Source organism: Trichosurus vulpecula, chromosome 1 (genome assembly GCF_011100635.1).
Source record: "Trichosurus vulpecula isolate mTriVul1 chromosome 1, mTriVul1.pri, whole genome shotgun sequence".
NCBI classification, from domain to species: domain Eukaryota; kingdom Metazoa; phylum Chordata; class Mammalia; order Diprotodontia; family Phalangeridae; genus Trichosurus; species Trichosurus vulpecula.
This window is the reverse complement of record NC_050573.1, coordinates 408,758,105-408,902,283: the sequence shown is the minus strand read 5'-3', so window position 1 is coordinate 408,902,283 and position 144,179 is coordinate 408,758,105. Positions and strand designations below refer to the sequence as shown.

General features: G+C 38.2%; 2 protein-coding genes and 1 pseudogene across 2 annotated transcripts; 1 reads left to right on the top strand and 2 right to left on the bottom strand.

Annotated features, from left to right (window-relative positions):
- Positions 1 to 27,677: 27,677 nt before the first annotated feature.
- On the top strand, positions 27,678 to 42,397 carry LOC118850276 (selenoprotein P). Its single transcript, XM_036759547.1, has 5 exons — positions 27,678 to 27,855; positions 32,080 to 32,295; positions 36,136 to 36,348; positions 38,505 to 38,622; positions 40,744 to 42,397. The coding sequence occupies exons 2-5, from the start codon at positions 32,093 to 32,095 to the stop codon at positions 41,143 to 41,145; spliced, it is 936 nt and encodes a 311-aa protein (XP_036615442.1). The 5' UTR covers positions 27,678 to 27,855; positions 32,080 to 32,092; the 3' UTR covers positions 41,146 to 42,397.
- Positions 42,398 to 42,429: 32 nt separating this feature from the next.
- Positions 42,430 to 89,426, bottom strand: CCDC152 (coiled-coil domain containing 152). Its single transcript, XM_036759562.1, has 8 exons — positions 89,340 to 89,426; positions 88,355 to 88,460; positions 75,217 to 75,285; positions 58,549 to 58,613; positions 49,214 to 49,316; positions 46,451 to 46,578; positions 44,365 to 44,451; positions 42,430 to 42,617 (listed from the first exon to the last, which is right to left on the bottom strand). Exons 1-8 carry the CDS (start codon positions 89,424 to 89,426, stop codon positions 42,495 to 42,497), a joined length of 768 nt encoding a protein of 255 aa, XP_036615457.1. The 3' UTR covers positions 42,430 to 42,494.
- A 27,542-nt stretch (positions 89,427 to 116,968) lies between these two features.
- LOC118839148 lies at positions 116,969 to 118,796 on the bottom strand (annotated as a pseudogene).
- Between the last annotated feature and the right edge of the window lie 25,383 nt (positions 118,797 to 144,179).

Here is a 144,179-nt window from a genome sequence, read left to right as displayed (position 1 = left end):
ATGTTGCCCACTTTGAGAGAAATAAACGTGTGCATACAACCTAATTTTATTTGTTTTTCTTAGAACAAACTCTGAAAGATTGACAATACATACACACACACTCAATTGGGTATAAGAATCTCTTACCCAATAGAGAAGTAGGAAGGGAAGGGGATAAGAGAAAGGGGAAGTGATCAAAAAGGGGGGATAGATTAAAGGAGGCAGCAGCCAGAAGCAAAATAGACTGTGAGGAGGGACAAGATAAAGAGAGAGAGAGAGAGAGAGAGAGAGAGAGAGAGAGAGAGAGAGAGAGAGAGAGAGAGAAACAGAGATAGAGAGAGACAGAGACAGAGACGGGGGAGGAGAGAGAGAGAGACAGATAGAGAGACAGACAGAGACAGAGGGGGGAGGAGAGAGAGACAAAGACAGAGATGGGGGAGGAGAGAGACATAGAGACACAGAGAGAGAGACAGAGACAGAGAGACAGAGAGAGACAGAGACAGAGAGAGAGACAGAGACAGAGAGAGACAGAGACAGAGAGGGGGAAGGAGAGAGAGACAAAGACAGAGATGGGGAGGAGAGAGACATAGAGACACACACAGAGAGAGAGACAGAGACAGAGAGACAGAGAGAGAGAGAGAAAGAGAGAGAGAGAGAGAGAGAGAGAGAGAGAGAGAGAGCAAAGGAAACAGAAGAAAATAAGATAGAGGGAAATATACAGTAATTGTAAGTGTAATCATTTAAAGAACATTAATTCCAATACTAGACAAACTATTTGAAAAAATAGGTAAAAAGGAGTCCTATTAAATTCCTTATATGACACAAACATGGTTTTGTACTTAAACTAAGGAGAGCAAAAACAGAGAAGGAAAACTATAGGCCAATTTTCCTAATGAATATTGATGCAAAAATTTTAAATAAAATACTAGCAAGGAGATTGTAGGAATGTTTCACAAGGATCATACACTATGACAGGGTGTGATTTATACCAGGAATGCAGGGTCGGTTCAGTATTAGGAAAACTATCAGGATAATTTGACCATCTCATAACAAAAACAACAAAAATCTTATGATTCCACCAATACATGCAGAAAAAACTTTTGGAAAATACAACACTCATTCATATTAAAAACACTAGAAAGCATAGAAATAATCAGAACCTTTCTTGAAATGATCAGCAGTATCTATCTAAAACCAAGGGCAAGCATTATCTGTAATGGGAATAAACTGGAAACCTTCCCAGTAAGATCAAACATGAAGCAAAGCTATCCAACATCATGACCACTATTCAATATTGTACTAGAAATGCTACCTATAGCAAAAAAACAAGAAAAAAACCGAAGGACTAAGAATAGCAATGAGGAAAGAAAACTATTAGTCTTTGTAGATGATATGATGGTACACTTAGAGAACCCTAGGCAATCAAGCAAAAATCTAGATGAAACAATAAACTTTGCATAAACGTAGAAAATAATCCACATAAATCAGTAGCATTTCTACATATTACCAACAAAACCTGGCTGGAAGAGATAGAGAAATTCCATCTTAAATGACTGCAAACAATATAAAATATTTGGAAATCTACTTGCCAAGATAAACCCAGGAACTATAGGAACACAATTATAAAACACTTTTCATACTAATAAACTCAGATCTAAACAATTGGAGAAATATTAATTACTCATGGGTAGGCATAGCCAATATAATAGAAATGACAATTCTATCTAAATTAACTTACTTATTTAGTGCCATAGTAATCAAACTACCAAATAATTATTTTACAGATCTAGAAAAAAACAAAATTCACCTGTAAGAACAAAAGATCAAGAATAACAAGAGAATAGAGGAGAAAAAAATGAAGGAAGGGAGTCTAGTGGTACCAGATTTCAAACTATATTACAAAGTGGTAAATATAAAAATAATCTGGTACTGGCTAGAAAAAAGAGTGGCTAATCAGTGTAATATACTAGGTACCCAATAAACACACTCTAGCAATCTAGTATTTAATAAACTCAAAGATCCAAGCTTTGGAGGCAAAAGCTCACTATTTGTCAAAAATTGCTGGAAAAACTGGAAAACAGTTTGATAGAAACTGGCATAGATAAACATCCAAGATAAGGTTAAAAATGGGTACTAAAATATTTTAGGCATAAATGATAATGTAATAAGTAAATTAGGGCAGAATGGAAAAATTTACCTGTTAGACCTATGGATAAGGGAAGAGTTTCTGATCAATCAAGAGATAGAAAGGATCATGGGAAGTAAAATGGGTGATTTTGATTTCATGAAATGAAAGGGTTTTGCATAAACAAAACCAGGGCAGCCAAAATTAGAAGGAAACCAGGAAACTGAGAAAGAATTTTTACAGCAAGTTTCTCTGATAAAGGCTGCATTTCTTAAATACATAGAGAACTGAGTTGAATTTATAAGATAAGAACCATTTCCTAATTTATAAATGGTCAAAAGATGTAAACAGAGAGTTTTCAGAAGAAGAAATCAATGCTGTCCATAGTTACATGGAAAAATGCACTAAATCAGTCTTGATTAGAAAAATGTAAATTAAACAACTCTGAGGTACCACCTCACAGCTATCAGATTGGCTCATGTGACAGAAAAGGAAAATGACAAATTCTGTAGTGGATTTTGAAAAGCAGGGACACTAGTGCATTGCTAGTGGAGTTGTGAATTGGTCCAACTATTCTGGAGAACAATTTGGAACGATACTCAAAGGGCTATAAAATGGCATACCTTTTGACCTAGCATACCACTACTAGTTCTGTATCTCAAAAAGATCAAGGAAAAAGGAAAAGAACCTATATGTACAAAAATATTTATAGCAGCTCTTTTTGTGGCAGCAAAGAATTGGAAAATGAGAGGAGGCCCATCAATTGAGGAGTGGCTGAACAAGTTGTGGTATAAGATTGTGATAGAATATTATTGTGCTATAGGAAATGATGAGCAGGATGGTTTCAGAAAAAGCCTGGGAAGGCCTATATGAATTGATGCAGAGTAAAGTGAGCAGGATTAGAAGATTATTATACACAGTAACTGCAATATTTAATGATGATCAACTGTGAAAGACTTACTCTGACCAATACAATGATCCAGGACAATTCTAAAAGACCTGTGATGAAAAATGCTATCTACCTCCAGAGAGAGAGAGAGAGAAACTGATGAATGTTGAGTACAAATTGAAGTATAATTTTTTTCACTTTCTTTATTATCCTTCCTTTGTTTTTGCAACATAGCTAATATGGAAATGTTTTACATGATTTTAAATGTATAATTATGTATAATTGGTATCATATTGCTTGCCTTCTCAGCGGACAAGGAAGGGGAGGGAGGGCATTTGCAACTCAAAATATCTTAAAAAGAATGTTTAAATAATAATTAAAAAAGGACTCTCTCTCTCTCTCACTTACACACTCACACACTCACATACTCACACACTCACATACTCTCTCTCTCTCTCTCTCACACACACACACACACACACACACCAAACAAACAAAAAACCAAAGCACAAAAGAGGGGAGCTAGCTGTTATAGTGGATAGAGCGCTGGCCCTGGAGTCAGGAAGACCTGAGTTTAAATGTGATCTCAGACACTTACTAGCTGCATGACCCTGGGCAAGTCACTTAACCCCAATTGCCTTAAAAATGGGCAAACAAACAAAGAAATACTTTATCTAGCATAGTATCTGGCTCATAGTAAGCACTTAATAAATGTTTATTGATTGACTATCAATTATTTAATATTCAGATTGTACGCAATATAACTTCATGTCAGGTTAGAGTCTATAATAAAGATCTTTTCACAGGTATAACTAGAGATTTTCTCCTTTTCCAAAGAGAACTCCAGGGAGGGAATTTCCAGGCCTTCAAAGTATGGTATTGCCTTTTTAGAAATGATGTCTCATTGAGCTAATGGGCTCCCTAGGACTCAAAGTCATCTAATTCAACCTGCCCTCCACCTCAGTTGTTGCACCTTGATGAAGTGCCAGAAGTTCCTGTTACATGGCATGGTGCTATAAAAAGGCACTGGATTTAAAATTCATCAGATAATATAATTATATAACACTTAAAGGTCTGCAAAGCGCTTTACACATACTATCTCATAGAATCATCAATGTCGAGCTGGAAGACTTTAGAAGCCATTTAGTCCAACTCTTTCATTTTATATAGAAAGAAACTGAGGTCTAGGTAAGTCAAGTGACCTGTCCAAGGTCATATGTTAAGCAGGTGTTCCCCCATTTGATCATATCCTCCTCCTAATCCATGACTCCCCATATCTCACCCATCCTATACCTGCTCTTCACCCTCAGTGTGGGCACTTCATTGTCGCTATCCCTCTACCCTTTCCAGGTCACGAGCTCTGTTCTGAATTCACTCTCCTGCCTCTCTAAGCTTAGTCATTTCAGCTCCACATTGTCTCTGATTTTGAATCTCTTGTCCTAGGCTCCTTTTGCTGCTCTTCTGTCAAACCACAGCCCTGTATTATCACCTCCCCCTCTGCCCCCTCTACTGCTCACTCAGCAGCCGCTGAATGAAGCTGAAGAAGGTCTCACAACTGCCCTGACCGGGGTAGCTTACATATCCATGTTATCTAGACTCAGCTGGGACCCCCCTGTAGCAAGGCGGTCCTCCTCCTCTTTCCTGATGGTTTCCCTACTTCCTCCCCTCCACCATGGAAGCTTTTCCAAACCTTCTCTTTTCTTCTGAAGTTCCTCCCCCCATCCCCTCGTCCTGGTGTTCTCTCAGCTGAGGACCTTGACTATTGACTGAAAAAATTGAGGCCGTTCAGTGTAAATTCCCTTTCCTACCATCCTCTTCATCTCAAGACTCTGTCTCTCTGTCTTTGCACCAGCCGCTCTCCACCCCTAGCGTGGAGTCTCTCCTTACCTCTGACTCAGAGAGTCCTTCTCTTTCTTTAAGAAAATCATCTTTTAAAAATTCTACTATGTTGTGGAAATGCTTGCTGTTTTTTCACAAATTAAAAAGAAAATAAATAAATTAAAAAGAGCTCATGCATCATTTTTTTCATGATGCCTTTCCTGATCTCTCAACTTCTTCCCAAACCACTTTGTGTAGAATTACTTTTATGTGTGTATATATACATATATGTGCATATATATATATAATATATATATATATATATATATATATATATATATATATATATATATATATATATATATATATATATAAACTCAACACTGAGGCCATACGTATTTTTATATGTGCTTGTATCCTCCATTAGAAGCAGCTGGGTATTGCAGTGGATAAAGCCCTGGACCTGGAGTTATGAAGACTAACTAACCAAGTTAGTTCAAATCCTGCTGCGTTACCCTGGGCAAGTCACTTCACTTCTCTCAGATCCAGTTTCCTCAACTGTTAAATAGGATTAATACTTCAGAGGACTATTGTGAGGATCGAATGAGAAGACATTTGTAAAATGCTTTGAAGGCCTTACAGCACTGAACAAATATTATGGCTATGATCATCACATAAGCTCATTTTGAGTAGGGCTCTTTTTATACTTTGTACTTGTATCCCCAGTACTTACTCCACTGCTTAACCTTGCACTTTGCTTGTTGTGGGCTTTGAAGGTAGGACCTTTGGGTCCAGAATCAGTGTTTTTTCCACTGCTGCTTATTAAGGAGAGAGTAGCTTGTTACAGGACAAAGGACTTTAGATTTAGAGTCAGGGAGATGTGAGTTTGAATCCTGCTTCTCATGCTAACAGTTTATGTCACCATGCTATGTATGAGTCGCTATTCCTCTCCCAGGCTCGGTTTTCTCATCTGTAAAATGGAGCTAATCATACCAGGAGTAACCACCTTAGTGTTGCCTGAGGATTAAAACATTGAGACAATGCATGTAAAGTTATTTGCAAATCTTAAAGTGTGATTTAAATGTCAGCTGTTATTGTAGTGGAGAAGTTGATCTCTGGAAGACACTTCTGGACATATCCAGCTCCATTTTAAGAGATCAGGCTTACGTCACTTTGGTGGCCTCTTTGTGGGAGAACTCTTTGAACCTTTGTGAGGTAATGAGAAGCCAGGGAACAAGAGGAAGCAAAGGTTGTACAGGATCGGGTTGCTAGAGGGTAGAACTTCCAACCTTCCTAGGAATCTTTAGGGCTAGAAGCCAACCTGGGCTCAGGGAGGGAGTCAGGGAGTCATCCAGAGTTACTCCAATGCTGACCTGCTTATGAGAGGTGACTTTAGGTGACAATGTAGACCAGCATCAGCCAGCACTGAGCTGTGGGGAGCTCCTAACTCACAAGCAATCTTTTCCAGAGAATGATGACACGGTCTGGTGCATGTCACCCCTTAGGACATACCTCTCAAGGCTCATGAGCCACAGGACCCATGAATTACACAGGAACGTGGATTCCATCCTGATTCTAATGCATGTGCCTTTTAAAGATAGATTCTGCCTGCTTTGTATCATTCTGTTCGTAAGGAGAGGAAGCAGGGCATAGCAGATACAGAACTGGTTCGGAAGCCGGGAAGACTGAGTTCAAGTGCTGACTCTGATACAAACTGGCTGTTTGACACTGAGCAGATCATCTAGCCTCTCAGGGCTTTTGTCACCTCTCTCAAAGCCGCAAAGAAAGGGTTAACCTGCATTTATGGGGGAAGTTTTCTTACCTGGGGAGTTTCTCATAGCAGTGAAAGCCCAGGTCCAGTTCTTATCTCCTGTGTGTGTGTGTGGTGTGTGTGTGGTGTGTGTGTGTGTGTGTGTGTGTGTGTGTGTGTGTGTGTGTGTGTAGAGAGAGAGAGAGAGAGAGGAGAGAGGGAAGAAGAGAGAGAGACAGAGAGACAAAAAGAAAGAGAGAGAAAGAGAGAGGGAGAGAGAGGGAGAGAGAGAGAGAGAGGGAGAGAGAGAGAGAGAGAGAGAGAGAGAGAGAGAGAGAGAGAGAGAGAGAGAGGGAGAGAGAGAGGGAGAGAGAGAGGGAGAGAGAGAGAGAATGCAGAAAGCTCCTGGCAAAAAACATCTCCAAGCTCTCTTCTGGGAATCTTCCTTCTCTAGCAAAAAGGAACATGTTGTTTTCTCCTTCTGTAAGGTCCCCAACTGTTAAACCTACTTTTGCTCATACTGTTCAGAAAATCTCAAGGTTGGATTAATATCAAGAAAGGAAAACTCAAGCTAATGAAAAGTAGGGCAAATTGGTTGATGCCTATAGGCCTGAGGAACCTGTCGAGTGCTTTCATCTGCACACCCCATGGATCATCTGGCTACAGGCCTGACTGGGGGCACTTTGGGAGCAGTTGTTTGAAAAAACAAGTGAGGAAGTGAGCCTGGAGAGAACTCCTTGTGCTTTGGTGGGAGGATCCCTATGTTCTGGCCATCAGCCAGCAGAGCAGCTGTTTCTTCCCAAGCCTCCACAAAGAGTAAAGAAGGCCTTTGCTTCTTCCCCTCCCCCATAACTTTCCTCAGTCATCATCTTTCTCCTTATGTATAGTCCAACAATTAACGCTGGTGCTGGGCCCAAGGCTCTGGGGTGCTTTCCCCTCCTCCTCTTTACTAAAGGGGTACCACTGCTCTGGACCTAGACATACAGTGACCAGATTCATTCTTGAGAGAGCCAAAGAAAGGAAGGGTTCAATTATTTTTGTCTCATTGTTTCTTTTTTAAAAATCAGATTTATATTGAAATCTTTTGTTTTTATGCTGCCTGCATCTCCTCCATAACTCTCTCCTTCTCCCTCCCAGAGAGTCGCATTATTTTTTTTAAATTAGATTTTTTATTTTTAGCTTTTACAACACTTAGTTTTACATGTTCTTGAGTTTCAAATTTTCTTCCTTTCCTTCCCCTCTCCCCTACCCCCTAAGACGGCATGCAATCCGATATAGATAGACCTTCGCATTAAATTTATTTACACAATAGTCAAGTTGCAAAGAAGAATTATGACCGATGAAATGAATCATGAGAGAGAAGAAATAAAACCAAAAAAAAAGAGGAAAAAAAAAGAGAGCAAATAGTTTGCCTCAGTCTGCATTCAGACTCCACAGTTCCTTCTCTGGATGTAGATAGCTCTCTCCATCATGAGTCCTTTGGGGTTGTCTTTGAGCCTTGTATTGCTGAGGAGAGCCAAGTCTATCAGGGTTAGTCATCACAGAAACAATATGTCTGTGGAATGTTCTTCTAGTTCTGCTCTGCTCACTCAGCATCAGATCATGTAGGTCTTTCCAAGGTTATTACGAAGTCTGTATCTTCCCCATTTCTTATAGCACAATAGTATTCCATTACCTTCATATACTACAACCTGTTTAGCCATTCCCCAATTGATGGGCATCCCCCTGATTTCTGCTATAAATATTTTTGTACATACAGTTCCCTTTCCCACTTGTGTGATCTCTTTGGGATACAGCCCTAGAAGTGGTATTGCTGGGTCAAAAGGTATGTGCATTTTTATAGGTCGTCATAGTTCCAAATTGCTCTCCAAAATGGCTGGATCTGTTCACAACTCCACCAACAATGTATTAATGTTCCAATTTTCCCACATCCTCTCCATCATTTATCATTTTCCTGTTTTGTCATGTTAGCCAATCTGACAGGAGATATGTGGTACCTAAGAGTTGTTTTGATTTGCATTTCCCAGAGAGTCACTTTAAAAAAGGAAAAAAAGAAGAAAGAAGGGAGGGAGAGAGGAAAGAAGGAAGGAAGGAAGAAAGGAAAGAGGGAAGGAAAGAGAAAAAATTCAGCTACATTGATGAACATTTTGAAAAAAGTATTACATTATGTTCAATGTTCATGGACCCCCAGCCCTCTGCAAAGGAGCAGGGCAACAGGTGTGTTCTGATATCACTTCCCTGGTATCAATTTTATTTTTTTGATAATTTAGAAACCTTCATTTTCTATTGTTTTGTGGGTTTTTCCATTTATGTTGTTGAAATCATTGTGTATATTGTTTTCCTGGCTGTGCTTACTTCACTTTGCATCAATTCATTTAAGTCTTTCATGTTTCAGTGTATTTATCATGCTTGTTGTTTCTAATATCACAATAATACTCCACTATAATTATGTACCATAATTTGTTGAGCCATTCCTTAATTGCTGGACATCTAGGTTGTTTCCATTTCTTTTTTTATTAGTTAATTTATTTATTTTTAGTTTATAACATTCATTTCCACAAGTTTTAAATTTTCTCCCTCTCCTTCCCCTCTCCCTCCCCAAGATGGCATGCGGTTCGATATAGTTTCTACATATACATTCCTATTAAACATATTTTCATATTAGTCATGTTGTATAGAAGAATTCTAACAAATGGGAGAAACCATGAGAAAGAAAAGAAACAAAACAAAAAAAATAGTCTGCTTCACTCTGCATTAGGTCTCCACAGTTCTTTCTCTGGATGTGGATGGCATTTTCCATCATGAGTCCTTTGGAATTGTTTTAGATCCTTGCATTGCTGAGGTGGGCTAAGTCTATCAAAATCAGTCCTCGCACACTGTGGCCGTTACTATTTACAATGGTCTTCTGGTTCTGCTCACTTTACTCAGCATCAGTTCGTATAAGTCTTTCCAGTTTTTTCTGAAATCTGCCTGTTCATCATTTCTTATAGCACAATAGTATTCCATTACATTCATATACTACAACTTGTTCAGGCATTCCCCAATTGATGAGCATCCCCTCAATTTCCAGTTCTTGGCCACCACAAAAAGAGCTGCTATAAATATTTTTGTACATATGGGTCCTTTTCTCATTTTTATGATCTCTTTGGGATGCAGACGTAGAAGTGGTATTGATAGGTTAAAGAGTATGCACATTTTTATAGCCCTTTGGGCATAGTTCCAAATTGTTCTCCAGAATGGTTTGTATCAGCTCATAGCTCCACCAACAATGAATTAGTGGTTTCCATTTCTTTATCATAAGAAGTGCTACTACAAATATTTTAGTATACATAGGGACTATTTTTTGGTAAGGGATATATACCCCTTGAGGTATATACCCAGCAGTGAAATCTCTGAATCAAGGTATATGGACATTTAAGTTACTTATATTTGTATAATTCCAAATTACTATCCAGAATGTTTGGGCCAACTCACAGCTCCACCAACAATGCACTAGTTTTCCCATCTTTGGACAGCCCTTCCAATATCAATTATCCCCTTTTTTGCCATCTTTGCCAATTTGTTGGCTGTGAGGTGAAACTTTGGGGTTGTTTTGATTTGTATGTATAATTATTGGTGATTTGGAGCATTCTTTCGTATGGATGCTAAGAGTTTGCTATTCTCCTCTTGAGAATTGTTTGTTCATATCTTTACTTATCCATCAGGGAATGACTTTTGGTCTTATATATTTCTGCTAGTTGTCTGTATATCTTAGATACTAATTCCTCATCTGAAAAACTTGATACAAAGATCTTTTCCCATTTGATTTTCCTTCTAGATCGGAGATATTTAAGTTTGCAGCCATAAAATGTATCACTTCAGTGCTGGACAGAACTCCTACATCACAAAATGCAAGGGTAACTAACTAGTACCCAGAACAGTGAGCTATTATTCTTTTGCTTCAGAAGAGCTCCAAGTCTCTTTATACACAGTCATTCATCATTTCCGGACAGTGGGAAGGGACAGATCTGATCGTGATATTACAAAAAGGAAGCTAATTCCAAGTGAGGGCAGTGAGGACAAAAAGCACACACTGAGAGAGTATCAGGTAGATTTCTGATGGCCTGTGACTTTGTTACTGAATTGTATTACTTCTTGCTGACCAACTGAGGATTATATTTCTATTCCTAATTATTAGCAATCTCTCCTGGAACAAAATTTATCTTTTTTTTCCTTATAGATTTAAGTATATCTAGCTTTAATCACTCGATCTGCTGGGGGTGAGTGGGAAACATGTTTATGTTCCAAGGTGGGGGAGGAGGGAAGGAGACTGGACTAATGAATTTTACATATATAATCACCTATAAATGAATTTGTGAATGTAGATTTAGAGGAACACATCACCTAAGTGCCACCTTTAGCCAGCTGGCTGTTTATTTTGAACGTACAAGTCTTATGCAGAGGCTTTCTCTTTTTTTCCTCTCTAATGAGGATATGGGGTTACCCCCTAATCCCTCATTTGAAAAGGAATTTACTGCCAAATGTAGGAAGTGAAGTGGCTAAGAGAAATGGATCAAAGCTCCTCATTGTAAAACTCTTTGAACTCATGGTGACAGCCCTCATTTTGATTGTTGCAGTGAGTAATTCTAATTTAGCAGTATAGATGATAAAGACTCAGATCAAGGGCACAGGAAATGATAACTCAGAAGAGGAGAAGGTAACTTGGGACTAACTTTTGATCTAGGAGTAACTTAAAGAGCATAAAACAAGCAGGATTTGACTAGAGAGGAATCTCAAAGTTGAGAAAGGGGGTGGAAGGTGGGGGAGGAGGGGAGGAAAGATTCAGACTCAAAAAGTTCTTGGTACTTTATTGAAAGGGCAGAACCTAAATTAATTCTAAAGAGGTGGAGGCGGCAACCAGAAATCAAACAGGAATCATAAAGACTTTCTAACCCCAACCTTGAGACAAATGTCTATATTGCCATATCATGAGGAATAAGGTAAAAAGACAGATTAATTGCTTGCTAGTACTACTTATGCGGCTAGTCGTTCAGCATTCCCAAAGGACAACCATTAGGACTGAAGAGTCTTCTTTTGGAAAGAAAAAGCTGAATACAACCAAATCTCTGCACACTGACAGATTTCATTTGTATATATGGGAGAGAAGTAAAGGTTTTCTTCTAATCTTATATTGTTTTAGTGAAGGGTCTGCTTCCCTAAAAGACTTGAAAATTAAGACTGGACTCTAAACCGATGCAAAGAATCGGGGAGCAGAAAGGGCCATATTCAGAAATGAAGATGATATGAAAACATAAGGTATCGACACTTTTTTCTAGAAAATACAAAGGTTGAGTTCATTTTTTCCTCTTATGAGGAAGAGATAACATCTCAGCTGATTATTACAGCTGAAGGTTGAAGCTGGAAGCAGAGACAAGTTTCATAGTCATTTGCCCAGTAGAACCACACCCAGCACCAAGCAGCCAGCAAGCAGAATAGCACCTGGCAGAGACTACAAACACCAGAACAGCAGGGAGGGAGCTCAATGAGAGTAGCATGATGACATCACCAGAAGACACTAGTGTGCTCACACATTCCTTATGTTTGCACCCCTCCGTGTGTGCCCAGGCTACAAGTGTTCCTTCCATATGTACTCTCCATATGTGTCCATGTGCCCTTCCTCATTTTTGCTCTAGGTTTGTAGGGGAAAGGTTCTATGGCTACTTTCCTTACTACATCATTACATTCAATGCCTTCAATTTGAACTCTGGCTGAATGTGGCATGTCTGGCTGATGGTGATCAGCCAACCATGGCTTAGATGATTCTAGTTAAGAGAAGGTTAATTTCTCTTTTTGTTTGTTTGTTTTTTGGAGGGGAGAAGGCAGGGCAATTGGGGTTAAGTGACTTGCCTAAGGTCACACAGCTAGTAAGTGTGTCAAATGTTTGAGGCTGGATTTGAACTCAGGTCCTCCTGACTCCAGGGCCAGTGCTCTACTCACTGTGCCACCTAGTTGCCCCAGAGAACATTAATTTCTTGCAAGGTGGCTCATTCCATGGTCAGACATCTCTAATTGTTAGAAAATTCTTTGACTCTAAAAAAATGGAGTGAAGATAGCCAGCTCCCTATAACTTTCACTGGTGCTGATCTCTGCCTCTAGAGCGATATGGAGTAAATGCGATCAGGTATCTAAAGTGTGTTGTAAACTTTGAAGTCTCATACAACATTTATTAAATCTAAGACAAATATAATTGATTCTAGAATAAAACTATTTGCCGACACATCCTTCATTCCTGGGATGAACTTCTCTCCTGATCCCCTCGAAAACACCCTATTCCTCAATCTCTGTTTGTAAAAGTACTTCCTTCCTTTAAAGGCCAACTCATATAACAGCCATCTCTTCTTTGAAAACTTTTTTTTTAATAAGGCTGTCTCAATTTTTCATAATACTTTGTCCAGATCTCTTCCTTGGATTTATTATATTCTGTCTTGTATTAACTTATTCCTATACATGTGATATTCTCTATACCAGGGTGGGGAACCTGTGGCCTCGAGGCAGCATGCAACCTTCTAGGTCCTCAAGTGTGACCTTTTGACTGCTTCCAAATTTTATAGAACAAATCCAAGGCCACCTGAGGCTTTAAGAAGCAAAATTTGGATTCAGTCAAAAGGCTGCACTCAAGGACCTAGACCCCCCCCACCCAAACACATACACACATAATCATAAAATATTTAAAGACAAGACTTCTGTCTTTTTTCTTCTTTGTATTCCCCAGCAACTAGCAGAGTGTCTAGCATGTAGAAGGTGCTTTTAAATTGTTTGTTGAAATTAGTTGACTGGAATGGATTGAATTTTGTGGTAATTCTATTTGTAGCACCCAGGGCACTCCCTACCTCACATGTGAGATCATCAGAAAGGCTACCCAAGTTCAAAGAACGTTGTGACTTTCAATTCGCTTCAAACTACATCTTGCGAGCCCCCACCTACATGTTTATTTTAACTAGAAAGCCAGAGTACAAAGATAACATTCAATATAATTGTCAGCCTAAGAAAATAATTATAGACGTGCTTATGTTTGAGATCAAAAGGGGGGAAAGAGTAAAAATAAAAGCCTCTATACTTCTAGGCTTCCAAGGAAATCCAATGAAGTTTCCAATGGATCCAGGAAATCCAGTGAAGAAATCCAGTTCAAAGGTTATTTGTTCAAGAGGAATAAAGGTGTGAGAAAAATGCTATTAGGGAGGTAGGAAGGTTTCAGGTTAGATAAATTTGATTAATAAGTTGAACCATTTTTATCAAATGTTTTAAGTACAAACATCCAGGGCTGACATTACTCAATAATTTTTTAACCTTCAAGAAAGTTCTTAAGATCTTTGCGGAAAATTGGAATTGATGGTCATTACAAGTGCTAGAAGACGTTTAGGACTTGTGTGCATATGCCCAGTGAAATGGAGAACTAAGGTGATTTAAAAAAAAATCTACAAATGGTATTTAGATATATCATATAAACTCCTAGTATATTTCCCAACAAATCCCTCATAAGGTAAAAAAAAGTTAAAAGAATGATTTTGACTAGTAGTAATGCGCCTTTATACATGGTAAGTAATTTTGTGTTTGGTGAAAGGATGGATGTGTTATTAATAAGCTAGTACTTCATATTCATCATTTTGTAACACCATAATATTTCACTACATCCATACACTTTGTCAATTTCCTAAATAATTGGTATCCTCTTGGTTTTTAGAGGTTTTTTTTTGTATCTCAAAAATGCTCCTATTAATATATTGGTATACATCAGATCGTTCTGTATTTGACCACTTTGAGAAGATATCCTCAGCAATGGGTTCTCTGGATCAAATATGAGTTTTCCTTTTAAGGTGCATTTTTCTTATTAGCAATTTGAAGTAGATATATAACGGATTTGCAGTTCAGTTTGATTATTTATAATTCTTATGAAAACTCTACATATCCTTTAACTATGTATTTAAATCACTCACAGTCTTATAGATTTGTATCAATTCCTGTAGATTTTGGATGTTAGAATTTTATCAGAGATATTTATTGCAAAGGTTTTATTCACTAGTTCATACACTTTTTTCTTATTCTAGCTGTATCTTACTTTATTTGGGTAAAAGCCTTTTGTTTTCACAATAATAAAACAGCTGATTTATATAGCACTAACATCCGTAGAGTTCTTTAGATATATTGGCTCTTACAACAATCCTGAAAGGAGGGTTTCATTATTATCACGATTCACTTATGAGGAAATAGAAGCTGACAGAGGTTGTGACTCATCAAGGATCATATAGTGTTAAACTATTTTGTCTTTAATAATACTATGTCACAAATAGTTTCAAATTTATCCCACATTTTTAAGAGCTATAACCTTCCATCCTTTAGCTTTTTCATATTGTGACTTTTTAGATTTAGTTTATTTGTTTGGAATTTTTTTAAATATCATCTATACCTCCTGTTACTTCCCTACCCCTTCCAGAGAGCCATCCCTTACAACAAAAATAAAAGGGGGGAAAACCCCAATTCATCAACACTACCATAGCAGAGAATTTTGACCACATATGTATTATTCTATACTTATCATTCCCCACCTCTGTGAAGGGGCCAGGCTTGGTCATTTTGTAGTGCCTGGGTTTGATTGTTTTGTTGTTCCTTCCATTTGTATCGTTGTAGTCACTGTGTGTATTTTCCTGGTTTTGCTGACTTCAAGGTGCAAGAGTTCATATATAGTCTTTCCATGCTTTTTCCATACTCATCATAGTCATCATTTCTTATAGGAAAGTAATATTTATTTGGACTTTATTATGTCATATAGTATAAATACTGGAAAAACCTATTTTGATTGCTATCTAGTTTTGTCAGGAAACTAAAGAATTTTTCTGAAAAATATTAATATGGATCTCCAAACACATTTTATGAAATAACCAAATAACTGAAGTTATTATTTGAGGACTTGGTGTTTTGGATGATTTAACAAATATAATTGGAGGTAGCTTTGGGAGACGAGTCTAAATTATCCTTGATTTTAATTTACCTACTTACATAGTCTTAAGCTAAGTAGTTATGGGTGCAATGAGATCTTTGTTTAGCTAAAAACAGAAAAAGTTCCTGTAACCACATTTTCACCCAAGCCTAGGACATTTTTCATGATTCTGTGTATATGGAAGAAGGCTTCTAACTGGTGAAGAGAATACTGAATATGGCACAAGCTGCATAAGGGTTGGAATTGGTGTCAAAGCTTCATGGGGGAGAGAGAAAAACACTTTGGAGACTACAGACATAGAGGAAGCTGGCTCCTCCATACGTCCCTGATTTCCAACTTGCTTCCCTGTTATTTTCTTTTTGTTTAGATGTATAATTTTGTTTTTGTTGAACTAAGATTTTTATATGGCTGCCATCTAAGGAGCCCATTCCCTCTTGTCTGTTTTCTGGTATATTCTAACTTGCAAAATTTCTCCAGTTCTGCTTAAATAAATGAATTTATTGCGGTGTGTGTGTGTGTGTGTGTGTGTGTATGTGTGTGTGTGTGGTTTTTTTTTGAGTGTGTGTATAAGTATTTGCTAGCAATGAGTTAAGTTACAAACGAGGGGATTGGCTTTTGTTTTTAACCAGACCTGTACCTGTAGACTGGCAATAATTAACAGAATTCAAAGCTGATATTCTTTTCGGAAATAAGGGAAGAGAAAGAGTAAGCTTCTAGCCATGGCTCTTCTCCTATTTTCCTCAAGGTAGAAATCAATCTCTGTCTCCTTAGACATGATCTAGACCTCAGATCATATCTATACCTGCCACCTGTGAGCTGCAATTAGACAACTCATGTGGACATTCACAGGTACACACATTATTTTTCACTCCTAAAGTTGCCCTGATACCCACAGGATGTTAAAGAGGAAGAGGAAGGCCTTCATCATGTTGGGCAGATTCTTTTTGGGAAGTTTATCTGAAAATATGGGGAAGAATTAAACAGGACAAAAAAGTGTGATTGGATTGAGAACTGTGACATTAATCTTGCCCCATGACTCCAGCCAAAGCACTGTCAGCACCAAAACCATATGCTTAGAAGAAATTTCCATTTACTTACTCAGACAGAGCCTGGACAGGGTTGTATATTGGGGTCATATCATGAACGCAGGGGTGAACGTTCAAAAATTATGAAATCACCATAGACAGCTAGGTATGAGACACTATCGGCATTGAGAAAGTAAGCAGCAGTGATCCTGGGCAAGTCGGTCAACACTGGTTGCTTCCAGAAAAGATAAAGAAAGTAAACACCAGACCAATTATTGACTGAGAGTGTAGGGAGGAGATAGAAAGCAGCAATTCGTGGAGCAAATGTCCATACTTTTAGGCCAGAGGCTGGTAGTTTATTTACTCTAAGATATTTGAAGACTTACAGAGTGAAATAAATATTCAAAGGAATTTCATAACCCCAGAAATCTTGGAAAGCCCCACTTGCACACTCCAAGAAGAAAAAAAAATCATGTGGTGTCTTAACTGCAGGCATGGATTCTCAAGTAATCCAGCAGTCAGATCTCTAGCAGCCAGTTCTTAGAATTCTCACAGTTATGAGTGAACCATGAAGGGACCATGAATCTCCTCTGATACTATCTCCAGCTCTAAGGACAGCAAAATCAGAGATAGTTGGTATAATGGATGGAGTGTTCTACTCAGCATCAGGAAGACCCGAGTTCACATCTTTCCTCTGTGTGGGCAAGTCACTTAGTCTCTTTGAGCTTAGTTTCCTCATCTGTAAAATGGGATGATAACAGTACCTATCTTACCAAGTTGTTTGAAGGATGGATAGAAGGAAAGGAGGAAAGGAAGAAAAGAAAAAAAGAAAGAATACAAAAGAAAGAAGAGAATACAAATATAAGAATGAGATTTGCCTAAATGTGAACAAAATCCTCATTCGAACTTAGAAATAGCAGTGAAAAACATTTTTATTGAGTTTTTAAGGCAATGAATTTTAAAAAGTTAATAAAAACTATTAAAAGAAATTTACAATTATTTCATTGTTTTTAATAAAGGAAAAAGCTTTTTTTTAAACCTAATGTATTTTGAATGTATTGATTTTTCTAATAATATTAAAAATATCAATTAAGTTGTTGATAGTACCCAAATAAACTTTTCCTTTTCTTTGGACAGGTTCTGTCTAAAATTTTGCAGATGGCCTGACTTGTTTGCAATTAGGCCTGCATGAGGATTATTATACAGCAACTGTATCATGTCTAATTTGATGGTGGTGGTGGTGGTGCTGCTGCTGCTGCGGCTGCTGCAGAGGCCACTTACTGTCTATCAGAGGTGGGGAACCTGTGGCCTTGAAGCCACATGTGGCCCTCTAGGTCCCCAAGTGCCACCCTTTGACTGAATCTCCCTGACAATGAAGAAAAAGGAGTGGTTGTCCCATGCTGCTGCTTACTCTGCATCACCAGAGATAGTTGGGTTTGGCCAGAATCTTCCAAAACTTCCTGTTCTGACCTGACTCCTTTCCCTTATTTGTTATTTTCTTCGTGGTCTCTACACCACAGGAAATCCAGTGGCCTCAGCACATTCCCACCCGGGGTGAAGGGTAACTATTTTAGTTTACTAAATCAAACAGTTCTCAGTTCTGTAAAGATCCTTAAGAAAAAATCCTTTCAAACTTTGTTCTTATCTAATCCAAGTTGCTGTTCCCATCTCTTCCTTTGCTTGCTGTTCTCACTTATCTCATGAACTTTGAAAATGTCTTGATGATGATCCAAAACAAATACAAAGGACTCACGAAGGAAAACGCTATCCACGTTCAGATTAAAAAACTGGTGGACTCTGAATGCAGATTGAAGCAAATTTTTTTACTTACTTTATTATTTCTCATGGTTTTTTATCTGTTTCTTCTTTCACAACTCTGACTAATATGGAAATATTTTTTACATGATAGCACATGCACAAACTATATCAAAGTGACTATCATTTTCAGAAGAGAGGAGAGGAGGGAAGGAGAAAAATTTGAAACTCAAAATCTTGTAGAAATGAATGCTAAAAGTTTTCTTGACATATAACAGGGAAAAAACAAAATACTATGAAAAAAAGAATTAGGCAAGTTAGGTGCCAAGAAAAAAAGAAAATGTGTTGAGTTTTTTTTCCCCCTTTGCATTCCTTATTCCTGGGCAAAGCCAACATCCTTCCAACCTTTTGGAAAAGCAATCTGGTTGACTCAAACATAATAAGCATTCAACTGCATGGACTTCAACATCCATAGGAAATAATGCATTCCAGGTATATGCACACAAAGGGAGGTAGAACATTGTCCATGATCAAGATTATTGATACAAAGCAATTATACCTAAAAGATTCAGAACCAGGAGGTGCAAATATTTATCTTTTTCTAGACAATAGCCTTAATCTCAAATCTTTATAGGATCAGGTATCCAGAGGTGGAGAAAACCTCGAGTTATCCAGTCCAACCTCTTCACTTTGTAGATGAGGAAACAGGCCGCAAGCGGATGAGAAAATGAAATCACAGGTCTAGACCAAAGAAGTTTTTATCTATCACCTCTCTATCTCTCTCTCAAATGTTACCAAGGGGATTCCTTTGGTGTGTGGGTTGGATTATACTCCCAACTCTCTTTTCCAACTCTTAGTCCTGTGATATATGGGTATGTTTATATATATATATACATATATAAAATACATGTACATATACATATACGTGGTGCTATTGTTCAGTCATTTCAGTCATGTCTCGCTTTTTATGACCCCATTTGGGGTTTTCTTGGTAAAGATACTGGAGTGGTTTGCCATTTTCTTCTCCAGCTTATTTTACATTTAAGGAAACTGAGGCAAACAGGATTAAGTGACTTGCCCAGGGTCACACAGCTAGGAAGTGTCTGAGACTCTAAGACAGTATAAAGTATAAAGCACATACACGTTTGTATTTGTAGAGGTAGTTTCCTGACCTGGGAGTTTCCTTTATTGACATGTATGTGCTTTTTGGATGGCACTTGTGACTTTACCATCTTCACAACAACCCTGAGAGGTCGGTACTCTTATTATTCCAGTTTTACAGATGCAGATATTGAGACAGAGATTAAGTGACTTGCCCAGAGTGACACAGCTAGTAAATATCTAAGGCCTAATTTGAATTCAGATCTTTCTGACTACAGATCCAACACTCTATCTGCCTCATACATAGGAAGGCTGCCCCAGGATGAGGAACATACGTCTCGTTCAAAGGCTAAACCCAGTAAGTTGAAAAGATGGAGACTATATATAATGGTAAAATATCACCCATGTCTTTAGGGTAACGGATAGGATCTAGGACTTAGAGCTAGGAAGATGTACTAGCTGGACTAGCTGGACTGCTTATCACCTGGGCAAATCACTTAACTTCTCTGGCCCCCTTTCCCTCATCTGTAAAATGCGGGGGTTGGATTAGATGACCTTCCAGATCCTTTCCAGGTCTAACTCCATGAACTATGATCATGTGGTGAAATCCCAGGAGCGCCTGCCAGTACATTTTGCTGTTGATCCCATCCATTGCTAAGTCCATTGCCACCCTCTCTCTTTCTCCATTCATGTGAACTCTAAGAAACTCTAGCTTCTTTCTGTCTATATTCTCGGGACTTACACTTGATCTGACGTCAAACTGCACTCCAGAAATCTCTTTAGATGCCAAGAACTCACTCTCTCTTGATCTGTTACACACAGAAATTTCTTTGAGGTAGCTTCTATTCTCTCTTCACCTCCCAACTGCTTGCTTTTGAGCTTAACTGACTCAAGCCCGGTTTCTCTTACTGATTGCTGATACATCTGTCTCTTATTTCTCATCTTTTTCCCTACCCCTAAATGTCTGGCTTCAACCATTCACTCAATGTATTGCTCTCTCCCGGTAAATTCCAGGGCTCTCATGATGGACACTTACAAACTTTCATTCACTGTAAGTACAGTGACTTCTCCCTATGACCCCCTATGCAAGGGGAAGGTGCTGGTCAATACACCATTAAAATCAAGATTTTATGGGTGTCAAAAAGAAATAGGACTGTGAAAAAGAAAGGTGCACCTCAATATATTTCAACCCTCAAGAGATTTTTATCTCTTCACTGACATCTCTTTAGAAGGGGTGGGGTAAGGGGTTCCTTAGCCTAGAATCCACAGGCTCCAAAGGTTTGTGAACTTGGATGGGAAAAAATGATATCATTGTTTCAATGTAACTGATTTCCTTTGTAATTCTATGTACTTTATTTTATTCATTTAAAAACATGATACTGAGAGTGTATAGGCTTCTCCAGACTACCAAAGAGGTCCATGACCCCAAAATATTATGAATCCATGCTCTAGAATAAGAGTCTTCAGAAGTAAGAAGTTTGTATAATGAATTAGGATGGAATGAAGTGAACCAAGGGAATGACTCTTCAATGATTGGATTTAAAACTCTCATCATCTCTGAACTAGAGTATTACAATTGTCTTCTAAAAGAACCTTATTTTACCCTATTTAATTCATTTTCCATGCATATACCTAAAGCACAAGTCTAATCATGTATGGCATTCCTCTCCCCATGAGTTTCCTGACCCCCTATCGCCTCTAAGACAGAATTGCACAATACAAACGCCTCTGTTTGGAACTTAAAGTTCTTCCCAATCTGAGCCCAACCCAGCTTTCCTAACTGGGGATTTTACATCTCTCTCCCTCACATTATCCCATTTCTAGTCACACTGGCTTCCTTACTTTCCAGATTTCCAGTTCCTATCTCTATGCATATACACAGGGTGCTCTCCCTCTTAATGTTCACCTCTTGGCATCCTTGGCTCCCTTCAAGGCTCATATCACATGCTACCACCCTGAACAGGCTTTTCTTGATTTTTTTCATACTATTCTCACTCTGGAATTACTTTGTACTTATTATGCATATAGTTTGGATGTGTCCTTGCCCTCAGGGAGTTTATAGCCTATTGGAGGATAACAACATGACTATACATATTTTTGATTTTTTTTCTTTCCTGCTCAATGAATAAGGGAGAGTGAGGAGGAAGGGAGAGAATTTGGAACGGAAAATAAAATAAAAATGAATTTTAAACACCAAAAATTCCTGGTTCCTTAATAAATGTTCTTTGAATTGAATTGAGGAACATGAAAATTGCTAGAGTGGATCAGAACATGGGCCACATTCTATCTCTGAAAGTGACCCTAAGAGACACATCTTATGAGAGGTAATATTGCCCTTCATCCCAGCTGTAAAGCAGGTAAGGATTGCAGCCTCAAGACCTCCTACATCCTTCAATAGCCCTCTATGAATCGGTATTTCACAATTTACCTCAACCTTTGGGGAAGCTTCCTATATTTCTGACTGTTGCTTCCTCTTGTGGGGATAGTAGCCTTGTGGTTATTACCTATCTGGTAAAACAGAGTAGCTTTTATTTGTACGCAATTAACCTCTTTTTCAGTGCAAGGGCCCCATCACTTTGTAAACGCAGCTTGATTTGGCAAGTGTATGTTTTCTCTGTGTAAACTTCATGATTTTCTAAACTTTGATCCCAGCCACTTGTGAAACGATATCCGTTCTATAATGAAGTGTCCTAATCCTTCTGGTTTGATCTTATTTTATAACACCCTCCAAGTTCTCCATTCCTTTGATGAGTTTAATGATTGGCCAACGCCCAGTCAGACATTTAATTTTGTCTCATAAGGTATTGCATGTTATTTCTTTTGACTCCTACAACAATCCTGTTGAGGTAAGCACTACAGATAGACATGATCATCTTTTTAAAATTTTTAACAATTAAGATTTTTTTCATTTTGATATCAATCAATCCCAACAAAACAAGCATTTACAAATATAAGAAGACTGATAAAAAGGATAGAACTGCAACTTTCCATTACGGACAGCTTGCTTTTCTTTTTAAGCATAAATTCAATATGTAACTTTTAAAGCTGTCTTGCTTGTCAATGATTTCTTCTGGTAGAGGTATTAATATCTGTTTCATGGATGTGGTCTCATTGTAAGTTGGGAGCGTCTGACTAATTTCCTTCAGGGAGCACTGAGCCACACTTTTTCGTGAGGTTGTTGATTGACCTCAGAACTTTGGCTGTGGAGAAGTTGTCAAGAATGTGATATTGCAAAAAGCCAGATTTCTTTGATCAATCAGTTCTAGTTCCTAAGAGCTTCTAATTTCTCCCTGATAGCTTAATAAGGAAATGGATTATTAGTAACCAGATAACAAGTGGGAGTTCTATTTATTTTATGATATGGGGTATTATCAACAGTTACATTGGCTAACATGCTCTGTGTAATGTCACAGATGGGTTTTAGCTTCCATTCTCACTCAGAGTAAGTCCTGCACCTGAGGAAGATTACCTTGGGGCAAGTGGCAGCTGCTATGCCATCTGTGAGGGGAAAGAGGCACTTTAAGGAAACCAGATACAGGAAAACTCAGATTTATGAATCGAAGGATTAATTGAGAGATTGCAAAAGTTTTCTCTTCACAGTAGCATTAAATGCAGGGTTACTACAAGGCATGAATTTTAACTCAGTTAAAGCAATGATGTCAAGTCACAGTGTCAAAGCTAGCAATGGACCTTAAGGATGGTCCAGTACTCTTCCTCCTTCCTTTTACAAATGAGGAAAATTAGGCTGAGAGAAGTGATGGGATATGTCCAAGATGGACACAGCTAGTCAGCTGCAGAGGTAGGAACTAGTCAGTTGCACCTTACTCCCAGCCCAAAGCTCTATTGGATTTTAAAAAAATCTACATTCCTTATTAAATTGTCAACCCTTTCTGGACAGGGGCCATGCCTTAAGCCTGTGTGTTTCTCCAGAACTGCTGAAGTACTTTGAACATATGGGACGCTCAGTAAATATTTGTTAATGAGGAGGAGCATATGTATGGATTACATAAACCAAGGTGCACTGGGAAGCCATTCCTGGCAGGTCATCTCTTCCTTTAACTGTGCAGGTATCCAGGGGGCAGTGGAGAGAAAGCCTTCCTCTCTTAGAGACAGAGACTTCTACCTTATTTGCCCCTTTAATGTCCTTCTTTGTTTATGTTTTCCTTCTAATAATGAAACTGCCTTGAATTTGTAAAGCAGATTTAAACTTTTCAGATTCAGTTCAACCCAGTTCAATGTACCATTTGCAAGGTGTTATGTTATTGGTCAATCCATCAATCCATTAGTCAGTCAGCAAGCATTTCTTAAGCACCTACCATGTGCTAGACATCATACTGGATACTAGGGATAAAAAATGCTATTGAAACTTAAAACTTTTTCTTCTCTTGTTGGAATAGCTAACAGTGCTAGTACTATATTGAGTAATAGTGTTGATGATGGGCATCTTTGTTTCACCCCTGATCTTATTGGGAAAGTTTCTAGTTTATTCCCCTTACAGACAATGCTTGCTTAAAGATTAAAACTAGGGCAGCTAGGTGGCACAGTGGATAGAGCACTTGCCCTGGAATCAGGAGGACCTGAGTTCAAACTTGGCCTCTGGCACTTAGTAGCTGTGTCACCCTAGGCAAGTCACTTAACCTCATTGCCTCTCTCTACCCCCCACAAAAAACCCTCAAACTAAGACTTTTGAGACAGTGTGTGTGTATGTGTGTATGTATGTGTGTGTGTGTGTGTATGTATACACACACACACACACACACACACAGAGTAATTAATCTAGGGAGAAAGCGAAGGTATTAACAGCTAGGGGCAGGAATGGGGAATAGAGAATGCCTCATGTAGAAAGTAGCCCTTGAGTTGAATCTCAAAAGCAATTAGGGATGCCAAGATGCAGGTGGGAGCTCATTTCAGGCAGACACCAAGACAGCCAAGGGAAGGACCCTATTTGACTGAAGCATGGAATACAGTGGCAATAAGTATAAGACTGGAAAGGTAGGCTGGAGCCACATTGCAGAGGATCTGAATTTTCAGAAGGAGAAGGAGAAAGAGGAGAAATTCTGCCACTTATAGGTTGCTTGACCTGAGGCATTATCATTTCCCCTAAGTTTTCTCAATGTCCTTAATGGCCTATCTCAGAGGGTTGTTGTGAGAGAATCCTTTGTAAACCTAACACATTATATAAACATGATATTATCATTCTTTAAAGTTTTTTTTTGAGGGGGGAAGGCAGGGCAATCAGGGTTAAGTGACTTGGCCAAGGTCACACAGCTAGTAAGTGTCTCAAGTATCTGAGGCCACATTTGAACTCGGGTCCTCCTGACTCCAGGGTCGGTGCTCTACTCCCAGCGCCACCTAGCTGCCCCAGATATTATCATTCTTAGTCTTAGACCAAGAAGACTTCAGAGTAGAATCCATCTAGTTCAACCATGCCTGAAACAAGAATTGTCTCTACAGCATCCTCTATGGTCGCCTAACTTTGCTGTAAGATCTGCAGTGACAGCAGAATTAATACTTCACTTAGGAGGCAACGGCTTTGTAACATGTGAGTGGTCTGGTCCTTAGGATCTTGAACCTTAGGAAGATTACTCTGGCAGTTGGGTGTAGGATGAGGTGGATAGTAGGGATAGTGAAGGCAGAGAGACCAACAAGAAGGCTACTACAAGAGGCCAGGAGGGAGATAGTGAGGCTCAACTCATCATAACTGGTGTTGCCAGTGTGAAAAGAAAGAACAGGACAGATACAGGAAATATTGGAGAGAGAACAGACAGATAGGACCGGGCATGTATATGGAGGGGATGATGGCTGAGGTAGACTAAAAGAGGACTCAAAGGTTTTTTTAAATATTTATTTATTTTTGAGTTTTCAACAGTCACTTTTATAAGATTTTGAATTCCAAATTTTTTCTCCCTCCCTCCCCTCCCCCTCTCCAAAATGGCAAGCAATCTGATATAGGCTATACGTGTACAATCATATTAAACATATTTCCACATTAGTCATGTTATAAAAGAAGAATCAGAACAAAAGGGAAAAACCACGAGAAAGAAAAAACAACAAAAAAAGTGAAAATAGCATGCTTTGATCTGCATTTGTCCTTCATTGTTCTTTCTCCGGATACGGACGGATAGCATTTTCCATCATGAGTCTTTTGGAAATGGAAGCCTTGAAAGTTTTAAGCCTGGGTGCTTTGGGAAACAGTGGTACCGTTAACAGAAATAGGTGAGGAGTGGGGATGGTGAAGGAGAGAGAACAGGTGCACATCTTCGGAACACCAGGAGGAGAGGTCCACCAGGGGATTGGGGATGTGGGTCTGGAGCTAACACACAGGGCATCATTTGCGTCAAAGTGAAGGTTTAACACTTTGGATGAGATCAGGAGGCAAAGTGATTTCTTATCTACAATCTCATTTAATCTCTACAACTACAAGGCGGGTCAGGTTAGAATTATCATGTCCATTTTTCAGATGAGGTACAGCATAGGCTGTATAAGGCAGAGTGTTAGAAAAGTATTGGGGGAGCACAGAAAATCGAGGAAAGGATGGAGGCATTAAGACTGATTCTTTTCCATTCGTGTCAAAAGCTTAAACAAGTTATTGTACCATGTTTCGCCAATGAAGAAAATCTCCAATCTCTACCTTGTTTAATAGGGAAGAGCACAGAAATGTCTTCTTCACCCCTCACATCCCTTAAGTTACCAAGTCCTATCAGCTCTGAATCTGTTACCTCTGTTCCTTTTGCTCTTCTCACTTTAGCAGGGCCCACATCACCACTTATACAAGTCTCCTAGCAGGTCTTCCCACTTCTGTTGTCTTTCCTTCTCACCTCTTCCACCAATGCCAGACTTGCCCTCCTTATGCACAGACCTGTCTATGCTACTTTCCTGCTGATAACTTTTAAGTGGCTCCCTACTTCAGCAATGATGTGATTGAGCAAAGTTCAAATTCCTTGGCCCAGCATTCAAGGGCCCCACGCCCCAATCTGGCACTCCCCTACCTTTCCAGTCTTATTTACCTTCCACATAATTTATGATCCAGTCAAAATGACTTGTCTCCACCATACAATCCTGGGGTTTTCCCTTACGGGGTCATGGTTTTTCTCAGATTGCTCCCTAGGCCTGTAAGGCTCCTTTGCTTTTCAGGCTTTACCCATTCAGACCAATTCCTCATTCCCTCCCAAGGGGATCAGCGCCAACTCTCCTTCCCTTAGACTTCATGTGGCACTGTTGTGCTTCTCTGCAGTAGTCATGTATTTTCATCCCGGGGAACAATTATTGATGAAGAAGGTTGGCTGGTTATTTGGGGAAGGCTAAGAATAACAACAAGGATACCTTGAATGCTGCACTGATCTGGTTTCCTTCCTCTCCCCACATCTTAGAAGACCCTGAAAATGGCTTAAAACACTCCGGAGCACTCCTTTAGGAGAATTTATGGAAGGCCAGGGGCAAGAACTATCCAGAATTGGAGGCTAGGTGGTTTACCACCTGCACTTTTGGGAGGAGTACTCACATTAATGAGATCCAGGATGCATGCAAGTATTAAAGTATAGACTGTATCTCAATGTGCTCTTCAGGAGGGACTAGACATCTGAGATGTCTTGTTTCCAGGGCTCTGAACACAGAAGGTGCTGAATAAATGTCCGTCTATCTTAACAGAATTGAAATTCTAAAGTAGAGAAAGGATCATGGGAGGTTCCTTCTGATTTGGGCCCTGAATGCACCGAAATGATGTAAGCAAAAAAGAAAAAAAAACCAACAGACTCTTTTTATAGCTTGAAACAAAAAATTAAAAAATTAACCGAGCCTCCCCCCCCCCCACCTCCACCCCCAACACACAAACGCAGGGTCCGGTCTCAGTTCCATATGCCTTGAAAGATAAACAGGTGAAGGATACCAACACACGCAGACACACACACACACACACACACACACGCAGACACACACACACACGCACGCACAAAACACAGCTCAATACTCAAAACACAAAGCCCCCCCCCCCCCCCCCCCAAACCACAGCTTGCTGGCTCAGTACATGTTTTTCCTCTTTATAGCTTTGGAAAGAATGTGACTTGAAGGACCGCCTTACCCTTCCTCCCGCCCCTCGACTGTACCATTAAATCCAATCCACTGGGGAGGGGGAAATTTTAAAAAATAAGTTATATTATTATTTTCCCCATGCCCCCTCATTGCTATGCACGGAACACTTGCTGCCATTCGTCACATTAGTCACAAAGGTCTCAAGTGATTTGCTTTGCTTGCAAGGTCACTTCGGTCTGGGGGCCCTGAACTCTGGACCACAGCTGAGCAGGGGAAATAAACAAGCGGAGTATAAATAGCGTCCAGAGCGGACGGGTGCGGACTGGACGCGTTGGGGCAAGGAGTCGGAGCAGCTGCACACCTGGGCAGAGCGGCACCGAGCCGGGCCAAGCCAAGCGCGGCGCAGGGAGCGTAAGTGGACACTCAGCTCTTCTTAAATCGACAGCACTTTTGAACTTGGCAAACGTGTTTTCGTTTCTTTCTTCCTAACTTAAGCCACGCATATACACAATGCATGCATAGTTACATGTACATACATTATACGCACGCACAAGGCATGCACGTTCACACTTCTGCATATTATGCACACAACCACATAAATGTGGTTTGTGGAAAGAAATACCATTAATAAAACAATGAAGGGGAGTAAGAAAGCGTCTGTCTAGTCTTGGGGTGCGGTCGGGACTTAGATAAGGGGTAGCCTTCAAGGAGATGGTTTATGGTTTTTCTGAAAACCCTATTCTGAGGGTTTTCCAGTAAGGAACTTTGAGATGGCAACAGGGACTGGTTCCCAAGAAATAAAGCAGGAGGCAGTTTTGGCAGCATTTAGAAAGCAGCTTTAAATATCCACGCCTGCAAGGCTACTGTTTGCTCTGCAAGGGATGAAAGAGCCAAGGAGGGAGTGGAGAGTCCACCGGTGGCTACTTAACCACGGCAAGTTAGCAGCTACTACTACTACACCAACGGGGTCAGCAGCTGAAGGCGTGGCGCTTTGCCCATCTCAGGCGCTGCACGAGCGCAAGCCCCTAGGCGACTCTGGATGGAGCTGGCTAGTAGCGCCTTAACTAAGCCCGGGACCTTAAGGCACCAGGGGTTACGATTCCTGCACAGATTGGGGGTGGGGGTGGGGGGAGGCGGCCCGCATGCCATTTTCCTCTTTGCCAGGAGAGAACTTTATGGAAAAGTTGTGGGGTAGAAAAGTTGAGAATGCCAAGTGGAGGAGGAGGAGGAAGCTTTTACATATCTTTGTCTTTGTGTAAGGAGGCGTGTCTTACACATGCTTTATAGGAAAGCTCTGAAAAGCGCTTTGGGAGGATTAATTTAAGAAGTCTGGGAGTGGATGTGCTTTAATAATAATAATTAACATATAGACGATCAGCCCAACCATCCACACTGCAAATTTGTTTGGGTCACTTAAGGTTGCAAATACAGATCATTTTAGAGAATATTTATTGTCCATAATAGAGTTATCAAAAGGCCATGCCCATAAATTAGTAACTAGAAATGACTCGGTCTTCAAGGTCTTCTGGATTTCAAGTCCGGAATTCTAACTGCTGTGCTATCATATGTTACATACAAAATGCTCTTAAGGCAAGTAGGCAGGAGACAGAATTATTTTATGAGAGAGTCCATAGTATTGTCTCTGTTGATATGTCCACTTGTTTTTGCCGGGAACTCAGTATTAATTAAAGCGGCAAAATTATACAATACTGAGGTCACCTTCAAATAGCTAAAACTCAAGAGAAATGCAGTCAGTAAAGCCAGGAGTATTTAAGCCTTTCTAGTTATAAATAAAAGGTCCTTTTAAAATGGAATCTAACAAATAAAGCTACCAGATTAAAGTTGCCAAAGTTATTACAAGTAATTTGTCTATTAATATTATTGTGAAATACAGTATCATTAGGAGTATCTTAGAAAGACTTAAGTAGGTATAGTTCTGGAATCTTTTATCTTTCACACAGAGAACACCAGAGGGAGTGTCAGAATTATATTACAGAATTATGCATCTGGAAATGTCCATAAGAGGTCATATCATGTTATGCATTCCTACTTAGATAGTATTTTATACTGTTTTTGAAGTGTTAAAAAACGTGTGGGTCATGCTCAGACACTTTGGTTCTCCTTAACAGAAGAGTGTTCAAGGATCCAGACGAATCTTGGCATAGATAATGGTAGGAGCTACCATAAGAACAAAACAAAAGCTTCAGCTACATGCAGTAAAGCAGCATCACCTTGTTTTACAGGATCAGGAGCTTGTTTGTTTGCCAATGTATTGGATGATGCATTGTCATGACACTATGCCTCCCCTAGTCTCCCTCCAAAATCCATTTCTATTGTGAATAATTTCCTTACTAAGTTTTGATACAATTCCAAAAAGTGTTCTGTAGATTGGTTCTGGGACTGCCATAAAACACAAGAGCCCTCTGGTTTTGGAATTCTGACCTCATCCTCTACATGTATACTGTGTCTAAGCCAGCTTCACTTGTCTTTTAGTAGTCTGGCTACATATTTGTCTGTAAAATGGCATTTCAAACCTTTATGGTCATTTATCAGTTGCCCCTCCACTCAGAGAGCAGTACCTGACCAGCACATATCCTAGTCCTGATTTCATGTATCCCTCATTTTCTCAGTAGAGGTAGTTGGTCCCTTAAAACTTTAAACTTTTGAAACCCAGGGAGAATATCCCAGATGAATATGTTCTGGTAGCTTGAGAGTTTACTCTGACAATAGCTGGATGCCCTTGGATAAGTCATTTTCTCTCTGAGCCTGTTTCCTCATCCACAATGTTGAGAGAATAATATTTGTACTTACCTCATAATGTTGTGATGAAAGCATTTTAAATACCTTAAAGCACCATATAAGTGAGTGGCTGATGCAATAATACTTATTACCCATGGATTTGCCAAATGAACTTAGGCTTCAGGGGGCCATATTTATCTTGGGTTGAGCTGTCTTTAGGATCTAAGGGCAGTGAACTTTAGGTCAGCAAATATAAATCCCTAACAGTTCAGTAACCAGAAAGATAGGCTTTCAGGAAGGGGAGGAAAAACAGGGAGGCTTTAGAAGATATACCCATATAATGATTCTAAAGCTAGCCTGGTTCATTTGGTAATACTTTCTATGTCTGCCTTGGTTGTTTTAACGCCGGTCATTTTGATTAATCCCCCAGATGTCTATGTTCTTTTTCAGTCCCCATAGAGAAAGTATTCTTAATCTGGGGTCCATGGATAGATTTCAGTGATTCCTTGAACTTGAATGGGGGAAATAACATCTTCAAAATGATTATATCCTCCATAATTCTATTTGCTTTAAGAATTTTATCTTTTTTTGGAGGGGGGAAGGCAGGGCAATTGGGGTTAAGTGACTTGCCCAAGGTCACACAGCTAGTAAGTGTGTCAAGTGTCTGAGGTCACATTTGAACTCAGGTCCTCTTGACTCCCGGGCCAGTGTTTACTCACTGCGCCACCTAGCTGCCCATATTTTAAGAATTTTAAAACATTGTTCTGTGAAGGGGTGCATTGGCTTCACCAGACTGTCAAAGGGATCCAAGTTAAAAATCCATTACAGAGGAATGAAAGTAACAAATTTATGTTGGGCATACAGACTCAAGATTTTATTTAAAAAAAAAAAACTTGTCAAATAACATGATTTAGTGGCTAGAATATCAACTTTATACTAAACAAACATCTGAGTTTATAGAGGTATTAAACCAGAGTTAAAACTAGGGTAGAGCCATCTGCAATTTGCCTAAGGGTCCTGAAATTTAGAGGGCAAATTCAGAAATACTTGTAATCCTAAAGCAATGTAAAAACACCTGTGTTTAGTACCTAGTTAGTTAGGATAACTAGTTAAAATAGGAAGCTTAGTTGCTTCCTCTCCAGGAGACTGTATCCCAGGAGAACTCTACTTCAGTCCCACCTGCCACCCCTTCCCATCTTCCAAAGCCTCTGACGCCCTGGCATTGAGGTGTCCTGAGGTTTGCCTACTCTTCTTCCTGCCTTACCCTTCCCACCCCCACTTTGTGCTATTGGCTTTGGGTACCACAGATTTTCGAGCTATGGCTCTATACTGGGCAGAGCTTTTGGTTTTTTGTTTTTCATTTTATTTTCTGGGTCACAGTAATTTAGCTGTTAAGGTGGATCTGACTGAGCTGACTAACAATGGAAGGCACAGCTTACTATAATCTCAAGACATTGTAGTAGGTAGGATCTGAGTCTGATTTCTTCAGTTGTATTTGATATTTCCGAGCCCTACAGGGAGAACACACATTTGTAGCCTGGTGTAGTGTCTCCAGTGCTGGACTGGATTCGGAAGAATTCTGGGTTTGGACTCTGCCCTTGACACTAGCACTATGACCTTGAGTTCTGATCTTTCTGGGCCTCAGTTTCCTCACATGTAAAATGGAGATACTAATACCTGTAACATTTGCTTTGCCTTGTCATTTTGAAGATCAAATGAGATCATATCTCCCCAGATCTTAGCAGTGCTTGTCATATAGTAGCACTTATTAAATGCTAATACTCTCATTCATTCCTTCACTCATAATGCATGCTAAACCCTTTGAAAACTTTAAGATATTATATAAATGAAGTGGTTATCATCATTGATACTATATAGCAGTTTCCTTATTTCCAGGAAAACCTCCACAATGTGGAGAGGCCTGGGACTTGCCCTGGCTCTCTGTCTCCTCCCCTTTGGAGGAACAGAGAGCCAGGTGCAAAGTGTCCGGTGCAAAGAAGCTCCAAAATGGCACATACGGGATCAAGATCCGATGCTGAACTCTCTGGGTAGAGTGACTGTGGTTGCTCTCCTCCAAGCCAGCTGATATTTGTGCGTTCTGCAGGCCTCCAGGTAAGATGCTTTTAAAAGACTTCTAAACATCTTCATTTATGCCCCACACTTCCACAAGACATTTTATTTTTCACCTCTCTGATGCATGTCATAAAATAATTATGTATTGTAGTCTCCTATCTTTGTGCATTTAGGATTCTTGATCCTAAGTTTCATAAGGGCAGGGACTATGTCTTTTATTTGAATAGCTTTATATTGAATTGATATTTTATTATATTGAATATAATAATATGAATATAAAATAGTATATATTAAACACAATATAAAATATTATGTTATATTAAATTTATATTGAAAACTTTGTAACTTTTTCTTTGTCATTGGATCTCTGATGGCTGGCATCAAGGTGGGTATTTTAAGACTAGTACTATAGATCATATCACATGCGTGCCTTCTCATCTTTTATCATAGTAGTTTTCTAATTTTATGTAAAGACTACTTTTAGCATTTTTACAAGATTTTGGATTCCATATTTTTCTCCCTTCCTCCCTCCCCTCCCCTCTTCCTAAAATGGTAAGCAGTTTGATATAGGTTATATATGTGATGCCTTCTTATCTGGTGCCACTCTTGTCTGGGTTTTCTATAGGTCTTCTACAAAGGATTACTTGCTGAGCTGGAGACCTTCTAGGTCTTCTTACATTTTGTGGGTACCAGTGCAGCTCTTAGTCTATCCATATTTTATCCCTTGATCTAGATTCATGGAAGATAGCTACCTGCTTTTCTGAAAATTGATTTCTGGAATATTTCTTTATGCCACTTTTTGTGTACTAGGGTATCATTGGAAATATGTGGCACCTACTTGTACCCATCATAGTTTTTTTCTCCTTGACCCTGGGGTCAATTGTGGGTCTTTGGAGATCATGGTATGCTGAGATTTACAATCATAGAGTATCACCCGGAGATCATGTGTCTTAACACCTTGGGTTTTTGTGCCAGGGATGGCTTAGGATCCTTAAAAATCACAGATTGATTCAGCTTGCTCTATTCCTTCTGTCAATTCTGGGCCCAATTCATTGTCTGTCAGTTGTTATCAGTCGCACTGGCATTTATGTACATATGCATATATGTATACATATACATATATATATATATCTATACACACACACATACATATATACACACATATACTCCATCCAAATGGATCTCGTAGTCTGGATAACAGTCATTTTTTCATCTGTTTAGTTTTTTTCTTTCTATGGATTGCTGTCATCTCTTTTGATTAATTATAACTCCAAGGGAGGCAGTGCTCTAGTGTTCTGGAGCTTAATCGAATTACTCTAGTTTCATCTGAAAATAAGAGTCTTTGAAGGACCTCGGTATTTGTAAGGGCCTTTTCTTCCACTGCGTCTTTGAATAGGATGTTCTCCATGACTGAGGGCAAGGCTGTTGGGAAGAATATGTCTCCCTGTTTTATCGCTCAGGTGATGCCACTAGTTACTGGACATACTTATCCCAGTGGCTGTGCATCAATTGAGTAGTGTATGATCTTAACATGTGCGTGAAAAATCTCTTGTTGGGATCTCTTCTTTAATATCTATGAAGCGAATTCAACTTCAATTTCTTATGCAATGATCAACAAAGCAGGATCGCATATTCTTGGCGTGTTTTATTCAATAAGCATTGATTTATATTGAGTGCTTGCTATGTGCCAGGTACTGTTCTAGATGCTGGGATAGGAAGACAAAAAGAAAATACTTTTATGCGAGTTTTATGCAGATACAACTGTTGCGCTGGAGAAAAGCATTTGCAAAAGTTTACCACATCCCTTCTCATATTTTTATCCAGGGTATTCTTGATGTGTCTGGAGATCATTATCTTTTTTTGGTCATCTAACACCTTCTTTACCTGTCTTATTTCCTTATTCACTAATTTTTACAGTCTATTATTCTTGTATATTTGTAAAGATGGGAAGGTGGTTATATGGATTGGTAGTTATTGATGTCCTCTTGACCATCTTTTTTAAATGTGTTGGAGATAGAAAGACAAAATTTAAAGTGACCCTGTCCTCAAAGAGCTTACATTCTAACTGACGCAATAGCATCTGTGGTTTTCACGCATAGCAGATGCCCAATAAATGTTCATTGATTATTTCTAAAGAAGGGAAAATTGCATTTTTAAAAATGTATTCATTATATCTAAAACTTAACCGGACACCAGTTGTGTAGAATTGATGCCAGTCATTTAGACATCTTTATCCCAAAATTCATTGATTTAAAAACAAACTACAAATCACACAAAAAAGCTACTTTAAATAGAAACCAGGTTATTAAATGTTTGGTAGTTTAGTGAATATGTATCTTTTTCACAGATTGTTGGTCAAATTATAATTGTTTTGTCATGTTCTCGAGGTATAATGGAAGGAATATTGGATTTGGAATCAGAGAACATGAGTTCAAATGTGGCTCTGCTATAGCTGACCCATGTGACTTTGTGCAAGTTTCTTGACTTCTCTGGGCCTCAATTTCCTCTTCTGTAAAATGAGGGAGTTGGACTAGATGTGATGCCTAAGTTGCATGCGTTTTCACAAAGAATATCCTCACTGGACGTCAGAACTAGCTTTGGCTCCTAGAAGAGGTGAATGAGACAGCATTTAGCCCTGAAAGACTAGAAACTATTTCTGCCACTAAGTAATAGCTTCACCAAATATAGATATGAAGTTTTGAGAAATTCAGGGAGAAAAAGGGGGCTCTCGTTTCCTTAGGGTGATCAAATTCACAAGGCAACCGGAAACTATGGCTAAGGAGAAATTGTAATTTATTCAACAAGCATTTATTGGGCACCCACTATGTACGGAGGAGCACTGTACCCAGCACCTATGGGGAAGACAGACATGACATGAATACGATGAAAATGTCTTTCCTCCAAAACATTCAGAATAGTTACATTTTAAAAATTTCTAGCAACTTGGAATCTACATTTAGTGCAGCCAATAAGTGAATTATGTTTAAATGTGCTATGCGTCAGTGGACCGGACCACTCCTCCATACTTATATTTTGTTAATGATCAGAGTATCAGTGAACAATCACATGGCACTGGAATTACTGACTCTGAAGCAAAACTGACCTTTTCATAATCACTGATTTCAACTGTCACTATCTTTCGTCTCTCTAATCCTTGCAGTGAAGACATTGGATTGGGAGCAGATAGCAGTGTTTGAGGACCATGCCTGTCACTCAATAACTGTGTGACCTCGAGTGAATCACTTAATGCCTCTGAGCCTTAGTTTCATCATCTGTAGAATGGGCACAATATTACTTGGCATTGCCTACTCCAACAGGGCTGTTGTCTTAAATACATGTACATCACTGGTATTTCTGACCCGTGCCTTCCTTCCCACGTTCCAGGTTCACACAATCCAGGGCCAATAGGACTCAGCATCTCTCCCAGATCTAATTGTGGCCTTAGCGTTCCTATTCCATTATAGCTGACATCGACACCTCCTGGGTTTCTCTAGCTCTCTTTCTTCACCCTCACTACAACAACCCCCTCAGCAATCTCCAGACCTGCAATGTGAGCATAAGTTCGGACCGGCATTTTCTGTTCCCCAAAAGCCAGGTGGTCCACTCTTTACCACCCCCACAGCTGGCTTGGCTCTAGCTCTGATGCTCTTTCTTGCCCTCAACTCAGCCTGGGTTACTTTAGGCCAGGAGTTGGGGGACGGGGAAATAGAAAGAGGAAGAAAAATAGAAGAAAAGGGAAGGGAGACACAAATGGAAAAAAAAGGAAGTGATAGATAAGAGGAAAAAGGGGGGTACGGGGAGGTTGCTGATTCATAACAAATAACAACATATCTATTACTTATATAAAATGAGAAATTTTTTCCTTCCCAAATATTTTAGATTGGAAGACCTGCGAGTGAAATTGGAAACAGAAGGATTTTCCAATATCTCATACATTGTTGTCAACCATCAAGGAAACCCATCTCAATTAAATTTCAAAGAGCTAAAAGGGAAGGTTTCAGAGAATATTATTGTTTATCAACAAGAAGAAAATCAAAAAGATGTCTGGACTACATTAAACGGCAACAAGGATGACTTTCTCATATATGACAGGTGTGTTCCTATATAGAGAACTGCAGAATTATATGAAAGAAACCTGACTTATATTTTCATATTTATGCTGTTAGCCATTTGTAAAAAATGTTTTTGCTTTATTACAAAACCATATTTATATCAAAAGAAGTGCATCATTGTGTTTTGGTATTATATTTACATTTTTCCTTTTGAATAAGCAAAGCACGTAATATTAGAATATTTAGCCTGTCTAGCATGCCTGGAAAGAAGTACAATCAACATCAATAAACAGCGTGAAAAACTTCCGTTTTATACTTGCATATTAGAACATTACAACGAAAGATCAACTTCCTTATCATATGTAGTTCTAATCAAAGTAATTTGGGGGTTACTTTCACCTAGGGGAGAAAAACATAGTCAAAATTGGAGGCACCATGACAAAGCAGATAGGATACTAGGCTTGGAGTCAGGTAGACCTAGGTTCGCATCCATCTTCTGATACATACTACACCCCGTGACTCTGGATAAGTCACTTAACCGCGCTGTACCTCAGTTTTCTTTTCTGTAAAATGAGAAGGTTCGACTCTATGATTCCTTTCAGCTCCAACTCTATGATCCTATGGCCTTTAGTAGCCTAAAAGCCTGATGTTATTTATTATAAGAATTATCTAAATTTCTGAATTCTGGAGCATATTTTATTCATAGTACCCCCATTTAATATGCATTAATTTACTCTTTTGGATCATAACTATGCTTCATGAAAGAATAAGGCATTTATATTTTTTGGGAACCTCAATGGAAATACTTGATGTTTGGAATCATTGATAGTTAGTGTTCTGCTGTATTTTAGATGGTCAAGCATAGTGAACAAAACTCTGTTAGGGCCTGAGCTATTCTAAGTTAGGCATTTTGGGATGATCCGTTGAAGTCCCCAATCTTTGGTCCTCTTGTTTCTGTACCAGCCACTGTTCCCTGGGGAAGGCATGGGCTGGAGTGACATTCCATGGCCATAGTGAACACTCACATCAGATCTGCTAAATATTGGACAGATGTGGTTTTAGGTTGAGAGGACGCTTCTGGAACCAGGTCTAGGCAATTAGTTCTAGGGTTGTCTTCTTAGAATTTTTGCTCTATGTGGACAAATGGTGTAGGGCAGAAGTGTCAGACAAGCAGCAGTGGCTGTAATGCTTCTGAAATAGATTAACTGTAATTGGAAAATATTTAACAAAATAAGTAAAAATACAATGGAAGATAGATAAAATTACTTATGTGATTTTCTAAGTCAATGTGTGGCCCACAGGGATCCTTGTGTGTGGCTTAGTGGCCCCCATTTCTATTCGAGTTTGACCCAGTTGGTGTGGGGGATTCCTAAACAAACCAGTCTCTCTTCTCCAGCCATCCTGAATGTTACCTGCCTGTTTAGGATATCTCTAGATAGAACTGATCAAGGCCAAAGGAGATTTCTCAAGGCTTGTCCTGGTCTGGTCTGGTCTGGTCTGATACTTCCAAATTTTCCTTTAAGAGTGGAAGCAAAATGACGATATTGGGACATAATTCTGACATTCCACCTGCTTTTAGAAGGAAGCCCAATGGGCTTAATAAAGCCAATTTCAAGGAACTCCAAGATTTAGAATCCCAATTATTTGACTGTTCCAGTTTTTTACATCCACTATTATTTGACACAAGCCATTGGCTAGAATTTGGAAATCTTTGTGTTATCCTGAAATTTATCATCCTAGTATCTGCTGTAATGTTCGGGTTTGGTCTAAGGGGCAAATGCCACTTCTAGTGAATAATTATAGTACAGAAGAAAGTAGCTCAGGCTCTGGCAAATTCTAATTATGCTACAAAACCTTATTTGACCGATTTACAACTATTGTGTCTTGACTTTGGTGACATAATTTTGAGTTAAAAATGTCAGTAAATTTTTAAAATGCTATATTGCTGCCCATTACAAACACACTATAACATGTTATTCGGTTGAGGCAGGTCTCTGCTTTGTACTCCATCCCAAGGAATTTGTTGTTCAAAGTTCAAGATGTAACAGGATTTCACCCACACTGTGCTTTTACAGTATGGACCACAGTGTTAGAGTGAGGTTCTAGGGTAGAAGATAATGTTTTAAGAATTTCTGTATGGTTAATTTTTTAAAAAATGATGATATGATATAATCTTTGTATTTTGTCTTTGTTTAGATGTGGCCGTCTTGTGTATCATCTTGGTTTGCCTTATTCCTTTCTTATTTTCTCATATGTGGAAGAAGCCATTAAAATTGCTTACTGTGAAAAAAGCTGCGGAAACTGCTCATACACGGTATTTTCATTTAATTAAGTCAAGGGGGAAAAGGAAATAATTCTAGGAGATGTTTAAGAAAGTTGGTGTTTTGTGACTAAGCTGATCAACATCCAAATACTTTACAACAATGTCATTTAAAATTCAATCCATTTTTCAGTATGCTAGGTCCATTTTTGAAAAACAGTTTTAACCTGAAATATCAGCCATGCATGATGCAGTCTAGACTGTTAATATAAAAGTTTTATTTCTGTCATTGACACTGGCTGTCATTGCTGTTATGAATAGAAAACATCTTGTTTATAATTTACATTTAATGGGAGGACTTCAAAGCTTTTTCCATCTATGAGTTTTACATTTCCATAAAAACTTGTTAAGATATAAATTGAGTGTGGGGGGGTCCCCAGATGGCTAGATAACTAATAAGTGGACCTACATGGAATCTTTCTCCTATTAGTAGAATTGATTATCATGATATTTGGCCATGGTGCCCACTGGGCCTAAAGAGCAAATGTAGCTTCCAGTGCCTAATTAGAGTTTTATCTCTACATCTCTGGTGCTGTAACATAAGGTTCTTATGTTCTTATGTACTTATGGAATTGAGAGGAACCATGTTGTTTATGTGATTCTTGTCAAGGCACAAAAAGGTTCCCAACTTTAGCGTCTCACTTCCCATATTTCTGATTACCTCTTTCTATGCTTTGGAATCACCTGCACCTGGATAAATACCTGAGCATGAGAGCCAAATATAAGGTCCCTTCCGGCTCTAAATTTACAATCCTGCCTTCTAGAAATATCCCAATTACAAAATATCTTACAAAAGTGATAAAAGCCTAATTTGGTACTAGGGAAACCTTAAGAATTCCTTAAAGAGAAGACAGTGAAAGAGAAGAGTATATCTACATCTGTATCTATCCATATATGTATAGATATATGCATGTACATGTCTACACACATATATCTGAGTGTGTGTGTGTATACAGTGCCTGTTTGACCTACAACTTCTAATAAGTTAATTTCTGAAAAATTAGTTAAGAGATTATTTTATTCTATCCTTCTGTTCCTTTTGTTGGAGATCTCTACTCTTAAACACTTATTCAAGCTGTTCATAAATAAAGGGTAAATGCTTCCAGGATCTTCATTAACACAGGTGGTAATGAAGACATGATTTTTGAAAGTTGCTATCTAACAGTTATATACTAATAACTCAGTGCAACTTCTGTGACTTCCCAAGTCTCTTAAAACATGAGGCCTAGCATTGGCACATGCATCCCTGAAATGCTTTGATTTCTCGAATTGATTTTAGTGTGTTTGATTTTTGAAGAGCAAAAACTAGATTTAGGTTTAATTTTGAGATGCTGTACCAACAGGCTTTGTGATTCCCCATCCTCACTAATCCCCCCTTCCTTACCCATGGGTGCCTTGACAAAACTTGGAGTCCTGAAGAAATAGGTTAGTAAATTGTTAACTTTGGTTGGCAGTGCTCTGATTGGCACTGGACTTACCAATGAAGCTATTGTGTTAGGGAGAGTTAAAAAAAAACAACCAACTTTCAAAACAGTCCTATTGTATGAAGAACTACCTGTTTTGCAGAGTGTATGGCTAGCATTATGAGCGTCAGTGAGAGGTTAATTTGCCCTGAAAACAATGCTGGACAACATGCATATTGCTGATGTAGCCATCCATATAGGCCAACTGATGGCAGTACCTAACTGTCTGGAGGCCTTTACCCCTAATATCATATTCAATTTCTATGTATGGAAATGCAAAGTAGTGGCATGAACTCAGGTGAAAAATACTTTGAAATCTTCCCATTAAATGTAAACTATAAACACAATGTTTTTTTCTGTAACAGCAGTGACAACTAGTGCTAGCAGTGTAATGTGACTGTAGTAGCTGTACTGTCTGGATGGTGTGTGTGACTGATCTGGCAGTATGACAACCTGTTTTAATAGTGTGCTGACCAGAATAAGGAAAAGGTAACTGAGTAATAACCATACATTTGGTATGTCAGAGATGGGTCATTTCTCTGGATCATCTTCAGTTTATTCCTCTTATTACTATTATTTCTTCGAGTCAAGTGGAAATGTTTTAATGGAGCTGTCGATAAGTGGCTTATTTAGTGGTATTACTCTATTTCAGACTCTAGATGATGAAGACTTTTGTAAGAATGCATCTTTGGTAACTGAGGAAGAAACAACTACAACCCCTCAGCCTCACCCCCACCACCATCACCACCACCATCACCACCACCATGACCACGACCACCATCACCATGACCACGACCACCACCACCACCGCCAGCATCACAGGCATGGGCACAAGCCTTCAGAGAATGAGAAATCCGAAGGTTCTGAGACAGCTGTTGATGCTCACTCTCTGAGAGGTCTTCATCATCACCATGAGCCTACACACCACCAGCACAGGCACAAAGATTACCCAGGGAGCCAGGAAAATCCAGAGATCAGGGTTTTGGAGCTTTCTGTTCCAAGAAAGAAACTCTGACGCAAGAGAGTTTCTGGTTGTGCAAACCAGTTACTCTGAAATTTGTCCCAAGGGTCAGAGTCAGCTCTTGAGAGCTGCTGCTGCCATTGTCGACATTTGATATTTGAACGTTTAGGCAATTCAGTCACTTGACAGTGTAAAGGCACTACCCTTCCTTCCTCATGTAGCTGACAGGGGCAACGGGCGGAGGAAAACATCACTGAATCTTGACAGTGACGTTCGCCTCCAGCTGCCTGATACGCTGGTCAGCAGCTTGAGCCCACAGAAGCTACCACTGTTTGAAAATGAAAAACTAAGACAGGAAGTTGAAAATGATCTCCAAATTAAACTTTTTAAACGTGAAAAAAGAAACCCTCTAAGTCTGGACATGATTCCACTGCCAGCTAGTTGGTAGTGAAAATAAATTTGTTTTTTTTTAAATTTTAATATTTGTCTATTTCACAAACTGCCCAATTAATAAAAAAGTGATCTTAAATTAGAATTAAAGTTGTGAAAAGATTTTAAAATTAGAACTTTAATCATTCAAGTGACTACTATATTGGCTTCCAAAATGAGAATTTCCTGCCAAAGAAACTGTGACCCAATTTTCAGTGCCAACCAAAAGGTGACTGCAGCATCTGGTTAATATGTCTTTCTTGTTTCTCTTCCTGTGTTCTGTTTGCATTAATGAAGAGAGAAGCTGAAACTATAACCTAGGGGCTTCTGTTGGATAATTTGCAATTCAGAATGGAAGAAAAACAAAAAAAACATACTTACCTTATTTTATATTACTTTTCTCTTTATAGATCTTTTTTAATGCTACTTTTTCTAAGCTAAGAAATTAAAGAATCACACCTCATAGTTCAAGGTGCAAGAGCACAATGCATGTTAACTTTGCTTAAAAAATGTATATGAAACCACATTACTTTAAAACAACAGTTTTTTATTGTTGTGCATTTTTGTAGTTTAACTCATCTATTTGATTTTGGAGAGTTAGATGTAGGAATAAGACTTTTGCAATGTCTTGTCTTCTTTATTTAGTCCTGTATCATACTGATCAAACATTTGAGAGTATTTCTTTAGAAAGGCCTAGAAATGAGAGAATAAAAGACTGGCATCTTATTAGCAGGTTGCTTAGAAAGTGTTCCCATAGTCAATGATGGTTCAGTAGGTAAATTTACTTCTATGGACCTGAACTCTTTTATGGTTAATACTAATAAGCAAGAATGGCAACTGGAACTTGAAAATCTGATAATTGTATGGGATTGTAAAAAAGATGAACAAACTCTCAATAAAACAAAATTTAAGTTTTGTGCATGTGTGTTTATTAGATTAGCTGTTTGTGTGATACTGACCTATTCCAACTGTATGTAAAGAGGCTGATTGGCCAGTCAAGCTCACAGTTGTGATCAAGGCCGTTTTCGCTTGAGGTGAGAATCCTTGCTGATGGTGAGGCGGTGCTCTAAATCTCGAATGGTATCACGAAGAATGGCAATTTCCTTGTTTTTTTCTTCTTGGAGATGCTGGAGCTTCTAAATGAAACAGCAAGTATTTTTAGTCTAATATAGGAATGATAGATTGCATGTGCACTTTCCTCAGTATCCACAGCAAGCCTATGAGGCAGAAGGGATTTGTTTGGTTTTGGGGACAGGGGAAGCTATGATTTCATTGCTGTAGGGAACTTTTGTGGTGAAACTTCCTCTACCAATGCAGAATGGTAACTGCTTTGTAACTTCCGGCCTTACAGAGCCATGTGGGACACTAAGAGCTTTAGTGACTTGACTAGGGTCACAAAGCTAGTCAGTGCAAGTGGTGGGATCTGGACTCGGGTCTTCTAAACTCAGAGGCTGGCTCTTCTCTGTCATGAGTGTGAAATTTTAAAGTACAATTTTCTTCTTCACTTTTTCAAGACAATCATATAGGTCTTGTGATACCACACAGTACAATGTGGTAACAACGCATGGCCTGTGAATGGTGTGGTCTCAGAATGAATATACTCACATTTCAGTGATGTCACCTCCAATTCTCATCTGCAATGTTTTCTAATGTCCAACTTAATAAGATCTTACAAATGGCACCCTTCATAATAAAATAATCTCAGAGAATGAAGATATAAATACTAACATATTTGACCATCACTTTTCCCCTACGAGTTCTACGTTAAGAATATTATGCTATAAACAGTTATGAACATTATGTTTTCAAGCTGGAAGTAATCTTTATCTTTCTAGTGTTTTGGGGGGTAGCTTTTACATCTTTACAATATTCCTATGAATTATCATAAGTAAGGAATAGCTTAAGTTTTTTCATTTTGGTGACATATTTAAGCACCGTATCCCAGATGTTTCTCAGATGACTGAATACTACATTTTTACTACCTCAAGGAACATAAGATGGTTAAGTACTATGAGGAAGGGGTTTTGTGGAGGATGGGTAATGATTTCCTTGATCAGGCCCTCTTTACAAAAGCAATCCTGCCACCTGAAGGATCACTGGCTTGATAAGCCTGCTGAGGAATGAGCACAGAATTACTACTGAGAACAGGATAGGGCAAAAAGAAGGGATACACAAAACTTTTGGAGGTTCCTTACCTTTCTTAAACCCAAACTCCTGCTTAGCAGTTCTAGGGTCTGTCTCAGCAGTGTTTCTATTTCACTCCTTCCCCCAAGAACTCAAATAGGGGAATGGGCTGGGGTTTGGTCATTGCTTCTCTTTGCACTGCACGTGGGTTGTATTTGAGTTTGCCTCCTGACACTGACATTTACTTGACCCCCTTACTCCTTCTCAGGTGAGACCAGCCTCTATCAAGTTATACAAGTTATTCTACTCTGGAGATGATCTGGGGGGTCCTGGGAGTGGAGGAAGAAATGGAAATGATTTGCAAATAGTTATAGTTCAACAAATAAATGCTGAGCACCAACTCTGCGTGGAATTGAGTTGGGAAATGCATTTTTGGCATATCGTAGTTACAGTGATTCACTTCATCTTTTGATTTATATTTTAGCTTCTGACTAATGTGGACTGGTTACAAAGTGACTTTTAGGAGTCTGTGGGGAAGTCTCAGTATTGAATGCAAGATCTGTAACTCTGGGTTTTGGAAAATATTTGGGCATATGTGTTGTGAAGCCCAACCCTAGCTCAACATCATTCATATCTACCTAGCAGGTTTCTGGCTAGGTCTATAAAAGGGGCCAGATTTACCCCTTATTAGCTAATCGTTGCTTAGCCACTGACGTCCAATAAGGGAGTTATAATGAAAGAAAAAACAAAATCACATACCCTTCTGTAGATATTCTGAGGCAAAACAGTGGAATCAGGATATGGTTTTGCTGATTTTGTCTGAGCTCTTGCCAGCTGAGCATTAAGCTGAATCAAATACAAAAAAATTGAGAATTTTAAAATTATATGGTTCATTACAGTGTTTTTATATCTATACCACAGTAAAATCCCTTCCCTCCTTTTTGTGTATCATATTAAGCTATTCTCTATATTAAACTACTGTATAATTGGTGATGTAAGCTCTTCTTTTTAAGGAACAGTTCCTTTAAAAATTTTTTTATAAGTTTTATTCATGCCTTTTGTTTTTATATCACATTCATTTCCAGATATACACATCTCCACCATTGAACTCTTTCTTGTAACAAAGCAAAACAGTTAAATTCCAACCATTGTCATGGTGAATGGACCTGACAGCATGAACCTAACATTCCCCTCCTGTACTGGTTCTCCAGCACTCAGCAGAGGAGAGAGCTGTAATCTGTGTTCCAGGACCAAGAGTGATCCTGATAATTACTCAGAGTTTGGTTTTTCTTCAGGAATGATTCTTATTCTTAAAAAAGGAAGATTTCCCAAACAAGACTAAAGACCATTTATTGCTTATTAAAGGGATGTTACAAACATTTTCAAATAAGACAAAGTCTTGTGTTTGCTTCATTCAAAAACCAAAAATTTAGTGCAAAGCATCCATTTGCCATCAGTTTAATTCTCTTTTGGACTTGAAGGACTTTCTTTCTGCTGCATTCTCCCCTTTATCTAGGTTTACACCAGAAAGCCTGGCCTAACAGGAGAAGAGATCCAGGACAAATAAAAGTACGGGGCTGGTGCTGGCCGCTAGAGACAGAATTAACTTTTACAAAGAAGCCACCCCCAGATCACAAGGCTTTAGCAGGTAGATTTCTTAGTTATTTCTTCCTTTCTTGCTTCTCCTTGTTAGGATTCTCAGCAGCAAGGACAGCAGTGGTGCCATTGCTCCTGCTGCCCTGGATATGTCCACTTTGAGTAGTAGCACCCTCCACCCCACTCCTACCCTTATCTCTTCATGAGGTGAAAACTTGGGGGTGGGAGGGTGGGGAGGGAAAAATAACTGCTCACAAAAGGTTGGAGATTCCCGGATTAAAGGCCAAGCTCAGAAAAATAAGCGTAGAGATCATTGATTAACAGGCAGTGTGTGTACTGGAAAAAGCAGGGGATTTGGAATAAGAGGGTCTGTTATCTGCTTGTTCCCTTATGTTTGTACTAATTGTCATCCTGACTATATATATCATGTGATCAGCCTTCCTCTTGCTGGCCTGGCCACCACATCACTGGCTCCTGCCTGTTCAGGATTCTAGCTATCTCAGGGCTGACACACCACAGGCTAACACATTTGTCATTCCCAATGGTATTTCATTGTAGGATGCTTCAGAGACACGATATGACCAAGAGACTTTGTGCTATAGTGAATAGAACCTTGGCAGTGGAGTCAGGAAGAATTAGGGTTTAAATGTCACCTCAGATATTGATCAGGTAGGTGACTTGGGGCAGGGCATTTAACCTCTCTGGGCCTCAAGTTCCTCATCTATAAAAGGGGGTTGTATTTTTTTTGGAGAGGGGAAGGCAAGGCAATTGGGGTTAAGTGACTTGCCCAAGGTCGCACAGCTAGTAAGTGTGTCAAGTGTCTGAGGCCACATTTGAACTCAGGTCCTCCTGACTCCAGGGCTGGTGCTCTACTCACTGCACCACCTAGTTGCCCCTGGGGGTATTTGATGAGCTCTAAGGTTGTTTCCAGCTCTAGAGAGTTATGAAATATTAAGAAATGAGAAGGCTAGATGAACTTGTCCTATTGTTTCACCAGCCCTGCAGAAGTCTTTTTCATTCAACATTTTTGTTAATACCTTTCACAATTTTTAGGTCAAAAGGATGACTAACTGTTGACAGGGAGTGTCTGATACCTGAAACACAGTGTTCTGGGTAGTGTTTTCAATGTTTTCAATTTACAATGGCAAAATTCCTTTTGGGTCTGGACTTGTTTACTTCTAGTAATCTGCAAGGCTGGTATACACAGAATACTGTAGCTTTTAACTCGATCTGACTTGTTGAGAACTACCTCTATCTGTAGTTTGATTATCTCATTCTGCTTTTCCATATCTTGAGTTCTTAACTTTGTGGTCAACTCTGAAATCTCCATTTCCTTTTTCTCCATCAGTTCTTTGTGTTTTTCTTCATTTAGTTCAACTAATAAAAACACAAATATCAAAGGATATTTTAATAATACAATTTAAAAATACTAGGAAACATAAGAGATCAAAACACAATTTAAAGAAAATAAATCTATTTCCAAAAAGCGACATATGTTAAACCCAGGATTCTCAAGCAAGTTTCTGATTCTTGCTCTAAAATATCAAAGGTAATAGCAATAGCGATCATTTATATAGTTTGCAAACACTTTATAAATATTAACTCTTTATCCTCACAACAGCTCTTTAGCTTTAAAGTTTGCAAAATACTTTTACAAATATCACTCATTTAATCCACCCAACAACTGCAAGAAAAGTGCCACTATTATTCCCAGTTTTTTAGATGAAGAAACTGAGGCAGGGGGCAGTTAAGTGACTAGCTTGAGGTCACACGGCTTTGACGTGTTTAAGACTGAATTTGAACTCAGGTCTTTCTGACTCTGGTCCAGCACAGTAGCTCCTGCACCACCTGGGTGCCTGGTGCAGAGAACGAATGAAACTGACTTAGGGATGAAATGACACAAAGGCGAGCTCCTTGAGGAGGCCCCTTAGCTCCCGCGGGTCTTGGAAGGAAAGGAGAAGTCGACAGCGCCGCCCGGTGCTGGAGGACCGCGGTCAGCGGCGAGGCCGCAGGGGCAGCTCGGGACGCGCCACCGTCATCGTGTTGTTTGGGACATCTGAACACAAGGAGTCCTTCCCCTAACTCACAACCGACGGCGGTGGATCGTGCCGAAGAGCCGGGAGTCTACGAATCCACTGATGGAACGCAAAGGAAACCCTTCCGTTGGAGGGTGACAATGTGTTTCTCGGATTAGTCCAGTCCCATTTGGTGCCGGGTTTTTACAGAACCTGCCCCTACAGAGAAGGCGATCGGAAGGCTCATTCCGAAGCCGAGAACCGGGGGCGGGGGGTGGGGGGGTGGGGGGAGCGGGAGAGCAGCACCGGGCAGGTGCCAGAATAGCCTCCAGACGAGGACTCTCGAGCCCAGCCCGCCCCCTGCCGGCTCATCCCTTTCTCTGTCTTCCTCTGGGTTCCCGGTGATGATGATGGCAGGTGCCATCTTCTAAAACTTAAGGAACCTTAGTTATAAATTCTTGAAATTTGATTCCCAAAGACCCAAAACACATTTCCGCCTGATGAAGGACGTAAAAACAAAGGATATACAAATATTTTTGTTCTTTACATTTTCATTCTCTTAGGCAGCTGATTCTGTTATGTAGCATTTCATAAAATGGACCGCAAATGTCTATTGGGGTCCATTCATCTTAAGAAAATCGTTAAGATTCTATCTTTTCTGGATATTAATTTACCAAAATGCCTTGAAGTTCACTGAAAATATTGCTGATCTTCAAGGGTGTAATCAATGCAATCTTAGGCTGGTTTAATTTTAAACATTTTACACTTATGGCGACTCTTCTTGCAGAGTGTGGTATAGCATGAAGTGCCGTAAATTGTAATCAGAAAACACAGGCTTAAGTCCCAGGCCTGTGGCTCATGCCTTGCCTCTCTTATTAGAATGTGAGCTCCTGGGGAGCAGTATTTGTTGTCTTGTTTTACTCTCTGTATTACCAGCGCTTAGCACAGGGCTTTGTGCAGAGTTCACAATGAATGAATGCTTTTCCTTCACTCATTATCTGTGTGATCATGGGCAAATAACTCCTTGGATTTTAATAGTAGGTAATTGTTTAATAACACATTTCCCTCATGGGGTTGTTATAAAGATAAGATAATGTGTATAAATCCTTCGTAATGATTGAGCATCATAAAAATGTAAGCTTATTTTCAATTGGCATACAAGCATCTATAAACTTCTTAAAGAGATCTAGAAAGAATTTTCTTTAAATTGGATATAAATTACAACTAAAGTATGTATACATACATATGTATACATACATATATGTATGTATAAATATCTCAATCCTTATAGTTTAAGATCTCATGGAGCATGTACTACATCTCGTATTTCCTTTGATACACTAACATGACATTTTTCTTACATTCAGTAAATATTTTATATGAACCTGGAGGCAGTCAGGTGGAACAGTGGCTAGAGTGTTGGGCTTGGAGTCAGGAAGACCCGAGCTCAAATCCAGCCTCAGAAATGTCCTAGCTGTGTGACCTTGGGCAAGTCGCTTAACCTCTGTCTGCCACTGGAGATGCCACTCCAGCATCTCTGCCAAGAAAACCCTATGCAAAGAGGTGCACAGGGTCATGAAGAGTCACACATGACTGAAACCACTGAATAACAATCTTCAAATTGGATGGAACATGACTCAAAAGGGATTTTTTACTGGAAAGAGAATACAATTTGCTAAATCAGAAATGACAGGCATACAGAATATCCAGATATGTTATTTCTATTTCAATTCAAAGTACAAACTTAAAAGATATATTGTTTCATAATACAAATTAATTGGTTTGGGGGTGAAATGTCAAACACAAATTCCTAAGATTTTTTTTTAAATTGAAATGCATAGCATTGTAAAATGTGGTATTGTTTCATTTAGATATAAAGGTGAAATTACTAAGGCAGTAAAGTTATAAAAATTAGATTTCAGGGAGTGAGAAACTTACTTAATGTGATACAATGAATTTTTAAGAATCATATAAACGGAAAATGTTAAGGCACCTACATTTTTTTTGCATGTCCAGATTAACTTTCTTTATTTCCATCTTGTGTTCTTCCTCTTTAGTTTGAATTTCCTTCACAAGTTTGTCAATCTGACGCTTATATTCCTGTGAAAGAAAACTTAGTTTTATATGCATATACTAAATATGCCTCATAATTGTCATGTAACACTTCCCTGGTGTACTCCTTCCAATCTGTACTAACACTTGTGGGCACCCAGTGGGTGGCTAATCCTACAGCTATTGTTTATGAGCTCCCATCAACATGCTTTCCATTAATAGTCAGCCAGTAGATACAATTAGCTCAAAGCAACTGATTACTGAGATGGCATAGTAAGAAAAGTAGTTATAAAACATTCCTCCCCTAAACCTTGGGCACACTCTTCCCCAAATACCTAGAGCAGTCATGTGGAGAGCGAGCTCAGATTTAGAGTTAAAATTATTATGGGGAACATGTGTAGGATACAGTAAAGGCAACTAACTCATAACTCCTAATACTTCATGGCCTGGGAGTTTTCTCTCTTCCCAGACTCTTCATCCATTTTCTCTTGTTTGCTGCAACTCTGCTGGGTAAATTACTCAGGTGGGTTTCCAGAGTTTCTTGGATTATGTGTCTACTCCAATGAACAAACTTGAACTGCTAGATGGAGTGTTTTTCTCTGAGCAAGTCATTGCTAGATGCATGATGACTCCCTGCAGGGGTCTCTTCCACAAACTGCCCAAACTTGTCCAGGGCTTAGTTATTTAAAGCCTTGAAAAGGCTTTCCATCATTTGCAGAAAAAAGTATTCGCACCTTGTTAACATATTAGCATTTCTTACCTCTATTATCTACTTTTTGATTATATCAATTCTGTTTGACTATATGAGCTAAAGGAATGGAACTCAATTCCTCCTTCCTTACACTAAAAATATAAAGATTAAAAACTTTGAATTGTTTTTCTAGGAAGAGCTAATTATCAAATATTAATTGTCATGATTTGAATAATCTGATTTGGGAACAGCTCTTGCAATGCAAAAATTCAAATTTAAATTAAAACATGAATTAATTAATTAAATTAATTAATTAAAATGTTTAAAACATTAAACATTAAAAGTTGTAGTTGTCCTTCTGGCCACCAGAGAGCACCAACACACTAGCATCAGGCTCTCTCCTAGTGTTAGCAAGAGCCCAACCATCAAAGCTGGCTATGAGCTGAGGATCTTACTCAGAAACACAGAAACTTGAGTTATACGGTATTTAAGAGTAATCTCTTACCAAACTCAGAATCCCTCCAACAACATTGCTTATTGATGGTAAATCAGCTTCCGTGTTTATACTTTCAGTAACAGGGAATTCATTACTCAATAATGGTCAGTTTTAATTATTAGAAGGAACTTCTTTATATTGTGCTAAAAATGTGCCTCCCTGCAACTTCTCTTTATTAATCCTAGCCATGCTCTTTCTAGTGACTCAAAATAAGACTAATTCTCCTTTCCTGCAGTCCTCTTTGAAGACAACCCTTCTTACACTCGTCCCTTCAAGTTTTTTCTTCTGGGTAACAGTCCAAGTTTGTTTAATTACTCCTCATATGGAATAGTTTCCATGCTGACCTCTGTACCATCCTAGTTATCTTCCTCTGGACTTATTCTATACTGTTAAGGTCTTCTTTAAATTGCAGCCTTTGACACTGAAAACTGTACTCTAGTTGCAGTTTGACCAGAGCAGAGTATGATGGTCACTATCAAATTCCTAATTCTAGACACTACACTTTCATTGATAACGAAGCTTAGCTAGTTAGGTGGCCATGCCACACAACTGGCTCATACAGAGTTTATTGTCCACTAAGATCCTAACTGTGAAAAGTACCTGATTGATTCTCTTCCAATTTTTCTTATGGTACAACCTTTAAAATCCTGTATCTGTGTTGCATTTATTGTGTTATGTGGTTTAAGGTGCTGGTCTAAATCTAATTTCCACCAAACTGCTTTCTGGTTCTCTTAGCAATTCTTGTCAAACAGGGAGCTCTTTCCCAGGTAACTCATATTCTCAGGTTTATTAACACTTAATTGAGTTCAGTTGCTCCTAATTCTTCATTATCTAGTCTGTTCCAATGGTTTACTTTTCTATTTTTAACCATTACCAAATATGACATTTAGTATCTAAGTTATATATTAATTTGAAGCTTATTTTTTAGGTGTATGTAGTGTGAATGTTGGGCTATATCTAGTCTTTTCCAGACAGCTTGCTGGTTTCCTCAGCTCCTTTGTCAAATAGTGAGGCTTTACTCTAGGAGTTGGAGTCTCTGGATTCATCAAACATTAGCCACTGTGTTCATTTGCTTCTTTATGCTGAGCACCTAATCTGTTTCACTGATCCACCTATTTTTCTAAGCAGTGGCAAATAGCTTTGATGATTACAGCTTTGTACGGTAGTTCAAAAACTGGTACTGCTAGGTTTCCTTCATTCTCTTCCTGCCCCCTCCCCCCATTATTTGTTTTGAGATTTTTGACCTTTTTCCCCTCCATACGAATTTCTTTTCTTTTTTTAAAATAGGGCTTTTGATAGTTTAGATTTTTTCCTTGTTCAAATGATCCTTTGTCAACTGGGGAATAGTTCTTGTTCATACAAATCTGAATCAATTCCTTTTATATCTTGGGAAGGAGAATCTTATCAATAGATAAACTTATTGCAAAGATTTCCCCCGTTATCTGTTTCCCTTCTAATTTTAGCTATATTCGTTTTGCTTGTGCAAAATTTTTAAATTTTATGTAATCAGAATTGTCCCTTTTATTTTCTGTGTTCCTCTCTATTCCTTGTTTGGTAACGAACTCTTTCCCCTATCCATAAATCTGAAAGATAATTTCTTCCTTCTCTAATTTTTTTATGTCATCCCTTATGTCTAAAACATATATCCACTTAGAGCTTATTTTATTATAGAGTATAAGATGTTAGTCTGTATCTGTTTCCTGGCAGACTGCTTTACAATTTTCCCATTGATTTTTTTAAATCAAAGAATTAGTTCTTATCCCAGAATCTGGGGTATTTGAATGTATCAAACACAAATTTAATGTATTCATTTGCTTAGGTATTTTATGTATCTAATTGGTTCCACTGATAAAACTATTTCGTAATGAGTATCAAATCATTTTGATGATTACTGCTTGTAGCATAGTTTGAGATCCGGTACTGCTAGGTTCTCTTCCTTCCCATTTTCCCCCACTATTTCTTTTGAAAGTACTGACCATTTGTTCCTCTAGATTAATTTCACTATTACTGTTTTTTCTGTCTCTATAAAGTAATTATTTGTTAGTTTGGTTGTCATGACATTGAAAATTAAAAAATAAAAATTTACATAAATTTAGATAGGGTTGTTATTTTTATTATACTTAAATGACCAACCAACAATTTCTCTACTTTTTAGGACTGTCTTTGTTTGTATAATGAATGTTTTTTAATATTCATATCATTCTTCTGTGTATCTTGGTAGGTGGGCTCCCAAATATTTTATATGTTCTGTAGTTATTTTGAATTTCTATCTCTTCCTTCTGGGATCTGTTGATAATATACAGAAATGCTGATGATTTATGAAGATTTATATTCTGCAACTTTGTTAAAGTTAATTAATGTTTCAATTATTTCTTGATTGATTCTTTTGAGTTCTCTAGATAGAGCTTCATATCATCTACAAGAAGTAAGTTTTGTTTTCTCTTTTTTTTCTTATGCTTAATTCCCTCATTTTCTTTTTGTGGTATCCCTAGAGGTTAAGTCAAATGAGATAATATATATAAAGTGCTCTGCAAATGTTAATGCTAGCTTTTAACTACTAAGTAGTACTAGTGCTACTATTAACACTACCACCACCACCACCACAGCTACATTAAATAATATTTATGATAATGGATCTCCTTTTTTCATCACATATAATATTGGCTCTTGATTTTAGATAGATAGTACTTAGCAAATCAAGGAGGGGACCATTTATTCCTATGTTTTCTAGTGTTTTTAACAGGAACAGGTGATGGATTTTTATCAAAAGCTTTCCCAGCATCTATTGAAATAACCAAGTTGGTTGTGCTATTTTTGTTACTAACGTGGCCCATCATGTTCATAGTTTTCCTTATATAATGGGGGAGGAGGAATGTCCATTGAAGGTCCTTGTTGGAGCAGCATGTGCCAAGGCCTATTCTTCCTGTAATATTTATTGAACTGACTCTGTATTCCTCATCTAAACTCAAACTGATCATAGTATCTAATATTTTTTAATATGCTGAAGCTTTTTTGCTATTTAAATTTTTTAAAAATACTTTTTGTATTTACATGATAGTCATTAGGAACATTGGTCTAGAGTTTTTTTCTTGGCTTTGTCTCTGATTTAGGTATCAAGAACATATTTGTATCAGAGTTTGAAAGAATCCTTTTGTTTTTTATTTTTCCAAATGGTTTATATAATATTGGAATTAATTATTCTTTGAAAGTTTTTTTGAATTCATTTGTAAATCCATCTGGTTCTCAAGTTTCTTTTGGAGTTCATTAGTAGCCTGTTCAATTTATTTTTTTCTGATATTGAGCTATTTATTCCAATTCTCATTCTGTTAATTTGATATTTTATATTATCAACTATTCTCATGCATCCCAGTTATCAGTTTTGTTGGTACATAATTGGGCAAAATAGTTCCTGCTAGTTTTATTTATTTCACCTTTTGTGAATTCTCCTTTTTATTTCTGAATACAAAAATTTTATTTCCTCTCTTTAAAATCAGACTAGATAATTGCACTATCTATTGCACTAGTTTTTTTTAAGCTTCAATATTGTTTGTCAATTCATTTTTTTGCTTTTATTTTTTAAATCTCTTCTTTGATTTTCAGACTTTCTATCTTGATGTTTAGAGTTTTCTAATTGGTTGATTTTCTAGTTTTTTTTTAAAATTTACATGCCCAATTTGTTGATTTGCGGTCTCTCTTTTGTTGATGAATGCATTTAGAGATAAGCATTTCCCCCAAGGATTGCTTCAGCTGCATTACTAAAGCTTTGATTTGTTGTTTCCTTGTTGTCATTTTGTTTGATGAAATTTTCTTTTGTTTCTATTATGTGTCCTTTTATCCATCAATTCTTTAGGATTAAATTGTTTAGTCTTGAATTAATTTTTTAAAAATTCTTTTAATTTTTTTCAATTAACAATCTTATTTTTTTGGTTCACTAATTGTGGTTAGTTATTCAACTAATTTATGATGCTTTCTTCAAAGGTTCATTATTGAGAATGTAAATTTTATTTCATTATGGTCAATAAAGTATGCTTTTAATATTCATTTCCTACATCAATCTGCAAAGTTTTTATGCCCCAAAACACGGTCAATTATTGTAAAGGTGACATGCTTCAAGGGGAAATATATAAATTTCTTTCTATTCCTATTTAGTAGTTGCCAGAAATTTATCATATCTGGTTTTTAAAAAGTTCTATTGAGGTTCTTAACTTCTGTATTGTTTATCTTTTTGTCAAATTTGTCTAGATTTGAAAAGTGTAGCCTGAGGTTCCCTATCACTTTGGTTTTACTAAAACTTATTTCTTCCTACAATTCAAAGAACTTTTTAATTGTGTTTAGATGCTGTGCCATTACTGCATATATATTAATTATTGATACTGGCTAATTATAGATGGTGTTTTTAATCATAATGTAGTTTCCACGGTTATCTTTTTATTACATCTGTTTTTATTGTCATCTTTTCTTGAAATCATGACTGCTCCCTTGAGCTCACCTGAATTACAATAGATTTGCTCCAGACCTTCATTTTAACTCTATGTGAATATTTGTTTCAAGTGTGTTTCTTATAAATAACATACTGTTATGGATTCTGCTTTTTAATTTTCTGCTACCTGCTTCTATTCCATTGGAGAATTTCTTCCATTCACATCCATAATTATGATTGGTGTATCTTCCTCTTTCCTTTCCACTTGTACTTTTTCTTCTCTTTGTCCTTGTCTCCTTATTTACAAAAAGGGAAGGTGGTGAAAGGGGAGTTTGCTTGACTCTAATGATCTATAATTGAAGCAATCTATTTTTGCTTAATTGCCCCATCTTCTCTTCTTTTTTTCCTGTCCCTAATCACAAGTTTTCACGTTTTCTTTCACTTTTCCCCTTCATATTCCACTCTCTGATTGGAGTTTGTTTTGTTGTTTCTCATTGCTCCCTAAACTACCCTGCCCTCTGCCCTCTCTCTTAAATCTTCCTCTCTACTTTCTCTGTTCCCTATTTCCCTGTTGAGTTTAATGTGTCTCCTCACAAAACTGTGTGTACTCAACTTTTTTTTGCCTAGCTTAGGTGAAATTGAGGTTCAGGAGATATTCATTCCCTCAACTTTGTTCCTCCGTGTTTGTTCACTCTTAATCTCTTATCTATTATTGGTTAGTATATTCCCTTCCCTTTCTCTCTCCTTCCCAGAATATTCCCTTTCCCCTTCCCTTTCCTTCTCCTGGTTCTCTGCCTGTCTTATTTAACTTTCTTTTTTTTTTTTTAACTTTTTTTTGGAAGGTGGAATGGAGGGCAATTGGGGTTAAGTGACTTGCCCAAGGTCACACAGCTAGTAAGTGTGTCAAATGTCTGAGGCCGGATTTGAACTCAGGTCCTCCTGACTCCAGGGCCGGTGCTCTACTCACTGCACCACCTAGCTGCCCCTTATTTAACTTTCTGTAGGACTCTTGAAGATATTATGATTCTCAGAAGAAACTTCTTTTTTTCCCCTATTGAATGTAAAACAACAAAATTATCACTAAATAGTCTCTTCCAATTAATCAAATGTAATTACCTTTCTAGGTTTCTCTTAAGTCCCGTAGCTGCATTCCAAAGTTTCTAATCTCCTTTGGTCATTTTGTCAGAAATGATCAGGAGAGCTTTAATTTAATTAAAAGTCCATTTTCCTTTCTGAGATTATACTTAATTTTGCTAGACAGGTTATTCTTGGTTGTAAGACTTTTGTCTTTTGCCTTTTAAGCTACTATATTCCAAGCTATCCTCTTCTTTACAGTGGAAATGCCAAGTCATGTGTGATCCTGATGATGGATATTTGGCACTTTAAATCTTTCTTTTTGGCAGTTTATAGTATTTTTTCTTTGATCTGGAAGCTCCGAAGTTTGCCTACAGTGTTACCAGGGAATTTCACGTTAGGGTTTCTTTAAGGTGGTAGTCAGTGGATTCTTTATATTTTCACATTCCTCTCTCATCCCAAAAGATCTGAGCAATTTTCATTGATAATTTCTTGAAACATGGTATCCAAGCTTTTCTGGGGGGGTGGGTGCTAATTTTCTGACAATTATTCTTAGATGATCTATCCATGACCCGTTTTTTTAGTTGGTTGTTTCTGATAGTGTAGAACTAACATTTTCTTCTGTTCCCCCTTCCCCCAAACTTTTGGTTTTGTTTGAACATTTCTTGTTGTGTTTTGGAGTCATTGCTCTCTTGTTGGCCAATTTTAACTTTTGAGAAGTTCAATTTTGGGGTAAAGCTTATTATCTTCTTTTTAAAGCCATTAATATTCTTTGTCATTCTTTTCTTACTAGCCATCATTTCTCTTAACATTATATTTTGTATTTCTTCTATAATTTTTTCTAGGTACTCTGGCAGTCCTTGTGGGTAGGACATTCTCTGAGGCTCTACTTGGACAGATGGAGTTATTCTTCATTTCTGGGTTTACTTCTTGGGTTTCTTTCAGTCCACAATATTTCTTCACGGTGATTGGACTTTTCTTTTATATTTACTCATCTCCAGCCTCAGTTTCTGGATTAGAGTTTTGTGCTTGGGTCAGACTCTGGTCTTTCTCTTACTTTTGGATGGCATGGGCAACCTGTGGGGGCTACAATTAGTCACTGCTTTCTGCAGGAATTCCTGGGTTTGGGTTTAGTCTCCTGGTGACACTGACTTAGATTATGGTTTGGCTTCTTCTCTGTCTCCTGCTTGCAGAGTCTTGAACCCCGGGTTGATCTGTCAGTTGCTGTGAGCCTGAAAGGCCTCTACCAGGTGTGGTTGATTGTATTGGTATCACAGCTCCTGGGCAAAGACCCTAGCCACTTTGCTTCCAGGGGTTATGTTGGGCAATTCTTCTGCTGTAGCTCCAGCATCAGCTGCCTGGGTGCTGGTCTAGCATTATTTTCTACTGTTGTTCAGGCATAGGCATGGTTCAGGCATGGGTCATGCCTGCATTTGGATCTGAGGCTTTGATCTTTTAGCAGAATGAAAAAATGGCATAAGACTTAAGGGGCCTTTTGTAAGCAGTTCACTTGTATTCCACTTAAAGCACCTTCTTGATTTATGTAAATGACATAAACTGAAAGTGAAATGGTTAGCTGAAAATGAGAAACAAATTGCCATAAATAGTCAATAAACACATTTAGAGAGATGCATGATAGATAGAAATATCTATAGATAGAAAGCTACCCTCAGAATCAGGAAGACTTGGGTTCAAATTTTGCCTATGACAGACACACACTGGTTGTGTGGCCCTAGGCAAGACATTTAATCACTCAGAAGTTTTCTCATTGGAAGTTACCTCTACCAATAAAATCACAGATCTGAGAGAAAATGTGTGTGTGAGAGAGAAAGGGGGAGTGAGAGAGAGAGAGAAAGAGAGAGAGAGAGAGAGAAAGAGAGAGAGAGAGAGAGAGAGAGAGAGAGAGAGAGAGAGAGAGAGACACACACACGGAGAGACACAGAGAGAGAGAGAGAGACAGAGAGAGATCTGTCTACTTTGTGATTTTAAGATTCATTCAGTAGAGTTATGAACAACCAAGAACTCCATTAACAGAATTAAAGAAGAAGGCACAGAGAAAATAGAACCTGTGCTTTATTGCTTAATAACAGAGTAAAAGAAATTCACTGGAATACTACTGATTGGTATTCTCTATATTCTGTTTGGGGTCCACACTGATTATTTTTCTTCCTTATTAGTTACATTCTACTTTAGAAAAAAGGGTTTCAGTAACTTCTTTTCATTGTATTTTGCAAATAGAACCTTCATTCAAGTCCTACTTCAATTATTTAACATGCCATAATGGTTTTTTGAAGGCTATGTAGAATGCAGATTGGGAAGACTTTGGATGTGGGCTTGGAGACCAGCATAACTAACTTCAAAAAGGCCTATCATTTAAAGGTTGGTCACCGGGTGATACATTTTTTGGCTATAGCAATAAAGGTCATCTAAGGCATGGGATTGCTATCTGCATCAATATAGTGCTCCCATTGATGAAATAAAAGGATATATTGAAATACTGAAGCAAAAAGTATTTTGTATATATAACCAATCTTTTTTTCTTTTCAATTTAAGGGCTCAAGACAGGATTGATTTTATGTTATATTATATTAAGCCTTACCTGCTCATGAGATTTTAACTTCTCCTTCAGGATATCATTGTTTTTCTTCAGCTGCTCATTTTCATCTGTATAAAAACATTAAAATACATATTTATACATTGCACTACTTCCCAACTAAATGTTTTCTGATGGTGTCATTGAGCCTTAAGTCACAATTATTTCGCATTTTTTCTATATGGTGTCCATAAAAAAAAATCAAAGTACTGAATTTTCTGACTCTGCTACTTACCTGCTAATGACAAGTCATCAGCTCTCTGACTTCTCCTTCCCTTTCACTGTGCATAATAATAGTTACACAATCTAACACACAGAATTTTTGTATCAAATAAGTATATATGTATATGTACACATATACGTATAGAGGCATATATGTAAATAAATATGTATTCAGTGCTTTGTAAACCATCAAGTATCACAAGTATGATACTTGTAAATCAAAGTTTACACAGGTAAACTACCACCATAACTAAAATATAACTAATAAGACCTATCTAGTCAAAGAAGATATTGCCAAAGATGTGAAGACTGTAATGGGGGTGGCTAGTGCTTGGTCTTTGTTGAATAAATCTTCTCAAATTGCTGTTAATTTGGGCTCCATATTTTTAGACTTGGGCACGTTGCTAGGCCAGGAAAGAAACATGTCTAGATATAGAGAATGGTTCTAGGACCAAGACTGGAACCAAGTTAAGAGTTGGGACAGAGGAGCTATCTAGGCTTTTGACTGGGTCTGAGAGTAAGTATGGAGGCAGGTATGAGGTAGGGAGTGGAGTCAAGAAGGGATCAAAGCTAGAGCTCAAAATATAAAAGTGATCAGGGATCAGGATAAGCAGGAGACTAGAGATGAGTCATCTGATTTTTTTTCTGCTCTTTTGATATGTTTCACTTGTATGTGTTTCAATTTTTAACAGTACTAGGAAATATACTCACCTGAGTATATGCCAAATTGCACAAAAATTCAAAAGTGTTATGTACCCTTTACATTTCAGATATATTAAAAAAATCTTTCTTCAAAAATTAAAACTAAGCAAAGTTTCATTCTGGTTTTCATATCTTGTGAGATAAAAAAAACCAAACACATTTCTATTATGTTTCATAATATATAGTAAAAGAATATTAAGTTGGTGAATCATTTACAACATGAAAAAAACTATCACATAAACAAGGCTTATTTTTGCTAAGTAGAGATTAATACTTCTTTATACCAGTCATCCACCCAACTGTCAACCAACCAAGTAAATATACTACCTCCAAGATTCACTATTCTCATCTTTTGTCAACTTTGCCAATTTGCTGGGTGTGAGGTGAAAACTCTAAGTTGGTTTGATTTATATTTTTTATTATTAGTGATTTGGAACTTTCCTTCATATGGTTGTTAACAGTCTACAATTCTCCTTTTGAGGAATGTTTTCCATTTACTTTGACTAATTATTCATTAGGGAATGGCTTTTAGTCTTAGATATTTCTGTCAATTTTCTACATATCTTGGATATCAGATCCATGTCAGAGGTATCTGATACAAAGTTATTTTTTCCCCTTGGTTAACCATTTCTTTTCTAACCCTACTTGCATTAACTTTGTTAATGCAAAACTTCAATTTTATATAATCAAAATTATCTATCTTCTCTCTCTGTGTATATACATATATATACACACACATGTGTACGTATATATGTATGTATTTGGTTAAGAAATCACCCTACAGTTAGGTATCAATTATATAATTTGACAAGCTTAGTGTAATAAGCAACTCATAGCTTCACATATTGGTAGAGCTAGAAAGGGCCTTAGAGTTCATCTAGTGCAATTTTTATAAGTGAGGAAAATGAGGCTCAGACAGATGAAATAACCTGATGAAGGTCACTTGGTAAATGGCAAAGCAAGTTAATCTAAAATTCCTAAATTTCTACTGGATAACTGAAATGACTGATTATAGGAGTTTGCATTTCAAGGAAAATAGACATTATCCTTACCTTTGACCTTACTGCTTTCTTCTCTCAGTGGTGAGAATTTTACATACAAATATAAAATACATACATACATTTTTATATACATGTACACGTATATGTATAGGATTAAGTCTGGGGTTTCCTATCTTTTTTTAGGGCATCTACAAAATAATACTTCATTTCCCTGGACCATCAATTCGTGGAGGCAGGAGGGATAGAAAACAAGATGTATGCACAAACATAAAAACAAAGATCAGGAGTAGAGTATGTTTGGGAAAATATATGTCTATATATGCATATATACATGTATATGTGTATGTATATATCTATAGCTATTGAGAAATATATCTAAACTATATTGTAGACTTCTGGGGGTGGAAGGAGGGGAAAAAGGAATAAAGGAAGTGCACAGCAGAGAACAAAAGAAAACTCACAAGGAAGTGAAGATGGACAATTCTCAAAATAACATGTATTATTTATCACACAGGCTCTCTTGAAATGAAAATTTGTTACATATTTTGAATCCTCTCTTATGCTCTGACATGCACATGACATGCTTTATCTTTCTTTCTTACTTTGTATTTAAGGTCCAATATTTAAGTTTATGATATGTTTTTGTTTCTTTTCTCTATTCTGTATTTGTGTTCTGGCCCTTGAGTCTAAAATAAAATATAAAAAATTTTAAAAAAGAATGTCTCCCATTTTTTGCCATATGAATGTCTCCCATTTTCTAATTATTCGTGTCCTCAGTTATGTCTTTTACACTGCTTCTTACATGCAAACTCTTACTATAAACATTTTGTAGCAGGTTACACATACATATATGTTTCCATTGCTCTTTAGTTCATCTATGATGCTGTTTTATGATTCAGTCACATGGCATCAAATGGAGAATATTGGTATTGTTGTTCACAACAAAATGACTACGGTTAAAAGAATACAACTCTCAAACTATGGACACATTATTTAGTACACTGAGCTGAGACTGGGCTGTCACAGGTCCAGGCTTAAGAAGGGCTATAAAAAACTTCATAAGACAAGCCTCCTATGAAGTTGAATGATGAAAAAGCATTTATTAAACTCTTACTATGTGCAAAACACTGTGCTAAGTACTGGGGTTACAAATAAAAAATCAAGACAGTCTGGTCTTTCAAGGAGTTCACATTCTACTAAGGGGAGACACTTCTAGGTTTCTGCTTTTTATAGGATACTGTAATCAATCATGTATGCAGTATACTGGAATGAACAAGCAGTTCATTCTTAGAGCTACAAGTGTTTATGTTACTGCAGCTTTGGCCTTGAATCCAAGTTTTGGTGAATCAAAATGGCTTCCTCTGAAGCACTCGATTAATTCATGTTGTCTGGTAAATGATGGTAGTGTGGCTGCTGATAATAAAACATGTAAAAAAATGTGAGTGTTTGTGGAATTGCAAGGTTACAAAAAATTAAAACCAAATGGATTAAATTCAAAACATGTGAATATATGTCTATGCATTTGTATATACATATATCCTCTGTATCTTAAACCATTTAAAATTTTAAAGTGCTAAGCTGTACATTTTATTTAGAAATTATTTGCCAAATTTTATCATTCCACGAATTTTCTTGGAACATCCCATAAACCTGGTAAAATACTATTTTTGTCAGTTTTGCAAAAAGTGGGCTACAAAGAATCCTATACTCAACAGTCTGAAGTATTCTGATGCCTAACTCTGTATGTAAAATGACATTTTTTTCTGACCAAACCTATTATATTAGGTAATGACGTTGTAGTCAAAATATAGAATCAGTTGGCTGCTATAGTGTCCCTTCTAAAACTAAGCTTATATCTACCTAGTAAAGTGCGTTAGTGTCACATTTTAAAACATGGTGATTAGTTTTTATGGTGCTTTTCATCATGGATTCACTTTTTTTCATAAACCACATGGGATAAGGTTTATTCATTATCTGTTAGAGTCTTTCAGAAATGGCAGTTACCAAGAGTGATGGATGTAAGCAGCAGTGTGGTGCAGAAGATCATGTGCTAGCCTTAGCCAGAAGGACTTGGGTTCAAGTCCAACCTCCAGCATGGACAACCTGGGATAACGAATACAAGCAAGCGTTTGATTTTATTAAGCCTCAATTTCCTCTCCTGCAAAATGAGGATACGAATACCTACAGTACCCACTTTTTAGAGCTATTCTGAGGATTAAATGAGATAATGTAAGCAAAGTGCTTTGCAAGGTCTAAAGCACTCTCTAAATAAATATTCAGTGGGGATATTATTTAACCACAAGTACTCAAAATTCCAGTTGAAAAGAAGAGGCTTTGACGGTGATGCTTGCTTCTCCTTTTTCACCTAGAGCTTTGGTCAGAGTGATTTTGGGAGGGACTGGCAATTATGAATATGCGACTTAAAGGTGCTATAATATTTATAACTACTAAAAATCAAGTCATTATCTAAAATGCATCTTATTAGTAATTATCTATTTGTCTTTAGATATCTACATATATCTCCTAGAAATATGTAAACAAGAACTTTAGAATGGAATGCCTTTCAAGGGTATTAAATGATAACAAATGAGTCTGCCTTTTTTTTTTGTTATTCAGATTTGGAGTATTACCAAGGCTAAGTTACCATATCACAATACTTAGACTTAGGAGGCTGTCCATAAAGTGACTTTTATCTATTCAATGGCTTCAATTCAATAAAACAAATATTTATTAAGTACCTACTACGTGCAAAGCACTATGCTAGGAACTGGTCACAACGCTGTCGTTTCTATTTCCTGACAAATTTTTGGAACGACAGGGAACTATCAGTAGAGAAATTCTGCCAGAAAACTGAATAACCCATTAAAATGCTATACTGCTTACACATTATCTGGCTCAATCCCCCCTCCATAATTGATCTCAACTGAGGCTCACAACCTTATCTGGGAATAAAAGCCTAATACTGGAAGAAAGTCCAAAATAGTTAAATTTGAGAATGTTCTCTCTCCTGCAGGGCAATCAACTTCTGCCCGTGTTTGGCACAAGCTTCTTTCATCATCCAGCCAGAGCTCTTTACCGGAATGTTAAACACGTTGACTTTCACTCTGGCGATTCTTTCAAGACCCCAGGCTCTTGCTGTTCTGAATGGTGAGAGGACTTAAAATTCAAATGGCATTTTGAGTCACTGATTCTGTCTGACTCAGCCCCTAAACTAGACAAGTAACCTCTTTCTTTGTTCATCTTGCCAAAAGCCATATTAAGAATCTTGGGCTTCAAGAACTTGGTCTTTTCGTGTGTGTGATGACTATAGTTTTTTTCATTATTTTCTTTGAGATTCTTCTTCTGTAAGATGCTGCTAAATAATTGTGGTTTCTACTTTTCTCTGCAGGCCCTTCTACTACCTTTTAAAAAATAGCTTCTCAAATTTACTATTTATCTATTTTTTAACATTTTAAAAAATTTTATACATGAAATCATGTAAAACATATTTCCATATTAGCCATTTTGCCAAAAAAACAAGAAAAATAAAGACAGCAAATTATACTTCAATTTGCACTTAGAGTTCATAAGTTCTCTCTAAAGATGGATAGCAGTTTTTCATGATGAGTCCTTTGGAATTGTCTTGGATCACTGTATTGATCAGAGTAGCCAAATTTTTCACAGTTGATCATCATTACAACAATGCTCTTAGGGTGCCAATGATCTCCTGGTTCTTCTCACTTCACCTTGCATCAGTTCATATATGTCTGGCCATTTTCCCCCAGAAACCACCCACCTTGTCATTTCCCATAACACACTAGTACTCCATCACAACCATATGCCACTTCTTCAGCCATTCCCCAATTGATGAGCATCCCCTCAATTTCAATTCCTTGCCACCACAGAAAGAGCTGCTATACACACTTTTGTACATATATGTCCTTTTCCTTTTTCTTTGCTCTCTTTGGGATACAGACCTAGTAGTGGTATTGCTGGGTCAAGGGTATGCATGGTTCTATAGTCCTGTCATTTTATAGGCCTAGCTCCAAATTGTTCTCCAGACTGGTTGGAACGACTTACTACTCCACCAACAATTCATTAATGTGCCTATTTTTCGCTCGTACCCTCCAGCACTTGTCATTTCTGACAAATGTGTGACATTTCTTGGGGTTTTTTTTGGCAGGGCAATTGGGGTTAAGTGACTTGCCCAAGGTAACACATCTAGTAAGTTTGTCAAGTGTCTGAGGCCAGATTTCAACTCAGGTTCTCCTGACTCCAGGGCCAGTGCTCTACTCACTGTGCCACCTAGCTGCTCCTAATGTACGACATTTCTGACAAAGGTATGAAGTGGTACCTCAGAGTTGTTTAAATTTGCCTTTCTCTAATCAATAGTGACTTAGAGCATTTTTTTCAAATGACTATAGATAGCTTTGATATCTTCTGAAAGTTGACTGTTTATATCCTTTGGCCATTTATCAATTGGTGAATGCGTCAGTTCTATACTCAGTATATATTCTAGAAATGAGGTCTTTATCAGGGAAACTTGCTGTAAAATTTTTTATGTTACTTTATTTCCTATGGTACCTTTGAGCAAAATGTCTATTTTTACTTTTGTCTGAGATCATGATTGCTACAGCCTTTTTTCAGTTCCACTGATGCATATTAGATTCTGTTCCTGCCCTTTATTTTAACTCTGTGTGTATCCTCCTGTTTCAAGGGTGACTCTTGTAAAAAATATATTGTTAGATTCTGCTTTCTAACTATTCTCCTCTCTGCTTCTGTTTTATGAGTGAGGTCATCCTATTCACATCCATAGATATGATCACTGTGTATTTCCCTCCATCCCATTTTCTTCTGTTTCCTCTCTTTTTTTTAATCCTCTCTCTCCTCAAAATTCTATTTTTGCTTCTAACTACTGCCTCCCTTAATCTGTCCTCTCTTTTATCACTCCCACCCCCACTTTGTCTTATCCTGTTCTCTTCCTATTTCCCCACTGGGTAAGTAGTATTTCTATACAAATTGAGTGTGTATATATTCTTCCCTCTTTGAACCAATTCTAATGAGAGTGAGGTACAAGCACTGTCTGCCACTCCCACCTCCCATTTCCTGTCCACTGTGAAAGCTCTTCCTTGCAAGCCTCTTTTATGGGACAAAATTTTCCCCATTTTACTTTTGCTTTTCCCCTTCTCCCAGTGCATTCCTCTTCTCACCCTTTCATTTTTCTGAAGATCATTCCAACATAATCAACTCACATTCATTCTCTCTTTTTATGTAAATTCCTTTTAACTGTCTTACTGATAAAGTTTTTAGAAATCACACATATCATCTTCTCATACAGGAATGTAAACAGTTTAACTTTATTGAGACCCTTATGAATATTTTTTCCTGTTTGCCTTTTTATACTTCTCTTGAGTCTTATGTTTCAATGTTAAATTTTCTATTGAGCTCTGATCTTTTCATCAGGAATGTTTGAAAGTCCTCTTTTCACTAAATATAATTTTTTTTTTTACCCCTTGAAGGATTATACTCAGTTTTTCTGGGTAGGTGATTCTTGGTTGTAATCCTAGCTCCTCTGCCGTCCAGAATATATTTTAAGCCCTCTGCTCCTTTAATGTAGAAGCTGTTAAATCTCATGTGTTCCTGGTTGTGGCTCCACAACATCTGAATTGCTTCTTTCTGGCTGCTTGAAGTATTTTCTCTTTGACCTGGGAGATCTGGAATTTGGCTGTAATATTCCTAGGAGTTTTCATTTTGGGATCTCTTTGAGGAGGTGACTGGTGGATTCTTTCAATTTCTATTTTGTCCTCTGGATCTAAAATATCAGGCAGTTTTCCTTGATATATGATTGAAATATGATTTCTAGGCTCTTTTGTTGATTATAGCTTTCTGGTAGTCCAAAAAATTTTTAAATATCTCTCCTTGATCTATTTTTCTATCCAATCAGTTGTTTTTCTGGTGAGATAGTTCACATTTTCTTCTATTTTTCATTCTTTTGACTTTGTTATTGTTTCTTGATGTCTCATGGGGTTATTAGCTTCCACTTGCCCAATTCCAATTTTTAAGGAGTTCTTTTCTTCTGTGAATTTTTTTAACCTCCTTTTCCATTTGGCCTATTCTGCTTCTAAGGAATTCTTTCTTAAGTAAATTTTTGTGCCTCTTTTACCATTATGCCAATTCTATTTTTAAGGTGTTGTTTTCTTCAGTATTTTTTGTGTTTCTTTTACCAAGCTGTTAATTCTCTTTTCACAGTTTTCTCGTATTATTCTTATTTCTTTTCCAAATTTTTCTTCTACCACTCTTAGTTCTTTCTTTGGCTCCCTTAGGAATTCTTATTGTGCTTTCATCCAATTTGCATTTTTCTGTGAGGCTTTGATTTGTGGCTGTTTTCACATGACCACCCCCTGTGCTCCTCTATGCCTTGGAACCCATAAGTATGAATGGGCAATAGCAGTGCCAGCTATATCTAGTGCTAGCAAGGGATCCCTTGCAATCTCTTTCTGACCAGTTGTCAAATTCCCTTACTGTCTCTGGACTGGGGGCTCCTGAAGCTGCTGCTGCTATCACTGCTGTTGCTACCACTGCGTGTATGAGTTCCAGTCAGGCTTCTACCCCAGTGTCACAAAGTTCTCCTGACAACCTCCCAAGTTTTCTTAGGATGGAAGAATGTCTCACCCTGACCTTTTCTTGGCTCTGATGCTCCAAAATTTGATTCTAGGTGTTATTTTAAAGTTGTTTGGAGAGGAAAATTGAAAGAGTTCAGCTGGGTTGCCTCTAATCTGTCATCTTGGCTCTATCCCTACATTTGGTGTTTTTCTAAGTTGTTTATAGTTCTCTGACTTATGGCTAAAGAAAGAGAAAACACTTTGATGTTTTTCTGCTGGCCTTAGGACCAAAGCTCCCTTGTGATTTCCTTGGCCACTTTCTTAACTATCAATGATTTAGTTGCCTGATTTTGTGATATTTATGCTCTCTAAGACGATTTGGATTTTCTTTGCTCTGAAGAGTGCTATGTGATTACCCGGATAATGCTATGTTGATTTAAGTTGACCATATCTCCAAGTAGTATCCACCAAAATTCCTGATAAATCCCCAGAGTTGTTCATTTCCCCCATATGTAAGAGTAGCATTTCTCAAATGATGTGCTTGAAAAATCTGGGATTTCAGGAAGCAGTCTAAGGGATTCTGAAGAGCAAACAGTTACGATGGTAGCCAAACACATACATCAAACCCATCTTTTTTTTAAATGCGTCAGCTGCAAGTGAAGTGCAGACTCAGCTAATGTAGATAACCATTAGAAGGTCCCTGATCATGGGACCAAAAAAATTAACCACTTATTGATCTAGAACCAATCACTGATACCAACCAGCGATGTATGACACACAATTGACTGTCTTAGTAGTATTTAATATATAGCTGGATTCATTTCCTTAGCTTTAGTTCTTTTTACTGGTTTTTTTTGCAATGCTCATAATGGATATCTGAGTAAAGCTGGGAAATTTAAAGAGATGATTGAGGGAAAATATTAATAACCTGACAATAGCAAAGAAGCAAACAGATAGGTTCTTAAATCAAGAATGAATCCCATACAGAAGAATGTAATTATACTTTTCTCCAAATTAAGCTTACTTCTATTGATCTTGATGGGTATTCTATTGTTATCGCCAAAATTTAGAAAAAAATAATTCCATGGTTTAATAAAATTACAAAGGTGTTCACAAACACAACCAATGAACTGAGAATTGAAATACTTGATTTTCTTAAAGGAAATGTAATGAATTGAAACAATCCCTCAAATATTGACTTATAAAGGGGAAAATAAAAATTATTGTAAAGTATCTTACCAGAGCATCTGTTACAATCACTATTGTTCCTAATTGGGCAATAATTATATAAAGTAAGTTACAAAATATTGATACTGCATGTTACAGTAACTGTTTTTTTGTTTTCAGTTGAATTGAAGTTCCCCAAAAAAACAGGCCCATATCTTTTTCATCCTTAAGGGTCTCCTTTTGTAAGAGCATTTCTTCATTGGAGAAGAGTTGGAATCAAAGGATCTAGGTTTGAATCCTGGCTCTGTCACTTTATTATCTGTGTGACTCTGGAAAACTCCCTTAACCCTTTTGGGTCTCAGTTTTCCCCTCTGTAAAATAAGGGGGTTAGGGTAGATGACCTTCCACGGCCATGGATCATAGGATCAAGAAGGAATCTTAGAAGTGAACGAATCCAACCCCCTCATATCACAGATGAGAGACCCGAGACAAAGACAGTTTATGTACCTTACTGAACACCACATTAGTAGCAAGTGGTAGGGCTGGGTTTTGGGCCTTTGGACATGATAACCTTTGATGCTTTGGAAATGCCCACAGGTTACACAGTAGGGTAGGGAATGGGAGAGGGTTAGTGAAATGTCAGCTGCCAAAGGACCAGTTAACTTCCAACTAATAAACAAAAACAAGACAAGTTATTTAGATTTAATTTAGACTAGGAGGGAATTAATTAAATTTGGAGACCCCTGGACAAGAAGGTAACTAAATGCAATGTGACAAATATTTTCCTGGTTTGTCATAAAGATGGATAATTGGATCAGCTCTTAAGGTCACACAGAATATCTCAGATATGTACTAGTGTGGCCCTCATACTCTTTCCTATGCTATTTCCTAGGTTGTGACAAGTGAATTTTTTGCCTTAACTTACCTGGAACCAGATTTCTGTGTCATTTCTCAGCCACCATTTTCAAATGCTACTGCTACATGCATATTCTACCCCTTTTCAGCTCCCCATTATATGTTGTCTTCCCTCATTAGAATGTAAACTCCTAGAAGTCAGGGACTAACTTGTATGCTTGTATTTGTATCCTCAACACTTAACACAGTGCCCGGCACATAATAAGCACTCAAATGTTCTATCTATCTATCTGTCTGTCTGTCTGTCTGTCTATCTATCTATCTATCTAGGGAGGAGGAAGATTGTATCTCCCTATCTCACTTGAAATGGTAGTGCAGTGGTCACCCAGAGGCTGATACCAATGCTGTTCTATATAGAAGTTTTAACTTACTTTATTTTTCTGACTGAGGCTAGTTAGCCCTCTCTAGGTAGTTTGATGACCCTCCACTTCCAAGGGCTCATTATACTAGGAACACCTGACTGGCTTTAGTTTTACTGATGCTCAAACCCCATAGCTCAAGTGATCCACTAGCCTTGGCCTTTCTGGAATTACAAGGGTGTGCCACTATGCCTGATTATCTATCCTCTATCTATCTATCTATCTATCTATCTATCTATCTATCTATCTATCTAATTTACCTACCTACCTACATATCTCTGAATGTACAACTACAGTAGGTGAGGAAATGAGAGAAGGCAGAGAGATGATAGCAGTGTATCTGTGGGATGCTTTGGAGGAGCATCATGTGAATTTGGTTGTTTTGTAGAAAACATATGACCTCAGGCATCAGGACCCCAGCAATCTGGGAGTCTTTAGGGTTTGAGACACAACAAAGCTCAAAGAAAGAAGCATGATATAAAAGGGCAATGGGAAGCAGACAAGTCACGACTGCTAAATTAACAAAGGCTCTCAATTTTTGACCAACTTTTTTGACGCTCTCTTGCTCCAGTAATAATACAGATCCAACATATTAAGACATAGTTCATGCATATTGTTCCATATGATCCTAGGATTAGACAAGTAGTAACAAAGCATGACCTTTCCTAGTTTCTGGCAGTGATACTATTTTTTTCTTTTGAAAATCTGATTAATTCCATCATGGAATCATTCAGGAGGGCAAGAAAAACTCAATTTTTTCATTCATACTGTGAAATTGCAGAGGCACTGCCAAAATATAATTCTGTACCTTGGCAAGGGACCCCAACCACTTTTCCGTATGTCACTGCCAGAATGTAGGGGAGGAAGAGAATATCCAGTATAAATAAAGAGGCCCCCAAAGCTTGTGAAGCAGTCACAGATGTGGTCCTCTAGAGAATTCATCAAGCTCTGCTGAGAGAGGACAGGAAATTAAGATGGCAAGATTAGGGCTACTTTCTGAAGAAGTTTCAAAGTCCAGCATGAACTTTTTCTTGACCTAGAAAAAGGTATTCATCTACTGGGAACAGCTGTCCTCACAGATAGAAGCATTCATATCGAGTAGTTAGCATGGAAAGGCATACTCAAAAGTTAGTTGAATCAATCCTTGAGATCACATATTAAAGATTATAAGTGTTTTACATATCATATTGCATTTGATCTTCACAATAATCTTGTGAGGAAGGTGCTTGAGTTATTACTATTCCCATTTTACAGATGAGAAAACTGAAGCTCAGAAAACTAAGTGATTTACTTGTCCAATGTCAGTCAGCCTCTAAGTAGTGGAAGTGGGATTTGAAACCAGTTCTCTCCTGACCCTAATTGAAGAGATTTTCTACTATACCATGTGACCAGATCCTTTGCTTAGCATACTGAAGAAGTACAGTAAAAGTGATATTACCAATTAATATATTTTATTGATAGGTACTATTACTCATTTTGAGTTAATGGTTACACATGAACTTATTTACAGATCTATGAGATAGCACCATTCTTTTTTTTCTTTCTTTAAATAATACTTATTTTTTTCCCCAATTACATGATCTCACCTTTTAAGCAAAGATGATGATTCTTTAAAAATATTCCTTTAAACAAAAATGATGCTTAACGTAGATTCAGAACTTTATGAGGCATTAAAGGGTTTTACTTGGAACCTGTACCAGGTTGTTGCTTTTATTTTTTTTAATTTAGTTAATATATCTAGGTTTCAGCATTGATTTTCACCAGAGTTTGAATAACAAATTTTCTCCCCATTTCTACCCTTCCCCCCACTCCAAGATGGCATATATTCTGGTTTCCCCATTCCCCAGTCAGCCCTCCCTTCTGTCACTCCACTCCCCTCCCACCCCCTTTCCTCTTAATTTCTTGTATGGCAAGATAGATTTCTATGCCCCATTGCCTGTATATCTTATTTCCTAGTTGCATGCAAAACCTTTTTTTTTTGGAACATCTGTTTTTAAAACTTTGAGTTCCAAATTTTTTCCCCTCTTCCCTCCCCACCCACCCTCCCTATGAAGGCAAGCAAGTCAACATAGGCCACATGTGTACCATTATGTAAAACCCTTCCACACTATTCATGTTGTGAAAGACTAACTATATTTTGCTCCTTCCTAACCTTTATTCAATTTTCTCCCTTGACCCTGTCCCTTTTCAGAAGTGTTTGCTTTTGATTACCTCCTCCCTCATCTGCCCTCCCTTCTATTGTCCCCCCTTTTTATCTTCTTCCTCCTTCTTTCCTGTGGAGTAAGATACCCAATTGAGTGTGTATGTTATTCCCTCCTCAGGTCCAGTCCAATGAGAGCAAGATTCACTCATTCCCCCTCACCTGCCCCCTCTTCACTTCCTACAGAACTGCTTTTTCTTGCTATTTCTATGTGAGATAATCTACCCCATTCTATCTCTCCCTTTCTCCCTCTCTCAATATATTTCTCTCCCATCCCTTAATTTGATTTGACTTTTTTAGATATCATCCCTTCATATTCAACTCACCCTGTGCCATCTATCTATCTATCTATCTATCTATCTATCTATCTATCTAACTATCTATCTATATGTATATATACACACACATATATGTATGTATACATACATATGTATGTATATGTAGGTACACATACATATATGTATGTAAATATGTGTATATACATACATATATGTATGTATATATGTATGCATATTCCCTTCAGCTACCCTATTACTGAGGTCTCATGAGTCATACATATCATCTTTCCATGTAGGAATGTAAGCAAAACAGTTCAACTTTAGTAAGTCCCTTGCAATTTCTCTTTCTTGTTTACCTTTTCATGCTTCTCTTGATTGTTGTGTTTGAAAGTCAAATTTTCTATTCAGCTCTGGTTTTTTCACTGAGCAAGCTTGAAAGTCCTCTATTTTATTGAAAATCCATATTTTGCCTTGGAGCATGATACTCAGTTTTGCTGGGTAGGTGACTCTTGGTTTTAATCCTAGCTCCATTGACCTCAGGAATATCATATTCCAAGCCCTTCGATCCCTTAATGTAAAAGATGCTAGATCTTGTGTTATTCTGATTGTGTTTCCACAATACTCAAATTGTTTCTTTGTGGCTGCTTGCAGTATTTTCTCCTTGATCTGAGGGCTCTGGAATTTGGCAACAATATTCCTAGGAGTTTTCTTTTTGGGATCTTTTTGTGGAGGCGATCTTTGGATTCTTTCAATTTCTATTTTGCCCTGTGGCTCTAGAATATCAGGGCAGTTCTCCTTGATAATTTCTTGAAAGATATCTAGGCTCTTTTTTTGATCATGGCTTTCAGGTAATCCAATAATTTTTAAATTATCTCTCCTGTATCTATTTTCCAGGTCGGTGGTTTTTCCAATGAGATGTTTCACATTGTCTTCTATTTTTTCATTCCTTTGGTTCTGTTTCATAAAATCTTGATTTCTCATCAAGTCACCAGCTTCCACTTGCTCCAATCTAATTTTTAAGGTAGTATTTTCTTCAGTGGTTTTTTGGACCTCCTTTTCCATTTGGTTAATTCTACCTTTCAAGGCATTCTTCTCCTCATTGGCTTTTTGGAGCTCTTTTGCCATTTGAGTTAGTCTATTTTTTAAGGTATTGTTTTCTTCAGTATTTTTTGAGTCTCCTTTAGCAAGTCATTGACTTGTTTTTCATGTTTTTCTCACATCGCTCTCATTTCTCTTCCCAATTTTCCCTCTACTTCTCTAACTTGCTTTTCCAACTCCTTTTTGAGCTCTTCCATGGCCTGAGACCAGCTCATGTTTTTCTTGGAGGCTTTTGATGTAGGCTCTTTGACTTTGTTGATGACTTCTGGCTGTATGTTTTGGTCTTCTGTGTCTCCAAAGAAAGATTCCAAAGTCTGAGTCTCAATCTGAGTCTGTTTTTGCTGCCTGGCCATGTTCCCAGCCAACTACTTGACCCTTGAGTTTTCGTTGGGGTATGACTGCTTGTAGAGTACAGAGTACTTTGTTCCAAGCTTGAGGGGATGCACTGTTGTTTTCAGAGCTATTTCTATACAGCCAGCTCTGCCACACCAGAGCTCCTCCTCCCCCAAGGACCACCAATCTGGACTGGACTCAGATCTTAAGCAGGCTTTGCAGTTCCACTCTAATCCACCACTTAATTCCTCCCACCAGGTGGGCCTGGGGCAAGAAGCAACTGCAGCTGTAGTTCTGTAGCTACACTACCCCCGCTGCCCCCAGGGCAGTGGCCAAACCCCAAACTCTTTTCACTCTGTCCCCTGCAGCTTTTCCCAGTAACCTTCTCTATTGTCTTTGGTGTTTGTGGTTTGAGAAGTCTGGTAATTGCCACAGCTCACTGGTTCAGAGCGCTAGGGCCTGTTCTGCCTGTCTCCTGCTCTGGTTGGTCCTGCTTCCACCCATGCTGGGCTCTGTTCCACTCCTCTCCCAGCTCCATGTATGATAGACCTTACCCAGAGACCATCCAGGCTGTCCTGGGCTGGAGCCCTGCTTCTCTCTGCTATTTTGTGGGTTCTGCAGTTCTAGAATTTGTTCAGAGCCATTTTTATAGGTTTTTGGAGGGACCTGGGGGGGAGCTCATGCAAGTCCCTGCTTTCTGGCCGCCATCTTGGCTCTGCCTCCCCCCTCCAGGTTGTTGCTTTTAAAGAAACCCTGAGATAGCTTTAACATTTAGATTAGCTCAAGCATAAGAAACCACTTAATTCAGTCAAAATTCCATTAATTCATTAATCCCCATGGGAGAATATATTTTACCCCAAAGTGAACATAGGTTGAGTTCTGGACAAGGAACTTTCAAATTGCTATGTATATTTTTTGGGCTCCATCCATGTTTGAGGAGGAAACTTTAGGGAAAAAGAAAGGTAAGAGAAGATAATTAGAAGTATTTCTAATTAAAGGAAATAAATCCTATGGTCATATAAATTTCTTGTCTTGTTTTTTTAAGAAATTTGCAATGACACAAGTGTATGAGGTGCCTGTAAGAACAATGGTTTAAGAATGAGAAATTGTTTGATTTAAGCTGAAATGGACAAGTGACATGGTGACAGACATATATTTGTAGCTGAATCAGAAAAGGGCAAGTATGACTGGTCTGTCCATTTGATTGGAACAATCACAAAAACATGGCAGAAGCAGGACCACTTTGGGGGTTTCTATGACAAGGCACGTGCAGTTGTGCCATGGACAACTGTATGGCCCAAATATTTTTTAAGTTACATTAATAAGATATGATCTCAGCCCATAACCAAAAACCTTTGAAACCCATTTTATAGAGAAAATATCAATCACTGTCATTACATAACCTCTAAACACTATCATATTTTAAGAAGACACAGACTTATTAAAGGAAGCTAAGAATGTTCAGAGTAGAAATACCTTTAACTTTTGAAATTGATTAAAGTACTTGCTATGATTAACTTGAAAGTGTTCCCTGATGCCACTTTCAAAAGAGAGAATTCTAGGAAGGATGGACTATTCCTCTGACCCAACATGGAGCCTCTTAAAGCAACATTGAGTTTCTTAAAATATTTTATTAATAATTTAAAAAAGGCTTATAAATATTAAGTATTTATGATTTTGAAGAGTAGAGCTAAATAAAGTCAAATTAAAGGGCCCTTACTGTTACTGGGTTAAGGCTTCTATTTTTAAGAGCTTCTAAAGTAAATCAGACCTATGTCTTGGATAAAATGAACTAAAGTCCAACTTTTAAAAATTTACCTTTCAAATCATATTGATTTTCAATGGTTTTCTGGAGTCCATTTATCACATTCTGAAAAGCAGTACATTCTAAAAAAAAGTAAAAAAAATCATTTGTAAACTTTTAAACTTACTTTTTGTAACTATTTTGTTGCAATTTTAAAGAAAGAATATTGTAAGTGAAAACATTTGCTAGTTAATAAAAAAGCTAAATATCTAAAAGAAAATTATAATATAAATGAAGAAAAGACATAGTTTTAAGCCATGAATGCTCTAGTATTAAGTCATAGGCTTTCTTTTTAAAAAAAATTCAGTTTTATTTTATTTTCAGTTCCTAATTCACTCTTTCTTCCCTCCCACTTGCCATTGAGAAGGCAAGAAAAATAAAAACCATTACAAATATGTATAGACATGCAAAAAATTTTCCCTATTAGCCATATCTGCTGCCACATACACACATGTGTGCAAACACACACACACAACACACACACAAGAAAAAAGGAAGAAATAGAAGAAAATTTGCTTTCATCTATACTCTTTCTGGAGGTGGATAGCATACTTCATCATGAGTCCTTCAGAACTGGTCGTTGTGTTGATAAGTTACTAAACATTTCAAAGTTCATTATCTTTACAATATTGCTGTTACTGTAGAAATTGTTCTGGTTCTGCTCAATTCACTTTGCATCAGTTCACCTAAGTCTTCATAGGTCTTATGAAACTACTCCCTTCTTCATTTCATAGCATAATAGCATTCAATCACAATCATATACCATAACTTGCTCAGCCATTCTCAACTGATAAGCACTCCTCAGTTTCAATTCTTGGCTACCACAAAAAGAGCTGCTATAAATACATTAATACATAAAATCATAAGATTTCTGAGGTATAAACTAACACAGATTTATTTTATAATGACATTACCTCAGTTTATAATACTAAAAACTTCAAAACAGAAAATAACTTTTAGTATTTTTAAAAGACTTTAGCATAAAAATAATTTCACCTTTAATAGTTAATACACACTAAAGCTTTGCCTTGTGTAAATTCACAGCAGTAAGGCTGAGTGTGAGTATGTCAAGTTTGAGGAGAAAATCATACTCTCCACCTTAAAAGAGGCGAGGCCCTACATATAATTACTATACACGTTCTTAAAGTAAGTCAATAGATGTGAACACTTTGCAACAACAACAAAAAAATTTACACATGCAAGGTATTGCTATTACTAATCTTTTCCCATAGGAATAAGGGTTGTTCTCATTCTTCCTGATGTTCCCAGGAACCAAAGTGTTAGTTGTCAATTATAAACCTAGGCAGCAAAGTGCCTCTGTGTATAAAGCACTAGGCAGAGTTAGGAAGACTTAAGTTCAAATTTGGTCTCAGATATTTGCTAGCAAGGTGACCCTGAGCAAGTCACTTATCCTCTGTCTGCTTCAGTTTCCTTAACTGTAAAATGGGGATAATAATAGCACCTACTGCCCAAGGTTGTTGTAAGGATTAAATGACATAATATTTTGTAAAGCACTTAGCCAAGTATTGATGCTTAATAAATACTGATTTCTTTCTTCCTTCCTTCCTTCCTTCCTTCCTTCCTTCCTTCCTTCCTTCCTTCCTTCCTTCCTTCCTTCCTTCCTTCCTCCCTCCCTCTCTCCTTCCCTCCCTCCCTCCTCTCCTTACTACTTTGTCAATTTATTTCCCTAATTCAATGGCTTATATACCTTTTTAAGGTGATGCGCTAGCGCATATGGAAACTATTGGGGTGATAAGGAAAGTGATTCATTTCAACTCAAGAACAATCAAATGTAGAGGCAAAATACTAGAAAAGTAGAGTATTTTAGTGTTTCAAAATGTGTAATTTTAGTACATGAACACAAGATGGACCTCCTGTAATATAAACTCATACATTTCTACAGGCCTCTTAAAAAAGACACCCTACAAAAAGAACACAAATTAAAGTACAGCATAATTCAGGACATAAGAGTTATAGCTTTGATTTTTTTCTTTGTAAATTTTAATCTCTATAGTACTTAGGGTCAAAGTACTATCCTTGGACCAATATCCTACCAAACTAAACTATGAATATCAGAATAGAAAGACATGTGTTGCCCTGATGGGTTAGCAACCCAGTAATTATTTTGGCATGAGAAAATAAACAAATTCCAAACTAAGAGATTGTTATACTGAATTCCTAACCCAGTATCTTGGATTTTAAATATTGGGACTTTATGTTTTCAGTAGTTTTTCAGTCCTATCTGACTCTTTGTGACCCCATTTGGGGTTTTCTTGGCAGAGATACAGGAGTGGATTGCTATTTCCTTCTCCAGCTCTGCAGATGAGGAACTGAGGCAAACGAGGTTAAGTTATTTGTCCAGGGTCACACAGCTAGTAAGTGTCTGAGGCCGGACTTAAACTCAAGGAGATGCAACTCCCTGACTCTAGGCCCAGAGCTCTATCCACTGTGCCACCTAGCTGCTCTAGTCAGGGTATAATTCAAACAGTATAAAATCCTTTCACAATGTTCTCTCTAACAGGCTGTCCTGAGATGCTAGAGAGGGTCCTGAAAATATAGTACCCTAAACCGGGAAAATCCAGGGTAGCCTAACCCTGGGAGGTGGCAGAGGTCACTATAGGAACTGACGTTCTATTCTGAGGGTGTGAAGAAGGGAAAGGGGAAAGTAAAAGCTAGAGTACAGTAGAAGAGAAAATGAAAAGAGGGAAAGAACTTTATATTTCTCATAAGTGGGGTACATGAAAAGAATATAGAAACACAGAGAAAGAGATTGGGGGAGTGGGCATCAGATGAATCTTTTTCTTATCCCCAACGGACAAAGGAGGATTTTACACACACACACACACACACACACACACACACACACAGAGAGAGAGAGAGAGAGAGAGAGAGAGAGAGAGAGAGAGAGAGAGAGAGAGATTTAGAAAGAGGGATAGGAATTGGAGATTAAGATGGAGGATGATACTGAGGAAGGAATAGTAACAAGTAAAACAAATTTTCTGATGCTGAAGAGAGAATTAAAGGGGTAGAAAGGAAATAAAGAAACCAGAATTTAAGGACTGCCCCTTAGACAATTGGGGAATGGCCAAACTGGTATATAAATGCAATACATTCATAAAATGTGATAACATGAATATATTATACCATTAGAAATGACAAAAGAGATTATTTCACAGAATCCTAGGTAGTATGAATTGATGTAGATTGAAATGAGCAAGACCAGGAGAACAATTTATACAAGGAAAACAACATGGTAAAGAAAAGCAGCTCTGAAAAACTGAAGATTTCTGATCTAAGTAATGACTAATATTGCCGGAGGACTTGTGACTAAGCATGTTACCCACCTCCTGACAGAGGTGAGAGGGGCAAAGTACAAAGACATACATTTTTGGACTTTTAGACATGACTACTGTGTAGATTTATTTTGCCTGAATATGCTTATTTTTTATGAGTGTTTTTCCTCTTTGTTTTGCTTGATTAATTGGGAGGGGGAAGAGTTAGCCATAGTAATGTCAAAATGAATATTTCAATAATATATAGAATAGAATTAGGTATTTTATTTCAAACTAAAAATAAAATATACTGAAACAAAATTACCTTTGGAAGGGCAAAACTTTTGATTAAAAGTTTCTAAGCATAATGAAAAGATTTCTTCTCTTTTTATTATATATGAATTCAACAAATCAGAGCAGTCCTACCAGCAGAAATAAATGGGCCTTTACTTTGTTGACTGGGATTATGCTTATCCTAGGAGAAACATTTTTGTAGAGGCCTCAGTTCCAGATGATGGTTGTCAAGAGAATTCTTCATCAGGCATCAATGGGCAGAATAAATTACTTGGTAACTAATGGATTTGGTTAGTGTATCCATATCCCAAAATAATTATGTCTAACTCGATGACCCTTAGTATCTGATGGAGCTTCTTCTCTGCACCTGGACTTCTGTGAGTATGGATGTAAAATTAAGATTCTTCTTGCTACAGCTTCAGGCTCTGAGGGTTAAATTAGTTTCCTCCTTCCAATTACTTTCAGTGTAAGTATAAGACTAATTCAATTCAATTTAATTCAACCCCATAAGCATTTGTTAACTACCTACTATGTGCCAGGCACTTCACTCTAAAGCATTCACACACTCCCCACACCCCCATGGATTATGGAGTTGGTATTCTCTTAATCAATAAAATTCAATCAAATCATGATTTTTAACTAACAATTGTATAAAATGTAATTTCCTAGTGATGGAGGATGTGGAGCTAATTTAAATGTTTTAATAATGTTTAGATACATTATTTAAAGTTAGAAATTAGTGACTATAGTTTATAAAATTTTTAGAATATAGATTTAGTTCTGTATAAACATTACCATATAACAAACTTTTATGGAATCAAAACTAGGAATAATTTTTTCGTGAATAGCAATTATCATCATTAGTTTTCTAGACTTCATTTTTTAAACCAGTATCCTCATTTTTTATTGAGAACAGTATATACGCATATGGAAAAGTACCTGGTGTGCCTGCAGCTGTGATCATGTTTGCATGGCAGAAACAAATGAACTAAAACTCAGCAAAGCTGGTCAATGTTGTTTACCATGTTCTGGTGCCTTAGTTGACCATGTAATGATCAGGATATACTATCAATTTTATGCAGACACTTTCTCAAGATAGTCTTATTGTTCCTGAGGGCAGGAATGAGAAACTCATTAGCTTGAAAGGCCATGATAACCAAAATGAAAGATTTTAAGTTTTTCTTGTAGACTCCTTGGGCCCCAGTCCCTATGTTTTATGTTGAGACTCAGCTCCTACTGATTTGCTTCCTCATATGAACTGGAATGTCTGCCTTTTGGAATAAAATACTTTGGCTGTTTTTGTTTTTTCTGGACTAGTGAGTTCATCAGCCTAGAGAATTTCTAGTGTGGAAACCACCTCCACCAATGTAAATCATCTATAATATAGACTTAGAGAATTGTCTGGGATCAGTGAGGGGGTAAATTGCTTGTCCATGCTTACACTGCCAAAAGCCGACAGAGGCAGTCATTCAGCCCAGGTCTTTCTTTCTCCAAGGCCACTCCTCTAAGACACTGTGCCGTGCTGCCTTTGGTGAATAAATGTATGAAACATTTATTAAATGTTTTCTATTTACTAAGAGAAACAATAATTTGTTTCTAGAATTCACCTTGTTGGAATTGAAATAATTTTTAAAAAGGGAAAACAACAATAAATTTGTTATCTCAGGTATGACTCTATCCATTGGAAATTTTTAACTTTATGCTTATGAAAGATATAAAGTGGTATTCCTTGAACAAGTACTAAGTGCCTCTGGTATTGGAAGTGACATGGTTGGATTAACCGGGTGTCTCTTCATCCCTCTTTCCTTTTTCACCTCCCTCCCACCTCTCCAGGCAATGAGGGACTTTCTGACCAGTTTCCTACTCCATTATCTCATATTTGCTATTTGTTAAGATCAGAGAAGGCCAGATCTCCTACACATATCCCAACAAAAGAATATCAAAGGATAATAGAATTAAGCTTCCTCTTTCATTCAAGAACTACTTTAAAGATAACAGGAATCCAGCAGAATATGAGAGATAAGTGGCACAAGAAAAACCAGGCTAAACCTAAGAAATTATAAGATGCTTATAAATGTTGAATAAGGAGTTTTGCCAAGGAAAATATGAGTAAACAGAAGACATCAAATATGATAAAGACATACTGTAGACTTACAGAAATGCAAAAGATAATCTGAGCTGAAAAGGATATCTCCACATGTACAAGCAAAATTGTAGAGAAAAAAACTGCTTGACCACAAAGACTATAAGAATGATGATGAAAAGAAGTGAAGCAAGTGATAAAAAAAATTAGAATTGAAATAATTTTGGTGAAAAAATGGATAAGACATGAACTGGTCCCAGGCCATGGAAGAGCTCAAAAAGGAGTTGGAAAAGCAAATTAGAGAAGTAGAGGAAAAATTGGGAAGAGAAATGAGAGCGATGTGAGAAAAACATGAAAAACAAGTCAATGACTTGCTAAAGGAGACCCAAAAAAATACTGAAAAATATACTGAAGAAAACAACACCTTAAAAAATAGATTAACTCAAATGGCAAAAGAGCTCCAAAAAGCCAATGAGGAGAAGAATGCCTTGAAAGGCAGAATTAGCCAAATGGAAAAGGAGGTCCAAAAGACCACTGAAGAAAATACTACCTTAAAAATTAGATTGGAGCAAGTGGAAGCTAGTGACTTGATGAGAAATCAAGATATTATAAAACAGAACCAAAGGAATGAAAAAATGGAAGACAATGTGAAATATCTCACTGGAAAAACCACTGACCTGGAAAATAGATCCAGGAGAGATAATTTAAAAATGATTGGACTACCTGAAAGCCATGATCAAAAAAAGAGCCTAGATATCATCTTTCAAGAAATTATCAAGGAGAACTGCCCTGATATTCTAGAGCCACAGGGCAAAATAGAAATCGAAAGAATCCATCGATCGCCTCCTCAAATAGATCCCAAAAAGAAATCTCCTAGGAATATTGTTGCCAAATTTCAGAACTCCCAGATCAAGGAGGAAATACTGCAAGCAGCCAGAAAGAAACAATTTGAGTATTGTGGAAACACAAGCAGAATAACCCAAGATCTGGCAGCTTCTACGTTAAGAGATCGAAGGGCTTGGAATGCGATATTCTGGAGGTCAATGGAGCTAGGATTAAAACCAAGAATCACCTACCCAGCAAAACTGAGTATCATGCTCTGAGGCAAAATATGGATTTTCAATAAAATAGAGGATTTTCAAGCTTTCTCAGTGAAAAAACCAGAGCTGAATAGAAAATCTGACTTTCAAACACAAGAATCAAGAGAAGCATGAAAAAGTAATCAAGGAAAAGAACAAGAAAAAGAAATTGCAAGGGACTTACTAAAGTTGAACTGTTTTGTTTACATTCCTACATGGAAAGATGATGTGTATGAGTCATGAGACCTCAGTATTAGGGTAGCTGAAGGAAATATGCATATATATATATATATGTTTATGTATATATATGTATAAGTGAATGTGTATGTATGTATATATGTATGTGTGTATATATATATAGAGAGAGAGCAGGCACAGGGTGAGTTGAAGATGAAGGGAAGATATCTAAAAGAAATAAAATCAAATTAAGGGATGAGAGAGGAATATATTGAGAGAGGAAGATAGGGAGAGATAGAATGGGGTAAATTACCTCGTATAAAAGTGGCAAGAAAAAGCAGTTCTGTAGGAAGAGAAGAGAAGACAGGTAAGGGGGGAATGAGTGAATCTTGCTCTCATCAGATTTGACTTGAGGAGGGAATACCATACATACTCAATTGGGTATCTTACCCCCCAGGAAAGAAGAAGGAAGAAGATAAAAAAGAGGGGGGATGATAGAAGGGAGGGCAGATAGGGGTGGAGATAATCAAAAATAAACACTTTCGAAAGGGGACAGGGTCAAGGGAGAAAACTCAATAAAGGGGGATAGGTTAGGAAGGAGCAAAATATATTTAGTCTTTCACAACATGAGTATTGTGGAAGGGTTATACATAATGATACGCATGTGGCCTATGTCAAATTGCTTGACTTCTTAGGGAGGGTGGGTGGGAAGGGAAGAGGGGAGAGAATTTGGAACTCAAAGTTTTAAAAACAGATGTTCAAAAACAAAAAAAAAAAGTTTTTGCATGCAGCTAGAAAATAAGACACACAGGCAATGCGGTGTAGAAATTTATCTTGCCCTACCAGAAAGGAAGGGAAAAGGGGATGGAAGGGGAGCGGGGTGACAGAAGGGAGGGCTGACTGGGGATCAGGGTAACCAGAACGTACGCCATCTTGGAGTGGGGGGGAGGGTAGAAATTGGGAGAAAATTTGTGATTCAAACTCTTGTGAAAATCAATGCTGAAAACTAAATATATTAAATAAATAAAAAAGAAAAAAAATGAATAAGATTAAATACCTTAGAACAAAGGCTAGAAAAACCCAAGTAATGTACTCCCTGAAAGCTAAAATGAAGAATTCAGAACTCAATGCCTCCATGAAATACTAAGAAATATTAGAACAAAATCAAAAGATTGGGAAATTAAAGAAAATGTAAGGTATCTACTATCAAAAACAACTGACCTGGAAAACACATCAAGGAGAGACAAGAATTACCACTCTAGTGAGTGGTAAACAGGCGCATGATGCTACCTACAACAACAACATGGCCAAACAAAACAAACAATCCCCTTTAAATGAAGCAAATATGGTCCTGATACTTAAACCAATGAGAGACAGAGAAGAGAATAAATAGAAAGCAAAGAAAACTATAAACCAATATGTCCAATGAATATTGATATAAAATACTAACATATTAATTAACATATCAATTAATATTAGCACATTAATCAACACATTAATATTAGCATATTAATTAGCATATAAATATTAACATATTATAACATAAAATATTCACAAAGGGGGTACAACATATTAAACTATTATATACTGTGATCAAGCTGAAATCATACTAGGGCTTCAGGATTAAGTCAAAATTAAGAATACTATAAACATAAAAGGCCATATTATTAATAACAAAAACAAGAAAAATCACAATTGGTAAACAAATGCCAAAAAAAATTTTGAGAAAACACATCCTTTTATGTGTTTTTAAAAAGTATAGCAACAAAAGGACCCTTAGTATCAAAATGATATCTATTTAATACTAAAAGCTAGTATTTTTTTTTGTCATGGAGAAAAGCTAGAAGCCTTTCTAATAAGCTCAGGAGTGAATTAAAGATGCCTTCTGTTACCACTATTATTTTATATAGTTCTAAAAATCCTAGCTATAGCAATAATATGAGAAAAAGAACTGGAGTGGGAAAAGAAATGAAGCAAGAAGACCAACCAGCAGGTCACCATAACAGTCCAGGAGTGAGATAATGAGGGTCACTAACTATCATGGTGGTGGCAATGTCAGAGGAAAGAAGGAGCCATACATTATGGATGTTACAAAGGTAGAAATGACAACTGGTAACTGATTGGATATGGGGAATGAGTGGTAAACAGGCGCATGATGCTACCTACAACAACAATAAAGGGGTTAGGAAGAGGGGAAGATTTGGGGGAAAGATGATGAATTCAGTTTTAGGAGGATTAGGTAGCACAGTAGATAGAATACTGGGCCAGAGTCAGGAAGACCTAAATTTAAATCTGGCCTTAGACACTAGCTTGGTGATCCTGGGCAAGTCATTTAACCTGTTTACCTCAGTTTCCTCATCTGTAGAATGACGATAATAATAACATCTACTTTCCAGGGCTCCTGTGAGGATCAAGTGAGGTAACGATTGTAAAGTGTCAGCATGGTGTCTGGCACATCCGAAGCATTATATAAACATTAGCTATTATTGCTGTTGTTATTAAGTTTGAGATATCTACAAGACATCCAGTTCTAGATGTCAACAGGCATTAGGAAACGTGAGCCTGGAGGTCAGGAGAGGGGTTCAGCCTGCATGGATAGATCTGAGAATCCAACACATACCTATATACAAAATAAATCATCAGCCTTTTTGTATATTGCCAACAAAACCCAGGAGGGAGAGATTTTAAAAGAGGAATTCTTTTCAAAATAACTACAGAATGTATAAAATATCTGGGAATTGAATTACCAAAACACATAGGAATTATATAGGTACAACTACAAGAGTTTTTACAAAAATAAAGATATAATTAAATAAAGAGATGTTAATTGCCATAAATAGGTTGTGCTAATATAATAAAAATGACGGTACCATCTAAATTCATTGACATATTCAGTGCAATATTGATCAAACTACCAAAGATTTATTTCACAAAACTACAAAAAAAGACAAAGTTCATCTGAACAAAATGTCAAGAATCTCAATAATTTTTAAAAGTGGGAAGGAAGATGGCTTGGCAGATCTCAAACAATACTAGAAAGTAGTGATCATCAAAACTATTTAGTACTGGTTAAAAAATAGAAAAGGTGATCAGTGGAACAGATTAGAGAGGTCCTCAAGACCCAAAAATATTCAATCAGAATAGCAGAATGTTCAATAAAACCAAGGACTGTAGCTCTTGGGGTAAGGACTCTCTCTCATTATTTGACAAAAAATTCCAAGAAAAATGGAAAGCAGTCTGGCAAAAATTTGGGTTGGATCAAAGTCTCATTTCCTATTCTATAATAAACTTCAAAATTCAAAAATGATCTAGATACAAAAGGTCACGCTATATACATATTACATATATGACAGGTCTTCCCTATTAGAATGTAAGCTCCTTGTGAATAGAGTTAATTTTATTCTTGACTTTGTGTCTCTAGCACATAGCAAGCATTTAATAAATACTCGTTAACTGACTGATTGATCAATCATGACTTTGGAAGACTGATAATGAAGCATGTTTCCTAACTCTTGACAGGGATGTAATGGAGTGGAAGATCTGTAGACCAGCCAATGCACAGATTTGTTTTGCTTAACTCTACTTATTTCAAGGGAAAGCTTTTTGAAAAAATGGGGAGTGGTTGAAAATTTAGGGATGGGGTTAGGAAGATTTCAATAGTGATACTAAAAGAAGGAAGGAAGAAAGAAAAGAGTATCAATGAAACATTTAGAATACACAAAAAAGAGCAGAGAGAAGTGTAGAAAGGGACAGAGACAAGCAGCATTGGAACTATCATGCTGAATTTAATATACATTTGAAAAAACAATTTCTAAGTAATGAAGTTTCACAATGTCATATACAATCTTCTTTTCCATTCTTCTTTATATAATGAAAGTCATACTACCAAAAAATTAAAAAGCAATGTTTGCTTTTCCCAATCTTATTCATATTACCACAATGTTTGGAAATCCCAAATAGTTACTTTCCCAATATTTTAACTCAAATTTTACAACAGTGAATCAGAAACTCCTACAGGTATCTTGGTCCCAAAAAACAATGGAAAAGAAACTTTTCATCGGGGATACTGAGCAGAAATAAAGGACATGGTGACTAATGGATTTGACTAATGTGGCAAAATCCCAAAATAATTTTGTGCCTAACTCAATATCTACTAATATTGGGAGTTTAACATAGACATTAACAAACATTGAAAAACACATTTATTAAACCTTTATCTTCAATTCTTAAACCATTTTTCTTAAAGCACAAGTCCAACCATGTTCTTCCCCACTCCCACCCCACCAACCCTGGCCCTGCTCTGCCCTCAGCAAATTCCAGTGGCTTCTTGATGCTTCCAAGATCAAATACAAAATCCTGTTTGGTGTTCAAAACCCTTCATATCTTAGCTGCTGTATATCATTCTAGTCTTCTTATACGTTACTCTCTGATATGCACTCTTCAATGCAAGAACACTGGCTTCCTGGCAGTTCTGTGAACCTGATACTCCATCACCTTGGCTCAGCATTTTTTTCTGGCTGTCCCCCATGCCTGGAATGCTCTCCCTCTCTATCTCTACTTGCTGGCTTCCTTTAAGTTCCAAATAAAATCCCATCTTCTAGAGGAGGCCCTTCTGAACATCTTTGAATTCTAGGGTCTTACCTCTTTTAATTACTTCCTATTTATCTTGAATACAGCTTGTTTGTACATTCTTGTTTGTTTATTGCTTCCCCTTTTAGACACTGACCTCTTTGAGGGCAGGAACTGTCTTTCTTTTTTCATATTGGTATCCCAAATACTTAGCACAGTGTCTGGCACATAGTAGGTGCTAAATAAAGGTTTACTGACTATTACTGATTATTGACTTTGTCTTTCTCTATAAAGTCTAAGGGAAAAAAGGAAGTAGCATGCGTAGGAAGTGGATTTTTGTTTGTTTTGCTTCCTGTTAGTTTCCTCCTTATTAACAGTAAACATCTTTTTAGAAATATCAAAAGGATTGTATGCTGCATTCTCTTTTGGAAGGGGCCAATGAAAGGCTAGAAATCTAGGTGGTAGAAAGGGAAGTACCAGATCAATCCCTGGAGTAAGGGGAAAAAAGAAACAGAATAAGTGGAAAACTGATCTTGATGCAGACTGGTTAGAATGTGTCCCTTACCTTAGAAAGAGAAGGGCCAACAGGTAGACTAAAATAGCTAGAAGAGTAAATGAGTCTGAAAGTGCAGTCCCTGACCCAAAAGGAAATCCACCGATTCCAATGTTTATCCTTAATTGATATACTCATGGTTGGCAGATCAAAGGAACCTGGGAGCCTCCTTATCCTAGATGGGTGTATTTGAAAGGCGGCAGCTAATTTTGGCTACCTCTGTACAAAACCACAGAGCCCTTACACCTCTTAGGCCATTCCAAATCAGTTTAGTCTTCATATAATCAATTTCGTGGGTTGCAATTACATATATGGTTTTGTTTCCCAGAACCAGACCAAGATTGGAACCTAAAGCTGGTGGTGAGGTAAAAAACATGTCTTTTTACAACTTTTTTATGGGACTGAGTGTTTTATCAGTGGTTTATATGCCATTAATAAATCTTGTAGTTTCACTGGAATTGGGTGTGACTGTTTCTGTTCCCTGAAATGCAGAACCAGATTAATGCATTTCACGTCATATTTTTTTTGGCCCCAAATACCTTGATCATCAAATTTCTTTATCACTCTAACTACTACTTCAAGATGTTCCCAAAAATCATGTCCATTTTCAAAGTATGAATATTGACTACCAATTAGGATATTCAAGAGAATGTATTATGGGCTCAAAAGACAATTCCCAAAAATGGAGTTCCAAAAATATTTTGAGTAATGGTAGCATCATTGGAGTAATACATAATTTCCCAAGATGAATAACCTAAAGGGGACCACACTTACAGGGATGTACAAGTACTAGCATGATTGCAAAAAATCAGTACTAGACACAAGTGATTTCAAAGGAAGTTCATTTCATATATCCTATGTGTTATGCCCTTCTATTTACACATCTTGCAGTGCCATGCTACTGGCTCACATTTAGCTTGTGGTCCACCGCAGCTCCCTGATCTCCTCTCATTGCAAAGTTAGATCCGAGCCATACATGTAGTGCAATGTTTTTCTTTCCTAAATGATCTGTCTCACACTTGGCCTCTACAACTAGTCATGCTCATTCTCTACTCAGAAATTTAATAAGTAATTTTAATAAATATATTCATCAGAAAGAATTTGTTCATGGAAACAACTTCTTACCTTCTTTAATGGAGTTCTCTTTGGATTGCATCAATTTTAGCAGAGAGTTAGTCTTTTCCAACTGAATATCTAATTTATTGTTCTTTGAACTGAGTTCTGACATTTGCTGTGGAAAATACAAAGTATTTATTTTAATGACAAGTCAAAATTATACTTTAATTCTTTTACCTTAAGCAAGATGCTTCTTGGGCTTTTCAGAAATGAGGACTTGATAGTAAACACTAAATAGTGAAAGGACTATGTAAAGGCTATATGTTCTACAGTTGACTAAACTGTCAATATTTATAAAACCCATTTTTACCAAAGCCACATTCTTCCCCCTTTTATCTGTAGCATTTAAGATAATACAAACTGATGTCTTCAGCAAAACACACTCAAAACACAAATTTCTAGAAAAATCTACATAAAAATGGGCATCTTGAATTACAATGATAGAAGGAAAAGAGATCAGGGAACGAGAAGAAAGTATGACAACTGCGAAAAAGAAAAGGAAGATGAGAAGGAAAAGGAGAGGGGCAAATGGAAAGGACCACAGGGTTATGAACTAGAAGGATCTTGAGAGGTTAGGTAGTCTAACTTGCACCCTCACCAATCTCATACAAGAGAAGAATGAGGCTTGGAAAAATTAAAAGACTTTGCCTAGGTCACATAGCTAGTTAGTGCCAGAGCTTGTGCTGGCAGCCATGCCTCTATTCTCTTAGTCTGTGTTCTTTCTATATCACCTAGCCTTCCATGGAAATAAAAAAAATGAGAAGAATAAGAAAGTATACGAGTCAGATGGAAAGAAGGCTGAAAGGTTGAACATAAAGCATTTCCTACTCACCCAATGCCTCAGTTCATGTACATTTCAGGCTTGTATCAATTCATTTTCTATGTTTTATCACATCCATTTCTCTCTTTCCTTTTCATATGCCCTTCTCCATCCATTCCACGGTTCCCTTTCTGTCCTTTAATCCAAATACCACTACTTGGTACTTCTACATACCTTTTCTATTTGTGAGAAGTCATTTATAAGTTTGTCAAGATTCACCATGCTTATTTTTTTCACAGTCGCTTCACCAGTTTCATCCATAATTCTAGAAAACACAATAATATTTAATGTAAAAGAGTAAAAAACCACAGAAAGGAAATCCTACTCTCTTATTATCCTATTACTAGAACATAGTAGTTGGTCAGATTGGTTGTCACCTCAGGAGCCTCAGAAGGCCCTTGGGGTGGAGGAGAAGAAAAAAGAAGTGACGAGGTAAGACCTGATCATAATAGCTCACAATTATACTGCATTGTTAGGTTTGCTTTTATTCTTCAGATTTTTAAAGCTTTTTTCCTTTTTTATTTTTAACGTACTGATCAACACAAATATTTCTGCATGTAAAAATGTGCTTGCATGTACCATTAAAAAACTGTTAAATTTAACAAGTGACAAAATTAGTGTTCTCTCCTGAATTTTTTCTTCTTTGTGATTTTATTTTATTTTTTTAGCTTTTATTTAGTATTTTATTTCCCCCAGTTACATGTAAAAACAATTTTTAACATTCATTTTTAAAACTTTGAGTTCCAAATTCTCTCCCTTCCTACCTCCCCACCCCCGTCATTGAGAAGGCAAGCAATTCAATATAGGTTATAAACGTGTAGTCATGCAAAATATATATGTAATAATCATGTGAAAGAAAGCATAGACCCCCCCCAAAAAACTCAAGGAAAATAAAGCAAAAAAAAATATGCTTCAATCCGTATTCAGACACCGTCAGTTCTTTCTCTGGGGACAGATAGCATTTTTCATTGTAATTCCTTCAGAGTCTTGGATGGCTGTACTACTGAGAAAGCTAAGTCATTCACAGCTGATCCTCTTAAAATACAGTTGTTACTTTGTACACAGTACATTTCACTTTGCATCAGCCAATGCACGTCTTTCCAGGGTTTTCTGAGAGTAAATGCTCATCATTTCTTATAGTACAATAGTATTCCCAAGATAATCCATCATAATCATACCAAAACTTGTTCAGCCATTCCCCAATTAATGTGCTTCCCTTCCACTTCTAATTCTTTACCCCCAGAAAAGAGCTGCTATAAATATTGTTGTACATAAAAGTCCTTTTCTTTTTTGTTTTTGTTCCCTTTGGGATACAGACCTAGAAGTGGTATTGCTAGATCAAAGGGTATGCATGGTTTTATAACCTTTGGGCACAGTTCCAAGTTGCTCTACAGAATGGTTGAATCAGAACACAAGTCCACCAACAGTGCATTAGAGTCTCATTTTCCCCATATCCCCTCCAACATTTATCATTTACCTTTCAGAACTGTTTTAATTTGCATTTCTCCAATCAATAGTGAGTTAGAGCATTTTTTCGTATGGCTATAGATCTTCTTTGTGATTTTAATGTTTTATTGTTCCTCACTTTCCATTCATTCATTTACTTAGTAACTTATTTATCTGTTCATTTATTCTTTCAACATCTCTATAACTACCACCAAAAACAGACTCCCTCAAAGGCCTTGTTGTTTCTGCTGCTATGGCTTCCTTGCCTTATAGGTAAAACACTTTTTTTGTCTGTGTTGGAGTCAAAGTGCTTGGGAATATCCAGCACAGTCTAGCAGTTCAATTTTTGTCCTACCTTAGTGATACTGGAGGTCTAGAGCAATGGGGTCCCCTGTTCTGGAATCCCAGTGAATTCTTCAGTAAGGTATCAAAGCCAATGTGGATATTGTGTTAAAAATCAGATATTGGGAAAAATTTCTAGTCATTCCTTTTCTTTTTTCTTATTTCCTGTGCCTGAAAATATAGAGGGGATTTTATGCCAAGGCTTTCTTTGATCTGAACAGAGGGCAATGGTATCAAACTATGGATGGCCACCGAAAAAGTCCTTACCTTCAGTGCTAAGAACTATAGTGTTTAAACAGATGTGAGGGACTGTTGGCTAGTACTCTAGTTTGCCATTATCGAATGGTGAATCGGAAGGATTACATAAAAGCCCCATTCACTAAAAAGGGTCCCCATGTCCTGTGGGTCATCTTGTTCTCCCTCTGGCCAGGTCATGCCAGTCTACCCCCCAAAATCTTGTGACTCCCTATAACTTCCAGGAACAAATACAAAATCTTGAGTAGTGTTCGATGCTCTTCATAACGTAGACACTTCCTACCTTTCATACTGTCCAAGTGACACTGCCCTCCTGGCTTTTCATGAATAAGATACTCCATCTCTTGGCTGCAGCCATTTTCTCTGGCTGTCCCCCATGCCTGGAATAATTCTCTCCCTTCTCCATTCTGATTACTGACCTTCCTGACTTCTGTAAGCCCCAACTAAAATCCTATCTTCTACAGGAAACTTTTCCCAACCCTTCTTAATTGTAGTGTCTTCCCTTTTAAAATTATTTCCATATTTGTTTGCTTGCTGTCCACTCCTTTGGACTGTAAGGTCCTTAAGGACAAGGCCTATCTTTTGCCTCTTTTTGTATCCCCAACACTTAGCACCGTGTCTGGCACATGTTGTTGTTAAGTTGTTTTCAGTTGTGTCTCTTCATGACTCCATTTGGGGTTTTCTTGGCAAAGATACTAGAATGGTTCGTCATTTCCTTCTCCAGTTCAGTTTACAGATGAGGAAAATGTGGTGAATAGGGTTAAGTGACTTGCCCAGGGTTGCACAGTTAGTAAGTGTCTGAGGCCAGATTTCAACTAGGGAAGATAAGCCTTCCTGACTCCAGGCCTGGTACTCTATTTGCTGTGACACCTAGCTACCTGGCCCATAGGAGGCACTTAATGAATGTTTAGTGACCATGCCTTTTAGCCTTATAGCCACAATGGTGGGCACAAAATAAAATGAACTCTGTTAAAAACTATTTGTTTCTCCATGGAGAATTTGTGAGCCATCCTGCAATTTAACTGCAACTTCCTATTGTTTTCTGGTTTCATTCATAGTGTAAATAACAGGATTGATCTGAATCAAACCTCCAACGGAACATCTCCAGAATTGTCCTCCAGTAGCCTCTCTACCTGTCACCTGGATAAGGATCTCACATTTAGAGCAACAGCAGTGAGGTCAGCTTTTACAGAGAGTTTAAAGACCACGCAATTCTTTGTATATTATACCCGCTTTTCTACCCCTTTGCCATCATTACTTCAGAGGTGGAAGGAGGATACACAGTACTAGGGGATAATTTATGATTTTCTCTGATTCACAGGTTGTCACAGAGAACTTATATCCAAGTGGGAAATACACGGGTGACAAGAATCTCTATATTTAGACTGGTCCTCAGAAATCAGGCACAGTCTGCTTCCAGGACCACGGCCTGCACTGCATTAGCACAGCCTTACAGAACTTAGGGTCACTTCCATGTCCTGATGAGTGATCAGAGAAGGGCCTTAACTAACAAATCAGTTTTTATTTGATATGGAAGATCCTTCTTATTCAATTAGGGAGTGAAATGGAAAATATTTATCAAGTGGGATTTTTCTTGAAATATGAAAGACAGCAACATCCCAGTTATATTTTGGTTTACAGGAGAATGACTAAAGAGAAATATTTGGAACATTTCATTACCATCCTTGTTTAAAACAACTATACAAGAAAAGAAACTTGATGTTTTAATATTACCTTTTTTCTTTTTAAAAATATTTTATTGATGCTCTTAACAACAAAACAAAACAAAACAAAACAGTGCTGTCCCATCTCCCAACCCCTCTCCACACAATGAAACAAAAAAGAATCCTTCCTGGTAACAAAGATGGACAGTTCAGCCAAAAAAAAAAAAGAAAAAAATCAACACATGGACAATGTGTGATAATGTATGCCTCATTTAACAACTCTAATTCATCACCTTTTAACTGAGAAGAGGGAGGTTGCGTCATTGAAAGGCCTCTGAAGTCATGATTGGTCATTGCTCTTGATAAGAGTTCTGAAGTCTTTCAATATTGCTTCCTTTTACTTGATTGCGGACATAATGTAATTTTTTTTGTTTGATCTGCTTAATTAATTCTGAACCAGTTCCTACCATCTTCCTAAGTTTCTCTGAATTTTTAGTATTTGACATTTCTTACTGAGCAGTAACATTTTATTATATTAAGACACCACAATTTCACAGTTTGTTCAGCCACTGGCCATGATTTTGTTCCTAGTTCTTTGTTAAAATGGTCCCTTTTCTTGTTTGAGTCATTTTTAGTAATGCCATTAATGAACTAGACTTTAAGAACTTTTAATTCCTATGAAATAAGCAAGCAATAAAGAAAGAATTTAGAAAGAAAGGGGAAAAGGCAGGAAGGAAAGAAGGAAGGAAGGGAGAAATTGTTAACTTTTGGTGGAAGTTTGCCTCTTTTATCTACTTTTCCTCTCCTAACTTAGAGAACCTTACACTAGGAAACATATGCCCAGTTTTCCAATATCTCCAACAGGTTAAAGCTATAATTGTGTGGGATTGTGCAGGGATGAGGGAGGCAGGAGATAAAAGAAGCACTTAGTGTCAGGATTTCTTTTTACTTTATGAGCTCATAGAACAGAAGAAAAGTTCAAGATGTGGAAGAAATGGGAATTGCATATGCTTGAATAAGATTATTTTAATTTCTTTTCATAAACTTTTTTTTCTGTCTTTGTAAGAAGTCTGTGTTGGAAGGGACCTCAGACTAGATGAACACCTACTTATACCAATACCTGATCAAGATTCCCCTCTATAACATGCCTGACAAACTGAAACACACTTTGCTTAAAGACGTCTAGTGGAGAGGCTAGGCCAGATGACAGTGAGATGTTCTGTCTAACTTCAACTCCTTACCACCACCTCAAAACAGTAAGAAACAAGCCATATAAACAATGACAATAAGAAAGGAAAAAGATCACAACAAAGTAATTACTGCTGCCTACTGGGGTGTTACACACATTAACCCAATCTCCCAGTGGCTATAGCTGCATATGCAGTTACTTCTGAGTCTCCATTTGGCAGTATGCCAGCCAGATCCCACCCTTACCCTTGCCATGAATATGATCTTTAGTGCCTTCTCTGAGATTATCTCCAGTTTATTCTGTCTATAACCCATTTGCACAGAGCCGTTTGCATGTTGTCTCCCCATTCAATTGTAAGCTTTTTGAGTACAGAGACTGCTTTTGCCTTTCTTTGTATCCCTAGCACTTAGCACGGTGACAGGCACAGAGGAATTAATTAATGCTCCTTGACTCGACTTGATTAGCATCAGGGATCAGGAAGAGTGGGTGGCTGCTGCTGCACTTACTGTGTGGGTCCCCCTCAGCTTTCCCCCTCAAGAAAAGTGTCTAGAGAATCAATGACATAATCAATATAGACGATTAACAGCCACAGCAAGTGGTAGGGTACAATATAAATCCACAAAAATTATTATCATTAAAAACAAACAAAATGAAATTAGTCAGCAAAGGTCTCATGGTATAATCTGAATTAATTAAAATACATAGTGCTTTAAAAAACCAAGGAGTTACTTCATAGAACTAGGAAAAATAATACTAAAATTTAAAGAAATAAAAGTTCGAGAATTTCAAAAATGAAAAATAAAAAGTAGAACTTAAAGAGAAAGGTATACATTTCAACCTATAAGACTGTCATCATCAAAACTACTTCATCCATAAAAACCCAAGACTGAAGACAGTAGGAGGCTGATGTTAAGAAATTCAACAATATGTAATAAAAACTTCCTCAAAATCTAAGTTGATGAAGCTAATTTATTAACTTAACAAAGGCTTATCGTTCCTGACAACCCTCTGCATAAGGAAGACTTCAGAAAAGAAACCAATTTCCCAGCAGAGAATTCATTCAAACCATTTCCTAAATGGTTTAAAACAAAAATCTAACACTAACACTTATGAAAAAGGGCAGTCATGTCTGCTGGTAATTAGTGCTGAAAACTAGTCAGCACTTCAAACTTGCCAGTCATCCAACCCCTCACAGCGCTGATGAATGCACTCCCCCGTCCCCCCAGCATGACCACCTACTTTGGTTTGACCAAGCTGAAGAAAACTCTAAGGACCATAAAAAATCCGTAAGAACTCTTAAGAATTTGTAAAGAAATACGTAGAAAAGCATATTTCCTATGCTTTTCCAGTGGATGAAAATATTCCATGATTGATTCAAACAAGTGTGACAGAACACCCAGAGAAATGCATTTCAAATCCTCTGTAAAGCAAGACTCTTTGGAAAACTGACAGGTGCCACTACCTAGTGTTTTGTTACCTTGTGGGAGGTATTAATTTTTGACAGTTTTCTTAATCAAAATGGTTGAAATAAACCTGTAAATGAGTGATGAAAAAAATTAAGATATTCTAATTTGGCTTTGTGTTAAAAGTTTTTCAATTTCTCTTAAAGGATGGTATGTTCTTTTTTTTTTGCCCAAATTTATCCCAAATCTTTCATTTCTCTTAAGCTTAAAAAAAATTAGTGAGTGGCACATACTCCTTTATCTGCACTCCACTTTGATGGGCCTACTTTACTGCAATCATTTTGTTTTCATTCAAATCCACTTAGCCCTCACCTGTCCACTGACCTGCAGTTTTGCATGTCAAAATGCCCATTAGATATCTTAAATCAGATGTCCCATAGACATTTAAATTCAACATACCCCAAACTGAATTATCTTCTCTACCACCCCCCAACTTCTTCCTAAGTTCTCTACTACTGTCATGGATACCCACTATCCTCTCAATCACCCAGGCTTGAAAGCTGGGTGTCATCCTTGACTCTAAATTCTCTCACCCCTCATATCCAATCTGTTACCCCCTGTGACATCTCCCTAATAAGCCTCCTTTTCTCCTCTGACACTGCCACCACCCTGTGTAGGCCCTCATCATCTGACACTTGGACTATTGCAATAGTCTGCTGGTAGGTCTGCCTGTCAGAAGCCTTTTTCCATTCCAAACCATCCTCCAGTCGGGGACCAAAGCGAACTTCCTAAAGTATAGGTCTGGCCAAGTCACTCCCTCCAAATTCCCCCCACTCCCTACCATGCACACATACACACTCAATAAACTCCAGTGACTTTCTCTGGCCTCAGAGATCAAATATAAAATTAAGTTTCCCATTCAAAGCCTTTCATAACCTGGCCTCCCCTACTCTTTCAGCCTTCTTACGCCTTATGCTACATGGCCTATACCAGGGTGGTGGCAGTTTCAGAAGAGAGAACAGAGTATACAGAGAGTGTTCTGGTTGGGACAGTATTACTGGGGTGGAAAGCGATCAGAGTGGGCAGTGTAAAAAACAAAGAACAGTAATAATAATATATTTTTTAAGGCAGCTACTAAGGCTTACTAGATAGAGAGCTGGACTCTTCCCTCATAAGACTGAGCTCTTTGAGAACGGGGACTGTCTTTTGCCTTTCTCTATATGTATACCTAGTACTTAGCATGGTAACTGGCACATAGTAGGTGCTTAATAAATGTTTATCAACTGACAAGACTTAGAATCAGGAAAACCCGAGTTTGAATCTAGCCTTAGACTCTTATTAGTTCTGCGACTCTGGGTAAATCACCTCAGCCTCAGTCTTTTTCACATGCAAAAGAGAGATAGTAGCAGTACTGGGGGCAGCTATGGAGAGCTGTAGGGTGAGCTCTGGGGCCTGGCATCAGGAAGACCCGAGTCCAGAGTCTGCCTCAGACACATACTAGCTATGTGACCCTAGACAAGTTATTTGCCCGATTTCCTCATCTGTAAAATGGGCATAATCACAGCACCCACTTTGTAGAATTGTTGTAAGGATCAAATGAGATAATATTTGTAAAATGCTTGGCAAAGTGCCTGGCACACAGTAGGCACCCTATAAATGCTAATTATTATTAATTACTATCAGCAGAACTGTAGTGAGGATCAAATGAAATAATAGTTGTAAAACGCTTAGCAACATGCCTGGCACACAGTAGGCACCCTATAAATGCTAATTATTATTATTAATTACTATCAGCAGAGTTGTAGTGAGGATCAAATGAAATAGTAGTTGTAAAATGCTTAGCCGAGTGCCTGGAGAACAATAGGCACTGTATGTATACGCTAATTATTATCATTATGCCTATTAGCAGCGGTTGTTGTGAAGATCAAATGAGAGAATATGGACACATTACGCGTAAACTCTGAAGTGCTGTATAAATACATCTATCACTATTACTTTCAAAGGGATTACTGCTGGAATGGATGGGGTGCCCATGGCCTCCTCCAGCAGGAGGGGAGCGGGGTCTTCCAACATGGTGCCTATCATGACGTCATCACACGTCACAGTCGTAGTTCCCATTAGTGGCCTCCCCCGCCAAGCGGAATCAGTGGCCTTGGGCCCGGACCCTTTGGCCGGGGCGCCTGGAGTCTTCCCTTCTCCTTAGTAAACCTTCCCAGTCCATTTAGGGGCCCCTCTCCAGCCCAAGCCCCTCCAACCCCCCCTTTCCCCCAATCATACGTGGTTATTTGTTTTTCTGCAGGACGATGCTCTCACCTGCTCCTCCCTCCTCTCCGCCCGCCCAAGGCTTCCTGTCCCCGGTGCATCCTCGCTCTGAGATCCCTCAGATCCCCGGCCTCCCCAAAACAAGTTCCGACATCACTTGGTTCCGCCCCCTGCCCCTCCCCACCCCCATCCTTGTTTACTCCTCCTCCCAGTACTCGGCCTGTTCGTCCTCTTTTACGAGCAGGATACTTAGAGCTCAATATTATCTATTCCAAATCCCTCCATGGAGGTGAACTGGCCCTGTCATGGTCACCCAGGCCAATACGAGGTGAGAGCCAGAGCTCAGACCCCGGCATGATACAGGGTTACCTGTCTTTTCACTTCTTTGGGACTCAGTGTCTTTATCTGTAAAATGGGCTAGAAGAATCTCCAAGGTCCCTTCCAGCTCTAAACCCATGGTCCTGTGACTCCAAATCCTGTGGTCTTTCCGAAGGACTTCTCTGCCTAATCAGCCTTGGCTTTCTTCACCCCCATTTCTTCTCCCACTTTCTCCTGGTTCTCATGCACCAACTCCAGGGCATTTACTAGGGGGCTCTGCAGAAAGAAATTGCTTTGTTCAGCACGCATTGTTTACGGCATGATTGATGAGCCCCCTTATTTTCCATTGTAATTGACAGTTTCAATGATTTATTTTATTAATGATGTTTCATATTATTTTTTAATACCTAGAATGTTTTAACTAGTTTAAGACTATGAAAATAAATCAAATAAAAGAATCCTTAGTTTTCTTTATCTACGAGGTTGTGTAGTTGAAGGGCAGCTGGGTGGCACTGAGGATAGAGCGCTGGGCCTAGAGTAAGGATGACTCATCTTCCTGAGTTCAAATGTGACCTTAGACACTAATTAGCTGGGGCAAGTCACTCAACCCTGTTTACCTCAGTTTCCTCATCTGTAAAATGAGCTGGAGAAGGAAATGGCAAACCACTCCAGTATCATTGTCAAGAAAACCTCAAATGGGGTCACGAAGAGTTGGACATGACTGAAAAATAACCCGCCAAAAGTAGTTGATGAGTCTAAGATGAATTGGGACTTAGAAAGTCCCCCCAAAAGTTCAAATCTTGCCTTGTACACTTGACTAGCTATGTGATTCTGGATGAGTCACTCAAACCCTTCTGAGGCTTTCAGCTGGGGCTGACTCCTCATGACCCTATTTGGGGTCTTCTGGGCAAAAATACTAGAGTGGTTTGCCATTTCCTTCTCTTGCTCACTTTATAGATGTGGAAACTGAGACAAACAAACAGGGTGGAGTGACTTGCCCAGGGTCACACAGGTAATAAGTGTCTGAGGCCAGATTTGAACTCAAGAAGATGAGTCTTCCTGACTCCAGGCCTAGCACTCTATGCACTATGGCGCCACCTAGCTACCCTTTCTGAGATTCACTTTCCTTAATTTCCAAATAAGGGCTTGGGACTATATGGCCTCTGAGGTGTTTTCCAACCCAAAATCTACAATCCTATAAAACAAGACAGTTGGCTTCTGGGTGATATGGAAGGCCCCTTACAGCTCTATAATTTTGTTCCACTTCTAATTCCATGCTCCTTTTCTCCTTCTCATTCTTCTTCTTTAAAGAGGAAGAGGAGTTGGAGAGAGTTTCTCAGTGTCTTTGGTTTTTCTGTATAGCATAATTTTCAACAATAAGGGAAATGTAAACTGTAGTAATAATTTGATGTAGCGACAAAAATTCTTTGTTATTTGGACAGCAGTATGGTCCGTAGTGTAGGATTCAAAGTTACAGGTCCATCTTATCAGGACTCTTAGCCAAAATGTTTTTCTTTGTAGCCTGAGAGAGTTGGCATAGCTAACACTTAAGACTCCTTTTGTCTCTAATATTCTGTCTAACTCTAAAATAATAAAGCCTTGAATAACTAGCTATAAAAAGTATTTGTCAATCTCCCTTTATACTTTACAGATTTCGCAGAGTTGGTGTGTTGCCTTTGTGTACATCCATGTATTTTTATTTGATTTTTTTTGAAATGTTCTGTCTGCCCTTCTCACTGTCAGTAGAAAACCACAGAGGCATCCAGGGTGGCCCATGCAATTGGTTGTTTTAATTAATCAGAGATCCATGAGTCTTCTCATGTGGCTCAGATTTTAACTCAACTCCCATAATAAGCTTCTACCTGTTGCTGGGCTCAAACTGAACTTTCAGTAAGTTGACCTGATCACCCTGTAGCAAAACAGGGGGCATATGGTCTTCCTCTTCTGATGCCCTAATGACATCTTGTCCTCTTTTATAGCACATATCATATACTGCCTTGCATTCTAATGATTTCTCTACTTATCTCTGCCAATAGGTTCTAAAACTCCTTGGGAATAGGGATGGAATCTTTTCATTTTTGTGCCCCCCACAGTGGATAACACAATGCCTTGTGTAAGGTGAGTATTCAAATGAATGAGGCAAAAGCAAACCAAGAAAAATTTTGCCTTCTGGCAGATGTGTTCTGTTTTAGATTGTGCCACACATTTCTCTTTCAGTTTTGTTTACAAATGTCAGTGTTTGGAATGACCCCCCCACCCCCAGTGGTTTCAAAATGTGTGTGTCAACCAGAAACCACATTAGTTCTTTGCCCTTTCAGCTACTGAGGAGAAAGTCTTTAACACAGCTGTATTTAACTGTGTGCTTTCTCCATCTCTATCCCCCATCAAACACCAACGGGTTGGGAAATAGAAAGGACACATTGAACATTTGCTTGGAAGCTGCTGTCTGGGAAACACAAGAGGGAAATTTATTAAATTCCTGTGATAGAGTCTAAAGGAAAGAGTATCAGAATATATTACAGGCTACCTGGATTCAGACCAGATACTCATTCTGTATCCTAATAGATTGAATAGGATAAGGGGTTTTGTAGGGGGAAAGGCCCCTGACACTATCAGTAGTTACTGTTTTGTTGGAATAAGAGTCTTGCTTAAAGAGATTCATTAACTCGCTTGGGCAACTGGAGTACACTTGTAATTAATTGGTTAATTAAGATACGATCTGCCTTACTACCAGTGACTTAGGACGTGAAATCCAAATTTATTACCTTGAGTCTTATCGTAATTATTTTCTGCTACTACAGTACACAGACAGACATGGAGTCCATCTAACAGCAAATTCCATTTAAACAAACCTAGCTCATTGCATGGATCCCCTGCTCCAGTCAGACCATTTTGCTCATTGTCATCCACATTAGCTGTACTCCTTCCTTATTCTTTTTGTGTCTTTCTTCCTAGCATATCTCCACTAGTTGGAATACCATGCCCCTTTCTCCACCTAACTAAATCCTTATCTGAAGGATGCGGATTTTTTTCTCCTTTCTTCTTTCTTCCTTAGGCTGCTCTAGCCCATGCATTTTCCTCTCATAAATCCTATTCAAATACCATTCACTTGGTGATCTATCATCTATCTTGTGATATTGCTTGCATATCAGGAGGACAGGGCAATGCAATGGAAGCAACGTGGCATTCAGAGACAAAACTATTACTCCAAATCTCCCTGACAGAACGTTGAGCCACAAAAGTTTAAGAACAATATTTTAAATAGATTTCTACCATACCAAATACTCACAGTAACCCAGATGCATGGAGTGGGAAGTTTTCAAAATCTAGGGAGTTAGTGGAAGAAGTCAAAACCACATGGGAAGAAGACGAAATACAGATTGCCCCCAGCATCCTGTCTGCTGCTGGAGTTATTCTCAAGATGTTTTCAACGGGGCTATGCAAAATGAGTTTATAGCCCAATGCCAAAGCGTTTGTTTTGTCCATCTGTGCAATAGTCGATAGGACATTAGACATGAAAGAATAATTGCAGGATAATCACTTACCCTAGAATTATTTCTATCTGAACTTCATTTTTAAAAAACGAGAAAGAAATTAATATTAATGATGTGGTGTTTTCATGCTGGAACTAGTCAAGAGAGCTTGGATTTGAATCCTGCCTCAGACACTTACTGGCTGTATGATCTTGGGTGAGTCATTTGACCGCTCTCAGCCTCAGTTTCTTTATCTGTAAAATGAGGCTAATAAGAGAACCCATCTACTGTGAGGTTGTTGTGAGGATCAGATGCCATAATGCATGTGAAGTATTTTTCAAATCTCAAGCTAGTACATAAATATCAGCTAGGTTAACTAATCTCATTGAACCTCATTTTTCTCAACTATAAAATGGGATTGCTAATACCTACAACCTATTTCACAGGAATGTTGTAAGGGGAAGCTATTTGCAAATCCAAAACTGTTGGATGTGTGAGCTATCATTATTTTGTATTTATTTTTATTTTGCTCTTCTACCATTATTTCACTTTTTATGGGTTTAAAATTATCTCTGTTCTATCTGATTCTATCTATGTACAGAATGTATGTTCCTTGAGGGCAGACACTATTTTATCTTTGTTTCTGAAACCCCAGCACCCAACCTTGCACATATTAGGTCTATAATCAGTGGTATCAAATGAAAATAAAAATAGGACAGTATATTGATGTTTTAAAAACCCACAAATTAATGTTATGCTGCATTTTATTTTTTGTTAGACATTTCCCAATTGCATTTTAATCTGGTTGGTGCAGCATGTGGAGTTTTTCCTGCAGAGTTTGACACGTCTGCTTTTGATAAAAGTTTGTTCAATTGAGTTGAATTGGGGTCTATAAAGAATGTGGCTGTGCAAGATCCATGGTATTGACTGACCTCTCTTTTATGTTCTTTTCTTTTCCTCTGGTCTTTAGGGAGTGGGTGACCTTTATTCTTGTCAATACCAACACCTCTACTTATTCCTTTGAGCTCATCCCCTGCTATCTCTTCTGTCAGGCTGCTCCATTGATCATTTATTTCTCTATCTCAGCTTTAGCCTCTCCCTATCTACTGGCTTCTGCCCTACTGCCTACAAATATGCTCAGATCTCCTAGAGAGTTAAGAAACTGTTAAAAGGAAAATTCTTTGTTCAGGCTTCCACTCTGATTACCAAGGCAAAACTCAGGACAAAGAGATTTAAAAGTGCTTTATTAAAAATATGTCAAGGTAGCAACGCATTAATGGGCTGATCACTAAAGATAAGCAAGGAATTCAAGATGGAGCCAGCCTTTATTGATAACTTTCATGAAATAAAGACAAGTCAGATAGGTCCAGATCAGCAAAAGGAGACGGACCATTGCATCTCAGTTCCTCCCTAATTGTCTGTATGTGATGTTTAACGGGTACAAATAGGTAGGGGTGTAAGTTGGTACGGGATAGATATTGGGTAATACAAAAGCTGCAGACTGGATGATGCCTCCCGCCACACTAATTGACAAGCAGGTCTAGGAACAATGGGTCACTGTGTCAGCATAACTTTCAATAATTCCTCCATTTGGTGCTAATCATTTTTGTGGAAATGACTGAACACCAAACAAAATATATATGGTTCAGCATCACATTCAATCCTGTATTGCACATTTATCCTCAACTTTCTCATCCAGATTTCTGCAGCTTGTGCCAAGTCAATTTGAGGAAGTGTTAGTGGCTATAAGCCGGGGGACTTAAACTTACAACAGGAAATGTGTGCTATGGCCATGAATATCACAAACCACAATCCCACATTTCTATCAATGAAATAAAGTTGAATAAACTTAGGTACACAGAGTCACACTCTCATGTATCCCCCACAGAGACAAACCTTGTTGAATAGGCTCTCTATATAAACTAAGGCAGGTTACAGATCAAGCCTTTTAGAGGGCTCACCATGTACTAATTTTGCAGAGGAGATTTACATATCAAGCAAGGTCACCAAGAAAACTCAGTAAACATAAATACCATGAAACAAAAGACTAAAGTAATACAAGAATGATCATCAATATTAAATAACATCAATTCACATTGTAACCTGGCAACTCACTGCCAGTGTTCAGTTAATCAGCACATTTCATCTCGATTTTCAGATGTCTAAAGTCTGGTCCTTGGAAACATCTTCCCCCGGAAATTTTGGATTAGGCCTTGATCTCAAGGCATTTCTGAAATAATCTCTTGACAGTGAATTTTCTTGTTTGGTTCCTAGTCACTTGCAGAAGCTCCTGGGTAATTCAATTAAAATCTGTCAATAGCAGGACTTAATAAAATTTAGTATAACCTCCTGAATTTGCTTTTTCCAATAATTAGGTTATGTGGTAAAAAACAGCCAAACCTTATGACTTTAACCCTATTGACAACAGAGCAATTTGAGAACCAATAATATACCTGAAACTTAAAAAATTTCAGTTATTACATACCATTTACTGTTTTTTTCTTCTTTACGATTATCGGTACAATTTTATGTGTAAAATCCTGAACGCTACTTTTAGTACTTGTTGTTAGAACATACTCAAGGCCTAGAATAATTTACATTTGACATATATAATCATCTGATCTTGTTGCTTTTATCAAAACTTTTTCACTTCTGCTAATTCCTCCTTTAGGAGGAGGAGATACTTTAAGGATCTAATCTTATACATGAATACATAACTACCAGCACTCATTGTAAGTAGAGGCTTTTTATTCCTAGGTTCAAGGCTCACATAAGTAAATTTGCTTAAAAGATTCTTCAACTCCAAATCACAAAAGACTTGGGATGGGATATGTAAATATACTCCCAAATTGTATTCAGAGAGCAATTTATATGAAACAAGTTGTCTGTAGTAATATAGTAAAACATGTTCAATCATTTAATCATCTTCAAATGGAATAGATATTACACAATATAGACTTACTGTTCTTAGGAACTCTTTAAGCAATGGGAACATCTTTAAGGCAACTCTTGAGTAGTTTGTTTGCATTTCAGGAGGTGCCCTACCCACAGGTTTTAGTTCTAGATTAAATAACAAACCTAAGTAACGTTGGATTTCCCATTGATGTAACATAGGAGAGCTCATAAGTTGCTTGCCATTAAGATAATTGATTGCACTGAAATTCTATTCCTTAAAGCGAAAACAGCAGAGAATTTTTTACTTTAACCTCATAAATTGGTAGATTTATATCTTTGTTTCAGAAGCACCTTTATCTTTGTCTAATCATTCCCATATTGTACAGAAAGAATGAATAACTTGGGGCAGCTAGGTGGCATAGTGAGTAGAGCACCAGCCCTGGAGTCAGGAGCACCTGAGTTCAAATCCGGCCTCAGACACTTGACACACTTGCTACCTGTGCGACCTTGGGGAAGTCACTTAACCCCAATTGCCCTGCCTTTCTCCCTCCAAAAAATAGAATGAGTAACTTTAGGAACTTAATCTTCTACATATGACAATTTTAAGCACAAATTTATCTAATTGCTTAGGATATGGAATGACTACAAATTAAGATTGAAAACAATAAGATCTTTTGCACTTGAAGCTCATTATTGTAAATCAGATGTTTTAGTATCAGTCTAAAAATTAATAGATTCAGTATTGCAATGGCAAACTTCTATTGTTCACTTGCCTTGATAATAGAAATTTGCTATGCGAGGAAGAGAAAGGGACATGGTTATAAGAGCATCAAAACTGGTCCTCTAGGTATAAACCCAAGGGCTCAGAATGCCTCAACATAGGTTTCCCAGGATAAAGCAGCCTTAGCTCTGTTTGATTTCAGGTAAGAGTCATAGTTAAGTTTTAGGAACAGCCGAGTATATAACAAAGCCCCACTTCATTTATGGGGCCCCATAGCCAGACTCATGATTTAGTGGGAAACATTTAGGTTCAGAAGGAGATAACATAATGGGGAAAATGAGTCAAGAGGAGCATACCTTCAGCCATGCCAAGGTTGTCCTTTCAACCTTTTCCAGGGATAGACATTTACTTATAGCATTTCCCAGACTACACTCCCTCTCGGCAGGACATAGCATCTCCTTGGATGGTGGACTGTTGCTTCATGACAATGTACACAATCATACCTGAAATCAAAACTTAGAATGATATCAGATTTTGCATCAAATAGCAAAATTTCACTGATCACAGCTTAGGACTAGATACAGTCATTATTTTTTCCCTCATGGTGTTGAAATAATAAAAGTTTACTAGCTCTTTAAAAATTTACGCAACATCATTCTTTTCTTTTTTCCTTTCTTGAATGTAAAATCATTCTGGTATAAAAATCAACATTAGAAATCAAGAAAATAATTACATTTTGGAATTCCACATAGATAGTGAATATATGATACTTTATTCAAAAACTCAGAAACACTGGCTAATTGCTGTAAACCTCCAGACTAACAGATATCCATCTCTTAAGGTATTGTATATTTATCCCTCAAGGCAAAAAAAAAATCTTTAAGATTGGAGTTTGTTGAGACTAAATTGACTATACTATTCTAGGTATAATTTAATAAGCTCTACAAGTAATAATAATCTTAGATGAAACTCACTCTTGAAAATTTTACCCTTATTTTTGCAAGGAAATGAAAAAGGGAGGTTTCCATTTTCCCAGTAAACTAATTCATTGCTTAGGAATTTTACAACACTAATAAGCTCTTTCATAGAGCTGATAAGATTTTATGACTTTGTGCAAGCAGATGGTCTCAAGAAACCCTGTAAATTTACACATAAGGAGATTTTACAGGGTCTTTTCTTTATACCTTTTCCCACTAAGTAATTATCAATTTTACTTTCTAAACTATACCCATGTAAATACTTGATAGGTTTTTAACATAAGACAATAACCCCTAATAACTTAATAATTTTCATAAGTGATAGCCAAATAATTTTAAGTAAAACTTCCTTTTTACTATAGGCAAATCTGGAAGTTTCTAGTTTCTTAAATTTCAATGCTTCAGAATATTAAATGTGTTCAGCAGGGCTGATAACAATTTTCAAATATTATTGCCACCTTCTTTTAACAGTTCAGTTCATTACCTGACAACATTCAGATTAAAAGAGAAATTGCTTTTCTCACAGCATATCTGATAAAATAACTGACAAAATTTTATAATATAATAAAATTTAGAAACACAATATCATATATGCTATTATGAATTTGAAATATGAGACAAAACTATTACCAGTCAGATAATCTCAATTCAGTTGAATGCATTTCCATATTAACTTACATAGAAAATCATTCATCTAATCACCTTTAGCACTTTATACTAATTACATCTAAAATCTGATATAAAGTTATCTAGTATGGAGTAATTACATGATCATGGTTTTCAGGTAGTCTAATAATTCTTAAATTATCTCTCCTGGATCTATTTTCCTGCTCAGTTATTTTTCCAATGAGATATTTCACATTTTCTTCTATTTTTTTCATTCTTTTGATTTTGTTTTATTGTTCCTTGATGTTTCATGGAATCATTAGCTTCCAGGGACAATTACCTTGCTCAATTCTAATTTTTAAGGAATTACTTTTTCAGTGAGCTTTTGCACCTCCTTTTCTATTTGGCTGATTCTTTTTTTAAAAGAGTTCTTCTCTTTATTGTGCCTCTTTTCCCATTTGATCTATTCTGTTTTTTTAAGGTGTTATTATCTTCATTTTTTTGTGTTTCCTTTATCAAATTGTTAACTCTTTTTTTGATGATTTTCTTGTACCACTCTCCTTTCTTTTTTTTCAATTTTTCTTCTACCTCTTTTATTTGATTTAGAAAAAATCCTTTCTGAGCTCTTCCAGGAATTTTTTTGGGGCCTGAGACCAATTCACGTTTTCCTTTAGATGTAGCAGTTTTAACTTTGTTCTCTTCCTCTGAGTTTGTGTTTTGATCTTCCCTGTCATGATAGTAACTTTCTGTGGTCAGGTTCTTTTTGTTGCTGTTGTCATTGTTTGATAATTTCCTCAGCCTATTTCTTGACTTTTAACTTTATGTTGAAGTCCAGCTCTGCTCCTGGCGTGGAGAGGACATTGTTCTAAAAGGCAATTTGTGTGTGTGTGTGTGTGTGTGTGTGTGTGTGTGTGTGTGTGTGTTACTATTTTCAGAGCTAGTTTTAGAGGTCTGTAAGTTTTCAGTTCTTTCAAGGTGGTATGATCTAAGGAAAGGTGTATTTACTATTCTTTTCCACTGTGGACACAAGCTCTGGTGTGCTAGTGTTTCTCTTCTACCTGGGACTATGACCTGGATCTATGTATGGGTAATGCAATAGAGTCCTGCACCCAATACCAGTGAAAGGACCCCTATAATCTCCTTTTGACCATTTGTCTGACCTCATTACCATCTGTGGGCTGAAAGCTCTGGAAGGTGCTGCTGCTGCTGATTCAGTTGCACTCTAAGACCTGCTGCTGTCTTAGCTGGTCATTGCCTGTGCTGGACTGCACTCCACTCTCATCCCAGTGTGACACACCTTTCCTACTGACCTTCTAAGCTGTCCTGGTCTGGAAAATTGTTTCACTCCATCCTTTTGTGGGTTCTGCCACTCCAGAATTGATTTTGAAGCATTATTTTAAAATTTGGAGGGGAATTTGGAAGAGCTTAGGTAAGTCTCTGCCTTTTCTTTGTCATCTTGGCTCTTTCTCCTTCATCTCACCACTAAAACTTCTCTGTCTAGGACCAGTGATCTCTCTCTCTTTTTTATAATTTTACTTTTTATTTTTAGTTTACAACACTCAGTTCCACAAGGTTTTGAGTTCCAAATTTTCCCTTCCTCCCTCTCTCTCCTCCCCTCTCCCACCAAGGTGGCATGTAATCTGATATAGGTTCTACATATACTTTTACATTGTACTTATTTACATAATAGTCCAGTTGTAAAGAAGAATTATAACCAATGGAATGAATCGTGAGAAAGAAGGAACGAAACCAAAAAAGAAGGAAAAAAAATAAGGCACAAACAGTTTGCCTCAATCTTCACTCAGACTCCATAATGCTTTCTTTGGATGTGCACAGCCCTTTCCATCATGAGTCTTTGGAGCTGTCTTTGAACTTTGCATTGATGAGAAGAGACAAGTCTATCAAAGTTAGTCCTTACAGATGCTGTATGTCTGTAATTGTATATAATGATCTCCTGGTTCTGCTTCCCTCACTCAGCATCAATTCATATAAGTCTTTTCAGGTTATAATGAAGTCCATCTGTTCCTCATTTCTTATTGCACAATAGTATTCTGTTACATTCATATGCCACAATTTGTTTAGCCATTCCCTAATTGATGGGCACCCCCTTGATTTCCAATTCTTTGCCACCACAAAAAGGGCTGCTATAAATATTTTTGTATATACTGGACCAGTGATCTTTTAACTGCCAAATCCAATGGCTTTTTCTAAGTCCTCATCTGCCTTGACTTTTCTGTGGTTACTGATACAGTTAACCACTCTTTCTCCTGGATACTCTCTTCCCTTAGCTTTCCTGACATTGCACTCCCACATCCCCTCCTTGATAATTTCTTCTTAGTCTGCTTCTCACTAATCATCATCTCCTGCCCCTTAAACATATGTGTATCCCCCAAGCTTCTGCCCTGGGCCCTCTTCTCTCTTTTTGTACTCTCATCAGATAGGTTTGACTATCAATCATATCTCCACAAATGACTCCTAAAATTGTGTATCTAACCTTTCTCCTTAACTCCAGTCACACATCTCTAGTGCCTGCTGGACATTTCCAAAGTACATGCGCTATTAGCACCTAAAATTCAACATTTTCAAAATTGAACTTATAATTCTCTGCCCCCAGCCCAAAGCATTCTCCTCCTAACTTTCCTCTTCCTTTTTAGGGTACCACCATCCTCCCAGTTATCCAGATTCACAACCTCAGGATGATCCTTGACTTTTGGCTTTTCCTCGCCTCCCATATCCAATCTGTTACCAAATCCTGTTGATTTTATTTTCATAATATTTCTTGAATCTCTCTTTCTCACCACCCTAATTCAGGTTCTTGCCTATAGTATCATAATAGTCTCCTAACTGGCTGTCCTGCTTCAATCTTTCCTCTCTCTAAACCCAGTTAATAGTAGAGTCAATATTAGAATCCAGATTTCTCCCAACTTACTCTGCTTTCCACTACACCATACAGTTATCCCTTCCACATCACAATTTTCTCCATCGTGGTTTTGATATATCGTGGGTTGGCATAAGAAACTAAATGGGAATTTTTTGGGAGTTTTGTGGAAGCCGCAGACTACATATGAAGGCCAGCAGACAACACAGAGCCTATGACCAAATACTTAACCCAAATTTTACAATAGGGTACTATAAATATACCATAAAAGAAAAAATTCAGACTTCTTTGGTATGAAGGGAGGGCCAAAAAATTTCATGTAGAATTTTCCAGATTGCAGGGGCTCCATGCCGCTTAACCCCTGTGATATAGAAGGGATAACTGTAATGACTTTTACTCTTGGTAATAAATACAAAATTTATACTGAATATTTAAGACTTTTAGAGTTGAGGAGTAGTATCTCAGAATTTCCAACAATGAAATATTATTTCTCTCATACTTAGTATAGAATTTTGTCTAAGCCTTTTTTTGGCCCTTATTATATTCTACCTTGTATCGCACTTATGTTTGTGTGTGTGTCTTACCCCAACCCCAAATTGGCATGCCCTCCTCCCCATTAGATTGTAGGCATTTTATGGGCATAATTTTGAGTTGCTTTTCATCTTTGTATTACTCCTAGTGCCTAGCACAGTGCCTAGTGAACAATAGGAATTAAAGAAGTGTTTGTTGATTTGAAATGAATTGCTTCAAGTTTTAGGAGAAAATTAAGAATTCCTAAAACTACCATCAATTTAACTATGAAGAGAGATCAGAATGGATTAGAAGGAAAGTTAAGACAGCCCAGAAGAAGATCAAAGAAGAAATAGATCTGTAAATAGCTAGAAGGTATTATCTGGCTAACTTGTCCAACAGCATTGTTCAGGAACAAATAATTAGGATAATTGAAAATTTAGTGATGATACAGATAATATGCTAATGTCTTTGGAAATTATTAAACCTCATATTCTTAGGACTCTACCATTGCATGAATTTTCTACTGAATGTGTTGCACTGATTTGTAGCATCAAACCCATTTCCTGTACCCTATTCAATTCATTTTAGTTATATTGTCATTTTAATTAAACTGCCTGTGAATGGCTGGGAAGGACAGAGTCCTGAGAAACATACTAATCAAGCCATTGTCGTCAGGGGAAAAATCTATCAGCAGAGAAAACCAGCCTTGGGACACATTACAAACAGATTCCTTAAACTTGCCTAATGTTATAAAGCACACTTTGAACAAATGTGAATGAACAAATAGAGTGAACAAATGTGACAGGATATCAAAATTACCTTGTTATAGTCAGTTTGAGTATCAGGCCTGGAGTCAGGAAGATGAGTCTGGTCTTCCTAAGTTCAAATCTGACCTTGGACACTCAATAGTTGTGTGACTCTGGGCAAGTCACTTAATGCTGTTTGCCTCAGTTTCCTTATCTATAAAATGAGTTGGAGAAGGAAATGGCAAACCACTCTAGTATCTTTGCCAAGAAAACCCCAAATGGAGTCACAAAGAGTCAGACACAACTGAAATGATTGAATAACACAAAGTCAATTTTACCTTCAATCAGATACCTAGTGTTATGGTGTTCCTAGAAGGCTTTGGTTACAGATCAGCATCATAAATTTAGAGTGGCATGGATCTTGGAGGGTACCTAGTTCAGACACCACACCCCCATTTTACAGATGAGGATATTAGAGTTGAGAGGGATTAAATCATTTGCCCTACCTCACAGATAGTTAAGTATCAGTCAAGATTCGAATCCCAGTCCTCTGACTCTAGCTACAATGTTCTTTGTATTACACTATGCTATTGCTTCTCCCCCTCCCCGCTTTGCTTCTTGCTGAGAGTAGTCTAAAGCTATTCCTCCGTAGTTTTGTTAGTCGGCTGTTTTCCTCTCTGTAACTGGCAGATCTTCAAATCTTCCTGGAAACAACCTTCACTAACATTTCCCCTCTAATTTCCCAAACGGCAATATTTTGGGGGCCCCTGGCTCTGGCGGGGGGGAACTCTTGTTATGGAAAACTCCTTCCCCATAGATTGGCAGCTCCTCTGTAATGTACAGTCTTAGAGAGTCGCTGGAACAATTACAATTTAGCTGAAGCATGTGCAGTGGCCGTACCCTAATAATTGTCTCAGCAGATGGCTAAACCAGGTTGAGGGTAATCAATAGGTCTCAAACCTGTTGGTGATTTAGGGGGATGTCTACCCCAAGCATGCAAAGACTTTCCCCTTGCAGAGTGAGAGGATGAGAACAGTTTGTTCCAATGGCCATGAAGGTGGCTGTAGCAGGTGCTACGGAGAGCTTAGAGCTTGGTCACACACTGAAGATGCCAAGGTCATCCACTGCATCCTGGGCCATCTCCAGTCATCGAGACTTTTGTTCTGCCACTGGATGTCGCTGACTGCCAGAGTGAGGCCGGCAATTTGCATCTTTGTCTCACTTAAATTCAGTTGACACACAAGTCAAGATGTCGCCCAAGATGTCATTGGTCCTCTTTGGAAACAAAGGACAAGCAACAACAACAATAATTGAAATGACTTGCCTAGGGTCACACGGCCAATCCACGTCAGAGGGCAGTCTTAAATCTAGTTCTCCTGATTCTAGAGCCAACAATCTACAACGCCTCCAAACCTTTCCGAAACTGCTCGTTTTTAAATGAACATCTTATACCACATGCACACAATTTACATTATTAACCATAAATAACAAGATATCAGCGAAGAGGCTGACTCCTAAATGAAAAGGGATTATCTGAAAGTACCTGTGATGTAGGTTTTGACATGTAGGAAAGACTATTGAAAATAGGACAGGGAAGCCCTCTTCGGTATGGAACACGTGATACAAGACATCCCCAAGGCCGTATATGACTGAAAGAAAGTGGGCCGGACATATATTTAGAGTGAGATAACATTGATGAAGGGCAACACTGGTTTTTCCAAGACAGTAAACTAATCAGAAGGTGACCTCTAGCATGTTAAGTAGATACTTTATGGAAGGCATATGGAAAAGCAAGGTAAGGACCTCATAGGAGAAAAAGTCATGAAGAAGCAGAGTGACAACTGACTTGCACTAATGTAGAGGTTGCCCATATCCAAACAATCCTGGATTCATTCATAGGTGTGCATAGAAGATGAGCCAGATGGGCAGTGTACCCTTACCCTTACCATTGCCATTATCAATTATCCTTTCTCCACATTCTATACATACCTATAGATCCACTAAAGTATCTTAGGTACCTTCTGGGCAATGAGAAAAGCCCTATTCCGTAGACTTAGGCATTATTATTATTAATTACTATTATTAGCATTTAAATGGTACTTTAAAGTTTACAAAGTTTGCTTTACAAATATTATTTCATTTCATACTCCTAGAAACCCTGGGAAGTAGGTACTATTATTACCCCCATTTTACAAATGAGGAAACTAAGGCAGATAGATGTTAAGTGAAGATAATCACACAGCTACTAAATGTCTAAGACTGGATTTGAACCAAGGTCTTCCTGACTCCAGGTTCAACACTGTACTGCCTAGCAGCTTTAAGATGACATTTGTTAAGTAAAGAAGAAATCTAATCTCACCTTTCCACCCTCTCTAAGAATTTCTTCTATTAGAAGTGCTTATTTTACCTCCACCCCAGAATGCCTCTTAGATCAGCTCTTTAGGATGTAGGCATTGTTTATGTAGAAATATAGGAAGCCACAGGAATCTTCTGAAAGTATTGAAAGTCTCAAGACCAATAAGTTGTCTAGTGGCTGCTTTTAAGTATACGTTCGATTTGATTCAATCTGACGAGGGCTTATTAAGTGCTCACTGTGTGCCAGGCACCAGGCTAGATGTTGGAGATAGAAAGACAAAATATGAAACTGTCCCTGCCCTCGAGGAGCTTAAATTCTACGTGGGGATAAGGTGAAAGGCACGCAGCAAGTACACAAATAAGAAAATACTGATAAATGTTGATGCTGGCAAGAGACTATTTTATTTCATATACTTATGGTAATAGTTTTATTTATTAGTTACATTTAGTTTTGTCAGTTAGTTATGTTTTCCAATAAATACCTTTGTTGTTTTATCAATAAAACTATTAATCAGAAAATGTACAATGCAGTAGTTAGCTAGCCTATGATCTCACTGGAATAGAGGGTCCTGCCTCCTCTAAGAACCTATCCCTAGCTGAGTAGGTGAGGTTTCATATTCCATATGAAATCAGTTCAAGACATAGGCCAGTATAGCAGGTGAGCAGTTTGCTGGAGTGCTTAATGGAAGAGGAATCAAGAAAGCCCAATAATTAATTCCCATACCAATTCATTCACCCTCAAAATAGATGTTTCTATCAACTAAGAACTATTTATAGGTAATCCAGCTATTTTGTTGAGCTTGTAGGCCTTTAGGGAGTAATTTTTTTTATAGCAATATATTTTAAAATGTTTTGCAAACCTATCTTATCCAATGAGCCTTTATAAATCACTTGCTATGTACATGGAAGGTGTACTGTGTTAGGTACTGGGGATACAAAGACAAAATGAAAACCACTCTTTGTCCTCAAGGAACTTACAGTCTATTTGCATTACTAAGACTCTCAGTCATCAGATCAAGTGTCATCAAATCATAGTATCTCAGAATCCTTAGTTCTTCCTTAGGTCATCACTCCTGCACTGTCCACACTCTATTCCCTTCTCTGTATTGACCTCTTTATGAACCAGTTCACCTCCACACTGTCTTCTTCAGAATCACTTTTCTTTTTTATCCTATTGCCAATCTTGCCCTGCCAGGCCTCAGCCCTATATTACTGCCACCATCTTTGCTACCACATCAGTGTCTTTGCTCCTACTCACATGCTGCTGAACAAAACTGGAGAAAATCATGAAACCGTGCTGACTGGATCCACTACAAATTGGGTTTGTAATTTCACCTGGGCCCTTATTGGAGCCAGGCAATCCTTTTACATCTTCCTAATTAACTCACTGTCTACCCCCAGTGGCTTTTCTAAGCCTTTTTTCATGCCTCCTCAAACTTCCCAAACTTCAACCCTCCCAACCCCTTTCCATCACACATGCACCGTCTCACCTGAGAAATTTGCCTCATATTCCAGTGAAAAAATCAAGTCTATTTGATGAGAACTTCTTTTTTTCCTGCTTGTCTTCAATTCACAGCTCCCTGATGCCTTCTGCCCATTATCTCTAGCTTCACCCCTGTATCACATAATGTGGTGGCCCTTTGCCTTGACAAGGCAAGCTCCTCTCCAAGCTCAAGTGATCCTATTCCATTGCCTCTTCTCTAGCAGATTTCTTGCTCTATCATCCCTACTCCTTCCTTATCTTCAATCTCTTTTTGTCCACTGGCTGCTTCCCTACTGCCTACAAATATGTCCATGTCTCCCTCATCCTTAAAAAAACCCACTTCACTTGATCCATCTATCCCAACTAGCTTTTGGTCCAACTCTCCTCCGTTTTGTGGCTCAACTCATTGAGAAGGCCATCCACAACAGGCATTTTCACTTCCTTTCCTCTCACTGATTGACTATCTATATGATTTGGCTTCCCATCTCAACATTCATCAGAAACTCCTGTCTCCAAAGTTACTAATGATCTCTTAATGACCATAACTTTTCTCACTTCTCGTGTCCCTTGATCTCTCTGTAGCCTTTGACACTTAGACCTGTTACGTTGTCCAGCTTTAGTTTGTTTCTGAATAGGCATGATCTTCAGAACCTCATCTTTCAGTGAAGATCCCAAGAAGAAATCTATGATCTCAGACTCCTTGATAGGAAGCAAGAAAAGACAGATCTCTTCCAAAGACTTGATCTTCATGTCCTTGACTAGCTGGCCCAGTTTAGCTACAGAAACCCACTCTTTGCCTTTGGCCTTTCCTCCACAGGCCCCGAGGCCATAGCCATGGCCTTAATCATGGCCCCCGCTGCCAAAGCCACTGCAGAAGCTACCCCGGACTCCGACTCCGGGACCCCCGGGGCCTCCTGCACCTTCTGCAGCACCAGCATGATTCTCCATTTGGTGTTCACTAGAAGTAGCAGGTCCTTGCTGTTTCTTGAACAAGATACTCCATCATTTGTACCATATGCCTGGAACATTCTCCTTCCTCATCTCTATCTCCTGGCTTTCCTGGATTCCTTCAAGTTCCTAAAATCTCTCCTTCTACAGGAAGCCTTTCCCCATTTTCCTTAATCTTTGTGCTTTCCCCTCTGCTGATTATTTACAATTTATCCACTTATATAAGACACTGGCACGGGACCATCCATAGCATGTGAGCATAGCATGCTCACATCAAAGAAGGAGTTATGCTCTATGGACAAAACAGAATTACAGTAGCCCAAATGAAGTGCAAGCTGTGCAAATTTAGACATCTCCATCCAAAATGATCATATGGACTATTTGTGCCCAACCTGTGGTAGAGCCTTCCAAGCTCCAATTGGTATGATTGGACACAGCCAGACACTCTGAACATTGACTTTGACGTCATGATTTCATTTTGGTCTTCTTAGAACACAAAGGAAAAATAATAACAAGAATTTATCTTTTATTTAACTTGTTTGTACATAGTTGTTTGCATGTTGTAGGCCTCATTAGACTGAGTTTCTTGAGAGCAGGTACGGTCTTTTGCCTTTTTTTGTATTCCCGAGCACTTAGAACAATGTATGGTACATACTCTGATGGTACACATATGATATATGCATAGTGTACCATATGTATGCATACATGTGGCACATAGGTACAGTGTATGTACCATATGTGTATATTTATTAAGGACCTACTATGTACCATATGTAAATACATAGTAGGTCCTTAATAAATGCTTATCAACTGGTCTGGATCTGTGAGGGACTCCCTGGTATGGAAACCCATCTACTGGTGTATATCAGCAACTCATCTGTAACATGCAGACTTAGTGAGTTACCTGGAGAATTTTGAGGTTAAATGTCTTGCTCTTGGGCAAGCAGTAGGTGTCAGAAGTAGGGCTTGAAGCCATCTCTTCCTGAAGGAACTCTATATAGTATGCTCTGCTGCCTCTCAGTTCCTTACAATATATGTAACAGAAAAAGAAATTTTTAGATTAAGAACACTTTCATGTGCAGCAATATGTTATAGATGAGGGCATTTCCTAGAGGTACTGAAAATATGATGAAATATCTCCTGGCACATGCTTAGTTTATTTTTTATTTTTATTTTTTAAGAAAAAGGGAGTTTATTATAAAATGTGATGAAGCAATAATGACGTCTGCTGAATTTCTGCATTATAGTCCTAAATAGAGCACAATGTGACTGAATGCAATTATGAAAGCCAAAATAAAACAATGACCCAATTATGTACACGTTGCCACTTTAAAATCTTTTTCTCTTGATAATTTATGGTTTCCAGCTGACCAGATGAATTTCTTCTGTCGCTGAATCATCTTCTCCATATACTTTAACGGTTTTTAATCAGTTTCTGCAGTCAGTAATTGACTTTCAGACTGGTCAAACGCACATGCAAATATTCCTGATTCACTGTCCAAAGATCCAGGTTGCACAGCTGCATGTACTCTTTGGAAATTATATCCAGTTCTCCAATCCCAGAGATGCACAGTGCCATTATCTGCTCCAGATGCCAGCACCCCATCCAAATTCACAGCCAGTGTATTAATTACAGCATTATGACCAGAAAGGTTTTGAATGAAACTTCCATCAGGGAATTTCCACTGTTTAATATTATCTGGAGAACCAGATGCAAACGTGTAATGTCTTGGATGCAAAACCACTGCTCTGATTTTTTGTGATTCGTTAACTTGACACGTGTTTTTCCTGCCACTAAGTCCCATAATCACGTGGCAGCATCGTGGCTTCCTATAATGATCTGTGATTCTGCAGCTTGACACTTTACTGTAGATACTACATTTGTATGCCCTGCCAATGTGTGTACATAGCCTTTTGTCCTCATGTCCCATATCTGTGCAGTTGAATCTCTACTACAAGTCATAAGCACATCAACTGTTGGATGCAAACCCAAACCATACACTGCACTTAGATGTCCATGATAGTCTGATAACCTTATTGTATTGGAGATTCCAGAACTTCACCTGTTTATCTTTTCCACAGGAGAAGAGGTATGGACTTCCTGCACTTACTGTCACCCCTCGTACAGTACTGATATGTCCAGTCAATGAAAGTTTTAATTTGCCACTAGCCAGGTCCCAGATCTTTATAGTCCTATCAGCAGAACCAGTAAAAAACCACTGATTCCCAGGTTCTACTGCAATACATTGGACCCAGCCTAGATGTCCACTGATGACTCTATATAGCTTCCGTGGTGGCTGCCACTGTGGTTTAGGCATTTTAGGTGCCTTTTTGGCCATCATTGCAGCATTCTTGGTGCCACCAGCTTCCATCATAGCCATAGCTAACCCAGGTGTCTGTGAACATTCAGGAAGTCCAGAGTGTCGGTGAATATCACCTACGCCAGCTGAAGTACAGTTTGCGTCTATCCTGGATTGTGAAGGAGGTAGAGCCACAGCTAAAGACTGTGCAGCAGATTCACTTGGCATTCTTTGAATCTTAGTATCTGCAGTCAAAGGCACACCAGGTCCTAGTGGATATGGATGTGTACCAGTTACTAAATATTCAAGTTCTTGTCCTTGATTGGCAGGATACTGTTTATGCCCATATGCATCCACCGCATTCAGAGTGCCTTTCTAGGATTTTCTTTCAAAATAGGCGTGTGCAACACAGGGCCATACTCTGTATGAAGTTTGACAGCCATGTTTGTGACTCTCTTCATCTAACTGTCCTGGTTTTGCACTATCAGCCACAAACATGTCATGGGTCCTCTTCAGTGATCTGAACACATGCGTGCGCACAGAATGTTTCTGTACCTCCGTACCCACCTGCAGACCAGCGAAGGGGCAGAGAGCTCGGAGGAGGAAGAGAGGCGGCTGCCTTCGGGCAAGGGAGGTCGGGTTAGGAGACCAGAGGGAGGAAGGCCGGGGGCAAGGGCGTGCGGGTGTGGCAGGGGTCACAAGCCGATCCCCTCAGGCCCGCGATCACCGAGGGAGCGCGGCATCTTCCCGGGAGTAGGACGGTCAGGTGCGGCTGGGGTCGGCCCCGGGTCGCAGCGCCGCTTCGCAGCACCCAACAGAAGCCCCGGGAGGGAGGGAGCCCGCCGGAGCTCCCACATGCTTAGTTTAGTTTCATTATCACATGGCTATGGCACGTTTAAAACAGGTAGAAGGATACAGCTATACCTAGAAAGGCCCCTTTTATCAGCCGACTTCTCTCACCCTCCACTTCTCCGTTGCCCTCCCCCGCCCCCGCACCCCCGCGGGCAGCTGAGCCCTTGAGTAACAAATAGTGGCTGCCACACCACCAGTCAGGCCATTTATCTCCCAAGTTATATGAGCATAGACAGGCTTCAGAGAATGAGGTTAAGGCCGAAGATGCATGTGTCCTGCCTACATAATTGAATCCATCACACCAACAAGGGAGGGACACTTAATTTTATTGCTCTCCTGATTCGTTTGCTCAGGAAACACGTTCTGTTCTCTCCTGTCGAGCCCTGGTTGGTTTTCTGTGGTTGTTTTGCATTTTGAAAGATTAGCTATTTCTGCCCCATCGCTTCGTGAGGGAATGTAAAATATTAATGTGTGGAAAATCAATTTTCTGGCTTTAGCAAAAGCACCAAATTGATGAAAAATGACGTTCGTCATTCGTAATGAGTTATCAATGGGAAAGCTGTAGCAAAATGAATTACATTCTCCAAAAGGCTCTGAAAGAAAATGGCCCATCTTTGAAAGCTCAATGAGACCACCAGTCTGAGAACAGCGGCATAGACACAATGAAGGCTCTACTAAGCCATCATCCATCAGGCCCCTCCTCTGCATTTTGTCTGGGAACCCGTCATATTGAATGAGATCAAAGAGCTCTTTCACTTCTTAAGAGATCCCTTTGGCTAATTTTATTAAACTTTTATTAAACTATTAAACTGAGCTGAAAAGAACCATCTTTTACTTATATCTCCTGGTTTGTGAAGCTTATTAGGCAATACTTATAGAAGACTTCAAGGCCTTCAGAGAATTCCATTCCATTTTTTTGTGGGGTTTTGTGGCAGGGATTGGGGTTTAGTGACTTGCCCAGTGTGACACAGCTAGTAAGTATCTAAGACCAGATTTGAGCTCAAATCCTGCCGACTCCAGGGCTGGTACTCTATCTGCTGCACCACTTAGCTGCTCCTAGAGAACCCTCTTTTCAAATCAATTCAATTAACAAATATTTGTCAAGGACCTACTACATACCTGTAGCTTAGTGTGAGAGGCAGTGTGACTGCTGAGTCTTCCCAAGTTATTCCAGGGTTCAAATCCTGTCCCTATCATGTACTAGCTGTGCTTCCTTGAACTTAACCTCTCAGTGACCTAGACCTCTCTCCAAGATTTAAAGTTTTTTAAATTTAAAGTTACATATGCTTTTTAAAAGTATATAATAAATTCCACAAATTACTTTCAAAACTGTCTTGCTTGTCTCTGTTTACTTTTGAATTTCTTTCTATTCTTTTCCGTGCATTTTAAAAAGTGTTTGAGTGATCTTTTTTTAGCATCAATATTGTTACCCTCTCCCCTTCCAATACTCCCCTAACTAAAGAAAAAAGACTAAGAAAAAAACCCCTTGTAACAAATAAGCACAGGCAAGCAAAAGAAATCCACACAGTGGCCATGTCCAAAAACATATGTTTCTTTCAGCACCTTGGGACCATCACCTCTCTGTCAGGAGACAGATGATGTGCTTCAGCATAGGACCTCTGGTCATTGTGTTGATGAGAGTTCTTAAGTCTACATGACTACAGAGCAGTGGATCATCTGTTTTGGTGGAGGGACGATTTCTATATCAATGCAATCGGAGTTCTGTGCCTCCCCCTAGCAAACAGCAAGAGCAATAACAGCCACCCGGATATTGCCTTGGAGCTCCAGAGACAAAAGGAAAACAAAACAAAATGTTGAGGACCTTACATTCTACGAAGGGGAATTAACATAAACGTAGAAAAGAAAACTCAAAACACAAATACAGGAGGGTAAAACGGAAAAGCGTAGTGAATTTGTAGTCAGAGCCTCTTGGAACTACATTCTTAAATCTGAGACAGCTGGTGGCTCAATGGACAGAGGTAGGAAGACCTGAGTTCAAATTCTTCCTCAAATACTTTCTAGCTGTATGACCCTGAGCAAGTCACTTAATCTTTGTTAATCTCAGTTTCTTCAACTATAAAATGGGATAATAATAACACCTCTCTTCACAGGGTTATTTTGAGAGTCATATGAGATAATACTTGCAGAAACACTTAGCACAGTACACATAGTAGGTGTTAAAAATGCTTATTCCTGCCTTCCCCTCCCTTTCTTTTGCAGGGGAGAAGGCAGGGCAATTGGGGTTAAGTGACTTGCCCAAGGTCACACAGCTAGTAAATGTGTCAAGTGTCTGAGGCTGGATTTGAACTCAGGTACTTCTGACTCCAGGGCTGGTGCTCTACTCACTGCACCACCTAGCTCACCCCCCTTTTTTAAATTAAATTTTATTTTACCAGAACACGAATATAAAATAGAGAAAAGAAACAAAAACATATCATAAACTTAAATATTGAAACTTAAGTATAAAGTAAGAAAGAAAAAAAAAGCATGTCATGTGCATAGCAGAACATAGGAGAGGATTCAAAATATGTAACAATAAATTTTCATTTCAAGAAAGCCTGTATGATAAATAATACACCTTGTATTGAGAATTATACATATTTTTTTGCTTCCTTGTGTTTTCTTTTGTTCTCTGCTGTGCACTGTTTAACTTTGTCCTTTTTTTTCACCTCCCCCATCCCCTTTCCTTCCCTTTCAAAAGAAGTAAATCTGTAATCCTGTGAACTCTGTGCAGTTTGTTTGCCTGTGAACTCTCCAAGTTCCATCAATATCTTTGAATGTGCCAAAGGTGGGTAATGTGTGTGTGTGTGTGTGTGTGTGTGTGCACATTCATGTATATATAAGTGTATATATATTACATATGTATAAGTAATTTACCCTATGTGTTTATGGTAAATTATTTATACACCAAAGAAAAGGAACACATCAAGGTCTTGGATTTTTATATTTTATGTGAGAAAAGATATTTTATTCTGCTTGATATGATACGTGATGGCTAATGACAAGAGAAATGGACTCAAAGTGAGGAGACCTGGACTTGAGATTAGACTCTGATATTTACTGTGAAAGTAAATCAGAATCAGGTCTATGGGCAGATAGGTCACTCAAGTTCTTGGAACTTCAGATTCCTTCTTCATAAAATGGGGACAAGAACATTTGCTCTTCCTGACTCATAGCTTCTTGGGAGGGAAGTGCTTTGTAAATTCTAAGGTTCTATGTTAAGCCTATTATTAAAGATTCCTTTCTCATGGAAGTCATTTTAAGACCAAAAATGCCAAACAGAGTTGGGGAGAAGATGAGGAGAGAAACTCAGAGTGTGGCCCCATATCTGGACTTTTGAAAAACTTGGATTCATTCTGAATTTCTTCTTCTTTTTCTTGCCAAACCAATTAGTGCTCCTGAAGGCCTATGCGAAGATGCTCAGGTGGCAAAGTAAATCATTGGGATTAATTTTATTTTTCGAAGTGAGAAACTCAACTTTTGAAATGTGTTCTAATCAGAAAAAAAATTTAATAAGGTGCTAGAGTCATCTAAAATTAAACAAGAACAAACAAATAAAAATGGCTTTGATTGACTGCCCACAATCCCTGAGCTGCCAAATGGAGCTGGCCTGATTTTGTTTTCTAGACTGGTGGTCTGGTCTTGGCAGTCCAGTCTTGGCAGGTGGCTCCTCCTGTTTCCACATGTGGCCTCTATTAATCATTAGCACTTCTAGAACAGCATCTTCTCTAAGTCCCAAAAGGGCCTATTCAGTCCTGAATGTGACCCAGTTCCAACTGAAGGCCAAAGGAAAACCGCAGAGCAGAACGGGTCTCATGAAAGCCAACATGGAGGTGAGAAAAGAGGGAAGATGAAGACAGGAGGCCATACAGGGAAAAAAAAGGAAAGTTCTGCTCTGAGGGAAGGAAAAGACCTGTGGATACAAGACATAGAGGGAGAATAAGAGATACAGCTGAAATCTGGTTATTTTTCTTCATGGTTAAGCTCAGGGGTGTGCTGGTAAATGTTTAACAACCAGGCTTTTAGGAAAATAAAAAAGTATTCATACACTTCTAAGTTGAATCTGCATTGTTAACACTTTCTTTAGAAAAGTCAATCAACAAAATAATAAATCAAGACCTGATTTATAGTGATTTCTGAGGCGTAAATGCTCACACTGAAAATTTAAGGATATGTTCCCCAAAGCCTATCAGAGATGGCCCTAGCGCATTCCCAACTAGGCTCCAAATCTATTCAAGGATTGACATTTGGGTAGAGGATGAAAGATGCTCTGCTTTATCCCTTTTTTCTTTTCCTGACATTAATCATGACTCCTAGTCTGATACTAGGGTTCAGGCTGGAGTAGGAAAGGAGTTCTTAGCCATTTTTGTAACCCTTTTGGCAGTCTGAGAAGACCTATGTACCTCTTCTCAGAATAATGTTTTTTAATATATTAGATTACAAAGAAAATCAGTAGCTAATAAGGGCCTGAGGCTGGATTTGAACAGTCAGTGCTCAGTTTGCTGTACCCACTAGCCGCCCCTATCAAAATATTTTTAAAAGTTCATGGACTCCAGGGTAAGAAGCCCCTATCTAAGAGATGCTTATAGACCACAGTTTAGGAATCTGTTTAGTTTAGGGGTCCTTAACCTGGGATCTATGGACTTGTATTTTTAAAAAATATTTTTAACTATATTATTTTAATATCATTGCTTTCCTTTATAATCTTATATATTTTTAAAATGCATTTTAAAAACATTCATCTGAAAATGGATTTATAGGCTCTACTGGATTGCCATTAGGGTCCATGACAGAAAAAAAGTTAAAAACTCCTGCGCTAGTGTATTTCTGTCATGGGCACTAAAGGACATTTCATCAGAGGTCATTTTGCCCTAACTCTATGACTCAAAAGGTTATTGAGATGTCCCAAGTTTCTCTCAGAAGCCTGTCATCAATGAATTTATCTAAACTATCTAACAACCTATTAATTTTTCTACTGTGAATTTCTTGTGGAAAGTTAGCCCTATCCAATGTGAGAAATTGTTAGGTGACAGTGACATTGCAGTGTTGGGGGTTGTAGTAGCAATTTAGATTTGAAGATCTTTCCCACCTATCCACAGGCCATGTGACCTGCTTATGTCACAGGAAACCTAAATAACATGTGGTGGGAGGAGCTTCCTGACAGGAAAAGGAAGTTATGTCACAGGAAATGCTGAGAAAGAGAGATGTTATGGGTCCTCATGGCTGCTAATGGCCGCCCTCATGATTGTTAGAACTGAACAGGCTGACTTAGCTGTACTGTGACTTTGTTTTGGGGGAGACCCCAGCAGGGGGCCAGAGAGGTTTGGGGATGGTGAGGCTCTGGGTTGTGATATTGAGTATGGAACGTTTTACTGTTGTGATAGATTGGGTAAATGGCTTGTGGGATCTGGTTCTCTGGTGTCTGAACAAAGGGTTTACCTCTTCTCTCTTCTATGTGGACAGAGGCTTGTATACTCTGCGGTACAGAACCGCACAGGCATTTTGACAGTTATCATCTACATTGTGGTTACTGCCTTACTGGCACAGGGGTGGAGGGGGGGTAGGTGTGTCGTGGAAGGCAAGTTCTCCTCCTCGTTCTTACTGCTGCAGGAAGGAAGTGAGTAATCGCAATCCACCAGGGGTCTCCAGTATGGCCAAGAAGTTGGGAGGGGCCGTGAAGACAGAAATTGCCCGTTGTTTTAGAGTGAAGAAGTGACAAGCAAAGAGCATGTTAACCTGGAGCAGGGAGAGTCCTGGGTCAGAACACAGAAAATCTGGTGATTAGAGGCAAGGAGTGGGAGAGGTCCAGAGGTGTGGTGATAGCATCCCCGTGATGTTTTTATCTTGGACCAGAATTTAGTGCTATTTCTCTAGGTTTGTGAGATTTTTTCCCCCCTTAAAATGAAAAAAAGAAATGATTAGGCAAGTGTCTCTTTCTTAACTCTGTGGTGAATCAGCATGGACCCTAAGGAAGAAAAAGAGAGAGAGTCCATGCACAAAACTTAGGTATCCAAATGAGGTGAACTGAAGGATGTTCTTGATAGCCGATGGAGGCCTCAGAAGGGCTAGAGGTAGCGATGCTACAGACTTCCGAGTCTCTGGCCAGCATGATTCAGGAGGGGAGTGCTTAGCGGCTTACGAAGATAGCTTCTGAGCTTTCCTCTTTTGTACAGTAAAGACCTCATCTCTGACGGGCTGGTCAGCTTTTCTTTGCCAGGGGCACTAGGAAGGTGATCCATCTATGCTTTGGGATCTTTGAGTATTTGTAATGGGTTGTTGGGGCGATGGAAGTCCAAGGAGAAGGAGAGAGACTCTGACTCACCTTTGGGGCTGATTTTGGGTCTGTCTTTACAGGCCTCTCCCAGCTTCTTGGCCATACTAGCAATTCCTAGTGGACTGCCATTACTCACTTCCTTTCTCAGCTGCTCCTGCAGCAGTGAGAACTGAGGAGAATACTTTCCCTCCATGGTACACCTGGCCATCTCTCAGGCTAGAAAAATGAATAAGTTGCTGGATAGTTTAGATAAATTCATCGATGGCAGGCTTCTGAGAGAAACTTTGTTGTTTAATTATTTTTTATCATGTCTGACCCTTCGTGACTCCATCTGGCATTTTCTTTTCAAAGATACTGGGGTAATTTGCCATTTCCTTCTCCAACTCATTTTACAGATGAGGAAACTGAGGCAGACAGGGTTAAGTGACTTGCCCAGGGTCACACAGCTAGTAAATGTCTGAGGCCAGATTTGAATTCAGGTTGATGAGTCTTCCTGATTCCAAGCCCAGTGCTCTATCCACTGAGCCACCTAGCTTCACCTAGCTTCACCTACCCTTCCCAACCCCCCACCCCCACCTTCTGAGAGAAACTTGGGACATCTCAATAATTTTTGAGTCATTTTGTTTGGGCAAAATGACCTCTCATGAAATGTCCTTTAGTGCCCTTGTCAGAGATAGAGCAGGTGTTCTTAACCTTTTTTGTATCATGGACGTCTATGACAGTCTGGTGGAGGCTATGAATCCCTTCTCAGACTAATATTTTTAAGTGCACTAAATAAAATACATACGTTTGCAAAGAAAAGCAACGATATTGAAATAATACAGTTAAAATAATTTTTAAAACACTTCTAAAATAGAGATGGGTTGAGGGACTCCTGGCCTTGACTGGACTTGGAGAAAGTCTTCCCTGCATAGGTGATTATTAACTTAGGGATCATGGCAAAATGAAGAACAAAAGTACCAAAGTTTGTTCATGGTCGGAGTTTCTGATTTTCATGACCAGGCTCTAGACTTTGAAGTACATTGTAGATGCAGTAAACAGGTTAGCATTGTTCTCATTCAGAACCATTTACTTGGTACTTCATACTGTTTGGATATCTTGAATCTACGAGATAGCCCAGCAAGCAATTTGCTGGGGACCAGAGTAAGCCCTGATGCAGGCTTCTTTTCCTTGGAGGGTGGGTGTGATATGATGGGTGATGTTGCAAGTCTGGGTCATGATGCTGGGCTGCCCAGCCTCCTACCTACAGAGTATACAGAAGGTCAGTGGTCTCAGGGCTCTAGAATCAGATCCGATCTTATGCTGGCTATCTGGGTCATATCCTCTGAACTTGTTCCTACTTCCTGTTAATGGAGAGGCAAGCTGACCTAAATGGACCTTCCTTTTATTTTTCTTAAAAGTATCCTTGTCAAATTTTAAGGGGTGCCTCCTGGATGGATGAATGCATGCTGAGTTTTGGTGAATAAGTCTGGGTTTGTTATAGTCACATTCTTTGTGATCTTACGGCTTTTGCACAGACCTCTCAAATAGAAGGGTCTTATACCTTTGTTATACTGCCCTCATTTAGAAGGCTTCTCATCTCCTTGATTATTTTAGCTCCCTTATTCTGTATTTTTTCCAGATTTATTATATTTCTGTGATACTAGAAATAGATTTTCGGATTATTTTTTCTTGCTGACCACTTTGCTCACAGGGCCATAATTGCTCAGTTAGGACCTCAAGCTATAATTATTAAACTAATAGAATTTTTTTTTGTCTTTGAAAAAATGGATTTGAATTAAAAAAACCCTACCAAACATTCAAACTGAATTTGTTATTCATTAGGATGGAAAGTTGGGTTTCTACTGTAATTGAGTTGGGAATAGGAGGAATTTTAAATAGAAAATGTTTTAAATGAAGACAGGATTTATAATAGAAATACATTAAAAATGGATATCCCTCTAGGAGATGAGCTTTCACACATTTTTTCAATTTAAAGAGGCTTTGGAAAGATTTTTCTCCATTCTGATAATGTCTTTATATATATACATGAAGCAAGAGTGTGTGAAATTTCCATCAATGGACAAACAACTTTGAAGTAATGATAGCAAGATATGCCATTTGACCTTCCTTTAATTTTCAAGTTTGGCCTACTTTCGTAGTACTTATCAAATATTAACTGAGTACCCACTGTGTGATAAACTGAAAGCTTACAAATGTGAACATACTTGGATTTCAGAAAAGTACCTGCAAAGGCACTCACAATATCCTTGTGGATGAGATAGAAAGATGTGACCCAATTAGGTACATTTAGAACTACTTGAATTACCAGATTCAAAGTATGGTGAGTAAAAGATTGGTAAGTTTCTTTCTCTTCAAAAATTTTTTTATGGATAGGTTTTGTTTTTGCATCACTTTAATTTCTAAATACATACTCTTCCTCTTCTTCCCCACCCAGAAGGCCATCTTTTGGAACAAAAAGTCAAAAAGGAAGGGGGAAAAAGTTCACAAAAATTAGCCAACATATCTACTGAGTCTAGAAGTCTGAAAATATATGCAATGTTCTACCCTTATTGATGCTTAACTCTACAGAGAAAGGAGGCACCTTTTTTCTTCTCTTTCTTGGGACCAAATTTGATGTTTATAGTTATACAATGTGCAGTTTCAGGGTTTTGGGGATGATTTTTCTTTCTACTTGTCTTGTTGCAGTCATTTTGTACATTGTTTTCCTGGTTGTGCTTACTTCGCTTTGCATCATGTCATATAAGTCTTCCCATGCTTCTCTGTAGTCTTTATATTCAACATTTCTTATAGTATAATAGTGTTCCATTGTATTCATGTACCACAATTTATTTATCCATTTCCCCATCAGTGGACATTTACTTTGTCTCCAATTCTTTGCTACAACAAAAATCCCATTATGAATATCTTGGTGGGTATGGGACCTTTTGTTTCTGTCTTTGCCTCCTTAACTTAGTGCTTAGCAGTGAGAATTTTTGCACCTTTTCTTTTTTCCTGTAGCTCCTGGCACAGAGGCCAGAACATAGTAGATGTTGGATAAATATGCTTAGATTAGTTGATTATGAGCCTTTGACTGAATTGGAGAAATATTGAAGTATTAAGTATTTATTCCTCTTGAGTTGTAGTAGTTGATAGTAACTATGATTTTTACCGTAGTAATTTTGTAGTGTCTTCACTGAAGATGTCTTCCAAACTGGAGATCGTCTTCTAAAATGTCATTGTGTTTTGAAAATGAATTAGAGTTCCCAGAAGCTTTTCCATTTTTTCAAACCATACCATTTGCTTTCCAGTTATCATCCTTGTCATTCTCATACTAAATCCTTGAGCTTTGTCCCTGGGACTACCCTAGGTTGTAATAAGTAAATTTTCACCTTATTTTGATTGGAAACAGGCACCCACCTCATTCTCAGGACATTCCAAACCATGTGACTAATGCATCCCTCCTGCCTCACCTCCTCCATTTTCTGGTTTCCCTTTATGTTTTTGTCTTCCCTCATTAGAATGTAAACTTCTCCAGGGATTGTCTCTTTTTAAAATACGTTTCCATGGTACTTAACACATAGTAAGCCCTTAACAATTTTTTTATCATTCATTCGTTTATTCATTCTTCCTATGGTGCTTGAGTGCTGTCAGACCCTCCCAAGCTAGAAAGATGAATTTGATGGGTTCTGTCTTTTGTCCAAGGACAACGTAACTAAGTCAAAGAAGTTTTTCATTGACTTTGACCAATAGACATTGAAGTGTTTGTATTTTGTTTTAGTCTGGGCAGCAAAGTGGTTCAGTGGAGAGAATATTGGGTCTGGAGTCAGGAAGACTAATCTTAGTGAGTTCAAATCTGGCCACAGACACTTACTAGCTTGTGTGACCCTGGACAAGTCACTTAACCCTGTTAGCCTCAGTTTCTCATCTGTAAAATGAGTGGACAAAGAAATGGCAAACCACTCCAGTAGCTTTGCCAAGAAAACCCCAAAATGGGTCACAAAGAGTCAGATCAACAACAATAATTCCAGTCTACAATACTTCAAGGGTTCTGTGATATATCAGTGCAAGGAGTAGTGAGGAACAGTGAGAGATTCTGGGAATATTAAAGTTATTTAAGTAAATTTTGCAGTAAAACATTTCAGTCATGTTGAAGTTCTGTTTGTCCCTTACCTGTTTATTGCTACCTGACAATACCCGTGTGGTCTATGGGATAAGTAATTTTCATAGGAAGAGATACTTAAATACTGGCTGCATTCCTCTCCATTCTTCAAATTCCGTCCTGTAGCTTTCTGCATGGATGTATATTCTTTGTGTATCCAAGACTTCAGCATGACAAATACTACTGAAATATAGTTATTCCTGGAGGTCTTTCTGTCGTGTCCTGGAATAGCCTTTAAGGTTATATCGATTGGAACAAGCCTTTCTGCCTGGCACCGGATTCTTTGAGCCCATGGACAGCATGAATTAATCAACCTTCCCATAAGACTGTGGATTAGGTAGGAAAGCTCATTTTCCATCAAATGGAGTTCTTTTAAGTGGTTCATGTAGATTGTTTTTGTCTTTGTATAAGGCTTTATATAAAGTAAAATAATTACGAGAGTGCTCCTTACATTGGATGTTGGAATAAGGTGCTATTGAAGGAGCCAAAATGAATACAGTGGTTTACAAAATAACCTCATCTTTTCAGAAATACCCTGTTAGCATCCCTTAATGCTTGCAGAACAATTCCATACAGATCTTTTTAAAGATGCCCATTAGAAAGGGATTTTTCTTACTTGTTAATAGAGAAGCTATCTCCTGTGATTATTGTACAAAAATATGTTCTTTTCAGCACTTTTTTTGTCTTGGATTTTATACTATTCCTACCTGAAAACCAATGCATAGAAACAAAGGCTACATTTCTTCCCATTCAAATTTAAGCATGTTAATAATGCTCTGCGCTTTCATAGCCAAAGATGTTTCCTTAGAGGGGAGGCTTTTAGCTTGTCTCTGAGTTGGAATTCAAGAGAACACTTGGTGTCCTGAGTAGGGGAGAGAATTTACTTGAGTGTATAATGTAAATACCTTAAATTATTTTGCAGCTGCCTCCCAGGTGAAAGGCAAATATTAAGTGGCTTAGTGGATAGAGCCCTTGGATTGGAGTGAGGAAGACCGGAGAGAAAAATCTGGCCTCAGACACTTAACTAGCTGTGTGACCTTGGGCAAGTCACTTAATTCCTATCTCCTGTTTCCTTAACTGTAAAATGGTGTTAATAATAGCACCTACCTCCCAGAATTGTTATGAGGATCAAATGAAATATATTTGTAAAGCCTCTAGAACATTCTAGGTATTTAATAAATGCTTATTTCCTTCCTTCCTTCTAATGCATTTGTGATCTCATTAATGTAGAAATTCCCTCCATGAATATAAATAGCAGGCAGCCCATCCATGGCTACCCATCGTGTGTGACTGTTTATTGTCCATGTCACACCTGGTGAAACTAGCAAATATAAAGTGAATTCTAGCAAGTTGAAATGATGAAATGAAAGTCTATATCTAGTACAAGGTTAGGAATCCTAGCTGAGTCTAGCAACTGTTACAGTCTTTTGACAGGCAATATGATGAGGATTTTAAGGAAACTTTATATAATGCCTTATACCAGAATTAAAAAAAAAAACACTATTATTGGTCAGACAAGAAAGGTAGTAAGCGAAAAGTCTGGAAGGAGGGGACATGCCAGCAGGCAGATTATTTGAAAGCTCATTCATAATGTCAGATAGAAAAATTAGATATAATTGAGACCGAGATTGTATAAGTGACTTGACTAAGGTCATATAGATTGTTGTTGTTCATCTTTCATTCTCAAAAAGGACCAGTGACATCAAGCAGATGATGTCTTGATTTGTGTGGGAATTGGATTTAAGTGAGGTAGAGCTGCACAAAGTCATTAGCCTCACTCTCTCCTCCAGTGTCATTGGAGTCCAGTGGCAAGACAAGAGTCAAGACCACTGGCTATGGCCCAGGATGCAGTGGGTAACCTTGGTCCTTTTAACTAAAGTCTTTCCCAGGTCTCAGTTTGTTTGAGGCAATGCCCATTCAAGGTCATATAGAGAGTTAATAAGAGGGAGGTGGCAATAGAACCTCCCAGGACTCCGAACTTCTGACTTACCAATGCATTTTCCCCTATACCAAGAGCCTACAACACCTAGTATTTTCAGAATGTCTACTGTCCTGGGACTATGTACATACAAGCATTAGGGAGAGGGGAAAGGAAAAGAGAGTTAATGTATTACAGCTGTTGCTAAGAGGCCTTGAAGTTAATTGGGGTATATATGGTTTAGCAAGCTTCTTGTTGACATGCACTCTCAGAGAGATCGTAGGGGAGGCATGCAATTAATGGCACTTCTAGGTAATCTGATCTGGAACAAATTTTATAGTTATATGTGCATGCTAGTTGTGACACACACACACACACACACACACACACACACACACACACACACATATATATATATAAATATTAAAAATCCACGTTCTCCTTGAGTAAGTAATTTTTGTGAATGCTAAGTAATTGTTTCGTAATGATTAAAAAGTGTGGAGGAAAAAGTGATGTGAGGTGTGGCTGAAGACTTTAGTTCGAATCTCTCTCCCTATCCCCCTCCTACAACTCCTTCACCTGAGGTGTGAGGCTCTAGGGCAAATGCCAACCTCTCTGAATCTCAGATTCCTTGTCTATCAATTAGGAATAATAGTACCTGGAATGAAGTCAGAAGCTGGAACAAAATGATATCTTAGCCACTCTTTCCATTCTGACATCTGTGACTAATATGACTAATGTATCCACATAGCCTTTATGAAATAGGACAAGATTAGATTTGTTATTAAATTCAAATCAGTTTACTGAGTGTTTGTTAAGCTCTGAATATATGCCAGGCATTGTGTTTGGTAGGCTCTGAGGATAGAAGGATAGAAATAAAACAGCTCCTTTAGCATATCTGAAGACTCCCCCCCCAATTTCTTGGGATCTTGTAGAAGGCAGGGAATTGAGTGGTAGGGAAAGGTAGGTCTTGGGAGAGGGTCATTATGGTAACAGGGCGCTGTGATTAGTGGTCCAGGGTCAGGGGAGGGACTGGAAACATTCATGTCACATGGTGGATGCAATTCTCAGAAGTCAGCAGCCTAGAGGCAAAGCCCTGATCACTCCTAGTTATAGCTCTGATTTGGGGCTTCATGACTTGGAAAAAATGAAGTCATCTAAGGCACTGGAGAAGGGACAAGTAAGTCTACCAGAGATGGAGTTCTAAGCAGAGGGGCTGAGGAAGGGTCCAGAGCAAAAGTATAAATTGGTGCAAAAAGATTGAGTAGGTGGTCTAGGGTTAAGCTGAAGTTTCAGACACTGGGAGAATAAGACATGTATGAGCTTAACAGAGTCCTAGATGATTTATCATGTTTATCACTTTGTAAATGCTTGCATGTTTTTATGCTTGGGTGCAGGACACCATTCATTCTTCTAGATTCCTCTCAATGAAATTCATTTGGACAGCCCCTCCAAGACTAATTGCATTACCCTGGGGAGATGCAGCCATAGCTAAAATCTATAGCATTTTTGGTATGTATAGAGAAATGAGTATGTACTATCTGGTTGAAAGCCCAACTCAGCCACTGTATTAGCTATGTGACCTTGGGCAAGTCACCTGTGTTAAAACTTCATCTTTTTCTGGTCCCCCTGGTGCCCCTCTTCTGGTTAGTAAGCAAGTAAGTTTATAAGTAGTAGCTCGTATAAAGTAACAATAGCAGGAAATTAGATTGCAAAGGAGAACCTAGAAGTTACTTACAGACTGTCCCAGAGATCCAAAAAGCATAACCGTTACTTGCAAACTGTATCATAAATTAATTAAAAGTCATATCCTGAGACTATGTGCCAGGGACTATGAGAAGCCATCTAGGCCTTGCTGTCAGGGCCTTTTGGTTCTATGACGTGTAAAATTTTAGATAAGCTCCAGACGTTGCAGGAAGACCCGCAAAACACTGAATGGTGCTGATAACTTTGAGCTGATGTGGATATGTTAATGAGCTAACCCCAAGGTGTTACGGAGAAGAGTTATTATGTCCCCCCACAAAACCGTATAAAAATGAGACCCCACCCCTGAACACTCTTCCACCTAAGGGTCCGTGCTACTCTAGTGCTTCCAACTCCAATCCACCATCATGTAAGTGCTTCTCCCCTTCTTCATTCTTTTCCTCTGCTGCCTTCCTTTATCATCCCAACCCCATTCCCATGCCATCTACCTCAGTACCCCCTACTCCATTTGTCACTGTACTTCATATGCCTTTTGCCCTGTACCTTCTGTGCCTTATTAAAATGTGATTGTTTGAAGCATTACTCCCTGGTCTTTCCTGGTAAATTTTTAAAGAACCAGGCATGCTTGCCACGCCCCCCCATTCACTCTGGAGGGACCACTTTGTGGTCCCATTCTCCTATTCCATAAATAAAACAGCAATTCTTCATCTCATTTCTTTGTGTCTCAGTTTCCTTATCTGTAAAATGAAGGAGTTATGCTAGATGACCTCTAATGTTCCCTCAGTTCAAGTCTATGAAGCCATGGAAAGAATGAGAGTTGTGTGGGGAAAGTATTTTTGAATTATAACTAAAATAACATCAAATGTGCTCAAAAACATAAAATATGTTGCTAGTGTGGTAAAACAATCCTGCACAGTTGTTGAGGGGGTTTGAGAATGTGTTGATGTTGTGGCATGACTGTGAATTCTTGCTTGTACTACTGGCAAAAACATGTGGTCTTCTGGATCTGCCCTCATCCTCCTTACCTCAGGAGGAGCACAAATAAGACAAGTGACTGACTCATCCATCTGGGATGGATGGGATCAATAGCTGAGGGCAAAGAAAAGGTATTCAGTCTGCATTGGCCCTTGGGAGTCTCTGACAGCTCGGCTCTGCTGGGGCTGTGGAGCTAGAGGCCAGTCCTCTTGGGAATATTTGTTTAGGGCTATAGATCTAATTTAGCTCTGAAGAGCTATCATGAAGTAAGAAAGAGGAGATCATGGCTCAGATTGTCCTAAAGTGAGTGAACACAGGGTGTGAAGGCTGAAGCCCAGCGGAGAGGTAATTAGGCAGAACTGGACAAACACATATACATACATACATACACACATATGTAGAAACATACAAGTACTTGCAAGATCATGTTTGGCAAATTTTCTTGGACTCACGCCTTTCAAAGGGGAGAGAGGAGTCTTTCAGTAATTATTTAAAATTATTTGGTACTAGTTAAATATATATAAGGTACACAACCTATAGAAGGAAACATACACAGTGGCATAGTGTTCAATGGACTCCCAAACCCCATCTGCTATGGTAAGGACTCATCATTTGACCAAAAACTGCTGAGAAGCTAGAAAGTAATTTGGCAGAAATTGTATAGAGAGTAACATCTCACAACACATACCTATAAAAACGTCAAATTGAAAGTGACTTAGACATAGAGGATGACATCATAAACTAGAGGAACAAGTAAGACATTTTTTTCAGATCTGTGGATAGGGGAAGAGTGTGTGACTAAACAAATGGTAGAGAGAGTCACAAGAAACAAAAGGGGTAATGTTGATTATACAAAATTGAAGGTCTTGCATAAATATAATATGGTTAAAATTAGAAGGGAAACAGACAAGTGAAAAAAATCTTTGCAGAAAATTTCTGTGATACAGCGATCATGTCCAAGATATGTAAGGAATTGATTCAAATTTCAGTGAGTCCATCAATAAACATTTATTAAGTGCCTACTATATGCTAGGCACTGTGCTAAACTGAGGGATATAAAGAAAGGCAAAAGATAGTTCCAACCCTCTAACAAATCTAATGGGGCAAGATGACACATAAAAGGAAACTGAAAAGTGGGAGTGGGGGAGGTATTCTGCCCAGCAGTCATTAGGAAGCACAGAGAAGAGCAGTCAAGTGGAAACGAAGAGACGGATCACCTGGGCACCCTCCTTAGTGGAAGTTCTTGGAGGACTCTCCACCCTTCACTCTCTAATCAGAGTGAGGGAGGGGCTCCAGGTGTAGAGGGTACTGATAAGGTATGAATTCCAGGGAGTACTGATGAAAATATGAGATCCTGGGCTGAGGTGATCTTTGAAGAATGAAGAAGTTTCAGGGGCATGATGGAGACATTCAGAGGAGCGTGGTCAGATGGGAAGTAAAGAGAACCATTCCCTAGTAGATAAATGGTCAAAGGAATACCAACAGGCAGTTTTCAAAGGATAAAATCCAAGCTATCAATAACTATATGAAAAATGTTCCAGATTGCTAAGAATTAGAAAAATGGGAATTAAAAACTCTCTGAAGTTTTACTTCATATGTATGCACCAGATTGACAAAGATGGTAAGAGGAAAATGTTGGAGAGGTTGTAGGAAATACTGAGTTGTTTCAGTCATGTCCAACTCAGTGATCCTATTGGGGGGTTTTCTTGGCAAAGATGCTGGAGAGATTGCCATTTCCTTCCCCAACTCATTTTACAGATGAGGAACTGAAGTAAGTAGGATTAAGTGACTTGCCCAGGGTCACACAGCTAGTGTCTGAGGCCAGATTTGAACTCAGGAAGATGAGTCTTCCTGACTCCAGGCCTGGCATTCTATCCACTGTGTCACCTACTTGCCATTGTGGGCAAACAGGAACACTAATGCATTGTTGGTAGAGCTGTCAATTGGTCCACATTTTCTGAAAAGCAATTGAGAACTATATCCAAAAAGTTACTCAATTTTGCATGCACTTTACCTAACTGTACCATTGCTGGGACTATACCCCCAGAGCTATTAAAGAAAGAAGAGCCATATGTACAAAAATATTTATAGTATCTTTCTGTGGTGTTCAAAAATTGGAAACTAAGGGAGTACCCACTGAATTGGCTAAGCAAACTGTGGTAGGGGAATGTAATGGAATATTATTGTGCCATAAGAAATAACGAAATGGATGATTCTTGAGGAAAGTGGAACGACCTTTATGAACCAATGCAGAGTGAAGTGAGGAGAAACAGAACAATTTATAGTGACAGCAAAATTGTAAAGAAAAACAACTTTGAATGATTTTACAACTCAGACTAATGCCATGATAAATCATAAGTCCGGAGGGTTAGAAAGGAATCCCAGCACCTGTCAGAGAGGTGATGAACTTAAAATTCATAGTCATGCATGTCTCATTGTGAGAATTTGTTTTGCTGAACTATGTGTATTTATTTTGAAGGTTTTAAAAAAAATTACTGTTGAGAGAGGGGTGACGGGAAGCCAAGATGTAAACACTTTCTTATTCAGGATATGTGAACTAACTCTGTGTAAGGTTGAGGGAGGCATCATAGCCTAAAACCCCAGGGTCCAGTTTGGGTTCCCAGCATGTTGCAATGTCAGGTGAGGAAGCAAGAACTATTAGATTTGGAGTCAGAAGACCTCAGCTGAAAATCCTTCCCTCACACTGAATATTTCTGTGATTTCAGGTAAGTTGTTTAACTTTTCTGAGACGTCATTTCCTCATCTGCAAAACGAAGGGGCTGAACTCTCTGACCTCTGAGGTCTCTTATACCCCTAAATCTACAGCTCTTTCTTATGATGCCTATACTTGAGGCTGGAGAAGCAGATTCTAGTGGGCAGAAAGTCACCCTGGATGGTGACATCCAGGTCAGTGGTTCTGGGACTTGATCAATGTCAACGCCAAGAGTGGGAAGAAGAAATAAAGCCAGAAGAGAGACCTGAGGAAAATAGGTTGTTGTTGTTCAGTTCTTTTGGTTGTCTCTTGTATTTTTAGTTTTTCTCTTTTTTAGTCGTCTTTTGTCTGACTCTTTCTGACCCCATTTGGGGTTTTCTTGGTGAAGATACTGGAGTGGTTTGCCATTTCCTCCTCCAGCTCATTTTACAGATGATGACACTGAGGCAAACAGGGTTAAGTGACTTGCCCGTGGTCACAGTGTCTGAGGCTAGATTTGCACTCAGGAAGATGAGTCTTCTTGACTTAAGGCCTGGCATACTATCTACTGTGTCACCTAACTACCCTGTAATAGGAAAATGCATACATGTCCTATATCCAGTGCTGTGGGCTAAGAGTACCTATGAGATATTTACAAATTGTGAAACTGTTACTACACCTAGTTCCCCATTAGTGCGAATAACAAATCCCTTGAAGTGGTCACATTATTTGAATCCACACTGCATATCTCCATTGGGCTGAAGCCAGTCATCATATTTGACACAATTATAACTTTGAATAGTACAAATTTGAATACATGTGACCATAAGGGACTAGCTGTATATATACTCTTCCCTATGAGAGGCATTGTGGTATAGGAATGGAATCACCAGAGGGTTCTAGTGCTACTCTGACACTTACCATATTTCCCCATGTATAAGATACACCTTAATTTGGGGCCCAAAATTCGAAGAAAAATTACATAAAGTTATTGAACTCAAATTTTATTCATCTGCTTATAGCTTTCAGGCATCTTTTGGGCAAGTCTGGTGCGTGTACACATGCTTAGTCCATTTCGTTTCATGAACCTGAAGCACCAATTGAGTCCTCCTTTGAAATCAGTAACTTCTTTTTCATCAGCTATTCTTGCCTCAGGCTGAACCATCTTTGTGGACACAGGAATTCCAATTGCCCTTTGCTCTTCAATCCATATCTTCAATTCCCTCTCTAAATCAGGCCATTTTGCTGACTTGCCTCTCATAGCCTTCTTCTGCCGCAGCGTTTTCAGTAGGGTTTCTTCTTCCCGTAGCCAGTCTCAGGTTGTTTTCTCAGTTAGAGGAGGACCAAACTTACGTTCAGCAGCACGATTTCCATTCACTTTTGTAAACTGGATCACTTGTAACTTGAATTCAGCACTGTACAAAAATCTTTTCTGGGCCATTTCTGGGCAGAACATGGCAAAACGTAACCTAATATACCAGTAACGAAAGCAAAACAATGAGTGCAAAGACAACAAGTGCAGAAAAGCGGGGAATGCAAGTAAAAAAAATCTACAACCACAGTATAAGACGCACCCAGTTTTTAGACCCCAAATTTTTCGAAAAAGTATGAATCTTATACATGGGGAAATACGGTAACTAGCTGTGTGATTATAGTTAAGACTTCTAAATTCCCTTCCAGGATCAGATACCATAATATATGTATAGAAGTGGAGGTCCATTGATCAATGATTGTTCCCACCACATTTGAAAGTCGCTTCTTTATAAGGTAGGAATGATCTTTCATCGACTCAGCCAGAATTAAGGGTGATCAGAGGTCTGTTCTGATTGGGTAGGGGTCTTGGTTACATCCTGAGGAATTCTAAGAAAGTAGGAGCAAGGTAGAACCAGAGAGAGAATTTGAAGGTCTGGCTCCGGAGAGGAAGGAATGGAGCCCACCAGAAAAAGGAGAAAGAAAATGCTGGACTGAACTATAGCAGAGAAAGGTGATGATTGAGAAAGGCCCTGATTCCTCTGGGCATCTCAGAGTAGTCAGGCAGTCAGTCAATAAACATTTCTTAAGTGCTTAGGATGTGGCAGGCACTGTGTTGAGGAAACAAACAAAGGCAAACAGTAGTCCCTTCCCTCTAGGAATGCACAGTCTAATGGAGGGGATAATTTTCAAATTACTACATACAAACAAGGTATATGCAAGATAAAGTTGGAGATAATCAATGGAGGGAAGGCACTATTGTTAAGGGGTAGAAGATTTGGATTGATACCACCAGTCATTCATATCTATCTTTTCCTTCTTTTTTTTTAAAAATTATTTTTTCCTAATAACATGTAAAGATGATTTTAAACATTCATTTAATTTTTTTTGAGTTCCAAATTCTTTACCTTCCTCCCTTTCTGAGATGGTAAGCAATTTGTTATAGGTTATACATATACAGTCCTGGAAAACATTTCCATATTAGTCATGTTCATGCTTATCTTTTCAAGGACTGAAGGGAATTTCAAGAAAAGGTTTATTTTCCCCCCAACTACTCCTCCCAGTGCCTGTCTATTAAAAGAAATTATGATATACTTTTCTTGCTTCTTCACCCAAATGTTTCTAGTTACCTGAATTTTGTCTCAACCACAAAGAGACAAAAATTTCTAAATAGAGATAAATATAAAATGTAAATTAAGGCAGAAAGCCAAATCTCTGAGTAAAAATTAGGAATTTTCCTAACTGGGGTGATTGGAGCAATTGTGATTGTATTCCTAACTTTTTGTTTAATATAAATTTCTAAAACAGGACAGGAGGCAACTATGTAGACGCTGAGTACCATTATATTGCCCTCAAGCTTAAAATGAGCTTATTATCATAACAGGGTATTACATATATAAAATACTATATATATGTATATACATATACATATATATGTAATTATTGTATGAAGCACTTTCCCTCTGTATCAGAATGTTTAGGGTCCCATTGTTTTTACTAGCACTAATATACAGTTTTGGGAGCTGTTCAGGGTGCTGTATCGCAGCATGCTGCCAGGGGGTGCTCAAAGCTCAAGCAGCAACTTACTTCTGACTATGCATGCAAGAACAGACTTGGCCTACCAGCCTCTTCTCAGCCTTTCCCTCCCAGTGCTCTCTGGGTTTCCACTCCTCAAATTACATTGTATTTACTTATCTGTATATGTGTGGTACTGTAGAAGGAAATGGCAAACCACTCTCAGTATCTTTGCCAAGAAAATTGCATGGACAGTACTGATGTGCTGCAGGGGTGGGAAACCTGCAGCCTCGAGGCCACATGTGGACTTCTAGGTCCTTGGGTGTGACCTTTTGACTGAGTCTAGGTTTTACAGAACAAATCCTTTCATTAAGGGGATTTGTTCTGTGAAGTTTGGATTCAGTCAAAGGGCTGCTCTTGAGGACCTAGAGGGCCACATGTGGCCTCAAGGCTGCAGGTTCCCCACCCCTGGACTAGGGTCATGAAGACATGACTGAATGACTGAACAACAACCACAACATACATGTTGTATTTCCCAAGTAGAATTCAACCAATTTAATAGATAAACACTAAGTACTTGCTATATACAAAGTCTTGTGTTAGGCTGGTGACAAAAACAAAAAGGAAATATTCTGCCGGGCAAATGTCAGCACCTGGCTAGCAGATGCTGCTACTTTTCTATCCCCAGTGCTTTGCACATAGTAGGGACTTCATAATATTTGTTGAATTGGATTTAATCAAAGCACATAATATGAATAAAAGCCCTTTGTGACCACAAAGTGCTATGTAATTGTAAACTTATTTTTGTTATTTTTTGTTTTGTTAGTGGAAGGCATTAATAGGGAAGAAGGATATATTGTGTAAATGATGTGAAAATTAGAGAGATGGCCTTCTGCTTGTTATCTCCAACTTATCTTGCATATACCATGTTTGTATGTAGTAATTTGAAAGTTTTCTCCCCCTTTAGACTGTGCATTCCTTGAGAGGAGGGACTCCCTTTTGCCTTTCTTCATTTCCACAACACAGTGCCTGGCACATTCTAAACACTTAAGAAATGTTTATTGACTGACTGACTAACTACTCTGAGATGCCCAGAGGAATCACAGCCTTTCTCAATATCACCTTTCTCTGCTATAGCTCACTCCAACATTTTCTTTCTCCTTTTTCTGGTGGGACCCACTCCTTCCCCTCCGGAGCCAGACCTTCAAATTCTCTCTCTAGTTCTAACTTGCTCCTGTTTTCATAAAAACTCCCCAGGGTGTGGCCAAGACCCTTACCCAATGAGAACAGACCTCTGGTCACCCTTCATTCTGACTGAGTCAATGAGGAATCATTCCCACCGTGTGGTAAAATTAGAGCAAAAGGAGGTTGGGAATAAAAACAAATTTCCTAGGTTTCTCAGTTTTGACTAAGGTTGATTGTATTTACCTTCACCTGGAACAAATTGTGCACTGAAGTTTTAAAAAATGTAACAGAAACAGGCAGCTCTTTGTGAAGCCTCTGTGTGTGTATGTGTGTGTGCATGCAGGAGTGTGTATGTGTGTGTGCTCACACTCACACGTACGCATGTGTATAAATGGGTAACCCATACAAGGTAGTTTCATTTCCAGGGATTTGTTAATGAGATATGGTTTCGACAACAGTAAAAGAGACTAAGACAGTAATGCCTTTAGTATCACAGAGACCAAGTTCTGTGAAAGTTCAAAGAAGAGAGAGATGACTTTTAACTGGAGAGATCCATAGAGAAGGTGGTACTTGAATTGGCCCCGATCTACATTAATGTTAAGGTGATTTTTATTTAGAAATAGGAAATTATGTATGCTATTGTAGCTTTCAGTATTAGAAAGTATTAGTAGAAGCTTTAAGGATGTAGAGCTTCCGAGGTGTAAATGTGGTATAGAAGGAAAAGCAATGGATATGGAGCAAGGTCTTGGTTCAAGTCCTGACCTTGGCATTTACTAGCTATGTGACTTTAGTTACTTACTTTCTCTTAGCCTCAGTTTTCCCTTCTCTAAAATAGGGATGATAATGCCTGTATTAGCCGTCATATAGAAAGGTTGCAAAGAAAGTGCTTTGGAAACCTTAAAATGCTACATCAGCTTTAATTATTATTAGCACTTTTTATCATTTATTATTATTATTATTAATTTTTTATATTCTGTATTATATGTACTATATAATACCTAATATAATACATTGTATTATATACAATATATATTTTGTTAATTATTATCACTGTCAACAACAAGCATCATCATCACATGATTGAAATCTAGAATATAGTATGATCCCTTTGCAATAGAAAGGATATTCTTTAATTCATAGAAATGAATTAACCTCTTTCCTTCATAGTACAAAGATACATCCCACTGAAATTTTAGGTTTAGCCTTCTATCTGGGTAGCTTGGTGGCACAGTAGATACAGTGCTGGGCCTAGAGTCAGGAAGACTCATTTTCCTGAGTTCAAATCTGGCCTCAGACACTTAACTAGCTGTGTCACCCTGGGCAAGTCACTTCACTCTGTTTGCCTCAGTTTCCTCATCTACAAAATGAGCTGAAGAAGGAAATGAAAAACCACTCCAGTATCTTTGCCAAGAAAACCCCAAATGAGGTCACAAAGAGTCACACTTGACTGAAACAACTGAACAAAGCAACTTTCTATCAGGGGAGGCACTATAGTGTAGTGGACACTCTCTAGGGACTTGGAGTAAAAGTAGACCCTTCAAATCTCACTTCTCACAAGTCATTTAGCCTGTTTGAGCCTCAGTTTTTTTCATCTATAAAATGGGAATAATAAAAAATACCTGTGGCACCTACTTAACAAATTTGCTATGAGTCTCAAATGATGGGCAGCAATACTTGGAAAGCATTTTGCAGACTTAAAAGTGCCCTATAAACATCAGTTATTATTAGTGGTATCATCAGAGAAGGTGAGGTAGAGTTGTGTAAACAGAGCTAGAAAAACAGTATGCACAAATACACTAGTGTCGACAGAGAGAACACAAAAAGGAAACTGAATACTGTGTAACTGTAACAACCAAGCTTGGCTCTGTAAAAAAGTTGAGGAAGCGCATGAAGTGAGGGACATGTGTGTGGAATACTGCATGTACCATCAAACATGGTTGATGTGTTGGTTAATTCTGCCATATAGTTTTTTTCTTTTTCTTTTAAAATCTTTCTTACAAGGGATGCCTCAATATTGGGGATGGGGAGAATTATTCAGAAATGAATATGACATAAAAATGAAGATATGAATAAAAATAAAGTAAAATTTTAAAAATTGTTCCATTTCTCTATCTTAACAAATCAGTAAATTGGACTTCATTTAATCTTTCTTTAATGTTTTGGAATTTTTTTGTACCTTAAAATCTCATTAAATCAAACAGTTAAATCTAGCTTCCCACTGTCATGGCTTAACTTTGAAATATCAGTGCCATCCTCTAGATGGCTAAGTCAATAACATTTTCTCATGAATGAACAGCAGCAACAACAACAAACCCTTTTCAATGCGCATTGGGTCAGAAATAAGAGCACTTTGAGATTCTTTCACTGAAAATCACTCACACAAAACATGGCCAAAAGGTGCCAACTGTGGCGTATGCCAAGTCCAGCCGTGTCTGCTAGTTATATTTGACTCCAGAGTAACAAAGAATTCAAGCCCCTGTTTTACCTGCCTTCATTATTCATAACATAGTGAGCCAATGCAATGCTTTTGTATGAACCCTTTCCTTTTCTTACCCCAAACATCTATGTTCTCTTTAAGGATTGATTCAGCACTTATAGCCACCTACTTTTCATTATGGGTGTTGGGGAATGCAGAAAATGAAATGATTTGTTCTCTACAGGGTTTTTATAGAACAAATATACTTAGCTTCACTCTTACTGTTTGTGTGCATTTTACAGTATTTAATTTTCTCCTCTTCACAGTTTCCCATCTTGCTTTTTCTCTTTTCTACCCATTTATTGTCTTTTTTTCTTCCCCTTGTTGAGGGCAGCTAGGTGGCACAGTGGCCTGGAGTCAGAAAGGCCTGAGTTCAAATGAGGCCTCAGATGCTTACTAGCTGTGCAACCCTAGGCAAGTCATTTAATCCTGCTTGCCTCAGTTTCCCCATCTGTGAAATGAACTGGAAAAGGGAATGGAAAATCACTGCAGTATCTTTGCCAAGAGAACTCCCAGTGGGGTCATGAAGAGTCAGACCCTCCTGAAAAATGACTGAACAACTTCTCCCCTTGTGTCTTTTTCTAGGATAGCTTGTGTTTGCTTCCCATTTATAATCTCCCTGTTTCTTCATTTTCTTTCCTGCTGCTTCAGGCTTCCCTTGCCTTCTCTGGATTCTGTGCTTTGGATGTTTAAATAGACCTCTCTGAACTATGGCTTCAGGACACTAAAGGACAGATTAGAGAACTTTTTTGAGCTTTGCCTTAATTTCTGGTCTTCTTGATGGTAGTTATTATTTTCTAGGCTTCGATCCAGAACATCTTCCTCAGAAGATTATAATTCCATGAGAGTTCCTAGAATATATTCATGAAGGATTGTAATTCAGATATATTAAATCAATTAAAAATGTTATCTTACTCTTAATGACACCTTTTATTTTGACATCACATTCATTTGTGAATATCCCTTCCCTACCCACTGGACTGTTTCTTGTATTAAAGATTTAAAAAGAAATTCAAAAAAAACTCAGTTCAACAAAGC

Excerpts from the sequence above, each read along its gene's own strand:
- CCDC152 (XM_036759562.1), bottom strand. The coding sequence starts at position 89,426 with ATGGATGAAACTGGTGAAGCGACTGTGAAAAAAATAAGCATGGTGAAT. Across the intron at positions 58,614-75,216 it reads AAATCAATATGATTTGAAAG|ATGAAAATGAGCAGCTGAAG; the intron begins GTAAATTTTTAA and ends GTTTTTATACAG. Across the intron at positions 46,579-49,213 it reads TCTGGACATGCAAAAAAAAT|TTGAACTAAATGAAGAAAAA; the intron begins GTAGGTGCCTTA and ends TGTTTTTATTAG.